At 41.0% G+C, this 116,265-nt stretch overlaps 4 protein-coding genes and 3 non-coding genes across 11 annotated transcripts; 5 read left to right on the top strand and 2 right to left on the bottom strand.

Moving 5' to 3' along the window:
- The first annotated feature begins 18,256 nt into the window (after positions 1-18,256).
- LOC149284875 (SRSF protein kinase 3-like) lies at positions 18,257-30,684 on the top strand. The gene is made up of 16 exons (XM_089496072.1): positions 18,257-18,272; positions 19,036-19,156; positions 22,750-22,886; positions 23,460-23,568; positions 23,980-24,067; positions 24,191-24,278; positions 24,394-24,500; positions 25,380-25,545; positions 26,368-26,399; positions 26,653-26,866; positions 27,098-27,376; positions 27,806-27,906; positions 28,250-28,357; positions 28,459-28,528; positions 29,722-29,814; positions 30,500-30,684. The coding sequence occupies exons 1-16, from the start codon at positions 18,257-18,259 to the stop codon at positions 30,682-30,684; spliced, it is 1,914 nt and encodes a 637-aa protein (XP_089352198.1).
- A 2,514-nt stretch (positions 30,685-33,198) lies between these two features.
- LOC149284876 (isocitrate dehydrogenase [NAD] subunit gamma, mitochondrial-like) lies at positions 33,199-39,974 on the bottom strand. Of its 2 annotated transcripts, none has more exons than XM_089496069.1 (12): positions 39,900-39,974; positions 38,405-38,446; positions 36,481-36,578; positions 36,275-36,390; positions 36,125-36,185; positions 35,742-35,874; positions 34,820-34,953; positions 34,635-34,737; positions 34,374-34,520; positions 33,864-33,958; positions 33,712-33,772; positions 33,199-33,300 (listed from the first exon to the last, which is right to left on the bottom strand). In XM_089496069.1, exons 1-12 carry the CDS (start codon positions 39,972-39,974, stop codon positions 33,199-33,201), a joined length of 1,167 nt encoding a protein of 388 aa, XP_089352195.1. The 2 variants fall into 2 exon arrangements, with proteins under 2 accessions (XP_089352195.1, XP_089352194.1); XM_089496068.1 differs by having other exon boundaries at positions 38,384-38,446.
- Positions 39,975-40,475: 501 nt separating this feature from the next.
- LOC149284877 (translocon-associated protein subunit delta-like) lies at positions 40,476-43,658 on the top strand. The gene is made up of 6 exons (XM_089496037.1): positions 40,476-40,521; positions 41,526-41,644; positions 42,193-42,267; positions 42,670-42,759; positions 42,845-42,910; positions 43,554-43,658. Exons 1-6 carry the CDS (start codon positions 40,476-40,478, stop codon positions 43,656-43,658), a joined length of 501 nt encoding a protein of 166 aa, XP_089352163.1.
- LOC149284878 (small nucleolar RNA SNORA42/SNORA80 family) lies at positions 41,794-41,930 on the top strand. Its single transcript, XR_016277812.1, has one exon. It is a non-coding gene; the product is annotated as a small nucleolar RNA SNORA42/SNORA80 family (small nucleolar RNA).
- On the top strand, positions 42,394-42,530 carry LOC149284879 (small nucleolar RNA SNORA42/SNORA80 family). The gene has a single exon (XR_016277814.1). It is a non-coding gene; the product is annotated as a small nucleolar RNA SNORA42/SNORA80 family (small nucleolar RNA).
- Positions 43,233-43,366, top strand: LOC149284880 (small nucleolar RNA SNORA42/SNORA80 family). Its single transcript, XR_016277813.1, has one exon. It is a non-coding gene; the product is annotated as a small nucleolar RNA SNORA42/SNORA80 family (small nucleolar RNA).
- Positions 43,659-56,963: 13,305 nt separating the features above from the next.
- Positions 56,964-95,821, bottom strand: LOC149284881 (PDZ domain-containing protein 4-like). Of its 4 annotated transcripts, XM_089496085.1 has the most exons (10): positions 95,762-95,821; positions 86,772-86,810; positions 62,463-62,722; positions 61,641-61,731; positions 61,157-61,255; positions 60,585-60,647; positions 59,788-59,889; positions 58,859-58,969; positions 57,794-58,568; positions 56,964-57,739 (listed from the first exon to the last, which is right to left on the bottom strand). In XM_089496085.1, exons 1-10 carry the CDS (start codon positions 95,819-95,821, stop codon positions 56,964-56,966), a joined length of 2,376 nt encoding a protein of 791 aa, XP_089352211.1. The 4 variants fall into 4 exon arrangements, with proteins under 4 accessions (XP_089352211.1, XP_089352213.1, XP_089352212.1 ...); XM_089496087.1 differs by lacking the exon at positions 86,772-86,810 and having other exon boundaries at positions 57,794-58,553; XM_089496086.1 differs by lacking the exon at positions 86,772-86,810.
- Between the last annotated feature and the right edge of the window lie 20,444 nt (positions 95,822-116,265).

Raw genomic sequence — 116,265 nt, forward strand, 5'->3', positions numbered from 1 at the left:
ATAACCCTAAAGACCCCATTAACCATAACTGCCCCTAAATTAACCATAGCTTTCCCTAAATAAACCTTAAAGACCACATCAACCATAACTGCCCCTAATTTAATCCTAAAGACCACATTGATCATAACTGCCCCTAAATTAACCCTAACAATCCCATCAACCATAACTGTCCTTAAATTAACCCTAAAGACTCCATCAATCATAACTGCCCTTAAATGAACCCTAAATATCCCATCAACCATAACTGCCCCTAAATTAACCCTATCCAACCCATAAACCTTAAATTAACCCTAAAGACCCCATTCACCTTAACTGCCCCTAAATTAACCCTGAAGACCCAATTTACCATAACTGCCCTTAAATGAACCCTTTATACCCCATCAACCATAACTGCCCTTAAATGAACCCTTAATACCCCATCAACCATAACTGCCCCTAAAATAACCATAAACACCCAATTAACCATAACTGCCCTTAAATTAACCCTAAACATCCCATTAACCATAACTGCCCCTGAATTAGCCCTAAACACCCAATTAACCATTACTGCCCCTGAATTAGCCCTAAACACCCACTTAACCATAACTGCCCCTGAATTAACCCTAAACACCCCATTAACCATAACTGCCCCTAAATTAACCCAAAACATCCCATTAACCATAACTGCCCCTAAATTAACCCTAAACATCACATTAACCATAATTGCCCCTAAAATAGCCCTAAAACCCCATTAACCATAACTGCCCCTTAATCAACCCTAAACATCCCATTAATCACAAAAGCCCCTAAATTAACCCTAAACATCCCATTAACCATAACTGCCCCTAAATTAGCCCTAAACGTCCCATCAACCATAACTGCCCCTGAATTAACCCTAAACATCCCATTAACCATAACTGCCCCTAAATTAACCCGAAAAACCCCATTTACCATAACTGCCCTTAAATTAACCCCAAAGACCCGATCAACCATAACTGCCCCTAAATTAACCCTAACAAACCTATAAACCACAACTGCCCTTAAATTAACCCTTAATACCCCATCAACCATAACTGCCCTTAAATTCACCCTAAACACCCCATCAACCCTAACTGCCCCTGAATTAGCCCTAAACACCCCATTAACCATAACTTCCCCTGAATTAGCCCTAAACACCCCATTAACCATAACTGCCCCTAAATTAACCCCAAACATCCCATTAACCATGACTGCCCCTAAATTAACCCTAAACATCCCATTAACCATTACTGCCCCTAAATTAGCCCTAAACATCCCATTAACCATAACTGCCCCTGAATTAACCCTAAACACCCCATTAACCATAACTGACACTAAATTAACTCTAAACATCCCATTAACCATAACTGCCCCTAAATTAGCCCTAAACACCCCATTAACCATAACGGCCCCTGAATTAACCCTAAACACCCCATTAACCATAACTGACACTAAATTAACTCTAAACATCCCATTAACCATAACTGTCCCTAAATTAGCCCTAAACACCCCATTAACCATAACGGCCCCTGAATTAACCCTAAACATCCTATTAACCATAACTGCCCCTGAATTATCCCTAAACATCCCATTAACCATAACTGCCCCTAAATTAACCCTAAACACCCCATCAACCATAACTGCCCCTAAATTAACCCTAACAAACCCATAAACCATAACTGCCCTTAAATTAACCCTAATGACCCCATTAACCATAACTGCCCTTAAATTAACCCTAATTACCTCATTAACCATAGCTGCGCCTAAATAAACCTTAAAGACCCCATCAACCATAACTGCACCTAAATTAACCCTAAAGACCCCATCAACCATAACTGCCCCTAAATTAACCCTAACAAACCCATAAACCATAACTGCCCTTAAATTAACCCTATTGACCCCAGTAACATAACTGCCCTTAAATTAACCCTAATTACCCCATTAACCATAACTGCCCCTAAATTAACCCTAAACACCCCATTAACCATAACTGCCCATAAATTAACCCTTAATACCCCATCAACCATAACTGCCCCTAAAATAACCCTAAAGTGGCAGTTTCTCCCAGAAGAAGTGGTAGAGTTAAATACAGTAAGAGAGGTTACAGAAGTTAAACGTGCATTGAATAGGCATATGGCTATCCCAAATCAAGCCAAGGTAAGAGTTAAATCTTTCCCAAAGGAAATTGGGCAAATGAAATAGGCCAAATGACTCCTATATAGTGCAAAATGCTTCGACTACACTAACACTAATGTTATGTATCCAGAGTACAATGTGTTCTTTATATGGAACTTTGTTACAAATACCTACAAGACTCACAAATTCCAACAACTTCACATTCTGAATCATAGAACAACAGCTCAAAGAGGTTTGAGTTATAATCCAGACACCCACCATATTGTTTTGTGTAAAAAAAATCACCAGGGAAATTGTGAATAGGTATTTCCTTGTCATTAATTGCTCTGTTCAGTGAAGGAGATAAAATCTTAATGGGAAACACTACCTATAAATATTTCTTTCCCATGGTGGCATGTGCCATACAAGAAATACTAAGAACAGTAAAGCAAATCATTGATATTTTCCTCCTGTAGTATGTATTCCTAATTGTTTCAATTAAATTTTTCTAGCACAGTTGACTTTTTTCCCATTAAGTAGAGTTTGATCCTGACATTTTTGTTTTTAAAAAATTGAGCCTGATTTGACTTTTCCAAGGTTTATTTTTTTGTATAGATTATTATTAGGCAGGGATTTGATAAAATATGCTTTAACAATCACTTGATGATGTCACAATTAAGAAAGTAAACAACTCAAGTTAACCACGCCCATTACAGGTTTAAAATAAACCTGTAGAAATGGGCGTGGTTAACTTGAGTTGTTTACTTTCTTAATTGTGACATCATCAAGTGATTGTTAGGTCATAGCAGTGTGGTCCTTACATAGAACCAGCCTTGACATTCTAACCTCAGTATTGTGTTATACTCGGAGCTGACAATGTCGTTTAGCGCGATGTTTGAACTCTTCATGGATTTGCTGTTCACTCCATTCACTTATGTGGTTGTGTTGCATGCTGTTCTTTTTATACTGGTATTAAAGGTTTGGGACTTTGGGTCGAGAACATCAAGATCCACTTCTAGTGCCCATGATCATTCAGAATATGGTGGAGGGCTACCACCTTACGATGTGTAAGTATCACTTTCATTTATTCTTCTAAATCGACTATTTATTATAAAGAGAATAACAGTACTTTGAAGAACATTACAACTTAGTAATGAGCAGCTTAAAATGTTATAATGAATGTGTTTAAATATATTAGTATTAATAAAGTGGGTGACTTATAATGGTTCACCTCATAGAGAAGAGGTGAACAGATATGTTAGAGAGTATCCTCCGTGTTCTTAAACGTATTTACTCCAACGTTTCAGCTGTCCTTTAGGAGGGGACATTAAGAGGCTGCTCTGCTTATTAGACTCGCCCCCAACGGCAGAATTTTAAATGATCCCGACATTAAAACTGCCTTTTTCTTTTTCAGAAACCGTCGGTGCGGGATATCAGGCTGTTTCCTCAATGAACTGTGTTCTCCTGATTCAGTTTATGTGAGGAATTTCCAGGAGAAGAAGGATGAGCTGGTAACCCGGCTGTACGAGCTGTTTAACCGGACCGTTTTTAGCAATAGGGTATGATTCTTTTTGAAAATGTTTGGTGTTATGCATGGCTGGTTATTTGGTTGCTGGTGACAGTTGGTTATTAGTGTGTGATCTGCAGGATATAAGTCTATTTACTGTCTATGATGTGTACAGAGAAACCTTTATGGATGGACATGTATACATAGGGCCCAGTGATCAATGTCTAATATGTCAAACACCGTCCGATGTCTTTAATCTAAAAACACTTGTTGAAAGCTGCATGAAGTTCTCCGGTTTAATAAAAAAACCCTTTTGAAATTTGGTTTCAGCTCCCTCCAACAATGAAAATAACATGGAATAATCGGTTGCGGAAAACTGGTGGCAGGTGTGAATATTGGGGGAATAAAGATATTCCGAGCCAGCGGAAAGCCATTATTGAGCTGTCTAGCAAAGTCTGTGATTCTGCAGGTATGTTGCTATTTCTGCCATGGAAACACAATCCAAACAGTAACAAAATGAATTATAATCAAAGTATTAGAGATATGTAACAATAGATAGAGATAATGATATTAAGATATATATATAGATATGAATATAGATAAATGTGTCTGTCCACAATATGAGATAGTTCTGGGGCTAGCCTGAAATACACAGAGTAATGATTACTGTTTGTGCTCAGGGGCATTTGAGATGTGGACCCTTGTGTGTTATGACCCCATCTCATTTGTTTCAGAAATAAGAAAATGCAAAGGATGTCATTGTGTTACCCCATATGTATGTACTTAGTGATCACACAACTCTTATTATCGTCCTCAGATCGTGTTTGTACCGTTCTTATTCATGAAATGTGCCATGCGGCTACATGGTTTTTCCATGGCATTGCTGACCATGGGAGTTTATGGGCAGCTTATGGAAGAATAGCCATGAATATTCACCGAGAAATGCCGCCGATCACTGTATGTCACTCATTTGAGATCCATTATAGGTACACATACGTGTGCAACCGCTGTGGGAACAGGTGAGTTATATTCGATCTTTTATTCTACTCAGAAAAATAATCAAGAAGCATTGAAAGCTGTTCTTAAATTGAAGCTTTGACATTTTTCCGGGAAATCTATGATATAGTGCAAAATATTCACCTTTAGTTTTGTTGATGAAATGAAACGTTTTAAAGTAGGAAATCATTTACGTACAATTGAAGAAAACGTTAGTAACGACCCATTTTATTGTAAAATATACCATATTTGCTTGATTATAAGACGACCCCCCAAAATCTGAATATTAACTCAGGAAAAAAAAGAAAAAGCCTGAATATAAGACGACCCTAAAGGAAAAAAGTTTTACCAGTAAATGTTAATTCATGTAAACTATTTTTTTAAATAAAAGCTATGATTGAGGAAAATATTTTTTTTGTTTTTATTTCCTTGTATTTTCCAACCTGTCCCCCAGTTACGCACATCTGCCCCCAGGCTTGCCACACCAATATGGCACTGTGGCCCATGATATGCCTTTTAACCCTCTATATGCCACTGTGCCCCATGGTATGCCTTTTGACCCCCTATGTGCCACTCTGCCTCCAGAAATGCCTTATACCCCTATATCCCATTCTGGCATTTAGGGGGTTAAAATGCATATTATGGGGCAGAGTGGCATATAGGGAGGTATAAGGCATTTCAGGAGGCAGAGTGCTCTATTAAATGCCCCCTTAACGCCACTCTGCCTCCAGAAATGCCCTATGCCCCCATTTAACACACACACGCACACACACACACTTACCGGTGGTTCCAATTTCCTGCTGTATTGCCGGGGCAGCGGGTTGACGTCTCCTTCCGCTGCAGCCGGAAGGAGGTGGAGTTGGCAGCGGGGGTTTGTCTGCGTCCGTCGCGCATACCTTCCCCGACTGTCAGAGATCAGAGGAACTCTGATCTCTGACAGTTGGGGAAGGTATGCTCGACGGACGCAGACAACCCCCGCTGCTAGCCACACCTCCTTCCAGCTGCAGCAGACGTTGTCTACGCGGATCGCGTAGATGTCAACCCGCTGCCCCGGCAATACAGCAGGAAGCATCGGTAAGTGTGTGTGGGGGGGTGTTAAATGGGGGGGGGACAGGAGGATCCAGGTCCCCTGCAGCGGTGCAGGGGATCTGGATCTTAGTCTCATAATCAGACCTCTATTTGAGGTCTGATTAGAAGACGACCCCAATTAGAAGATGAGGGGTATTTTTCAGAGCATTTGCTCTGAAAAAAACCTCGTCTTATAATCGAGCAAATACGGTATTTTAAAAAACCACACATCTTTTTGTGAGAAGGGAAGCCATTGCAGGGACGTTGCCCAGAATTATCTTGAGACGCACTAAAGTCGCTCTTCTATTTACTTAATAAATAACTTATTAACCTTATGTCTTTCTTTTCAGACTTGACCGTCATTCAAAGTCTCTAGACACAGTAAGATTCGTCTGTGGCTTGTGCAGGGGTGACTTCGTATTGGTGGAATCAACTTGAAAAGAACAAAGTCGCCAAGTTTGCCAACGAGAATTCTGGACGCGCGAGGAAGTAATGGTCGCAACCCGTCACACCGATGTAATGCGAGAACTTAGTGCCGATTCCTCAGCGCAAGCAGGAATTACTAACGTGATGTTAGGTCTCTCCAAATGTGACCTGGAGCGAATCTTTCACTGTGGATTAATAAATGTTAATGTTAAACGCTATTGTTTAGCTGTTGGTGTTTTGTTGAAATACTAAACATTATTTGTGTTGGAGGAACTTTTGGGCGCTCAGTCTTTATCTTCCTAATGAAACCTTCTGTATGACTTGATCATCATGCTGTTAACTATAGGGATTGGGGCTGATTAGAAATTGGCTTTTTTTATTTGCAAAAAAACAATTTTGCTATAATATCAGTCAATACATAAGGCTGGTGACTAAAATATTTAAAGGATGGTTTTTTTCACAAGATTTTTCTCCATAACTTTCATTATTGTCATAAATGTATGAAAGTCGTACACTGATACAGGTAATTTAGGATTCAAATCTGTATGTTACCCGAGTGATTTAGTAGGTTTTTTTAACCCCTTAAGGACAATGGGCAGTGCCTAAACCCATTGAAAAAAATGCATTTTGAGCCCGTACATGTGCGGGCTTTGTCATTAAGGGGTTAATATGACTTTCTGCTATAAAGCTATTTTTTACGTGTTATCCTCTCTGATATAAAAATAAAGAGTGTTTTGGGGTAATTAATCTCGGTAATATCCTTTATATTAAATATGACTGCACTGAAATATTGAAGTTTCTCTTTCCTCTTTTGTAGTTTCTTTGCAACACCACAAGCCCTCCGCAAGTCACCATCTGAAGCCAAGCACCAATCCCTCTGTTCATTTTAATTATGCATCCTATTACATACTGTAATAGTAATAATAGTAATAATAATAATACAGTATAAGGTTTGATAACAGTATAATAAAACATTTTAGGCCATTCTATCATTTTCCAGCTCGTGGATCTATACATTTTTGTGATATTTCGCACTTACACAGTTAGGACTGAACTCCCCAAATACTTTACCGAATATTGAAATATCTCAAACAAAACAAGTGTAAGAGTAAGCTTAGTTTCCTGCTACCATGTTCATGTTCATACAACCTAGCTAGGTATGTACATATGAATATCTAGTAGTATTATAGTTAAATATCATGATTTTCTTAATTTTTCCACCTAGAGGAACCAAGTTGTTGACTTGGCGTGGCGATGGGTAGAGCCAACGGGTAGCTCCCACACTTCTGTGGTACAACAACTCCTGTGAGTGCCCAACTCCTCTCCCTTTCACATGTTGAGTGAACATCCTGAGACTTGTAGTCCCACAACAACTAGAGAATGGCATGTTGGGAACACTCCTGCGACAGACCATAATGAGTTCTAAGACCATACTTCAGTACTGGATTTCTTCTCACATTATTAAACAAAAATCACAAGAAGTCTTCATGGCTACAACGGAAGTAAACTATTATATGTTCTTGACCTTTATTTGGTCTTCATTGGTTTTGAGGAATCATAGCTTTATTTTGTATTGATAATCTTTGGCAATGCATTGCTTTTCTTAATGCAGTTTTTACCTCTTGGTTCCGTAGACTATAAATAATAGGATTGAGAAGAGGGGTTACTACAGAGGGGAATATAGAGATCATCTTATTGATATGAACTGCATTTAGAGCAGAAGGTCTTACAAACATGAAGATGTTTGTACCATAGAATATTAGTACAACAGTTAAATGAGAGGTACATGTATAAAATGTTTTGTGCATACTTCTCAAGGACCGAAGCTTTAACACCGTGCTCAAAATATAAATATACGACACAATTATTAGCAGAAAACTTGCAAGTATGACAAAACATGAAGTTACAAAAAAAGTTGTCTCTACTATTTTTGTATTAGAGCATGCAAGTTTAACTACTGGTGCAAAGTCACAATAATAGTGATCAACTTCATTTGGCCCACAGAAAACCTGGTTGGAGAGTTGCACGCAAAGAAGGATCAATACAGATAAACCCAAGAACCAAGATCCAGCGGCTAACTCTAGACACAAGATCTGGTTCATTGTAATTGGGTAATGTAAGGGCATGCAGATGGCCAAGTAGCGGTCATAAGCCATTGCAACGAGAAGGAAATTCTCAGTAGCCCCTAATGCAAAATGAAAATAGTACTGAACCATGCACCCCGCAAAAGAGATCGTTTTTATATGAAAAATTAAAGACAATAACAATCTGGGAACAGTTGCAGTGGGATACCATAGCTCCAGGAAGGAAAATACGCCGATAAAAAAGTACATTGGTTTATGGAGATGTTTGTCCCTCCTTATGATCATAATGATGGCAAAATTGATCATAATGCTGAGTGTATAAATCATTGTTATAACAACGGACAAAACTATTTCCATGCTACGTGAAACTGGGAACCCCAAGAGTATAAATTCAGTGACAGTTGTTCTGTTGATTTTCATTGTGCTCTTAATGAAGAAATCTTTTTGAGTGCCAAATAAATGAAAGGAAAAAAAAAAGTTAATTCTTTATAGAAGCATTACGAACTAGCAGAATTGTAACATTTTCAAGTATAGCTACTAAGAATGAATTGTATTGTTTCTGGGTTATATCCTACTCATCTCTACCTCAGTTGTATAACTTTTTAATTAAATATCATGTTTCCCAGCCTCTAAATATGCTACACTCACACACATTATTAAATAACTTTGTATTCCCTCAATTTGTTGTGTTAGTTTGTAAGACCTCTAGCTGTAACTCATATAATCCATGTGTTGAATCACATAAATCATACGTGTGATTTAGAGGAACACGCTTTCAGCAATTAGCTATAAATGCTTCTTGTCTTGAACATCTACCGCGTGGTGGGGAACATTTCTACAACAATGGAGAAACGTTTGTATGGGGAATGGAGGACAGACTCCTTTGTCCAGAGAAGCAAGGTCCTAAGATGAGTGTGGAGTGCTCTCATCGTGATCTCTGTTGCTTTTACGGCCAGCTGATTAAACTGACCCATCATGGAAACAAACTATAGTGCCCAAACCAGGAACCTGACGAGCTGCAACAACGTGCCTCAAAAGCTCAATTTCTGAAGCTTCCACTATGGACACAATTCCAACAACTTCAAATCTTATTAAGGTCAGTAGTCAAATAGTATTCATGTTACTTTTCATTGCACTATTGCCGGTGAAAATTAATAGCCAGGACAGCACAAGCTGTAGTCTGTCTAATGATCTCCACATCCCCACTGGGTACAGCTGTATCATTCCATTGTAAGTGTTAATGCACTTTTGACAAATACTTAAGTATTCTTTGAGCCTTTGGGCTTGGTAAACCTAATACAAATCTGACACCTATGGTTGCAAAGCATATACCATAGACATGGCCTTGCAGATAAAAAAGTTACCAATGAGTGACTGGAGATGGTTGAGGGCGATCTTTTTATCACTTAATAGTCCTGTCTTCTAGCGGGCTAAGATGATCTATCTTAGCCAAAGGGAGGTAGATCACCATGTTTCTGGTATCTTGATGCACAGAAAAGACAAAGACCTTAATGTATCCTTCTGCTATGTCATGGGCTATATGCACTTTGAAGTCCTCTGCTATTGACAAAAAAAGTAGATGAAGGCAACCGTTGTGCCATCTGGATGAAAAAATAATAATTCAATAGGACTGGTAACAATGAAAGACTAACTCAATAGTAGTGTTCTACTAAATGGTCCCAATAATTTATAACAATAAATCAGGAATTAATAGGTGGTAAAGATTCAAGCAGAGATTTCACATATGATATACGCTAAATTTATATACATACCGCCAGCAAATTCCATATAGCTGTGAATATGTTCAAATCACACGCAATAACAAACTGGTACAAAACGAGAAGCGTGATATAAGATCACATCCATGTCACCTGTGACTCTGAGAATCTACCCTTTCCCCTTTTCCTATTGTAGCAAAAACCCTAAGACATATCTTAGTATCATGAGTATCAGTCAATCAATAGTATTACATAAGTGGATTGCAATAATTTAGTACTATCCCATGTAAACGGGATGTCCATTCAATGACATACGTGAAAAATGTATCTTAGTGAAATACAAGTCATTCCCTCAATTTAACATTTAGAAAAAAAAATTATTTGGTCTAATTTTCCTCTACTTATTTTTATGACTATATTTCAGCTTTAACTTATGTTACAAAAATGGCATATGTCATATTTGGATATGAAATTTAACACATTGACTTTGGATATGTTTTCCCACTATTGAGGAATATGATGGCCGTATGATAGCACTGTATGTGCACTTGAAGTACGTACCTTAACATCGTCTCTTTGAAACAGAAATGTCTTTCTCTCGGCCGCATATAAATGTTTTCTGTTTCATTTTAATTAATCATGCCATATTGCGTGCAAAAATTATAAACAATATAATTAAGTCCCTCTTTTATTATATCTCGAAGGAGCTGCAGCAGGGGAACCATTACAAAGGTACATAACAAGTGTATTCATTAAAAATGAATATTTTGTTCCCTATAAGTATCAAATATTTAAAACAAATATTTGATGATAAATTTGTATTTAAAGAATTTAACACTATCTTGTTGTGAGTGCTAAATGTTTGTAGAACTTTCATTACATCTAAGTATATTCTTTAGGATATATGAGGAGCATTGACGTAATTACCTTGGGTTAGTGGTATTTACCTTGGAGTTGCTTTACACCTGACCTTGGGCAAGAGTTTTACAAATAGTGTTGTAGATAAAGGGAAGCATCATCTAATTTACAATACTGTGTCTCTTTACTAAATCCTGTTCCATTGAGCAAAACTATACATGAGGCAAATGTTTGAACAATGAGGTGGTCGGCATCAGTGTCCTCAAAGAGGATGCTGAAGCACCTGCCTCCTACTTGGCTGCCCCCGTTGCCCAACTAAAAGGTTTGCTTCTGGTTGGCTAAGTCAACATAACAATGGCTCTGGCTGACTGGTTGTCTGTCTTTATTGGGTATTTCTGTCAATTTATGGTAGCTTATTTGGCACCCAATGAAGGAACTTGTTTCAATGTGTCTCATATTAAGGTAGTTGTCTTTAGAGTAGTTTACTTTTATGTTTCCTCCTCTGGTTTGATGTCCAGTTGTTGCCCTTACTTTATTTGACTCTGACTTTTAGTTCTCCTACACCTTTGGCTACTCTGTTAAGGTTTTTACCTTGACCTCACCACCTGTCAACAGGCAGCCTTTCTCCTCATTTCAGCCCTTGAACTTTCTCACATTTTATAAGCCACTGCCCACTAGATGATATAGTCCTTGGCGAGAACTCGATATCATGAGGTTGAACTGAATGTAAAAGCAGCTGTTGGAGGTGAAAAGCTACTTATGACTTCAGATGCTCCTACCCTAGAGTTCTTCTAGAGACTTTAATTACCGTGTCTCATAACTGGTCAGCTACTCCACCTACAGGCGACTTGAACAAAAGGACTTGCTCTAAGGGTTTCTATAGGAAACCTAACACAGAATTCAAGAATACATGAAATACTCACAAGGCTTTCTCAGACAGAAAACCAAATTAAGAATTATTTATTTTAAAATAGAAAATGGGCAAAGTTTGTTAATTTTAACAAGGCATATTTAAAGTAAGTAAAATACGATGTCATTATAAAATATGAATGAATTTTCATTTGGGCTTTTCATTTAAATTTTTTTCTGGGCTTTTTATTCCCGGGTGTTTTTTTCACTTGTATCTTTGTTTTTATAAATAAATAGGAAAAAAAACCTTTTTTCCCACTTACCTTTAGGTAGTCTTCTCTGGCTAATCCTTCCTTCTGTCAGTGGGACTTTTACTTCACTTTCTGCCCGCTTCTTCATCTCTTCTGCCATCTGTATACTGCGTGGTATACATTATGGCGACCATCTTTGCCAGTGATGAGGTCTCACCTCACAAGACATCGCCTCCATCTTGGTTGTGCATGTTGCTGAGATTACGGTGGCCATCTTGGAGGTCCGTTTGCGTTGGTTGATGCGCGACGTCATCTTGGTTGGGGCTTGTGTCTAAAAAATAAAATAAAAAATAATTAAAAATAATCTGGGTGAACCCCTGATTACAATTACTACTATTTTGTTCCTCTTTAGAATTTTCAAGCCTTCTGCTTTCACTGTATCAGGGTGAGCCCCTGAGCCACTATATTTCCGAACCCCGGCATAGCACGCTGCTACAGTGCTCCTTCTACAGGGTGAGCCCCTGTCATCGGTTCCTGACGGTGCTTCTAGGTGAGCCCTAGTTGCCTTCTATGGTTTTTTCTGCCTCTCCATTTCAGGGTGAGCCCCTGCATTCTCAAAAGTGTATGTTTTCTGTTTTTCCATAGTGTAACTGTCTATAAGCTACCAGGATGTCTCAGGAGAACTTGCCGTTCCAAGACGCCTTCATGTCCTGGCTGGAGGCAAAATTCTCCACTTCTGTGGAGTCTATCATTACAAAGGTTGCGGCCAGCATGTCTAACCCACGGTCTGACCAGCCCACGCCATCCCCTCATGACTCAGGGAAAGGCAAGACTACCTCCAAACGCCCCTGGGAGGGCAACAGTGTTTCAGCGGGTAAAGGCAAAGCGCCTGCTAAGAAACCTAGGTCAGTGAGCGTTCGACCCCTGACCGAATCGCCGGGTCAATCACTCAGCAGAGTGGATAGTAGTCACGAGGACCCCTTGGCCATCCTGGACGAATGGCGGTCCAACTCGTCTGATGAGTCTGTCACCTGGTTTCGCCAAGGGACTCTGCAACTCGCTTTGTCCGTCACTACAGGGTGGGTGAGCCCCACCACTCAGAGTTATGCCAGACGGCTGCTTCGGCCATTTCCCCTACTCCGAACTCGGCAGACCTACCAGTGCTTCAGGATCTACGTTGTTCGAACCCGCTAATATGCTGCACCCCAGGACAACAGAATGGATCCCTCTGGATCACATTGGGCGTTACCTCCACAAATGGTTGTGCAGCAAGTTACGGGCGTAATGCCCACTCCCTACGCTCCCAGACAAGGTGGCGGCTACACCAGAATTAGACCCTAAGCTTTGCTCTCGGTGAACAAAAGAGACCCCAGGAAGGGCCTGGAACACGGCCTCAAAGGAGCCCAAGACAAACTGTTTGACCTTGTGGGACCCGTGACACAAATCCTGTCGCTGGCGGACAGAGCCTTGCTCGACTGGGCCCTCTGCACGGTGTGTCTGCAGGGCAAAGCGAACGTGGCTATACCCACAGAATGACGGAAGGCAGCCCTCCTTCATATGGACCCGAGATTGGTGGAGCTGGATTCAACGGACCTGGCAGCAGCAGCCAAGGGTCTTTTTATTCGGGGACTCCTTTGTAGGGCTGCAACTAACGATTATTTTCATAATCGATTAGTTGGCCGATTATTTTTTCGATTAATCGGATAAAAAAAATGAATGTAAATTTTTCATTTATTTAAAATAATGTAATAAACAAATTATATTAAATACAAACAGCATAATCAAAAAACTTTGATAAAATGCATTTCTTGCCTTTATTTCGCAACCAGCCCCCCCCCAATTTATGCACGTTTGAGCCCAGGCTTGCCACGCTGCCTCCCAGACATGCCACTCCACGCTGCCTCCCACATATGCCACGCCACGCTGCCTCCCACATATACCACTCCACGCTGCCTCCCACATATACCACTCCACGCTGCCCCCCACATATGCCACTCCACTCTGCCTCCCACATATACCACTCCACTCTGCCTCCCACATATGCCACTCCACGCTGCCTCCCACATATGCCACTCCACTCTGCCTCCCACATATGCCACTCTGCCTCCCACATATGCCACTCTGCCTCCCACATATACCACTCCACGCTGCCTCCCACATATGCCACTCCATGCTGCCTCCCACATATGCCACTCCACGCTGCCTCTCACATATGCCACTCCACGCTGCCTCTCACATATGCCACTCCACGCTGCCTCCCACATATGCCACTCCACGCTGCCTCCCACATATGCCACTCTTCGCTGCCTCCCACATATGCCACTCTTCGCTGCCTCCCACATATGCCACTCCACGCTGCCTCCCACATATGCCACTCCACGCTGCCTCCCACATATGCCACTCCACGCTGCCTCCCACATATGCCACTCCACTCTGCCTCCCACATATGCCACTCTCCGTCCCACATATGCCACTCCACGCTGCCTCCCACATATGCCACTCTTCGCTGCCTCCCACATATGCCACTCCACGCTGCCTCCCACATATGCCACTCCACACTGCCTCCCACATATGCCACTGTGCCTGATACACCTTATACCCCGATACACCACTCCATCCTCCCCAGACATGCCACACTGCCTCCCAGACATGCCACTCCACTCTACCCCCAGATATGCCACTGTGGCCCCAGATCTGCCTTATACACCCTGATACACCACTCTGTCCTCCCCAGACATGCCACACTGCCCTCCCCACATATGCCTTATATACCCTATATGCCTTATACCCCCAGATATGTCACTCCGTCATCCTCAGATATGCCTTATACCCCCCAGATATCTCATAGTCCCCTCAGAGACACAGACCATACTTTTATAAATAAGTACTGGGTTAATCTTCACTGCCCCCAGGATTTAGATTCCCCTTAGTTTGCCCCCCTTTATCTCTAACTGCACCTTAAGTTAACTTTAATAAATTAATAAAATTAACCCTCAGTCCTCATCATTAAATTAACCCTAAACACCCCATTAACCATAACTGCACCTAAATTAACCCTAAAGACCCCATGAACCACAACAGCCCCTAAATTAACCCTAAACATACCATTAACCAAAACTGCCTCAAATTAACCCCAAACACCCCATTAACCACAGCTGCTCCTAAATTAACCCTAAACACACCATTAACCATAGCTGCCCCTACATTAACCCTAAACACCCTATTAACCATAGCTGCCCCTAAATTAACCCTAAACACCCTATTAACCATAACTGTCCCTAAATTAACCCTAAACACCCCATTAACCATAACTGCCCCTAAATGAACCCTAAACACCCCATTAACCATAACAGCCCCAAATTAACTCCCACCTCCCCTAACTTTCAGTAGCCCAAATATGAATTTTATACTTACAGTTAGATGAGTGTCACAGCCATGTGGTTCTGGCCTTCTGGGAGAAGGAAGGGGCGGGGCCAGTTGTCACAGTGATTACAGGGAGGGGCTGGTAAGTAGGAGCTGCTGCTGTGAGTCAGACTAAACGGATTATATAATGAGGGGTATTTTTCAGAGCGTTTGCTCTGAAAAAACCCTCATTTAATAATCGATAAAAATCGATTCAACTAATCGATAATGAAATTAGTTGGCAACGATTTTCATTATCGATTATTATCGATTTTATCGATTAGTTGTTGCAGCCCTACTCCTTTGTCAAGGAATTGAATCACCATGTGTCCCTTCTGACATCCTGGAATAAGGTGAAACTTTCCATCAGGAAGGTGTTTTCCACGTCGCCTCGTTTTTCCTCCAGGACTGAACGACCGCGGGGCAGGGTCTCCAGCCGCCCTTCCTTCTCAGGCCCCAGAGATTTTCCTCAGAGGTCCGCCCCAAGAGGGGCATTGCGTCAGAGATTGTTTTTCCCGAGAAGCGGAGCAAGAGGCAGAGGATCTTCCTTTCTCCCCAAAGGACGTTCCAGCGCAGGTAAGCATGCATTCTTCTTACCTTTGTTTTCCTGCGCAGGTGGCGGGAAGAATCTCCCTTTTTTGCCCACAACTGGGACAAGATGCCTGGATCCGTCAGACGGTAAAAGGTTTCCGTAGAGTTACAGAGAAAGAAGCCATTCAGGATATGCAAGTCAGTGGCGGATCAGAGACTGGTGGACGCGGAGCTTGTCTGAAGCTCTGCGAGAAAGGGTCCATTCAGTATGCAAAGGGTTCGCTAGGTTTCGTCAGTTCGATCTTTCTCGTCAAGAAACGGACCAGGGACTTCCGTGATCAACCTGAGGGCCCTAAACACTTTTGTTGTTTATCACATCCCCTTCCCACACTTGGGGACACTTGCCCACATTCAGAATGCTCACACCATAGGAGGCCCCTTCCCCTTTTCCTGTACCCACAGCAAGCTTCCAGACGTTCCCCTCGCACCCGCCCTGGGTCTTGTATGCAATTATATTTGTGATTTTATTGTGTTTGTATTTATTTGTTCTTTTACTTCTATGTTCATTCTCTTCAATTGTCACAGCTGGGGTCTGGGTCCCCTGGCCAGGGCGGTTTTTCAGGCAACTTGGATCATTTGCCCATAGCGGGCTTGGGGAGGCGTGTCCTGCGGGCGGCTTATGGCATCCGCAGGGCTGGGACTCTTGGTTATTTGGTGGTTATTGAACTGCCTGCTGGGCCTAGCGCTCAGCAGCTGGCAGGTTGTTTTTCCGGATGTGTCAATGGTTTCGCTGGCCTGGGAAATGGTTATTGTATGTTCAATAAAAGGTGTGGCCAAATGTGCTATCCCACATAATGGTGTCCTGTGTCTTTATTTTACATGAGGTTTTGGGGGTGTGTATTTGGTTCTTTTTTGTTTGCCCCTTGCTATGGGTTTAAGCAGTCATGGGACGCCATCCATAATGCAGTTCCTGAAAGACAATTGGTGAGGCTAGTTAGAAGAGAGGATTAAAGGACAGGAAAGGAAATATAGCTTAGGGTGCCATCTGCATATAAGTGGTACTGGACTTTAAAGATTCCAGTTGTCCGAGGGAAGAGGTGTAGTTGGAGAATAGTAGAGGCCCAAGTATAGTAGTGGTAGGGAAGAGGAATAAGCTCCAGTTAATGAGCCATGATGGAGCTGTGCAATGGATGCAATGGATGCCATGAGCATGGAGGGTTTGTAGGAGGAGGTGGTGGTCAACTGTGTTGAAGGCTACAGAGAGGTCCAAGAAAATAAGTAGTAAGAAGTGGCCTTTGGTTTTAGCTGCGAGGAGATCTTTATTAATTTTAGTGAGTGTGGTGTCGGTTGAATGCTGCTTGAAGAAAAATGATGATACACGGTATCAAAAGCAGCAGAAAGGTCTAGTAGGATTAGCATAGAGTAGTGGTCCTTGGATGGGACATGGGACATGAATACCAGGACAAGCTCCCATTCCTGGGAGTGCCCTGGTAAATTTGGGACAGTTGGAAGGGATGCAGCATAAGAAGGTAGTGTGTTACTGGAGATTTAGCCAGTGTGATATTAGAAATATGTAATGGCAGATCAGAACAATTCAGCCCAACTAATCTGCCTGTTTCTGTCCTGCTGTAATGACTCCAACTTAAATCAGTCCTTGGTCTTATTTTAGATTGAGGATATCCTTATACCATCTTGTGAGCTTCTACTGGGAGGCTGTTCGGTCTATCTACTACCATCTCAGTAAAGTAAAACCTCCTTATATTACATCTAAGCCCCTGACACTCTAGTTTTAGATTATGGCCTCTTGTTCTAACATTTCTCCTCTGAAATAAACTTCCCTCCTGTACTGTTTCTGTCACATCACCTCTCTGTCTCTCTTTTTCTTCTCGCCTCCAAGCCGGGCATATTGAGCTATCTTACACGTTCCTGATAATTTTATCCTGTAATGTTTCATGTTTTTCCTTTAGCAGTTAAAGAAATTCCTTAGTTTTAGGCTGACAGTGTCCCTGCAGCTGCATGTGACAGGGAGGAGGGCGGATTCCTCCCTCAGCTCACAGCTCTCTCCTCCCCACTGTCTGACGCTTTCTCCCTCTCTTTCTCCTCCTTTGCTGTGACATAAGCTCTCTCTCCTCCCAGGTCCGCTTGCAGCTGCCTGTCTGTTCCTCCTGCTCCCCATCCTGCCTCTCACCAGCAGCCCTCATATTTGCCTGATATCTCTGACATTGCTGTCTCTCTCTTGAAAGTGGTCGCTTTCTCGCTTCTGTGTCTGACCCTCATCTCCCTCCCCTCTTTTCTTTCTGCTGTCTCTTTTACACACACACATCCATACAATATTATCAGCTGTTTCTCCATCCTGCAGCTGTCTCCATCCTTCTCACTCCCTGACCGTCCTTACCACTGTCTTTTCTCCCACATGATGTCTCCTCTCCACCACACTATCTCTCCAACTCTGTCATGAGCTCCAAGAAAGGTGAGGATCCCCCAACTATAACCCCTCTGCCCCCCTGGCAGATAGTGGGGGGTAAGAAGTAGAATTGTGCATGGGATACAGAGCGCTTTCATTGTTACTAACTTATATTTAAGGAACAGTTTAGCCGTTCATCTAAAATTTTACTTAAGTTTCCCGTAAATTCCTTTTACTGCAACCCAATTTCACTCCAATTTTTTTATATTAAACATCTGATTTGTGGCAATATCCACCCAATTTGCTGAAAACCCCCAATTTCCCCCTGTACCCAAACGTACAAATGGGACATTGAATTATAGTAATATATGATATTGTGAATTGTACTTAATATATATGGCTGTTTTGTTTATAAAACCCCCATGATTGCTTTTTTTTATTGCTTGTTTATTTAGAATGTTTCATTTTATTTACTCGTTGTAACAAAATATCAAAACATATATTTCATTCATTTCTTTACAGTGGTTTCATTGAGTAGGTTTTAGAGTGACGTTGTTTTTGGAGAGCTGAAAAGTTTGACTTTATTTTAACCCTTTGAGTAGCGTGGACTGTGTTATAATCCCATCAGTGCTGATAGGGTAAATCGTGACCTACCATAGGAAAGCCAAGAACTGCAAAACAACCTAATAGTTGTAGAGTTTCTAAACTAGCGGCTGGAATGGAAAAAGCCACTGACCAAGCGCTGATGAAATCAACTTTTCTCTATAATGAACAAAGTATCGGATAATGTATCATTATAATATTTTTTTTACGTCTCTACTTTTTCTAGTCGCAGGTAACAGCCATGGCAAAAAAAGCAAGAAGAGGCAAAAAAGACAAAAGAAAGGTACCGAACGTGAACTGTCAGGGATTCCTGAACCTCGCAGCCCTAGTATAGACAGCCAGCCTGGGTAAGTACTTGAGTCTATTCAGTTCTTGCTCCTCTTATCTCATACTAGATAAAATAACTGCAAGCAGCATTGTGACCTCATCCAACATGAATCTGTGCGTCGAAGAGCGTGTTTATATGCAGCATGAATATGGCTGCCATTCGGTGGAATGTTCAAGTAAAATGTCCCATAGTATACTCGTTGATGCATGTTTGTGTACACATAACTATGGTTACATATATATGATATATATATATATATATATATATATATGCACATGTCCTAGGATGCAGTGTCTTGGTGATCCAGGGCCTTCTCCTAAGAGCGGCGAAGGATCCCAACCCCCAACAGGCCGGCAGCTGCTGGATATTTATAACCCTATTGCTGCTGCCAGTCTTTCTGTGAGCTTGTGAAATCATCCCAGACCCATTCAGAGACACAGAAGCTCAGTGTGTGCATGTGTATGTTATCGCAACACAAAGCTGTAGATTGTCCATGTTATAGCCTTTGTCTATTTAAAGAGCAATGTGTCTATAAAAAAGTCTGAATGCATGGAGACTGGCTCTGATGCTCCCCGTACATATAGAGTCCGTACTGTGGGAAGGCTGGATCTGATACTTGCTATACAGAGAGCAGCGTGGTTATACAGAGCCTTTGCTGCCCGAAAGTGGCCCTGAATCAGAAAGTATTAAGGGTACATAAAGCTGTGACCATAGCAGCCATGCTTTCCAGGACACATATATTTATCACATATTGATACCCAGCTCAGGTCAGGTGCTGCCCTGCAGGAACTGCTTCCTTTGCATGAGTTACCGTAATACATCTCCCATACTGCAGGGGGCAGCATTTTACTGTTTAGCCATATGTGAAATTTATATGCTATATTATATGCTCATTATTTACATATGGTTATATAGATATATCTACCCTGTCAGTGCAGGCAGGAGCAGGGACATAAGGCTTTTTCCTCCGAGTCCACTGGCAGCGAGCTGCCAGAGCGCTGGGGGACGTGACGTCATGAAATGAAACATCACTTCCCCCCAGCGCTCAGCCTCCGCCAATCACGCCGTCGCGGCACGTAGCGCTGCCCTAAAGACAGAGCGGCAGGAGGGGTAGCGCTCTAATGGGTGCACCCCCTCCTGCCAATCACCCTGCCGGTCTGCCCTGCAAAAAATACCGGCCATTGCATTGCCGATGGGGTATTTCTGTCTGTAAAGACAATTTGCGGGAGCATATTAAGTGTGTTGAACTTCAAAATGTGATATTTAGGAAAAGTCCCAGGTCCAAGGTGGAATTAGGAGTCACACGTGGCATGTAGTGGTTGGCAGCCTAACCATGAGGTGCCTCACCATGAGCTTTTAATTGATTTGTGATAAAAGAAGAGTTTTACTCCATTGTCTACTCTTTGTGGTCTGTGGGGTGGGATGGAGAGCTCCTCTATACATGTGCTAACTCATCTTGTCAACTTATCTTCATTGCTATTTCCTACTTTCCTTGTGTATATTAAATCTGATACATTATTATTATTATTATTATTATTACTATTATTATCTTTTATTTATATAGCGCCAACAATTTACCCATTGCGTAATACAATACATATATTCAAGGGGTCTGACAAGACGAGAATTGACAGACTAAGACAAGCCGATACATTAGGTGGAGAGAGCCCTGCTCGCAAGCTTACAATCTTAAGGGACATATATATATATATATATATATATATATATATGTATATATATATATATATATTCAGACCAGTAAGGCTATACAGAGTCCATACTAAGTCTGGTTCCATTGCCAAAAGTTTAGGAGAGACAGCCCCTCTTTGGGGTTATATGGAGTCTAAAGCTGGAGCGCGAGCTTAGACACTAGTTGAACGCGCAGGTATGGAGCCGACTTTATGCTTCTTTTTATTTAATTTATTGTCAGAGCATATATTTAATCTATGAGCATCCCAACTAGTGCGTTTCTCATTGGTTTTAATGGTTACTAATTAATTGATGGTTGATAGGAACCATACTGCTTAATTTCCCCCACCGACTAGATTGTAAGCTGGCAGAGCGGGGCTCTCTTCTGCAACAGTATGTTAAGTTGTAGTTGCACTCACTCTTCAGTATAACCAGAATACATAAATGAGAGGAAAGAGAGAAAAGTAAAAAAAACAAATGGAATAGTATTTTTGCATATAATAGATTAAAAATAAAGAAGATTGCACTCACATACAGGCGGGCATACTATGATTGCATGCTTATCGGCTTTCCTTCATGTTGACTGGGTCAGTTGTTGTCTCCGTTATTCTGCTTCTTCGTTCTGGGGAAAAAAGGTGCCAATACTGTCCAAAAAGTGCTGGTGCAATCCAAAAAGCTTCCAGTAAAGTGCCAGTGTTGTAGGATGGTTGATATGGTGCTCTGTATCAACCAGTTGTATCTCCAGATGAACGCCGAAGTCCATATATCGATAAAAACAAATTTTATTGCGGGACCCAGTCCCATTTAATAGGTCAAATTCATTATTATGGACGCATATATAAATAAATGAATATGCATCTAAAAAATAGATACTCGTGTACAAAAAATAAAATAAAGTGTCCAATATCTCCTCGTGTTTCGCCTAAAAAAAGCGATGCCTCCTCAGGAAATGTAATGTAACGTAACTGGAGATGGAGTATCGCGGTGTTAATATTTAGCAAGCCTTTGCTAAGGCTCTGGGAATATGGTGTCATATCCGTGTGAGATATAGTGACATGTTGGACCAGGCCTTCTCCAACAAGTCAGACCTGGGGTAAAATGGAGGAGGTGACATGGAGAGTGCTATATAACAGGTTATTGCTGGTTTTAATGTGTGCGTTTGGTGACCGTTAATAGGTAGTGGTTAGAGGCACCAGAACAGTTACATTTGAAAGAGAGGTTAGTCTGTCTCAGTTGTTTAGAGCGCTGTCAGCTTCGAGGGTTGCCCTTGGAGATATAAGCCAAGGGTTAGGGAATGGAGGCCCGGCTTTAGTATCCCTGTGGGACAATCTATACGACATATTCGAGGAGATCACACCCAGAAGAGTTACCTCCTGGAAGACAAATGAAGACATGAGCCTGGTCACAGTTGATGAGTTAGCGGCTATTTTGTGTTTCGTTGAGACGTAGGATATGGTGGTTGAGGAAGCTGATGCTAAACAAGTTTGGTTGCATAGCAGATGTCATAATGTAAAATTAGAGGGGCAGAGGCTCACGTACCTATATATGTATACCTCCCAAAATCTACCCCAGGATGGGGGGGAACTTGGTACGTAAAGTGTCACTCAAACTGGCAGCACTACTGTGTATGCGCACAATTCTGCACATGTGCAGTAATGCATATTCTGGTGGCCGAGACACCGGAGAATGAAATTGGGACCGAAAAGGAGTACAGAGGTAGAGCTCCGCGGGTAAGAGTGGCAAAATCAGGACTGTCCTGCACAAAGCAGGACAGTTGAGAGCCACATAGAAGGTAATTGGAACAGTCGTCCAGCAGAAGCGGTAGAGGCTATAGTGACATGATAGGGAAGATAAACATGCATGGTATACGCGTACAAACATTTCCCCTGCCAATGATTTAATTGTTAATGCTTTCTCCAGTAGCCTTCCAGATCCTGCCCTACAGGATGTGCCTTTGTCTCCAAGACCCCCACCAACACCTCCCACCCCAGTTCTGCCACCTCCAGGGCCCCTGGGCTCCGACAATGAGGAACAAGAGGATCCCACAGACTACTGCAAAGGTGAGAGGAAAAATATCTCAACGCTCTAATCTCGCTGAAACAAACATAACGGTATACGACACCCGCCTCGGAAAATCATTGCTTGGGTGTGAAAAACATTCTTATCTGGACATCATTTAATTAAAAAAAACCCTGAATGTAGCAAGTATAACCCGCGCTGCATAACTAATTATTTTTTATGAGTTTGTTTCCTTTCTTCTTGTTTGGACTTCCACAAATCTCGAAAGCAATCAGATACCAATAACAATGAGAACCAAACTAATGGGGAGGAATAAACATGCAGATTCTGCATATCCTGGAGATGGATGGAGATGTCCAATTCTAATATATTTAAAGACCGGCTATTTTTATTTGTAGGAACTATAAACTTAAATTTTGGCACTATTACTATTTGGTACTATTTTCTGTAAATTGCTCCAGTTCTATAATACACATTTTTTATACTAATGATGTTATTTTTTTTTTTTTTTTTGTGGAAAAGCCCGCGTTAAAATAATCGCTGAAATCATATCTCATCAAAATCACTTGATTTAACTCATTGTCATCTTATTTTCATTTTTTTTTTGCATTCAGGGGGCTATTACCCAGTAAAAATCGGAGACCTCTTCAATGGCAGATATCATGTTGTACGGAAGCTGGGATGGGGTCACTTCTCCACAGTCTGGCTATGCTGGGACCTCCAGTGAGTAATTTTTTTTTTTTACTATTTTAAAGGAATTTTCAATAAAATAGTATGTTTAATAAAGAGCATTAAACATGATTATCACGTTAAATAATTTAAAATTAGATTTATCACTGGTAATTAAATCTATCCCTTTCTGTTTTAGGACACAATGTTACATTAATCACAAATTATATGTCTGCCATAAACCTAATAGTTTTAACGCACCCTAGTTAAAAATATGTTGTTTAAACTTTTATTAAAAAAATAATAATTGTAAGAATAAATTAGTGTAGTTACATAACTCATCTTTGTCTCAGTTGTGTTTATTTTATTCCAGGATTGGTCTCACTAACATGCTTTATTTCACGTCTCGAGGCATTTTGGTGGCTTTATGATAATAATGTATTTTTTGCTCTTTTTTTTTTGCAGGAGGAAGCGTTTTGTAGCGCTGAAGGTTGTGAAAAGTGCGGTGCATTATACCGAGACGGCCATCGATGAGATTAAACTGCTCAAATGCGTAAGTCCCAGCAAGTCAGACGCCTGTTACGTCGCTGTAATACCAATCCACGGTTTATTACTGACTCATATACAGCTATGTCTTGATTAGTGACACTGTGTTGTTATATGTTCCTCTCTTCAGGTGAGGGACAGTGACCCAAATGACCCTAAACGGGAGATGATCGTACAGCTCATTGATGACTTTAAAATATCTGGTGTGAACGGTGTTCGTATCCTTTCAAAGACTGGAAAACTAAATATTAAGTGTGAGCGTGAGTGAGTGTGTTAGTGTGGTCCATGGGGTATGGGGGCTGGGATCTGTGTTTTATTCCTTAACTTTTCTAGATGTCTGTATGGTACTGGAAGTGCTGGGTCATCAGTTACTTAAGTGGATTATTAAATCCAACTATGAGGGTGTTCCTCTACCTTGTGTCAAGAGCATCTTGCGTCAGGTATGGCTTGTTTTACATGGGTGTGCATTCCCAATGAGGTACCTTGTATTATATGTTGATTATAATGCTACTTTATCAAATCATGTGTGTGATACACGCCGCTCTTTCACCAAACATAACATTGCACTAAACTTTTTCATAAGGCCTAGTTTTTACCTGGCATTGACATACATTGTTTTCCCTGGCATTGTACCTGGGAACTCTCAGGGTTTGCCCGAGTCTCAGAGTTTTTGACCCAATATCAGAGTCTCAGGGAGAAAGGTCATATCCTCGGGTGCTGGAGCTGACTCCTTCCAGTTCTGCTCTGCTGTGATCATATATTCAAATACATATTCAAATTCTAGCCAATAGCGAAAACAATAATGGTCAACCCAGTCTTGGGTATATGCAAAATGTATATTTCCTACTAATGCAGGCGAGTGGACTAGTTTAAATTTCCATTCCTGTAGGAGTCGAGTCTATTTGTCTTTGCATATACTTCTACAACCACTATAGATATATCTACGAGAGACGACTATATGAGGCTGCTTCATATAGCTTCCTTCACATATACAAGAATGACACCAGGTCTGGGGAAGAGTCAGCACTACATGAGCTTGTCAAAGACATACAACTGGGGTATATGGGTGTCTGCAAATGGGGACAAAAAGGGAAACTTGCTACCCCTCTAAAAGTTCCCTGACAGGGCCACCAAAGGTATGGCCCATTCCTTAGATAGGGCTAACATTTTGCCCTGTGCCCCCAGAAAAATACCAATTGAAGCCCATGTGTATGTGGGATGTCAACAGAGACTTTGCCCATTGCTGAGTGCCAGTCTGGGATGAAGTAACTTTATTCATTATTATTCACGAGTGAACTTCTTCTTACACCTGGTTGCAGGTGTTGCAGGGACTGGATTATCTGCACACCAAGTGTAAAATCATCCATACAGACATCAAGCCGGAGAACATCCTGATGTGTGTGGACGAGGGGTACATCCGACGCCTGGCTGCTGAGGCCACAGTCTGGCAGCAGTCTGGTGGTCCTCCCCCATCTGGGTCAGCAAGTGAGTATAATACTCCAGGGTTTTAACACCGGTTCCTTTCAGCTCTGTCTCCCAAACCCATGATCTGCTCCTCCGCTACTAAAACCAACGTTGGGGACTATTTATTAAAGGTCAGAACAAAAAGTTGGGCTAATCAAATTTTGTTTAAGACTAAAATAAATATTATCATGCGAGTAAGAATTCTTTATCTAGTGGGCAGAAAACGTTGGAGCGTTGTGTTGGCTATTGCATTAATAAACAAATGAGAGAATCCAAGGCTGGTACGGGATTAACAGGTAGGGAACCCACTCAAGAGAGGCATTTCCCAATAATACGTATTTACAAACTCCAATACTGTGCCAATACACCGTATATTAACTGTGTTGATGATTGCCTAGACATGTTGTGTTGTAGGACAAGTCCAGTTAAGCCCATTTATTACTAATGTTACTAGTCAGCGAAGGTTAGATGAGCCCAATCTAGCTAGGAATGAGTCTTTTTAGCTCCGCCATGTTTCACGTAGGGTACAATACTGGGGGAATTAATTTTTTTACAGTTGTGACATGCCCGTTCCTTTAAAAAGTAAAATGCTGCTGAAGTAAGCCCATGCAATGGTGGCAAAGCGACACATCCAGTTGTGTAATGGATATGTCTGACCTTTAATAAAACAACCCAGCTGTTTAATAACCACTGCTGCACTAATGCTAAATCGCCCTTGGGATTGTGTCCGTCTCAGCTGTATAAATGCATGAATTGTCACCTCTCGGCATGTGGGCTTCTTTCTGTCTCTAAACATTTGTTTATTCTCTTTCTTCTCCTGCCCTATCTCCTGGGTGTAATCAGTCAGCTCCGCTCCACCCTCACACTACAATCTGGTAAGTCATGTAGGCTCTCTCTGGACTGCTAACGTTTAAAAGCTTTATAAAAAGTATTTATTTAAAAGAAAACCCCTAATCTAGATCTAGGAGAGATGATTTACTTTGTTAAATATCTTGTTTTTTTATTTGTGGTTCTTGTCCGTTCTTGGAAAAGCTTAGTTTTATTTTTAGTGGCCATTGTCTTTTCTTTTAGTGTTGCTGTTCTATGTAGGGTATTTTCTGTAACTCTGTATTTTCCAATGGTGTGTAGAATGGAAAGGTCTCTAAGAACAAGAAGAAGAAGCTGAAACGCCAACAGAAACGGCAGCAGAAACTCTTGGAGGAGCGGATGAGGGACATTCACAGCATGGAGGATTTGGGAGGGGAGGACCAGAGTCCCAATAATCCTACGCTACAAAACTGCCATCTACGAAACCAGGATCTGGACTACCAGATGAACCATGATTCAACTGGGAAGATAGATGGTAAGTAACTTAGTTTATCCATATGTATCTATTGATTACATACAAGTGCAAAGTTATATATTTGTAATAGTTTGACTTTGTATTATTGCCCATTGACAATCTTAAAGAGGACATCTTAGTTGCATCTCATTCATTGATTAATCAAGTAATTAGGAAGGTTTTGATACATTTTTTATAAATCAGATATATCTAATACTGTAGGTGACATTTTGACTTTTCTCTTTACTTAAGGCTCTTCTCAGTTTGTGACTCAAGTAGTTCCTTCCACTACAGGCGACATGGAAGGTGCAGACTCATCTTTTGGAAGTGGCGGGACCACCTGCCTTGCCCAGAGCCCACAATCATCAGACATGTACGAGAGCTGCAATGGATATGGTGGTGGTCCTCGATGTGCCAGTCCTGACACTCATACCTCAGGCTTTTCCAGCTCTGCCTTTTCTGCAACCTCTGGCTCAGCCTTATCTGGATATTCCACAGGCCGAGAAAGAGGAGGGCTTCTTTCTCCAAACTGTAAGTTTCTGTGTCTGCACACATCTGTTGATATCTGTGTGTGTCCTCTGCATAAATAATGTCAAATAAACACTTAAACCAGTGGTGTCCAACCTGCGGCCCTCCAGCTGCTGCAGGACTACATCTTCCATACTCCTCAGCCAGCCCCTTATCTGAAAGAGCATTATGGGAGATGTAGACCTGCAGCAGATGGAGGGCCGCAGGTTGGACACCCCTGACTTAAACCTTTGATTTACATTATGTGTGAAAATATGTTAAGCATTTTGAATAGTATTCTCTCATCTATATTCCTGTTGAAAAAAATATCCTGTTAACTAATGAGACATTGTAGTTATCACCTCTGGATATATTGAAGCTACGTGGTTACCAGATCAATGTGTAATGGTTTCATTGCTAGATTGCTGGAAATACCTCTTCTCTTTTTTGCAGTGTCTTTTAAAGCTGCAGAATTCCTTATCAACCCCTTGGATCCCCAAAATGCAGACAAAATTGAAGTCAAGATTGCAGATTTGGGGAATGCCTGCTGGGTGGTGAGTATGAAGGGTGAATATAGAGCAAGATTAGATTTGCCCCTTATAATACTCTCCAACTGTTCTTGACCTCTCTTCTGGTCCTAAAACGATGGGGTCAGATTATTCATTAGGCCCACTAAGCACATGCCTAGGGGTCTCCAGGGTACGTGTTGTAGCCTACTGGGGAAAATGTCATTTCTGGCTCTAATTAAACAGGTCTAGTGCTGTAGATCTCTGAGCGTTCATCACAGTTATGAAGTTAAAATTGTAATTGCATTTTTGGTTATAGTTGGGTTGCTAGTCCACACCTATACCTGCTGCTCCAGGTGTTTGACCCCTCACCATCTGTCTCTCTTTCCAGCACAAACATTTCACTGAAGACATTCAGACTCGACAGTATCGGGCCTTGGAGGTTCTCATAGGAGCTGGTTATGGACCGCCTGCCGATATATGGAGCACTGCTTGTATGGTATGGCTTCTAAATTAAATGGAAATTGCCCAACAGTGCTCTTAAGAGTTTGTAAAATGGTTGATAGGACAATAATCTCACAAGTCTGTTTCTTTCTGCAGGCCTTCGAGCTGGCAACAGGAGATTATCTGTTTGAGCCTCACTCAGGGGAAGATTATACTCGTGATGAAGGTAGTACAAGAAGTTGGCTTGCAGTGAATATTGAACTTGAGTTAGGGGGCCTGATTCAGTGACCTGTCTAAACTTTAATTGAATTTAACAAATGTGAAAAAATGCATGGCTAGCGATTGACCTGCCTACACTCTGGTTAGCACTTATGTGAGGTCAACAAAAGGCTGCAATTAAAACCTAAGCAAGAGGGAGAAGAAGCAGGTCTAGAGATGGTTCAAGCAGTTTATGAGGAGCCCTCTGTAATACATAGTGAAATCTGTCACATCATCTGTCATTTTTAAGAATGCATTAGGCAGGGTCAACTTGACCAGCTTTGTGTGAGCCTACATGGGAACGCTTCAGGTTTGATCCAGAGTCTCTGGGTGATGTCCTACTTCCCTGGGTCTCAAGGTCAGTTTCTCCTTCCTCTAGGCAGGGGGGGTGGTGTTTGGCCATGCCCACTCCTGCCTACTCCCTGCCCACGTCCCACCCACCAAAGGCTGTCTGGGGACAGCCCTGCCTCCTCTATGTGCTGCTAGCTCCACCCCTTCACAGAGCCACTCCCCAGAAGGAAAAAAAGCTCTAGGTAGCCTACCCTGGAAGGTTCCCAGGAAATTAGCACATTAATTTTGCAATTTAAGACTCTACTAAAACCAAGTTATTTAATAGTAAGTATTAATAGTACTATTTCTCAGCACAATGAGCCACAATAGTCTGTTTATGAACCTTTTTTGTAATTGTACTACATTTATGTTCATCGAACATAAGTATTATTTGGCCCAAACTCTGCATTCAAAACTGGTAAAATGGCAACACTGCTATATAGGCACTGTAAATAATAATACATATTTTACTGGTACGTAAACATAAAGATGTCAAAGAGAGGCGCTAGAGGACAATTATCTTCTAGACTTCAAAAAGGCTTATTTACTGCAAAAAAGCAAGAAACATTTATGCTGCCATTAGGATTTTTTTGATCTGTACCATTTCCAGTATCACATCAAAGTGTGGCTTATATGCGCTCTTAACACCTCCATTTTCACTCATCTTCATGCAAAACTATTCATACATTAATATTTACTAAGAAATGGTAAGATGCAGACTATACATATAAAATGTATATATCAGGATGGGATTGCTTGTGAATGTATTATATGTGAGATGTGTATGTTTGGGGTACAGGGACTACATTGATGCCTGTCTTCTTTCCTTAGATCACATTGCACACATCATTGAGCTTCTGGGGGACATCCCTCCGCACTTTGCACTGTCAGGACGATACTCCAGAGAGTATTTCACAAGAAGAGGTGAGCGTGTGTAGATAACATGGTCGCATGTCCAAATCTCCTAACTGCTAAATGCAGCGTGGACTGTCATGCCGGGCATTCTTCTAGCTAGATCCGCAAACAGACTGAAGCTCTTGGTCTCAAATTACAGCTTGTGCACCTGTTTCATTCTGCCTAATTTATATGCAGTTTTCTCTGATAGATCAACCATAGCCCCCCCACCAAAGAAAGATTTAGTAATTTATTGCCCCTACACACAATTATTTTCAATCTATTCTGTGCTTGTCTCTTTGCCGGCGGTGTATTCTGATGTAGGCTTAAGGGAGTAGCCCAATTGGCCTACCCACTGTGCCACAGCTCTCAACGAGTCCCCTGATTGTGGTAGGTTGGGGTGAGACTTTGGTTGATGTTCTACACCATGCCTAGGGCAGCAATCTCCTAGGTACACTGTGACTGTGGACCCTTCATGGAATTTGAAATCTACTCAAACTAGGATCATATCCTGATTTGAAGTAAACACTACTGGGTTCTGGTGTTTGCTGGCTGAGACCATGTAAGATGTTTGTGGCTTCCCGTATACTCCACATTCTGTAATATTATTGATTCATCCACCAAAATAACTTGTAGTTCTAACTTTTCCATATCATTTAGTTTTGTTGTATGCTCTGGCGCGGGTGATAACCAAAAATGTATCTACTATTTTTAGGTGACCTCCGACACATACAGAACCTAAAGCACTGGGGACTCTTTGAAGTTTTGGTGGAGAAGTACGAATGGTCACTGGAAGAAGCAACCCAATTTTCGGACTTTTTAATGCCCATGTTGGAATTCCTTCCAGAAAAGAGGGCCACAGCCGCTCAGTGCCTCCAGCACCCTTGGCTAAACTCCTAATCTTTGCTGTGAATTTATATGTGGTCATTCTCTAAATGATGAGAAGGGACATCTTCTTGGATTGTGACTCCAAATGACCAAGAAAGGTCATACTAACATTCTGGATTGTTAAACTCTTGCAATAGTGAATCTGTCACCTTTTAAGCGATAAGGACTTTGTTTCGAGTGGTCTAAAGCGTGATGGCTACTATAAACGTGCTGATGTATGAAAGGGAGTTGTATTATTAAGTCTTCCACTTCTCAAACTGGAGCAAAAAACAGCCTTAGGTGTCTTAACCACTCAATTAAAAAAGGTACCCAGAGCAGATTTATTTATTGTTTTTTACCCCAGTTTTTAATGTTGCTAGACTACTATAAGGATAAAAAAATGTAGCTTTTTATATAAAGAGAGTATGCAAGCCAAAGAGACATGGGCTATAAACATGCACAAATAGAAAGTGGACGGAGGACGAAATGCTTTGCGCTTGACAGCATCGGGTGTATGAAAAGCAGTGTCTATTTCTGCCTTATGCCAGAGGTCAGTGGTTTGGCAACACAAGGTACAGTGAATCATCCTCGGCCGGAATGTGATTGCACATGAAGTAAAGTTATACTACAGGACTGAGCTATAGATACCTACAAGGGATCGGCAGATCCATAAGGGACACACATGTAGAGTTTCAATGGTTATTGGTTACGTTAAAGACTCACAGAAAGAAATATATTTGAAATGTTTAACTGGATGGAATGTTTCAGAACGCTGCTAATGTCGGAAGAGCTGCTGCATTGTATGAGCAGGTCCCCGAAAGCAACAACGGGTTCAGAGCAGTAGAGGGGAGGGGAAACGCTGTATATGTTGGAAAGGTACACCTAGAAATCAATACATATATTTACACTCAGAATTATGGAAAATGCACACTTTGCAGATGAACGGCATTTTGAAAAAGTACAATATTTTGTAAAGATTTTGGATTATCATAGCAGCTCAGAATGACTTTTTTCCTCCTTACACCCATATCTGTAATTACTGATTACAGCATGCCCCTGCAATCCCCTTTTGTGTATTCCCCCATAGGCATGCGCGCACGGTCAGCATATACCCATTCCATTCCCTCTGCCCCAAGTGTCCGATGAAGACTGATGCAGCTTCTATCGCATCCCAAACCAATCGACCTTTTGAATTTGTGATCTCATGTTCATATATACAGTCCATGTGTACCTTCCCACTGCATGTACGCTTAGATCATAGCCTGCCTGTCAAACCTTAACCGCCACTCATAACACTAATTCACACAACCATTAAACCCTCTCCTCCTCCAAATGTGGGGCAGTTCTGTTTACATACAGTTTCTGTACTTAGATGGTTATTTGGAAGAGAAGCAGCTTTCCCCTCCAGGGTGGTTGTATTGTGTTTGTGAGTCTGTGTGGCACAGGAATGTTTATAAAACCGAGATCTGGGTTTGAATTGTTTGGAATGTGTGTATATTGTGATTAAATTGATATTAACAGTTCACTTTTACCTTTACTTTTTGTGCTTTGTGTATGGGCGATCGAGGGGCTGTATTAATTTTTTCCTCTCGTGTTGAACCAGACCACAATATCACATCAGGCTCATTGAGCTTGCTCTTTAAGATATAGTGTTGTATCAACAATATTATATATATCACATTATATACTAAGACATTTAGAACCTGTGGAGTGACTCACTTTATTACATATTTTCCAAGAGATTATTACAGTTACACCAAATATAGCATGTGTTCAATGTTTTTAGTTACAGATCACTAGTACAAGAACATGGCTTTAAAAGACACGCTCTCCCAAACACAGGCTTACATTCACAAGAAGAGCTTTATATTCAAAAAAAGAATACATACATGCCAAGTGAAAAACAAAGGCCAAAATATATCCCAAAATAAATTACACATTGAGTCTCTGCTTTTAGAAGAATCTGCGCCCCTAACAATATGGTTTAAGTTACCTAAGCTGTTAAGTTAGTGGTGCTGGGTATCTGCGCGTGGCCGTCCATAACGCAATCTTCTCGTGCGTCTCCTTCCGGTTCGTTGTACATGTTATTGTCGTGTTAGCCTCGTCAGCAGACAGTAAGTGCTGGGTAGCCATGCATTTTGTTCCTAACAGAAACAACATGCAAGGACTTCAAAGTAAAATGTGATAATTGTTTTAATGGGGTTGGCTGTTCCTTTAAACACCCAACAAGCAAAATGATGCATACAAACCCCAGAACACAGTCATGGTTGTATCTGAAAAGATGTGTGGAGTGTGTAACCCTCAATCACTGCCAGGGGGCAGTATTTTACAAGTGGTTTATACCATGTGACTGGATGATGGGGTTTCTTGGGTACACAGCCGGGTAAGCAATAAGCTGTACATATAGTTTTCTATTTGAGAATATAACTGGCAGAAAGAAAGAAGGGAAGAAAGGGAAACAGTGTCAGTTTCTAAATTATCTATGCTTAAGCATGTCTGGTCAATCAACTTCCATCAGAACACCCGGCTGTGGTGATACCTCACCTTTCAGACTGTTACAGCCCGGCCATTTTTGATAATAATTTGCCTGCAGATGGACTGCACAACTTCAGAGGTGGAGCCCTGGCCGCCGATATCAGGCGTGTGCATCTGTGGAGGAAACACAAGATGATTTAAACCTGCCAGAGCAACCAATGGTATGGTCCAAACAGCAGAAACAGTTGTACAAGCGGTCACTTTTTAAACATAACCCCCCTACGCATCGGCTCGTGAACATAGCCATGGATTATCTTCTCGGTCTGAGATCTGGACCACCCAGTTATGGCCTAAAGACCTATGCTTTGAAGAATTCCTTGCGCTGTGTGATTCATCTTCCAAATTCAACACCTACATACGATCGTATTAAACGAACTGGAGTCGCTTGGAACGCGTGCATCAAATAGAATTCCTCGGTCAGTGATAATTCCCAAACGCTGGTCTCTTTGGACCACATCCAGCTGTCATCCCTGACTCATGTATCGGCCTGCACAGCCACTCATTAGATAAGGATGGTCATCTTACCCGGTGTTCATTCATACTGCCCAGAATAGCTTTACGAATGGAAGCCGCGTAGCTGTGCAACCTGCCAAAACAAACAAGTTAGTACATGAGGAGCACACTGACAGCAAAAAAGGCACTGCCAGACAGAGATGATATCTATCAAATGGTCGTACTTGAGATGGTCCAACATCATGCAGCTGGCCAGAAGCATTGCTGTCGGATTTGCAATATTTTTGTTGGCGATACTTTTTCCTGTGTTTCTGGTAGCCTGTCAAAGAAGAATGAGTATATTTTTTCTACATAAACTATAGAAAATGTATTTTAAATAATTCTCATTAACCAAACTTTACTACAAAGATTTTCATGTTTTTAATTAATATTAAACACCCCTCAGTTTATGTTGTGTCACCCAAAGAGGGTGGTTGATAAGGGGAGCAGCCTCCCAGTAGAAGTGGAAGTGGTCAACACATAGAGGGACATACATGGGATATGCATAAAGCTATACTGGATCCACGATGAGACCAAGGACTGATTAAAGGTTAGTCTTTACATCAGGTATGTGATCAATCTGGGTTGTTGCTCATGTGCCCTGTGCTGAGATAGATGAAGGGGCTTGTTTAGCTTCGAAAAAAAAAGTCTCAAATATCTTCTAAACACAATTATATAGGTGGAACATTTCTTACCGTTTCAAAGACAGCGTACACCTTTCCATAATTTGCTCCTGGAACAAGTCCAGGACCACCGACCAGGCCAGCGCAAACATTGTTTACAATGTTACCATAAAGGTTTGGCATCACCATGACATCAAATTGCTGCGGGCACGATACCAGCTGCAGTAAGAAGAAGCAAGGCATTGTCTTAAAGAACGTTTAACATGCGTGAAAATAATTTATTCCCCAAATCATCGTGGAGAGCTGTGGCCGAGTGATATTTTCGATACTAACCTGCATCGTAGTGTTGTCAACAATCATACTCTCGAAGCTAATATCAGGATAACCAGATGCCACTTCCTTACAGCACTGCAGAAACAGCCCATCGGCCAGCTTCCTATAAAAGACATTCAATAAATGATATGGAACCCATGCGCTTTATACCACAGCAACCCACCCGGCTACCCCCTACGGCATACATGATGTTGGCTTTGTGCACTGCTGTGATCTTCTTCCGCCCCTGCTCTCTGGCCAGTTTGAATGCGTAATCAGCAATGCGTAAAGAATTGACCCGAGTGATGATCTTCAGGCTTTCCACCACTCCGGACACGCTCTGCATGACAAGGAGAATAAAGTTGTTTTTTTTTTAAATCGCTTGTCCCTCAGCTAACAGGTGTTACTAGAAACGTTTGGCAAAACATGTGTCATGGGCAAAACATTCACAAAAATACAATGCAGAGCTCCTTGAAACGCCTGAGAAGGTATCAAATACTACCTAGGACCCTAGCTCTTCTGGGGCCCAATACAAAAGTCTATATTCGGCTAACATAACTCACAGTTTGGGTGAAAACCGGTAGACTGGGTACGAATAGGTAGAATCTGCCTGAGAAAAGGCGGCAGGCAGCTAAAGATAGAACTAAACAATAAAACAATAAAGACTTGTTGGTAAGACTCTTGGGTCCATCCACTTATGGAAGAGTGGTGGTTTCAACTTCCTCACTTCCCTGTGCATTATGATGGCTCAACCCCAGTGAGCTTCTGCTGCAGGATAACCTATTGTTAAATCTGTTCTCCAAAGTCCGCTCACCTACTGAATTATACCTTATACAGGGCCAGCTAAGTCCATCATGCTGGAGAAACTTATCAGTGTTGGTCCTTCATAGTAAATGGTGAAGTGAGCCACAGCTCTCCTGACAACTCTCAACTAATAAGCCCTTCCACTTTCTAGGCTTTTGTGTGTTCTCTTATGCGTGTTTCTAACCAATGCATTATGGGATTTGTCTTTAAAACTAAGAAGAAATTGGTGCTGAGCAGCCGTACTTTTCCATTACTTTAACTAGAAGTTAACTAAAACTTTAGTGTAAGAGGGGTACGGTCAGGACCAAATTCATTTGCCCATACCTCATGTTCCAGGCTGCTGTATTCCCCTTCTGTGTTTTCACGCACTATCAGGATGTCGATGTCCTTGTGGCGGGTCTGCACTCCGGGGAGACTCTGACAGTGGATGACGTTGGCATAAAGGTCAAGGCTTGTGCTGGAGATATAATAAATGCACGTAAAACACAAATTATATGTCTTCACAATTATATGTCTTCCATGTCTTCACTAGCACACACTTCCACCTGTTTAGTTAGAAGCACATGTAATGAGATTCCTTTTGATGAATCTGTAGAATGCATCATGACAAAATGTTTTGGGTTTCTTTAACCGTCGCTGAGCTAGTATTAGCTATCCTACATTAAGCGCCACCTTTTGCATTAGAACATAAAGAACCATCAACTCACCGGAGCAAATTATTTCGGGATCGGTGGGATGGAGGCATGTTGTGGTTTGTTTCGACGTTACCTGTAAAGCACAACAAAAACAGTTTGTGTAAGTCCACATTTCGGCTCATCATGGAGGCAGACGCAGTATTGGTTTGGAAAAATACAAACCTTTGAGTGCCACCCTGTTCCTCCTGATGGCAGTAATGGCATTCTGAATGTCATCCTCATTGGTAGAAGTAGAATTCACATTCACCACCTCAAAATCCACCGGTACGCAGGCATGCCTAACAGAAAGCGAAAACCCTTCAGAAATAAGAGAACCCACGGGCAACCTGACCTCTTGGGCAATGACAACAAAGGCAGTAACAGCATACCTAAAAACCTCTTTCACATGCAGCATAAGCTCAGGTCCGATTCCATCTCCTGGGATCATCGTAACAGTGTGTCGTCCTCCATACTTTGCTGGTGGCGGCTTTAACCAGACACAAGAGAAAGACGTTAACCCTCAGCCTTTAATGAATTTTAGTGCTAGAGATGTGATTTTTTGGTAATTAGAGGGTTAAAAAAATAGATCACAAATAAATCTCCATTGCAAAATTACACTCTAAGCTATGATGTTAGGCAACTACAATGAGAAGCGAGGGCAGCAGCCAGGGGTTGAGCTACCCCAATGCCTGATCGGGAATGAAAGCAGTCACATACATGCTCATGTTTAATGGGAAGTTATAATCAAAAAAAAGTATTACAATTTTACAGCTGCACAGCTTAGTATTCTTACTAAAAGTTGTTCAATGGTCTTAAAGGATCAAAATCCAGTTCAATAAACTTTAGAAATCTGGATCATCAATAGGACACCAGCTGTGAAGATTTGTTGTCCTGTGTATACCCATGCTTACAAATGTTAATTACACACAAAAAAACCCCAAAAGGTTAATTTACAATTTGTTTGAGAAACAACAGCTCATGTTAGATCTACTAAAAAAAATAAGATGGCAACTGCCTGCATCCTTATTTTGTAACTTGAGATGAATCGCAACTTTTGTATCAAGGTAAAGAGAGGCATTTTTTCCCACTTTTTTTGGAGTATAAATTCCCATTAATCACTGTAACGCAGAAATAATAAAAACACAAACCCACACGTAAATATATATACTTACTATAATATGCTGCTGTCAGAAACAGAAGAAAAAACAGTCAGTGGTGTATAACATCACAACATGCTCTGGCCAACATACTCCATTGGGTGCAGAGCTTCAGCAGGGTTCCTCCAGGTTCATGACCTGGTTCTTTTTAGGAATAGCTTTGCAAGAGTAAACACTGAAGGACACCACTACTGCACCCAACTCGGGCATGAACGGGGCACCAGTCAAATGCCCTACCAGCATACGGAAAATCAGGCCACCATTATGCTCAGCGACAGCCAGACTGGAGTGACCAGGGGAGGTCTTCTCCTAATCATGAGCCAGGCTGAAACCACAAGCTCTGTTTAAGTAGTTTGGTCCATTAAACTGTAAAATTTACTGGTTTGCCCCCATAAAAAATGGAAGTCAATATTTTTCAAAACCACAGCTGGTGTAACAGTATGTATAGAGCACAGTTATGGTACTAAAGGCTAAAAGTGGTACCATCGCCAAGCAAAGGAACCTTGTTGCTCCACCATGTACCAGTATTGCTTTTCATGTATTACCGTGTAATTTCAGTGCAAATAATAAAGTATAACCTGGTTTACATGCATGTGGTCTTTCAGATGAAGGGGCACTGATACTTTGTTTAATTCCGTGGAGTAGTGGGTCTTGTTAACATTTCTTTGATCGACCTGGGGCGTCCTACATTGTAAGGTTAATTAATCACTACTGCCTCTTAACTGATTTTTTTTTAATTATTCAATATACTTTTTGAAGGTATCGCAAATATGTCCCGTGTGTGACGTTTGGTGTTTGTTTTGAATATATTAAGTGGAGATTAATGTATGAATAACCTTCCCAAGCCGTCCATCTGTAATCTTAACAATGTATACAAAACAACACTGTATAGATCTTGTGGACATACAAAATACCTAGAGCTAGATTTTTTTCCCTCTTCTTCCCCCAAAATTTAATTCAGAAGTAGTAAAAAATATATTGACCTGGAACATGTCTTTTCACTTAATGTTACTGTTCTTTTAAAGAAACCTTCAAAACACCATTCTTAAGGGAAATAATATTTTTCAGAACGGACCCCAACGTTACATGTAAATAGAGCATTAAAACAAATTGAAATATAAGAAATGGAGCGTACAATTTTATCATCGATCCTTACCGAAGAGTAGTCCCTGTGTTGAGTCCACACGGAAGACAGAAACTGAAAATAAACACACCAGTTAATGTAATATGAAGTATATGGCATTCGGAAGAGTCATCGGGTAGAAGATACAGCAGGCTTCCACAAGTGACCCTTCAGTCGGTGGATAGAGTGAAGGAGTCTTTCAGAACCTTCAGTGTTGAAAAATTCTTATTCCCAAAATAATTTGAACATGGATTTTGGCACTGTGCATTCCAATATTACTATTAATACATAATTAATAGTACTATTTAAGAGAGAATGGGATTTTAATTCCCAACATATTTGTTGGGTGTACCACAAAAGCTTCTGGGGTCTATTGAATTATGGTCATGTCAAAGCAAGTTGTAAAGTAGAGTGGCAAAGAAAATGTAACGGAGCAAATTTCATAATCTCTAAGGCTATATCAACTGCTAGCTTGGCCACATTTCAAGCCGATTTGGTTAAGCGTGGAAAGCATAGCAACTCGGCAATTCAGAAGCACGGGAAGCGGGTCAATGGGGACTTGGCCTAATAACTCAACAGAGGGGCTTCAAACTTTCGTCCTGCTGCACTTGGCAGCGTCTTGGATTTTAGTTAACTGATAACTGGCTATCCATATGTGGATTGTAGAGAACCTCCCGGAGCGCTGCAGCTACCTCTTTACCTAGACTAACAACTCAAGCTTTAGTCAAAAGAAATGTTTACTGTCCCAGTAAAGAAGAATGGCTAGTACAGCATTGCAATGACCTGAGGTAGAAGCTGCAGCTGCACTCCTCCTCCGTGGTCCAATGATTCTTGCCACTGATTGGAGCTTGAAGCCGCCTACCAGTGGCAGGAAAGTGCTTCAATTGAAATCAACAAGAGCACTTGCGGTTTGAACAGACCCCTGTCCCCTCCGCAGCATTCATCAAATCAAGCCAACAAGAGGCAAGTACATTATATGCAGGGAAATGCGTTCGGCCATAAACTCATATCCTGCACGGAAAATAGGAGCGTGGGACGGGGTGAAAGCATATGGGGGGGGGGGTTCAGTAAAATACTCCCCATGCATTTGAAAGGTGGACAATATAGAACTTTAAAGGGACCTCTCTTCTTTAGTGTTTTAATTAATTAATACTCTGCAGCCTGAGACACTGGTTTGGGCGGGCAGCAGCAAAGAATACATCTAATATACATCTAGTGGGTGACAGTCTTATTTGGGGTAAAAAACTAAATGTTTAACGCTATAACAGGACTAGACTAAAATATTCAGCACTGATGTGGTTTTATAGGATACTCTAAAAGGGCGGACATAACTGGAGCTAAATATCTACATATCCCAGAATCCTCCTCTCCATTGACAACTAAGGTCAGGGAAAAAAACTGACAACTGCTTGCATTGGTCACATGTCTGCAGTCACTTAATTGGGGGTCTTCTAATTAATCAGGGAAAACATCTAATCAATTACGGGACACGGTATTAATAGGCACAGAATTCATTGGCGCGCCTTACCTGTTGAGGCTGTCTGATCCCAATCTGTAGAGGTGACAGCAGGCGGTAGGTACTTAACACTGTGCGGGCGGCCATGATTCAAGTTGTCAACTATGGGTTCTGCGCTTGCTCAAAACACTTCAATGTGACCGACCGCCGCGTCTTTTGCGCATGCGTAGAAAGCTAGCGCTTGCTCGCTACAACGCAGGCGCATGACGACGTTCCACGGCTAGTTCCTGCTAGCAAAGCATGTGAAGGGTGGAACGTTTTTCATCGCCATTTTGAGTACTGGCAAGGTGAGCGCAAAGTGTAGAAAAACACTCAACACAAAAAATTATTCTTCACGTGCTAATAACTTATTTATTTAATAATATAATTACCCAACAATAACACTGAAAAGTTACCCGTAATATGGCCAGTTAGCTGCAAATGTGCCCATACAAAACATGGCGTCAGTAATGAAACTCTGGTTTGACACGTCGCCCGTGATGCAATGCGCCATACGCTGAGCTGGCCCAGAGAGGCTCCGCCCGCATCCCATAGTCCTTTGCAGCGGCTCTATCGTGTCGTGTCCCACTTTGGACCATGGCACGGACAATGCGGGTGTTGGTGGCGGTGCTGCTTGCCCTGGTAGGGTGTATGGGTGAGTATAGGCGACCCCTTATGTAATTTGCATTAGTCACAGAAGAATCCCTGTATATTCAATTCGTTTATTATATCTCTATCTGTCACCGGGCGTGTGAACCATCTAGGGACTTATCTCAAAGTATTACTAGAGCGCTTTCCGGCAAAATGGTGTCTTTAGGAGTAAATTAATTACCATATAGAATATATGTGTGTGTGTATATGTATATATATATATATATATATATATATATATATATATATATATATATATATATTACAATAGAGCAGTGATCTGATAAGGGGCCTGTTCATTAAGCTGGCCACTGGAAGAGTTCTGCAGGCTGGCGTAGTTCTGTACCGTTTGGGGGAATGCACAGGGTTAACTTGGACATTTTCGTATTCCGCTAATTGTCAGTGCACCATGTTATGAACTCATTTAACGAATATCTCCCGTTTCTTTTTGTTAATGTGAATACGGGCGATGATGTTATATCATTCATAAGTTAGGGGTGGCCATGACAAAGCCTGATAAGCCCAATAGAATGCCCGTGGAGGAATATTAAATTATAGAATATTCTTGTTCCCGTATACATATGTAGCGAGCTTTTCGTTGTGTGCCGCGGAGGTCGAAGCATGGACATGGATTTATGGTGGGGTCTGTTTGGTGATCTCCTCGTAGTGTACACCATGCTAAAGAAAATTTGCTGCTCCGAACCATTGGCGGGTTATGTTAACTATAAGCCTGATCACTGAAGAGAGCTGTACAGGTTATCTTAATATTTAACTTTTAGTCCAGCTGCTTTGCAGACAGATCCAGCTTTAGTAAAGAATTCACAAACTGCCATCAGCCAGTACAAGTAGATTATAATTACCCCCTTATCTGTCAATTACACCAAAATTCTGGCCTTGTCATTGTAACTGTGTGTCGGTGTCCCTGAGAGTGAAGTGAAAGTATAGAAACGCCTTATAGTTTCCCCTTGCCATGTATACTTACCGTGGTTTTTGTCTATATTGTTTCAGCTGAGACCTGCACGGAGCCTGTGATTACTCCTTCTTACTACACTACCTCCGACGCGGTTATTTCCTCAGAAGTGGTTTTCATTGTGGAGATCTCTCTTACTTGTAGCAATGGGGCTCAGGTGAGTTATAAGTGATCCAGTTTCCACCCTTAAAGGGTTAAAATGCTGAAGAACACAGGTGGCTACCTATGGCCATCCCATGGTTATGGACTTCAGATCCTTGCTAGCCATGGCTGCAACACTGCCGTATAGCTTGCTTTGCAGTAGAAGCATGGACATGGATTTATGATGAGGTCTACCAAGTGACTTCTTCATAGTGTACCCCATGCTAAAGTGACCTGCTGCTCCGAACCATTGGCCGGTCTCTTTACCCATAGGCCTGATCACTGAAGTGAGCAGCACATTGTTTCCCCTCTGTAAAAACATCTACCAGTATAAAGCTCATTTTTATGAAGAGGGTTTCAATGAGAAACTATGCAGAGCTTTTGAGCCCTGCCTACTCTTTATTTTCTGGTACCTTGCCAGGGGCACAATGTGGCAATGCATTTCACCCATCACCCCTGACAGACGGGTTGTAAGGAGGCAGCCACCAGGTAGGCATCTTACGGTAAAAATAAAAAGCAACTACAGTTAAATGTTTAAATGTTTTTTTTCTTCTTCCTTTGCAGAATGTTGCACTTTATGCTGATGTGAATGGAAAACAATTCCCTGTAACCAGAGGTCAGGACATTGGACGGTACCAGGTAGGAAAAAGCCCTAGGTGCTCTTGACCACTTTTCTAGTTCCCTTTAGTTTTTAACATCTCAAAACTGAAAGACAGAATGTTTCTTATTTGCTAAACCTTTACATTCTGGCTCTGAAATGTTTGTGCATGGTAATGGATTTATGGTGGAGTCTGTACTGTGGCAACTCCATAGTGTATCCCATGCAATATTAAATAACTGCTCCGAACCATTGGCAGGTCCCTTTCACCATAGACCTGATCACTGAAGTGAGCAGCACATCGCCTTAGGATGCTACTACCGAGAGTATGCTTCTTTACCAGTTATGCGCCTTTATATGTTGAGATACCTCTCGTTGACTTTGGAAAGTCCTTTTAGGGCAGCTTTCCAGAGTAGTGATCATTGGGCAATGTTTCCTTTCAGGTATCTTGGAGTCTTGAACACAAAAATGCCCGTTCAGGAACCTACGAAGTGAAATTCTTTGATGAGGAATCCTACAGTCTGTTGCGAAAGGTCAGCAAATCAGAAAGTAATTAGTATTGTTTTCTCTCTGATTATTTTATGTCGGTAGTAACAATGACACATGTCTCATCCACAGGCACAGAGGAACAATGAAGATATTTCTGCCATCAAACCGCTCTTCACAGTAGATGTTGATCACAGGGTAAGCGTACCTTTTGAGTAGTGCTGCGTGGAGAGGGTAATTGGCTATGAGTTGTTTGGGACTAGTGATGTAAGTAAGGCACTGTTTAATAGTACTTTTTAACTTCCCAAAAATAATGTATAGACAAGTGAAAGATCGTTTACAGGAAATGTTCGCAAAATGATTAAAAAATGTTTCAGAACCTTAAAAACTAATGTATATATATATTTTTTTTTAATCCTAATCCACTTGGTGGAGGTAGAATGTCTCAAAGTTGTTTATAAAAGGTTGCTGTACTAGATAATGGGGGAATGTAATGTAGACAAAGTTCATAGTGGCCAAAGCATGGCATTGGATTTATGGTGGGGTCTCTTTGTGCCCCATCATAGTGTACTCCATGCTAAAGTGAGCTGCAGCTCCTAACCATTGACAGATCTCAGTCCCATAGGTCTGATCACTGATGAGGGCTGCACATTCTCTGTTCCTAGTACAGGGGTGTCCAACCTGCAGCCGTCCAGCTGCTGCAAGACTACATCTTGCAGCATCTTGTAGTCCTGCAGTAGCTGGAGGGCCGCAGGTTGGACACCCCTGTCCTAGTAGATGAGCGTAATGCGTGAAACAGGGTAATAGTGCCTAGGGTAATTTGATGCTTCTTGTTTTTTAGGGAGCATGGAATGGTCCTTGGGTATCCACAGAAGTCCTGGCTGGTCTTATAGGAATCTTGGTCTATTACACTGCATATACTGCAAAGAGTAACATCCAGGCGTGATCAAAGCTACACATGTCCAGGGAAGGGAATGTGTCTTGGTGTACAGAATTGTGTTTTTGTCAATACCCGCTAATAAAAATTTTTCTATACAATAGTTTTGTCCTATTTATGATGACTGCCTTCTAGCAAATGGTTTATATTTTCTTCCCTCATTGACATCCATAAAGAGATGCACAAAAAAGACTGATTTTAATAAGCCTTGTGCACAATATGCAACATGCCGCAATGTTTGCCCACAGAAAATGTTGTATATTAAAATGGCAGATACTTAATGCATAGCCTTGCATATGACCAGAAATATGTAGGCAATGTGCTGCACCCCAATCCCATAAACAAAACACCTTATGGGTCACCTCACTATTAATCCATTGACAGATCTGCACTCGTTTAAATTAGCATTGGATAAAATTTAAAAGGGACAGTACTCTCCAACCTTTGGCATATCAAAATTTATTAGAAACGTAGGTTAAGGGACACTTCAAATACAGTCTACTCATCACAGCATTGCTACATTATATTTAAAGGCTTTCTTTCAGTGGTATGGTGGCTGCCTAGCACAACTTAACTTTTTGCACCACCTATTTGAGATAAACACATCCCAAATCATGAAGCTGTGCTCTGTCATAATTTCATTGTTTGATACATTCAGAAACCAAAAACGGTTGTAATCTCCCAGATCGGTCTGGAATTCAATTATTTGAATTCTCCCCTGACTGCGTGAAGCTGAAATGTATTGCGAGAGTCTATCCATCTAGAGAAACATGACCAGTCTGTTCTATATTATTCTCAAAAGGTATCTAATGACCACAAAATAGCCAGATGTGGTGGGGTCAGGGTAGTCACTGATGTGTTGAAAATGAAGGGTCACAGTATGTAAAACCCTAGTGGAACTCCCTTGAACTCTTTAAAGCAAGGGTGTCCAACCTGTGGCCTTCCAGCTGCTGCAGGACTACCTCTCCCATAATGCTCTTTCAGCTAAGGACCTGGCAGAGGAGTATGGGAGATGTAGTCCTGCAGCAGCTGGTGGGCTGTAGGTTGGACACCCCTGTTGTATATGCTGTTGACCTTTTGCCCATTTTCAAACTTTTTCCAACATTTCAGCACCCCTCCCCACCATTGCTACGTTCCTTTTTTACAGATCTTTATAATCTTGCCATTTGTTTCCCTCTCGTTATAATGTATTGTTCCATTCTATTTTGCCATTTGGTACATTTCTCATGTTAGGTTCCTAATAACCTACGTCCTTTAATCCCTCTCCATAATCTCGTGCTATGTCCAGGGGTGACAGTACGGTACCTATTCCACCCTCCCAGCACTCTTCCCCCCCCCCCCCATTCCTGTATATCTGTAACATATTGGTTAGATACCCGTCATTATAACTTTGCCTACATCAGCATGTTGCCATGGTAACTTGCATGACTAATATTCACTATATATGATAATGTGAAATATGTATTGCCAACATTTTTCAGCGTTTAGAACCAACTAGCTTAATCCACCATTCCTTATGTAGAAAAATCTGATGCCTCTAGATTTTACCTACACGACTTTCGGTGGATGGAACGGAACAAAGAAAATTTTTCCGGCTGAACAGTGATGGATGAAGCGAAGGAAGAGAATCAATAGCCCCAGTTAGCTATTCTCTCAATGATCTGTAGGCATGTATGTAGAGCGCCTGTCAGTTAAAAAGACCAAGGCAACTCCGTCATATAATTATCAAAATATAGACATGTTGTCTATTGAGGAGCACTCCGTATCACTTCCATCAGCTTTTTGTTATCCCCTAGTATATGCGCTAGATGTGAAGCACTAAGTTACCTTTGAGTTAAAGGTCCTCTTCACCAATACTGCTGGATCCATGAATGTAGATTGGCTCCAAGGTTCATGTGGATGCTGAAAAGTTAGATTTGCTCAGGTTTTTCTCCTATGAGATAGACAATCAGATGCAAGCGTCTCCATATTTAAGAAACCGGCATATCCTAGTCTTTGCATCAATGTAGAGACTTGGATATGCTTCATAATTACCCTCAAAGATGGAGTCTGAGGCTCCTTATGGAAAAAGCGTGTCTATATGCATGTGTATGTCTGTATATTACAAGCAACCCAAATTCCGATGATGCTTTGGTATGAGCCAGAATAAAATGTCTTCTAAGATTCTGAAATAATAAATCAATAAAAGGAATATTCCATCATAATAAAAAAACCTGAATGTGATTACCGTTTCTGTGTGTGCCATTAACCCCTGAAATATTAATTGTATGCAAATTAAAAAAACAAAACCTCTAAGGTTAAGGCTCTTGTGGGAATAATTAGATAAACCTGCAATATAAGTATCTAATATACAGCTGGACAATGATATTGATCGTCAGATAAAAGTACTTATGTATACACTGCAGTTACACTTTTTATTGTGTTTTTAGTGCAATGTAATAAAGAGGAAACAATTGGCATCCGTACAAAATAAATGTGATCGGGAAGGGGAGTTTTTTTGTTGCTGACGGTCATCAGTAATAATTAAAACTATCATTTTTATTTATATAGGCAGCAATATAAATATACTATCGTAATCCATCAGCCGAGGCAATTAACTGGTGTGTAGGGGGAACGCGCATCCATCAGGAATAAATTAGCATATAGCAGGAAATCAATATTGATTGGGCTCTATATGGATCATTTGTTCAGTGTACTCAGCAAATACTTGATAGGGCATGATTGGATACACTTGCCAAGTCACCTGATTTACCGAGACGTCCAGAGTCTAATATTGGAACAGTTTATTATCTGTCATGTCATGCGCGTGGAATTTGTGTTCGTTGCAAGGTTGCACCCCGGGAGGTACGTGACGAGGGCGGACATCATCAGGCTGCAGCTGGGAGAACAGTAATCCCAACCACGATTCTAACGCCTCCGTCCACCAGGGAGACGATGTTCCTGTGTCTCTACGGAAGATCATGTCTGTGGGTAGCTGATAGATTACGGCTGCATTGTACGGTGGCCTCGTCTGCAATACCTTTACGCAGAGCCGGCCTTAAGTGTTCTGGCACCCTGTGCGGACTACTCCTCTGGCACCCCCCATCCCAAAAAAAGAAAGGAAAAAATCTCCCCCCTCTGCTCCTTCTCACTGTCTTTCCCCCTCTGCCCCATCTCACCATCTACCCCCCTGTCCCTACTCACTACCCCCTGCCCCTACTCACTACCCCCCTGGCCCTACTCACTATCTACCCCCTCTCCCTATCCTTACTTACCTTGTTGCCGGAGTCCTGCGGTGGGGGCGCGAGGCGTCCGTCTTCCCGCTCATGTCACGGAGTCATGGAGAGTGAGGGGCGCCGAGCGGTTGCTGAAAACTTCACAAGCGACCGCTCGGCGCCCCTGCCTGGGACTTAAACTAAAACACCGTTTTTTTTTTGTTTTAACTTTATTTAACATCCTCCATGTTACATAAAGTTAAAAAAAACTTTATTTAACATGGAGGATGTTAAATAAAGTTAAAAAAAAACAGACAAAAAACCCCCCAATGTTTTAATTCCCGGGCAGGCACCCCTGTTGCCATGGTGCCCTGTGCGGCTGCACAGGTCGCACACCCCTAAGGCCGGCCCTGCCTTTACGTACCTGTTGGTATAAGAGATTGCGATCTGCCCCTTCTATCGTTTGCCCACCTTTCCCAGTGCAGTTACTGCCTTTCCGTCTACCATAACCGCAAGCCCGGATTTAGGATTTCTTGCCACTTCCTAACCTGAGGGGTAACGTTCATGTGGCAAGAGGGGCAGATGCCACAGGCCCCGCAAAGCAGTGGTGTATTCTAGCCAGGGGCCAACTAGGCCTAGAGCCACAGATAACAGCGAGCCGATCGCTCTGTTGTCTACTGCTTAATGGGCTGGTTAAAAGGGAGATCATTGATTAACACTTTCAACACACTATAGAGGGCTATGCCGAGTCAGCACAGTCCTCCATGGTCTCCTTCAGCTCGGTACGGCAAGGAATGGCGGCAGTAAGAAGGGGGTGGCTGGTGGAGCTGCATAGGGTTAGGGCAATGCCAAAGGTAAATGAGACACTGCCACAAAGTGTGGGGCATTCTTGAACTGCAATGCTCCTTTCCATTTCCAAAGGTGTATATGATATCAGTGTTTGGCGGAACCTGTGATCTAGCCATGAGGCCTAGTTATGGATCTGCCTGTACTTTTTTTCCTGGATAATTCCCTTTGCCTGCTGGATCCGGGACAGGCTGGTCCAGTGGTCATGGGGGCTGCTCCAAAATTCTTAAAAAAGTGCCAGATTGGTCCAATTTTGGCAAGGGGGTGAGGACAGGGAGGATGCCAGCGAGGGCTAAAGAGAGTAAGGGATTAAGATCAGGGAGGGATGCATGCAAGGAGGGGAAAGAATGAGAGAGTATGTACAGAGTGTATGTATAAACATGTGTGTTAGCATAAGTTTGTGTGTGTGTTAGCATGTGTCTGTATGTGTATGTGCTCGTATGACTGTGTCAGTGTGTGTAAGCCTGAGCGCATATGTATAAGTGTGTGTGTTTTAGTATGAGAGGGTAGGTGTGTGGGTGTTAGGGTAGGTGTGTAATATACACAACATGACCACTGTCTTACATATTGAAAATAAAAAGGATTAGTATACAAAAATCCAATAGATTGTAAACTCACCAGAGCAGGGCACTGTTTTCCTTCGGTATCAGTATGTTTTAATGTGCATTAATATTATTAGCAATTTAAAATTGTCTTTGTTTAAAATGTTTACTGTTCCTTTTGTAACAACTTTACAGACTCTGCTGGCGCTATGTAAATATATATATATACTATATAATATATACGTAATGTAATATCCTACCAATTTTTATGCCATATAGATGGATTTGGTGCTGGGTGGGTTCCTACAGATGAATAATGAAAAGGTTAAAAGTGGAAGGTCCTTATATGGTAAATCTTAGGTAAATTTAACCATTTCATTGCTGTATTCATCTGTGGCTGTATTTATCATCGAAAAGGTCAGAAAAGGTGTATAGACAGTCCGACCTGCAATAAATTAACCGCTACTGAAGTACGCTACATCTTGTTTAATGGATAACGTGGATCATGGATCTTACTTTTTTTTACTCCTACAATATGTTCCTTAATTAAAGGTCTCATTAGTCTGATAAGAGCTTGTCTTCAGCCATACATGTGCATTTTATCATGATGCCGCAATGTCAGGCTACCCGTGTCCTTGTTTGAATGCAGTAGGATTCTTGCGGTTTCCTCTGTATAGCATTCTGCTTCTCCTTTTAAATTAATTTGTTCATTTTTGTTTTTTCTTCTTGAGCATACAAATGGCTAATATACAGCTGCCTGCAAACTGTTTTAAAAATGTATTTCTATCTGGTACGTGTCATAAACATTTTTGGTGGGCATTCCCCTTTAATCAATGTGTAATTTTTTTGCAGACAGGCCCGGACTGGCCACCTGGGAACTCTCCGGGTTTGGCCGAATCCTCCGGGTCGCGGGAGCGGGGTCTTGACACGCCCCCGCTCCCCGCCCATTTCCCATTTAAATGGGGGTGTTTCCCGGGCATGCCCCGGACATGAGCGAGAACACCCCCGACATCACAGGACCTCTGCTGACTGCGGCCCGGTTTTCAGGGTTTAATTACATATGTAGTTAATGTTATAGTCATTGATTTGCATATGATCCAACGTGCAGATCTATAGCCCTTTAATATTAGATCTATATCCTTAATGTCCTTCAGTACTGGGCCGGATTCATAATTTAGCAGGTAAGACCTGGAGCACCTCCTTTCTGCATACTTTCATAAAATGGCCAACTATCCCAAGTCCCAACCATCTCAAGAGCTGGTAAAAGTTTTAATCCCCCCCTTATTCCCCCACATGCACAATATGTACACACCTGGGAACTCAGCTTCCCCAGGTCATCGCCGGAAAACTCAGGGTCTGACATTCCCCACTTCATGCCAATTTGTCCCCCTAAACAGCAGCTTTTCCTGCGACATCAGCGGGGACTCCCACTGACATCAGCGAAAAAGCCTGTGATGTCAGCGGAACCGCCCACTAACTTTAGTGTGAGATCAGGATATAAAGTGATCACAATGAACAATATATACCTTGACAAACCCACACAAATCTGGCTCTGACGTAACATAATCTGTTTTTACAAAATGATGTTTTGGATGCATAGCAGGGCATTGACAGAAACAAGGTCAATACACCTGAAATGGAAGTTATTTCCATTCAGAATATATAAATCATCCTTTCAGCACGCACTCTTCTATTTACAAATATGTCCTTCAAGTATTCTGTCTTATGACATCATCTTCTAGGTTGAACAATCGGAGAGTATAAATCGAGAGGACAATATATAACAGGATCGGGCCTGGTCAAACACGACATATTGGGTAAAGGGCCACCGCGATTATACATTAAGCTTTCTTGCTGTTCATCAAGTCATTAAAGACAATGGTCTTTAACAGCAGGTTAATCTAGTAACTGTAGTAGTGGATTAAATGGGTTTCTCCGTTGTTGCTGGGGTTAAGTGGGTGACATGCAAATTGTCTCTGGTGCGGCTCATAATGGAATATGCGATTTAAATTCTGACTTCATCCTACTCTTCGCTGTCTTTTTGAAGTATGACACATTAAAAGCACTTCATTAGTGACACTTTACTTATCCGGGTCCTGTAGAGAGGGAGCATAAAACATGAAGTTATTGAATCAGCCTGAAGGGGGCAGCACATAAACTCAAAATCTTTATCTAAAGAATCACATTTTTGTGTCTTCATTGCCCGTACGTATTTTCCAGCTAGGCATGAGAAATTTAAATCATTTGTGTCTCTCTGAATGATCGATTTTCCAACAGTTGGATACGTTAAAAATGGCTTTTGGGAAGGAAACTTGTTTACAGGGTTAGTCATAGGTTAACTGATGCCTAAGCATGCGTGAAAATGAAAACCCAGTGTCAAAATACAATCTAAATAATATTATAACTAGAATCCATTAGAATTTATAGTACATACTCTGCGTTTCCCTGTTCTTCTAGGAAGGGAATGCGGAATTTGAGGATTTTGGCCCAGTACGCCTTATCGTCTTTTGTGTACGTTACTTGAAAATATATCTATAGCCATTTTAGTGCTTAAAATAGAAAACATTTAGGTCCTTCACTCTTTCTGTGCTCTCTTTCTGGGATTTCTATGGAGTCCATTTGTATAATGGGTTTGGGGCTGCTGTATTACTGGCTCACTTGACTTCTCTTGTTGACTGGGCAAAGAGCTGCCAGCCATCCTCTACAGGGTGACTTGTGACTTCTTGTCGGAAATAACACACTAACCTTATTATATAGTACACGGGAGAAAATGTCTCTCTTAAACATTGGTTCCCTATGCCTGGACCTATATGTCATGAGACGTTGCTGCCAGTAGTGATGGAACAAGTTGCAAGGGTATGTATTTTGGGTCACTTGGTTGAATGAACCACTGCTAGAGGTGGTCTGCAAGCCTTTGCATGATGCAAGTCAGGCCAGAACAAGATACATGCACAAGCTGACCCAGAAACAAGATGGCATTTGTCACAAGGGTCCATACACAGTCTCACAAGGGCCAAAAAACTGAACAAGAAGATGGGTTTGACCCAGCTTGGCTCTGCCCCATACTTCCCATGTTATAACAGGCCAGAGCCAAGCTGGCTCTCCCACTTTTAGTTACTACCGGCACAGGTTAGGAAAATATGTTGCTAAAACAAAGTTCTGGACAAGCCTATCTATAGATTTGTTTTATAAATGGTTTATTTAGGTTATAATGTATACATTAGTGATGAACCATATTAATAAAGCCTACTTATAGAGCCAAGTAATATATGAAGTACCCCATTATCTTCCCAAGAGCAATATGGCAGACCTCCAGCATCTACAGGACATCAGTGACTTCAAATACAACTCGTTGCTTAATACAATAAGTGCCGGACAATAGCCAACATCAATGAGTGACAGACCAGATTGGGAAGGCCTCCTACCATTAATGCTGTAAATTTTACGATTTTGAGATAAAAATAGTATTTCATTCATAGCATATTCAGCATTGTGCTAGTTAAAAATGATAATGCTGAAAGAAGACACCATGTCATGTTCTAACAATACATCTAACCCCTAGTCTAGACTCTATAACAGCAGGGCCGGTGAAAAGTCTTGAATAAAAACACAACGGAGAAGGAATTGTGGTTTATGTTACAGAATGTGCCGTCTGAAGCATCCAGTGTCTATATATAAAATGTAATCTACCACTTTACTCACTGGGAATCTAATGAGCGCTGCACTCAGGGAAACTTTGCCGGCGTGACACAAATTAATAAGACTTGAAGGATGACAAAATGACATTTTAATGGAAAAGTACAGACATCTCTGAGAAACATTGTACTTTGGGCTCTGACTTCACTGATGCTGAACAATGATTTCCAGAGCGCTATGATGGTCGTTGATGTATGTTCTTCAATCCTCTGAGGACAAGAAAATCAACAAGCGTTCAGAAATATAACCAACTTGGTGGCGAGAATGTCTGGCTAAATGAAATGTGTAAAGCTCACATGGAAGAAAAGTGATCGTATTTAAGTGGCATCGGATGAATATTTACGATTGTTGCAATGACATTTGTCTGTCGTGAAACATATTTCATCAAGAAGGATCTTTTTTTTTTCTGTTATCATTTATGTGACAGATGGGATATTTGCCATTGGCTCCAGAAATACCAAAAGGGGTATATGCATAGAACAATCTTGTCCAAAGTGGCTAAAGAGTGATTCGGCCACAATAACAACCAATGCAAAGTATATTTAGGCCTAGGCTGACTACGTCCCGGCTTAGGGCAGCAGTCCTCTTGCTGGAAAACAGGTGGGGATCTATTGGGCAATCAGGGCCACGGGTCTGCCACAGCTGAATGGGCTGGTTACCAGGGATATCTCCCCAACTAGTCCATTTCGGTTTGGTGCAGCCTCCACACCCTTTATTGAAAGTACTTTGCTGCTTTCAGTCATGGAGCACCTGGATATGACGTCATGTCCCAATGCTACACAAAGAGGACGTTGGCCACGGAGGGGGTGGCTGGTGGTTCTGCCCTGGGTCAGGCCTAGAGGAGCCCACAAGGGTAAATGCACCAGCACCACTTCATACAAAGATCAAGACACAATCATGGAGGCCACCAACAAAGTTAGTTATATAGAAGACTAAAGCTTTGTTCTATTATCTCATTACCAAAAAATGTATTTCCTGGACATTCCAAACCAATCGATCAGTGTTGCAGAATGACTACAGAGTGGAAAATTATCCTTTGAAATGTTCTTTAAATGCTCACGAATAATGGATTTGACTGGAAGAACGGTGACCTCCATTGAAATAGTCCAGGATTATTATTTTTTCTTAGTGGGTCCAAAAAAGTCTATATTTACATAGTTCTATGGTTTGAATAAGATATGGTGAGTCTGGGGAGTTCAATCTTTTGATGATAAAATACTATCTGGCTGCCATCTTGGTTAACAGGAGAAAGGGAAGTAGGAGTCTCTAGGTTACGTATTTGTTGAACAGATGTCTAAAAATATGGAACATAGGGATTTGCTCTCATATAAATTAATTTAAACTTTACACTGTGGAATAACGCTGTGTAGTGCACCAGGATATGGGATGTTATAGTTAAGCGGAGTTATTGGAAGCAATCTGTTATCAAGCAAGACCTGGATTAGTGTTAATAATAAAGTTGATTAAATCCTTGAATATTCCAAGTTTAATCTCACCAGTAAGAGAACAATCGCTGTTTTTTTTTCTCATGGTGCTATTATCAGCCCCTATCAACTGGTGCGGGGGACTTTAAGCAAACCAAAGCTCGTTTTCTATTTTACATATAATGAATAAATTATGGAAATGTTAATCTTTGTTTCTTAATCTTCAAAAGGGGCTGTCTCGTGTTAAATGATGTAAGGTTAGAGGTGCTGATCCATTAACTCATCTCTGCTATTCCGTGTACTGGCTTCATCGCTTTAGATGTGTTTGCTAATGTCACTTAATACTTAGTTCTAGCATTCGGTTTCACGTTAATGAAATATAGATTAAAAGAGGTCGGACTCGAGTGATGTGCGGTCTGTGAATTTACACACAAAATTGTGGTATTGATGCACTGTCCATTTTTATGTTTGCGTTAAATATAAGACCATTTGAAACCTCGGGGGACATGGAGAACCACATTTTTACGGAAAAAGGGAGCTGGATTCCTGGAATAGATTTGGGTAAGCATAATAAAATATGACAAGTGGTTTTTAAAGGCCTTTTTAGGTTACGTCATCAGCTTTGGTCTCCTTTGGTGGTATAGAGGGTTGTCTTCATGTTTCATAGCGATGGTGATACTTTGTTCAGGCGGTAAGCACTTGTGTAGAACATCTCTTCATTATGGATCAACGTAACTTCAGACCAAGGACTGAAAGTCTTTACAACAGGAAAAATGGGCAGACTAGATAACCCCGTACCATGTACTGTGCAGAGGGGCAAGCATTATAATGATTCAGGAAATGACCGAAACATCTACAGTTTAAGGTGGGCATTCTGGAACCGTAACTGTTGGGCGCAGTCATGAGACACTATGATGTAGTCACTTGATGTAGAAAGGTTAAAACTATGCAACTGAAGACAAAAACATTATGACAGACCTGTAAGACCTTAATATATACAGGGTGTATTACATAAAAAAATAACCCAGCTCCAACTTCTATCAGAAATGTAACAGTTTATTAATATTCTTGACCCAGTATCAGAGAAAAGATGAGACACAGTAACAATGGGAATTGAAAGAAAACCAAACATACAACCCACAAGTCAAAATCAACCACAGCTCTTTCAATCACCCATTACTTAATCAGCATAACAGATACGCAAGGAATGCAACAGCGAGATGCAGGGACGAAGCCCAAGCCACGTATGACAGCGCTGGTCTTTGTTGCAGAAGCGGCTTTTGGTGCCACTTGTTTGCTGGTTCCCCTGTTTCGATTGGCAGCTGGATTTGTAAAACTGTACATTAGACTGACATTGACAAGCAAGGCTGTACCTTCCACGAGGCACGAGGGACAGCTGCCCCTGGTGCCGCAAGCTAAGAGGCACACTTGAGCTGCCCAATGCCTATGCCCTTGCACCCCATTCTACTGCGGATGTAATATTACTGTGAGGCAGGACCTGTGCCCTGCCCCGGGTACCGAGAGCCTTAGTTATGGCTCCTTTGACCAGTAGGAATGGGACTTATTTATCTAGTAAAGACTTGTCATAGGGCCAAAAGATAGCATTGTAGCTGATCCTGGGAAAGCTAACCTTTTGCACTCCAAAAGAGCTGAGGGTGAGGAGAGTTTCAACTTTATGACAACTGGGCTGAGAAACGTCCACCAGTAGTGGCGATGCCTTCAAAATACCAAAGCAGCCAAGATGTGAAGAAAAGACCAAGCTCACTCTTGATAACACTGTCCATAAAACAATGCAAGATAGGAAACTTGTTTCCTAATTCTGATCATGTTCTGACATTTTGATAAAGTCCTTCTCAGGACAAAGTGAGTTAGGCAGCTAAATATTAGGCAGTGCTTCAACGCCCCTTCATAGCAACATTCCCATAGTTCTTGGTACATCATTTAAGGAATAATGTATGAGTGTAGCGTTTTGTCAATGCTGCTGGTCATGTATGCCATGATAATTAATTACTAGGCCCCATTGTGTACGAGTTTAGGAGAGAGTCCTAACGCTGGCATGGTCGGTGACTGGTTAGTGTGTGCTTCTTTTTAGTCACTCTTTTTTCATTAGCACTTGTGCTATTTTATACATAATTTATGTCTTACTTTTGTTTTAAATAGGTTTGTCCAATTTATTTTTCTTGATACATTTTTAGAATGTATGGTAGGAAATTGGCATCGTACAGCTTCTATCTCTCCAGGCCTGTTTTTTGACCTCCTGAATAAAATCTGCTGGTTTACCTATTTCTGGCTGGAAAAAATATTATACTCAACAATCCATATGTGCATGAGCAGTGAAAGTTCCCTTGAACTACGGTAGTAATTAACCATACATTTGGTTTGGTCAGGATTTTTAACAAAAAAGTCTATTTTCATTTAATGGGTTTGTGATGTTTTTTTTTGTTTGTTTCTTTGTCTAGATGCTCTATGTAGCAAGGTTCTTTTTAATCGATATATCTCTGAGGTTTCTCATCCAGAAATAAACAAATCCCTTGAGCTTTGCTGTCCTATCTAGAACTATTGACCTAGAACATAGAAGCCGAAAGCAGTGACATTCAGGGGGGGGGGGGATGTTGTAGATATCTGTGCTATTCTTGACCTTCCATCCAACATCCACAACCCTTTACCAAACGTGTCCCTTTCATCTGTCTTCACACATTCCAAGACAAACAAAATAGTGCTAACATAACAATAAATAGGATCAAACAGAGATCACAATCACATTAGAAACAACAGACAGGTTGATTTTCTAAGACATGATCCTGCGCACAACATCTTTCTGTGCAGTACTATGCAGGAGGTGAAAGGCAAGTCTTCATATTCTAGATGCAGAACCACTGTCTCCATTGTGCTACTGTCCTTCTTCAGAAAAACATTCCAGACTGGTAAAACCTGTCGGCTGTGTGCTCTTAAACCACCGCGTGGCACTGTTTAGTTTTCAGATTTTATTAATTGTATCGCTCCAGTTCTTACGAGCCTCATCAAAAGTATAGTTATAGAAAGTTGCTTCACCATTACAGACAATTTGAGTGGCGTTCATGTTGAGTTCTTTCACTTCTTTTAACACCCAAGAACCCTTAAGCCACTAGAAAGGTTCTATCTAAACATTGGGTGAAAAGATGATGCCCGTGTCCCATCAATCAAGGCGACATCCAAAATGGTGTTGTGTTGAGAATCCAACAATGTCCTGTAGAGAGTCTCATGGTGGGGCGTATGCTTGGTAATTGATTCGCTTACCAAACAAAACAGTGAATTGATTCCTTTTACAAAGTACAATTAATGGCTAGTTTTGAGAGATCACCCTGTGTTCTAATACCCACTCCTCTAAAAGAGCAAGAAAGAGAGGAACATGAGATAAAACTTATATCTAAGGAGGATAAAGGGCAGAAGTGTGAATACTAAATGCAAAATCAAAAGAAACCCATTAGAAAGGGAAAACAGAGATATATCAAGAAAACAAAAATGAAACTTGCGCAGTTACATGAGGATAAGGCAGTGATTGTTAGTAAGACAGATAATTAGCAGTGAAGAGTTTGATTTGGCAAAGACAATAAGAGTTGAACTCATTGGCCCTCAGACTGTGGTTACTGACAGCAAGGGATTATAAACCCGCTTGCCATCAGCTGACCGTGTGCCATGAGCGAGCATCTCTTGGATAGTGATCCAGTTATCTAAGATCTTTTTGTTGCGCTTTTTCATGGTCTTGCGATGGCTGAGGGCAATGATGCTCATCTCCCCCTTTCCCTCGACACCCTGCTGTTGCTGTTGTTGCTCCCGCAGGCAGTCCAACCTGCTCTGCATCATGAATTCTCTTCTCTTTCTCTGCTCTCGAGCCCGCATTAGATGCCTTTTCCTATCTTCTTTGCTCCAGTAACGGCCCATTTTCATCTCGCTCACAGCATCGTCATCGGTGGTCATCCCACTGCGTTCCTCTTTGATCTTCATGGCCCTGGCTTTCAGCAGACGATCTCTCACTGGACGCTTGGCCACATAACGCGTACCATCACTTCTTATTTTTACCTTCCACTCCATCCGTGGCTCTGCTTGGGTGTGGCTACTTTGTGAAACCCCCATTCCCTTCCCACAAGTGGTATCAACATCCAACTCATCCAAGCTCCGTGGCTGTGCTAACTGTAAGCAGCTCCTGTAACGTTCACCTCCTTGGGAGCGCTGGCGTCTGCTGAGATAAGGGCTACTCTCACGGTTGCCCCGATCCAGCTCATTCCCTGGCTTGGCTCCTCTTCTCAACCTATCCTCTGTTGTGTGTCGTCCATCTCTACATAGAGAGCGGAATTTGGATTGTGTGGACTCGGGGCTACCAGGATACGGTGGCACGTTTTTCATATGTCCTCTGTTCATATTAGCATTAGAACAGTGGCCCTCAGCTGCATGACAGAATGCACCAGAAACATCATTAATTCGCCTCAGTGGACTGTCCAGGGGCATTGGAGGCTCCATCATAAGAGGGGTGCTTCTGCAGCTCTCACCTGTATTATATGCACTAGTACTGTCCTTGTCTGATCTTTCTGGCAACTCAGTAATATCTGGAAGCTTGGTGGAAGCTTCATTATTGGCAGTGCCTCCACCTGCAAATTCATAAAGACTGTCCTCCTCCTCCAGCAGCCAGGCCTTCATGCAGCGTTCCCGGAGTTGCTGCATCTTTTGTGCCCTTAGAACATTGCGAAATTTAAACTCCAAGTGCCGTAGCTCCTCTTCCAGCACTGCCATTTCTCTGAGAACATTTTCATTGCGGTTCACATCCAGTCCACCCTGACGAGTTGAGTAAAGGAAAGCAGGTCCATTGCCATTCTCAAGATGGCAGGTGATTTCCAAAAGTTCCCGGTACCTTTCATACTCTTCATCTGTAAGTCCTGCACCTGGAGGAAGAACCTCATTATATGGGGAAGAACCATCCGCTGCCAAGAGGGAGTCAAGACTGTGGTGAAATTCACGACATTGCAATGAGTCCCCACGTAGGAACCGTAGGCGACGCTGACTGCCTGGGGTATTTGCACTGCTTGTCTGGTCATCCCCTAGGAGGTCATGCTCAGAACTTTCATCATTGCGTGTACTCTCATCTGTCCGTCCTACACCACTGTCCAGTTCCTGACTCCGGCTCAGGCCTGCAGGGTGAGGGAATGGGCGTGGAGATTTCGGACTTGCCTCTGTTTCCTCATTCTCAGCCTAGGAAAAAAGAAGATAATATCAGATAACAAAATATTAATATTGAATAGGTATTTTTCCATTTAAAACTTTTTTTTTAGGGATATTAAACAAATAGTTGTAAACTACGGTTGTGCTAGTGCTATTATGGCTGAAACAAATATAACATGACATTTAATTGATGATTATCTAAATCAAGAAATAGATGTTTTGATAGGTGAGCTGCTCACTAGAGTTTAAAAGGGCGGCTACAAGTCAGTTAGGGTTGAGTAAGGTTGGTATAGGGTTCGATTATAAAGTACTACCTGCTGCTTAGTTGGAGAGTTGAGTCTCTGCGCTTGAAGTTCCTCTTCGTTTTCTGAAACCAAGTCATCCAGGAAGTCCTCTCTGTCGCTGTCTTTCCATCTCTGGCCCATCTAGAAGATATTGGGGGACATTCTGTTACTGTTTGTTCCTGTCTGCTATTCATCTCTACACATGCACAACACCTGCATGTGTTACTAATACCATGGAGCTCTCTCTCCTGCAATTATATCATGTTATACCCCAGTATTCACAGACATGCTACAGAGAAGCTTCTTAGGAGTGCAATGAAGACAGATCTGTGCTCCAGAACTGGTCATTAAACCCAAAGATCCATCATGCATGTTTATTTGTTCTTTCATATGGAGCTTCATATATTCATACTTACTTACTTACTTAAATCACCAGAGGCTGACCCAGACTAACGAGAACATGGTTATTATTTACCATTAGGGCATGACCAGTAGGGTTGATAGGGTCAAGAAGAACCTTCTTCTTACTAAGTATCTTAACAACACCTAAGTAAAATTAATGAGGTCCCTGTTATATAACAAAAGCCCGACCATTGCGCCGGTTTAGTAAAAATCCCCTGGACTGGTGTCCGCACATGTGTCTCGCATAAGAAAGAATAACCATCAAGAGGTGAGTTCACATTCCCCCGCAATCAATTATGTTCTATGATTTGTTATGTAGATATTTTCACTGGGTAAAAAGTATAGCTGAGTTTACGCAGTCACATTCCTGTACCCTCTGCCTGGGTGGGTGGTAGAGGTTATAATTGAGAATAGTGCCATAGACCATAAGAGGGCCACTCTAAGGGCCATAAAAACTGGTTGCACAGGTAGCCATGGAAAGTAGAATTTATTTTGCTTTCTGCATACCCTTATCTGGGAAGGGCTGCCAAGGAGGCTGATGCCTATGGCCCTCTTACCTCTGTCTCTGGACGGGCTACCAACAAAGAGATGTTTGTACTCTCTTCCTGTGTCAGAATGGCCACAGCTTCCTCCTTGTTTTGAACATCAATACCATTAATCTGTAAAATAGATCAAGAACACACAATAGATCAACATTTGTGTTGTACACCACCTAGCCCTTTTATCTTTCCCATGCTACCCTTTTTCATCCTCCACTATCATTCCTCTTTTCCTTATGTTTTACTGTGTCCAAGATAGTTGCAAGGAGACGCGATGTGGCCCAAAACCACAAGGATGCACATTCTCTGCACTCCCGTTTTTACCAACACAGAAGAAACCATAATACATACTTTGAACCTAAAACCAGTGATTATAAAGGTAAAGAGATGTATGACTCCATAGACTTCACTCTTCTGGTCCCCTTGCAGCTTTTTTTCATTAGTGATAAGTATAAGATTTCAGTACTATGACAAATGATTGGCACGAACTATCCCCCCTTTTGTAAAAGCCAGGGTAGGCATGGGCAATATATTTTCATCAATGGGAGTAGGGAAAAGCAGTGTCATATTCTCAAATATGTTCGTTTATGCCCCTTTAATGCTTATGTCACTTATTTCCTGTCACTTGCAGGGTTCTGAGAATGATAAAAAACATAATAATGATGAGTTGTCTCTTGTGTAGTATTACAAAGCCATTTAGGTTTCTTGTTCCAGTATTGACTTCAGGGTCTATAAATCATTTCAATCTCTGACCCAAGGTGACACTGATACAGGGTGTCAGTTTAGTTACCATGCATTGTTTATTTTCTCATTACCTGTAGGATTCGGTCTCCTTCCCTTATCCGCCCATCTCTCGCTGCAATGCTGTTGGGATTGACCTGTCAAAATGTCAAAAAAAGCACATGAAGTTACTACACACAATGTAATATTTAATGTCTTTCTATCTTCTTTCACTAAGCTAGGTGTTTGTTAAATATTTCAATACCAGTGTGACGACTTTCATGCAATTGACCAAAATGAACTATGCTTTATAAAGTGCTATTTTAGTCCTTAGTCCTAAATTCACGTAGCTTGGTCATAATACATAGTAAAATAATGGAGTTCGATGATTCCATTAAAATAATAAAATAATAGAATAATAGACCTAAGGCACCAAGAGAGCTGGGGCCGGACTTGTGGATGGGATGCATATCAGGCTTGTTTGGGTTTATAAATTCATTATACATTAGGTGGGTCAAACAAAGAACCTTGCAACAGAACCTTATCTTGGTTGTGTTTTCATAAAGCATAGTTAATGTGGTGAGAGACAATTTTCCCTCTGCAAATCAAAGTTTAGTTAACAGACACTATAATTTCTAACTTATAAATAATATTTGAAGCTCCGTACCTCTCCCACATATATCCCCAAGTCTTCTTCATCATCAGTTCGATAGCATACAGTCAACCCGAGCTTATCCAGATGATTGGACTTGCACAACTCCACTTCCTATAAAATAAAATCGTGAAGGCAACGAGATGTGGAAGAATTCAGGGGTAATCAAGAAATCATACGGTACAGAGAATAAAAGATGGGTGGAAGAAAAATGTGGAAGAAGTATCCACAAAGAACAGTGAAAGTTGCAATAAGATAATTACATGGAGTGATGATTGTGTAAATACAGAAATTCAGGACAGGCAACAAGGCAACAAGGACTACAGCAATGCCACGGTAGGCGAAAGGGTCTGGATGTAAGTCCAGCCGTGTAAGGGGGAAGAATACCAATGGACAAACACCATATTTAAAATGTATACAGAGCTACATTCAATAGGGACAGAGATGTAGTCAGCTTGTGCCATCAATGAGATAAGTAGATGGGCAGGAAAGGACTCACCTCATATTCCAGTTCATCCGTTCTTTCTCCCTCAGGTTGCACCCCATCCATATATTCAGAGTGCTCATAAAACTCATTCCCAATGGGGGGGCTAAGAGAAGAATAAGAGTATACCCAACGTTTCATTCTCAAACATCTAATACACCATTCCTCATAATCCTCACCTCACACAGGTATGTTCATTGACATGGGCAAAACAGTGTGACAATTTACTTACTGTTGTATAACCCTTTTTTTGTCAATATACGGTATTATACCCAAATGTAGTAGGACATTAATCTTTCTATTGTACTATATCTGTTTTTCTTCTTTTCACTTTATGTACTGCTGTTCTCCCCCACCCCAACAACTATACATAGGAAATATATTTCACCGCTACAAGGTTTCTAGTGATGATATGTTTTATTCTGTTCTGTATCTGGTGTGTATATTTGTTTCACTCTAAATCTTAAAACATTTTAATAAAAGTTATATTTTAGAGGCACCAACAATTCCAGCTTTCAGGAAACCTATTACAAAAATGTGCTTAACTATAAAATCCATAATAATCACCAACGGCAGGTATGCATAAAATAACCATCAATTAAAGACTTCACGGGAGAGATTTCTAACAAGTCATATTTTTTCAGTAAAAGACATTTTGGGGTTATAATAAAAAGTAATTTTGGTGTTAAGTTTGAAAAGAGGTCTGATCACAATGGCAACTAATGGAATCTTCAGATCAGAAGAGACATTCCATTAGTTGTTATGGTGACCAGACCACTTTCATACTATCAAACAGAATCCCATTTCATACATAACCCCCATTGCGTCGATACTCACAGCTCTGAAAGTACGTATGGTTCCAAAACTACCATAGCTGGACTCGGGGGACGAGGCTTGCCCCTTGTCATGATGTGTTCAAAGGTGATGTCCGTTTGTGTTCCACTGTCTACAAAGTGCAGGTCATGGGAGGAGGTGGCCAACGTTCCCTTCATGCGAGGGCTCCGTCTGAGCACCTGGATCAGCAAAGGATCCTTAGTGGTGCGTAAGGTTTCCAATGTCTGCTCCTGAGAGAGTCGAGAAAGGTCCTTCCCATTCACCTGCAGAAGAGCAGAAAATAATTGGTTTTGACCAATAATTGTGTACTATGTGATCCAGGAAAGTGCAGGGTTATCCTTTAGTCAACTTTAACAATGTGAGATTTTTGCTGAATTCTTAGAAGTGAATCTAAATCCCGTTTAGAAAACACATCATTAACATAATAAATAAACCCAATCTCAATCATATATGACTATTTCTACTTCCATGGCACAGCTTCTAGCTTCAAGTTGAGCTTCTGCCACTACATTTTCCATTTTGGCATTTAAAATCCTAAAATATATATCACAGTTAAATACATTTTGAGTTTAATGAATACTTCTAGGTTATTAGGTAATTAGCAGGTCAAAAAGTTGACTCATGGGTTGTCCATTGTCTACTAGTAGAGAAGAGGAAGGTTAGCTCATAAATATTGTGTATATTTTGCCCGGTCTACATAACCCTTTGTTTTTCATAAACCATTTTCTTTTGTGGCATGGTACAAAATGCCTCTGCAGAACTTAGATATATATAATTTAGATATATATATAATATCTATCATTTACCAACGAGCTCTAATAAAAATTGCAATTTGGCAGGGGATGAGGAAGCATCAAAGGTCAACATTTTGAGAAATGAGTAATTACATTGTCATTGTAAGCTGATCGGGCGAGGAAATGTAGCACAGTGGAGTTAGAACTTCGAGTTATAGAGGGTATTCAATGCTGAAATGACTCCAAAATGCCACCTCTGTGTTAACAATGAATACATATATATGAAGTCAAAGAGTATATCCCGTGTCACCTACACAAATGTAGTTTTTTTTTCTAGAAAATGCAGCCATTTTTTGTGTAAATTTAAAAAAATTTCCAGTTTATTCCACTTCCAGCACTTTACAGAATGATAATCCTTAGCAGATCTGTTATCTCCTATGAAGGTTTACCCACCTAAGAATATTCTGTTTTCCCGGGCTTGGGAACCATTTACCTGGTAGCGTGGACCACCCTCCCTGCCCTTATGTTTGTATTCTAGCTTGGGGTTTGTTACAGTCTGTGGGGCGGCAGCTCGCCAGGTATCCAGGGGGTTAACGTGGTGGTACGAGAATTGTTGGTAACAACTGGTGAGAGGTTCTTGGCTGTCAGTGCTGGGAATCTCAGGTCAGGGTGGGACATCCGGGTATTCTTTAAGTGGTATTTGGCTTTGGTACCTAGATTACTTGGCAAGCTTTGTGTGTTTATTGTATATAGTTACATGTTTGTGTTTCAAGTCATTGTCCTTGTTAACGCACCTATGTTTATTGTTCCAGGTTTTGGCGTGACAATGACTCTAATAAATAAAATTGGCTGTGGCCTTTTCTTGTTCATATTTAACTGTGTGTGGGGTTATTATTGGGGTAAATGGGGGGACAAGCCTAGCCCGGAAATCGAGGCTACAACAGTCATTATGTTTTTGATGGAACATTTGGTTCTAAAAGTGTTAAATTCAACACAGTAGGGGTAAAACCCTGTTTAATGCTATTGGGAATCTTGACATGCCCATAAATTCGTTTTCTAACCGATAAGTCCAATAATCAAAGTCCATTTACAATAAAATGACCTTCTGTGAAGCTGATAATTAAAATGTGTTGTGCAGACAGCCATGAGTGGGCATGGAGTTGAATTTGCTTAATATTCTCATTAAAAGCTGATAAAACCTGATACACGCAATTTCTCAGAATTCTCCATTATCTTTGCCTAGATGGAATTTCTGTCTCTGATTATGATACATAACACTTGTCAATTATTACCATTTTCCCTAAAATATATATAATTATAAATTTGATTAATTGTAATTTTTTATTATTATTTATTAATATCCATGTTAGACTGTTGCAAAACGGTATATTCTTAGAGCCAAAATATACATACAAATACATATTTTGGGATTCTGCTGAAATAACATATGTCAGTGGTGTTAAAAGGGAGATCACAATCCCCCAAAATAACCTATTAACACTATGGAGGACTTTGCCGCGTCCGTACAGTCTCCATAGTTCTTTTACGCCTGGCGTTGCGCATCCTTAAAAGGACTAGCGCCGTGTTATGATGTCATTTAAGGGCAGTAAGGGCAGCAGCACGGAGGGGATGGCTGACGGCTCTGTTCTAGTGTAGGCATATAAATATTGGGCATTCCGTCACATGGCCATATACTTCTTATCTTACGAAAATGTACCCAACGTACCCAAATTTTGGTGAGTTGTATCTGATGATAACATGACTGTATTGCTTACCATGTATTTGCATCAGTGGTACCACAACACAAAATGGGTATCTGCATCCATGTTAGGTGTGTGCTTACCTTTTTGTGTTACTTGTGTATGTTTTAAGGTCCTATATGGTGTGAGTGGTGGTAGCGCAGACTTCTAGGTCAACACCTCTGAAACCGGACAGACCGAGTGTCTGAGAGGTGTCTTAAAGTGATTTAGTACCACTGATTGAGCTTCATGGTAAACAATACAGCCATGGTTGTATTAGATAGGACTTGCCAAAACTGGGGTACTTTGGTGTAGTGGCGGGCTAAGCAATATATGGCTATATGGTATGACGGAATCCCCAATACTGGTGGAAGGTGTTTTTAAATAGCAGTGCATCTGCTGATTCCTTGTTTGTTGTTATTCCCTATTATCAGTGATTTTTGTTATTTAAAAAAAAAAAACAGTAATACACATTTTTTTTTCTTATTTTTAAGGGATCGGTAAGGGATTACTTTTTTCTTTTCCGGCACTTTACCGGCAGCTGCTACTCTCCTCCTGGGTATAGGAAGCCATAACTTTCAATAATTTACGGCAATATAGTTAGAAGCTATTCAAGTGGCTTTTTAGCGCGGCGAGAGAGATAAAGAGATCTAAATTTGTAAAGAAAATGACATTCTACAGGATTTTATTAAATCTGACATCTGTATTGATTGAAAAAAACAAGTACCTTTTCATTATGTGTCTCTTCTGCTCAGAAGATAATACTTACCAGCTGTCATCCATCTCTGTGTCCTTACTCAGCTTGTATCTTTTTGAGGGGCATTCACTAATCGCCATATTTAGCAGAAATGTGGGCATAACTTACATTAGGAACGTATTGCATAGAAAATTCACTAAGTTCCATTTTTAACCCATTCGTTTGGTATTTTTTTGGTTGGTTCTCACGAAATCGGTGGAGATATCCAAAGTACCACTCTTAGACAGAATAAAAGCAGACTTTCAACTCTTCGAGTTTTCACAAATTAGTAACTCAACCGTCACCCAAGAAAGCGATCAGAGGCTAGTTCTTTGTGGTTAGGGAATATTGAGTAATGCAGAACTAGAGAAAACTAAGAATGAAGCCTTTCAATGTGTTCTTTCTCAAAACCATTACCTAGTTAAAGCAGACATTCGGCAGCTCTAGGCAAGTCATCCAGGAAAGATACAGCTTTGTGATGTTTTGGTAAATGTTTGTAGCTTATAGTTTAGGTATAACCTTTTTGTACTCCAAATTATTACTAAGGTTTGTGTGCTCCTACATATTATGTACCCAGGGCTGGTATGCAGGGCCGGCGCCACCTATTAGGCAAATTACTTGGAGGGGGTGACGGCAGCCACGAACCGCCGGCCGCGGTCATTCATTAGAAGCGTGGTCACTTGATGGGAGGTAGGTAGCCGCGCAGGCAGTGCAGGCTGCAGCCATGAGCGGCCATTCAGTAAGAGCGCCCGTGGTCACTATGGGGAGGAGCGGGGTATAAGTGGGTGTGGAAACAGGGGAGGGGCTTGTGGGGGTGGAGCCAGGGGGTGGCAAAATTATGTTTTGCCTAGGGTGGCAAAAATCCTTGCGCCAGCCCTGCTGGTATGTTACCCCCAGGCTAACATGGCATATGTCTCTTGGCCATCCAAATCTGGACCATCGACTTAGGCTTAACCAGCACTGCATTAACATCCATGCCATGGAGTCTAACCAGTCCAAGCAAAGTGGTGAAGTCATAGCTACTGCTAGGGCTGTTACCAAAATGTCCCACACAAAACCCATCACTGCCTATCCATGAGCCTAACAGAACAGAACAACCCCTTATACTTGTTCTAAGTGATCTAATAATAGTCAGAATAGGGTACTGAAGGTAAATCTAAGACCATGGTTAAATATACTAACGTAACAATTCCCCGGCGGGGGGGGGGGGGGCGCTGACGATTATTCTGGTTATGTAGAAGACCATGGACAAATTCAGATCTTTATTTAAAAATCAAAATCTGTATTTATTAGTATTTAATGTGTCCTTATTTCGTATTCCTCTACGTATGGATAACATTACGTGGGAGGGTGGGCATCTCTGTAAGCTATTGCCCCGAGCCTTGTCCTTTGCACTCACAGGTGCGCATGCATTACTCTCCATTCCAACTTTTCTATAGGCAGCCATTATTACCGTACGCCTCTATTTTCCAGTTGAAATTGCCGTTATGTATGGTGTTCCCCATCTTACACACCGTGCAGCTTTCTGCCATTAGCCCGTGACTCTATTAGAGGGAGATCAATGCTATTCTTGCTTACTGTGCTTTATTGATACACAGCAGCGGTTGCCATGGAAACTGGTCCTTCGAAAGGAACGGTACACAGTTGGGAGGCATCAGAGACTATATATTTATTTATTTTTTTGGTGGGGGGATGGGGCAGTAGAGATGCGGGACGGGTTGTGTAGCGAGCGTCGGAGTGATGGGGGCCATTCTGGTTTTGTAATTATAAGAAGAAAGCATGTAACTGTGACAGCTTCGGGACATGGTGAAGGGAAACCCTGACGGGGAGAGTTAATGAGTGCACGGGAGACAGAGGCAGAAAGACAAACAGAGTCAAAATAAAAAGATGAAGAGAGAAGGACACTGGACAGAGAGAGAGAAAAACAGCATGTTGCAGGAATGAATTATTTATAAAGTGCCAGCATATTCAGAAGCGTTGTACAATACAACATAGTGGAAGTGCACAGATAAGCTGGGGATATAAAACTGTATGCAAAGGAGATCATTTAGTCCTGTGTAATCTAACTTGAACACGTTTATCACCTGCCTTTTTATTGAGAATCTGTAGATCCCAACATATAAACCAAAATATATATATAAAAAAAAATAATAAATAATAATAAAATCTCTAAATTATAAAGCCACACACAGTCCTGATCATCCCCCTAGGAGCAACCCTTCAAAGATTGTCCAGGAAATGGATCAGTAAAAGGTGGCAACCCTACTCTGAGCCCTGTTTTGGTTATATTTTAGAATGTTTAGCTTCTGCATGGATCAAACGATTCATCAAATGACTTAAAAAGGACTGAGTAAAAAGCGTAATGGCGTGGAACAACAAAATCAATGCATGGGCAGAAAGCATTATACACCCCACATAAAAAGAAAGGGTCAGAAGCCATAATTGATACATGAAAACGTATAATGTGAAGTAATGTACTCTAAAAAAAGAAAAAACATAAATACCCAAATACTTGGCTTGTTCAAATCCTGAACACATGAGTCTCTAACTGGACACTGGAATCAGCCCACATCGTTTAAATCACACGATTTGGTAAATTTCATAGAATTGTTCACCAGCCGAGGAGGTAGGATGATAATGAACCTTAAAATGTATGAATGCTTATTATAGATAAAACATACTGCAAACGCAATAAAATCAACACAAAGTAAAATCACTGCACTTTAAACTAACTAGGCCTAGTGCCTTGACATTGCCCGAGGAACTGGAATGCATAGGACTCTACTCTTAATGTTTATTATACATTATGGAGAGCCCATCTTGGTGAAGTGTTGATCCTTCTTACTGCATAGTGAAATCTTTGAGTATAGATCAAATATTAAGGGGGTATAGGTCAACATATCAATGAATATAACTATATATATATATAATTTAACTGTAGAAACAGGGCTGGACTGCTGATGATAAGGTGGCACTGGCTCTTTAAGGCCAGTGGCCGCCTCATAATGTAAGTGTGGCCATGTATATCCAGCAAGCTGCAGCACCCTATCTGACAAGCGTGTGGCGCTGTTGGCCAGCAGTCCACCAGGCATTTGCCCAGTGTGCCAGTCCGGGCATTATTCAACTCATCAGTAAACTCCCAAATTTTTTTAATTATCCTCTAATTCTATTATGATTCCTGAAGAGTCAAATTTTACCGTGCATTTCCCAAGAATAGAGACATTCACAGCAAAAAAATAAATATGTAAATGATAAAATCTTTAAGAGGATCCAAAATTACATTATAAGGTTGCAGTATTTTATCCAAATGCAGCTTTTGAAGCCATAGCAGCAGATAAAATCAAACATGAAAAACAGTCCCTCAATTCAATCCTCTAATCTAGTACGATTTTTTTACTTGAAATGGAAGCACGTCGGAAATGTGGCGCAGCAGCCGACAGGGTGAATAAGTCAGTTTGGTAGGCGGATTTGGGCTCATTAGTTTTTGCAAGAAATTGAAATGCTTCATTGAAACAGAGCCTGTGGGATATGCTGAAGGAGAAAAGGGACATTAGGATGTATCGCTATTATAGAAATGTATATCTTCGCTTTCAGTATTTTATACCCAAGCAGAAATGCATTTAATGGGGAACTTATGCCATTTATTTTAAATATTACTTGTATAACATTAATCATTATTTTTTAAAACCAATTTGTTTAACGTTTTAAAAGGATTAAAATTTTCGCATATTATAATATATTCAGATGGATGTAGATTTGTAATGTGTATGTGATTTAGCTTAGTCCAGTCTAATAGACAAACACACCGACTCCTTACTGCCCGCGGTAAACAACCAAATGACTCAGTCTTAATCACCCAACCTGACACTCTGACTAATGAAAGTATGTCGAGCAAAGGACTTTCTTACATAAACAGGACTTCATTAGCATTACCATGAAGATTCAGTTCAGTGTAGTGCTTGAACAGGGATAGTCACCCCCCAAAAAAAAACAAAAAACCAAAACAAAACATATATATATATATATATATATATATATATATACGGTATATATATCTATATATATATATATATATCCATATATTATATACCAATGGCAGCATCTAGGTTTTTAGATAACAGACTTTTATTGAAAAGTAATAAAGTAAAACAGGTACATCAATAAGAAATAGTAATCAGTGATCAGAGTCATAGGTCCAAAGCTATTCGAAGGCAAGCAGAAACATCAGAAAAAGGGCCAGGACATAATAAATATGGGGTGGAAGGGTAAGTGTACAATTGTGTAGAACCTGTAACATCCATAGGCATATAAAGAAAAGCAGAATGTTTCTGATTCCCAGTTGGGCTCTATGGAGTGCCCAAAGGATCTTGAGTGCCAGGTTCAACTGAATTCAATTCAGACTTCATTGAAAATTGACACAAGCTGCCTTAGAACAAGAAACAAGGTTTGGTCAAAGATATCTAAAACCCATGATGTAAATTGTGCTTGGTATGACTAGGTAACCTTTGTTTGGGGACAGCTCTATGATTGACTCGTATCTTAGAATTCCATGTTTGTCTTGATTGTTCCTCAATGTTACAGGGCTAAGGGTTAGTCTCTGGTGGTAACACTAGTGCCCAGGCCTGACTACTTTACAGTTATTTTGGATCTTTGTCTCACCAAAAACTGCCATGGTGGAACTGGATCTTCTAAAAAAAGTCCCAGTTGTCTATCGAGTGGGAGTTAGGTAACTTTTATGAGAACTCCCCTCAATACATGATTCCAGTGGCCCTAACCCTTGCGGGGAAGGGCCAAAAACATATTGCCCTCCTGCAGGCCTTCTGGCCAGGAAGGAAAGAAAAGTACCGCATATCCCTTTGTGCCCTCAGAAGAAAAGAAGAAGGGGACCTGGCGATCACCGTGGCCTTTTGGCGCTTTAGTCATAGTGGAGCCACAGAACCTTAGGTCTTCAATAAAAAAAAATAACCAACATGACATTGTATCCACTGGTCCTATTCAAGGCTAATACTAAAATACACCTTTGATTCAAAACCACCCTGAAGACATCAAAGAAAAAGAGAAAAACAAAAGCAGTGATTTTTCTTAATGATGTTAGGTATTGATTAAAGCTTAATTAAGTGTTAAGTGGCTAGTTTACCTAAGACAAAGAATAGAAAAATTGACACTGAAATGTTCCACACGTTCTTCACCACAATGAAGTAATCAACACATTTTCTTGTGTCGGTAGAAGAGGGGCAACAAGAAGCCCTAGATTTCCTTGTAAGGAGTCTATTGCTCTAGAAAATAACTAATAACTCTGATGTCAATACTGACCTTCCTGCAAAAATAAATTAATATTACTCATTTATTGGTGGTGAATCGATGTTTGACCTGGTGTTATCATTACTGACTTTAGAATTATACATTTTATTGGAAATGTTATTGAATTTAAATATAATTTGCATATATTTAGCATATTCCTTCAACAGGATTCCTTTTTTCTAGTAGACTAATTTTGCCTGAAACGTGACAATGCTCTATTGCTATTTTTTGTAGTCTATATGTTTCCAAATTGACAGTATCCTTACAGTATGGCGGCCGTGCCAACAGAATATGGTAATTTCTCTCTTTTAAACATATAACATATATTATTTGTTCTAAAAATCACTCTGATAAGTTTTATGGTAAGTTGGCATTTAAACTTGACTATACATTATGAAGGACCAGCTCTGGTGAGTTTCTCCTTTAAGAAGAATTTGGTTGACTTGACTTTGAATAATGCATAGTTACATCAGTGGGGTTTCTTGAAAATCATATCACAAATTGACCTATGCATTATGGAGATCCAACCCAACTTACAAGGGGTTTCCTAACTTTCGCAAGTCACTGTGGCGTTGGTGAGCCACAGGTGGGTACGATAGCATTCCTTTAGTGATGGAGATGCCTTGGGGAGTGGAGGAGGGGTTTCAAAATCCTTTACAAACATTGGGCAACACTGAATATTTGTGCTTTTAGGAAAATAACAGCATAATAATTTCTTATCTATCATCAAATTCTATGCCTCTATGTTTGGCAGATGGGCGAGGGGCAAAGATGAGAATCAGATAAGTATATCCAACCCCTTTAGTCCCTTCCAGTGCCAATGGAGTAGGTAGTATTATGCTTAAGATTTTGGTACCTTGGTGGCCATGTTTATCAACACGAAAGCCCAGCAATGATGGCAAATACTGATTTTGCATCTAATGTTTTTCTTTTCCTAACAGTCAATGAAGTTGTAAATGTGCACTCCAATATTATTTTAATGGTTGAATCTCTTTAAGGTACTTATTTTTGAAGAATGATCCAATCTTGCGTGGCCTGCCTCCTCCTCAACATGATAATAAAGCAAACATAGTTACCAAGTGTATTTAATTTCAAGACCGCGTGAGCTCCATTCTGAACTCAGCAGAGGAATCGTATGCAAATCCCTTCTGCGAAAGGAGAAGATTGCAATCAACGGAAATCGGAGAATGCAGATAGCTTCCCCCCTTGGCTCCCGCATCTCCTAAATCACACAGAGCACAACCTTGTCTATACACTACGATAAATCTGCCAGCATCTTCCTGACACGGGTTACTATGGAACCATCACTCCAACATACTAATCTAGCCGAGGGATCTCTGCCTGTCAACAATCAATTGTTCTTTTCAATGCCAACCTTTAGTATAGGCCTCCCATCTATTGTGAAACTAGAACATCATCTTCCTAATTACCAACATAATGGAGAAGGCATCCTTCCACCAATAAATAGATACTATATAAGCCATCTAAGTAAAGAAGCCACTGAAAGCATCCTCCCTTCCTTGCACAATAACCAGACACCAGGGGTGAAACATTATGCTTGTAATGAAAAAGATACCGAACAAATAGAATGCCTAGTAACCGAGGCAGAAAGGTGACCGCCTCGAGACATCGTGCCTGACCCATCTGATAACATACAAAAGTTCCATGGAAAAAATATTTTTCTCCTTGAGCATTAAAACCAGTGCTGTATACTGTAATGTAGATTAGCATTGACAAAACCCCGATCTTATCTCCCATTTTTTCAATAACCTTCCTTTTGGGTGACTTTCCCTCCTCAATCGCCACACTGAGCTGATGCGTTATGGCAATGCTAATGAAGTCCATCCCTCCACAGACTTTCATTAGTCAGAGTGTCAGACTGGGTGATTAACAATGGGCTGTTTTAATTCAAATATGGAGTGGATGCTCAAAACTGTTGAATGAAGACTTGAACCCCTTGCCGCATAAAACTGTTTATGAAAGAAATATGAATTTCTGGAAATGGGTCCAGAGGGTGGAATTCTTAAATTCCTGGGATAGACCTAAAACCACCAGATGTAGAAGAGTATTGTAGGAGAGTATTGTAGAATGGTGAAGGTATATGATTCCTAAATATTACATGGGGCAATTGTTGCCTTTTTATAGGTATCAAGAAGCCACCAGGAGAACAGATAATGATATCAGTTCCACCAATAAGTATCTGGATATAGAGACACCTTCTACCAAATACCAAACCTTATAGATTGCTTTCTCCATTCCCTTCTACCAGTCTTATACCTACAGAGTCTTCTCTCCACCATTATGAACTCAATAGAGCTACTGAGTTAATCTCCAAACTAGCTGGGGCATAGAAGCCACCCCTTCCTAATTAATTCCGGTAAAAAGAGAATTATCTGTCCTAAGGCATGTATAAAAGAAGCATTAAAACTAAGGAAGCAGGGAGCTAAGGGACGGGCTATACGTTGAAGAACAAAAGGACGAATCTTAGGAAAGCATTGGTATAATTTATAAGCCTCTGTGTGAAATGAAGGTCAGCATTTCTAGGGACTCGCTGTAGCCCAAATCTTGAAGTCCATTAACGCATACGAAAAACGACAATCCCTTTGACGAAAACTTTGATTGTTTCCATAATTCCACTAAGATCCCCGGAGAGACAGATGAAGAAAAGGCTCAACAAACTCTGTCCATGGTGCTGAAGTGTGACTCAATCCAGCTAAATGGTCCACAAACCCGTGCATGCTCATTAAAGGTGTTATTTCTGCCAAGGACTCGTGGGTCCCTACATCAAGAGAAATTTTCAAACCCACCGAGATATTTTTAGCTTCTCTGTAATTATATCAAGTGCGACTTTTTTTTTTCTCATATTCCTACATAAAAAAAAAAATTCTGCCATTTATTTTCCGGCATCGGCCTGGCATTCTAAACTAGATGTCCGAATGTCTCCTCATTTGACATGCGCGGGGGGGGGGGATCCCGCAGTTCATTAAAATCCATTTCCTTTTGTGTTTGTACAGACCCTATGTTTCCCTTTCTTCGTTCTTTCTTTTTGTTCCGACAAATACAAAAAAAAAAAAAAAAAAGATCTTGTAGAGTTTCCATTATCTCTGTGTGCCCAAGGCAACAAAATTAGATTATAAATGCTTCATTATGCTAAATAAACTTCCATTTAGAAGGCAGCGACCATAGTGATAAACAAAACCAAGCAGAAATTCTTTTTCTTAAGCAAATGATGATCTCGTTCCCACTGACGGATTTGCTTCGTTAAGGTAAATGAAGGTGTTTAATTATGTTTCCGCACACAGGTGGCGATCGATAACTCCGCCGATATAATTCGTGACCTGTAGCAAGTCATTTCAGCTCAGGATCCAGAATTAGACTCTAACCCTTGTGTAGGGAAATGCTTTACAGCTTAATATAAGCGGGGTAAAACCCAATGGGACTATTCTTCAAATCGATGATAATATTACGCCGGGGATAGTATAATGTTATGCTGGTTTACCCTATGGGAACCATTCATCAAGCACTTACTTACCATATCCATTCTCTAAGTGAGTGTTTAGTGTAAGGAACGCTCATTTTTATGCTCAGTGATGAGTTCACGTTAGATCAGATGTGTGGATTTAGAAGACGCCAAACGTTCTGCATTCATTTCTGGTTGACCTCTTACAAAAAACATAGAGTTCCATTATACAACATGATGGCGCCTATGAACATGATATAAGAACGTAAACGAAGGTAATTCTGTAACAATATGCATGTAGCTGTCAATGATACGCCTCTTCTATACGCAGTCAAACATTTAGATATATATGCTGATACATGCTAACTGGGTGTCCTCGAGGGACAAGGTTGGAGACTGGAACTGTAGAAAATAGACCTAATGTTCAAAAGTTTGGGGTCAATTATCTGGTTTTATGGAAACAATTTCTGGCCGTAACAAAATTTGCAAAAGGGTTTTCTAATGATCCATTAGTCTTTTTAATTTAAACTTGGATTGGCGAACACAACGTGCCATTGGAACACAGGAGTGATGGGAGTGATAAAGGGCCATTGGAACACAGGACTGATGGGAGTGATAAAGGGCCATTGGAACACAGGACTGATGGGAGTGATAGAGGGCCATTGGAACACAGGAGTGATGGGAGTGATAAAGAGCCTCTGTACGCCTATGAAGATATTCCATTGACAATCAGCCTTTTTCAGCTACAATAATCATTTACATTATTAACACCGTCTGTGCTGGATTTCTGATTCATTTCATGTTACTTGATGGACAAGACGTGCTTTCCGTTCAAAAACAAGGACATGTCTAAGTGACCCCAAACTTTTGAACAGTAGTTGAGGGCAACAAACAAAAAGGTTATAAAATCTCATCTTCTCATCCAGAAGACAAAATTAGCATTAACCAAGTCCTGTATTGCTGCCAACTGCCCTGATTTCATTGGAACAGTCTGCAGGTGTCCCAAACGTCTGAATGTCTGACCCTCTTTATACTGCGCATGCACAATGATTGGTTTGATGTGAAATTAACATTGTGCACGTGCACTCTGAGCGTACCATAACCTTTCGTATCTCTGCCATGGAGGCAAGTTTGATTTCACAGCTCCATTCACCAAAACAGTAATGAGCAGAGTCTTGGCAGCTATGTCCATGCTACACAAAAGGAGATTCAAAGATAAGGTTTCAAGAAGAGCCTCCGATGTTGCAGCTAAGAGTTACCGAGCCCTAAGCACTGGTCGAGCTCAATTATAATTTTACAATCCATGACTTCTTTATTCTAAATATATATTCACATTGGGTATAAGTGGAACATGAGTGACAGGATGATGCGAGACTGAAGAACGCTCTATGGAAGATGATGTCATAGTCAAATCTATAGATAAGTCATTGTCACAAAAGGTTATCACTTCAACCTGGAGGACTTGGAGACTACCTCAATCATCTGTCCTTTACGCTCTATCCTGTCTCTCTCTGCGCCATCATTTCAAGAGGAAGAACCTACAGCACTCAAGTTCCATCATTCTGTTGCTCTCATATGTCAACTATTGGTGCTATATGTATTCATATGCTTTATTTACTAAATTAATCTATTTAAGAAGTCTTAGAAGCTGTGGTTTCGACTGATCCTTGGTCACGGAGCAAGATCTTTAAGCAAAATAAATGTCTAACAATACATGTTAAAATATTATAAATATTTATAAAAATATATTATAACATATTATTTATACTCTCTGTTATTTTGCCACATCTCCTCTTTATTTGAAATATTTCTGAAATGGTTAAAAAAGTTTTTTTCTGATGAATTCCCCAATGCGTTTCCCGTTCTGATACCCCTATACATGTAACAGCATCCCCCGGGAAATGCGCACGGATAGTAATGAGCAGCAATGTGTACGTGATAGACGCACATTACTACTGACGAGTTTGCAAACAAACTGCTCCTTAGACATTTGCCTCAATATTCTCCCTCTCGTGGATACGTACCCGCTCCAGCTGCATGCATGTAATCCATTTAGGACACTTTAGGAAATGAAGATAATCTATAATGAGATTTAATGGCTTGGTTTGAATGTTTGCTTTCTGTTATAATAAAGAGCTTTCCCTCCCCCACACTCTGTCCTCTGCACTCAGATCTGCATCGATGTGCACGGTACAAAAAAAAGCGTTTAATACGGGGTGATAATCCCCTGTATTTTCATAAATCTTAAAGTGACAGGACCACACCGAAGAAATCATTTATTGCGCAAGGTGGCTAAATTCCATAAACGTTCTTTTATTATTTAGTGAATATTTTCTTTCATTTTTACCATCAAAGGAAGCAGGATTAAATATCATCGGGAGTTGTTTCTTTTATGTTCCACAAGATAATTTAAGGGGAAGTAACCAAAGTTTAATTATTTACATATAACATTGGGCTGCAGATAAGAACCTTTCAGTGCATCTAATCTGTCCATTTTTCCTGCTGTAAAAAATAAGACTTTAATCAGTCCTTGGTCTCGTCATATGTCTTTCCAATGCATGGATAAATCTATTACCGTATTAGCCTCTGCTACTTCTGCTGGGAGGTTGTTCCACTTATCTACTGCCCTCTCAGTAAACTAAACTAGTCTCCAACAGCATTTTTTAAGACCAATAAAAAATCTAAATATCCTAATTTACATATAGGTAAAGGTGATAAATACTTAGGAACCTAGGCCAGAATAATTTAGCATGTTCCACAAATAAATCTTAAAAGATCTGCCTTTTAAATTATTTCCTCCCCCTTAACCAGACAAAAACAACACAGAAAGGCTTAAGGAACATTCTCAGTTGATATGGCAACAACCTATCAGTGCTTGTTTTTGTGATGCAAATGTTTACGTAAATGAAAAAAATATTTCGGGGAAAAGTCTGTGTATTCAACAACAGGAATGATGTCTCTAATGCTGTATTTAGTTTAAAAAAACCCGAGACCCTCGTGCTTCACAGGGGAAAAGAACCCTTTACATTCATCAGAGTAGATGGAACAGCACCTTTAATAAAGAATTATAATAGCAGCCAATGCATTTAAATATCAGGAGCAGAACAGTAATCATACGCACGCTGAAAGAGTTAATTTTAGAGTAATTTGTGTTTGTATTTAGCTTTCTGTTCTGCGCAGGTTAACCTGTCTTTTGTCTGAGGGTGATGCCTTTGAAGTGCACCGCCGCTGGATTGTCCGGAGGTAGTAGATCCCCTGCAGTGCCTATGGGATTAGCAGGCACCTTGCAGATATTTCTTCAAACTACCTTGAAAGACACAAAGCCGCGTTTCACTATTCCCCAAGATCAGCCTGCGTCCTGCAGTGATATTTATCATATCCTAGCATTACAAAGAGCCCTTAGCAATGTCACAGCGTTCTGCGGCTTCAGAACTTAATGGCCTGGGAGGCCATTGGTAGACCTGAAAAAGAGAATTTAGGTGTTCAGGATAGAACGGTGATTTCGGAAAAAAGGACCATACTCTGGAAATGTGTTCATTAAGTGTTTGTTTTGTATCAACATTTTATGTCTGATCTCAATTTACATCATGGCAGATTTGCACTTACATCAGATTGCCTTCTCATTATAAGTCAAGCAGGAAGAAATGCTGAAATGTAAATAAAAAGAAAGCCATGCATTTTCAAAATACTTTTATAAAATATATAGTGTTAGGGTGTTAGAGTGATATATTAGGGTGTTTAGACTGATCCATCAGTTCTGCTCATGAGTAATAGTAATATATTTCGGAAAAACGTGCGCCACATATTCATTACCGTGATTCACTAAGTAGTTTTCATTTTTGCTGGGATTTAATTGTGTTTATGTTCTATAATGTTCTCTAGCTGTTAGTTATTTAAAATTTAGTGTTTGCTTCACACGGTTGCTAAATAGAATTTATATTGTGCTTAAAACCCATTTTGCATGGAATTCCACTTCACTAACTTGAAATAAAGCGCTGGGTGTCAACCACCTTTAAAACATTTGAACTGTCCTGGTAGCCATTGTTATCGATGAACAATTGAGGTGGGTAATCTGCTTGGTTGGCTCATTAAGCCATATGGCAGCTGAAGCGGAGTTGCCCACAACATTATGAAGAGTCCTTGTCTATATGGACAGTTCCGGGGACCAAGGTCACTTAGATCAACGCTTACTTTCTAGAAAGTTGACTGGCTATGATTGGAATACATTTTGCCCCCTGGAACCAGACTGGTCAGGACATAAAGAGTCCCAACTGGTGCATTTGCTACCAGTATGTTATGGTTGTATGTCCCTGCTCGATTAAATATATATTTAAATAATAACCAGTCAACGTCATTAGGGCCGGTATTAGAACCATTTGGTTAACACATTAGAAAGTCACTCTATAGAATCTTCACAATTGGCTATTAATGGGTTAGTATTTCAAGAGTCTCAGGTCCAGCTTGTTAAGAAAGTTTTCAGGTATGTCGATAAGTGTGTTCAATTCTCATGAAGTTCTTCAGACTCAAGAACCGTTTCTGAGAAGTTGCCCAGGGCCTAATATTCAACAGGGGTCTACATCAGCAGGTCTTCACCTCATTATAGTGAAGGGAAGGGAGGACTGAGCTAATAGATATGAATAATATCCATTGAAGGGATGAATAAATGGTGTTTTGTTAGGGAGAGAGGGTACAGAAATGCTGAGGGGGGACTAGGGAGGTGAGGCATTTCGGGGAACAATTGAAGGTTTGCCTATAGCCCCAGTAACTTTAAAGATGGGCCTGCAGATAATTAGTCTGGTCACCCAACATGGCAGGCACTTTGATGATCTAGTCTTACAATTAAAAGGATTGTGTTGTACATAGTAAAGTGGATTAATAATGAAAACTACAGGATCGACTCATCGTATGTCCTATGTGTGCGTCTTCTTTATTAAGAACTACAGATAGAACTAATTTTCTGTCTGCGCTTCATCAGAGGCTCACAAACAGGTAGGAGACCCGCAATGTAACAATCCTAAGGTTTGTGGTGGTTTACAAATAGTCAGATAAAATGTAAATGTTCTTCTCCAAGCAACATTAAAAAAAACCAATTTAATGAAAATAATATTCAAAAATGTAATTTACTGCCTCTACAAAATAAAATTGTGAAATCATATTGGAACAAAATAATTACAAACTACAATAATACCAGCAAAACCTGAAGGTCCAACAGGTCATCGCTTGGCTTTGTTGTCTGAACAAAGGCATTGAGCAATTTAAGCAAACAATAACGGAAGACACCACTGTCCTCTCCCCACCTCTATCTCCTACCATTCTTTTTTCCTTCATCCCAGACATGTTTCCTCTTGTATTCAGTTTATTAGTACAGCGCTGGCAGGTAGGATATGTTCCCTGAGAGAGGACCGTCATGCCCCAAAGCTTGTTTATTCAAGCGATCCATGCAATTTGTGCTGTGCATCAGAGATCAGACAAATAAACTGAACACTATAGAAAGAAAAAACAAATTTACTGCTATCTATTGTACTCGGAACCTTCTTTCTTCCCAGGAGTCAAACCCAACAGGCACCTAAATTTAATCCAGAGCACAGTGACTTTTTTGGATTTTTTTTAATTCCATTCTTTTTTATATTTTCTAATTTTTATGTATGCATTGTATTGGTCAAGAGATCTCCCAAATCTTCATATTGCTGGCTATAGAACTAAGATGAATGAATGGTGTAAATAACCAGGACATATTCAATATTTTTATAATGTACCAAGCTCATAATTTGGTTTCATTAATAGTGAGGTTGGTAGGAGTAAAATTTGAAGAACGGCAATGCCTTTCCATGAGTCTGACCCCACAGTACACATTGCATTGGTTTAGTCACACACAGTGTGTATGAATATCAGGCAAATGTACATGAATGTCCTTATATATCAAATGCATAGGTAACGATTGATATAGGGCACAGTTAATGGGTGAAATGTTGGAAGGGGAAGAGCTTCCGAGGTTAAAACTGAACAGGGGAAGGTTGGTCATTAAGCTGAAAAATAATGATATGAAGGGATGGAGAGAGAAATTTCTACCCTTAAAGTAAAAACAGTATATGGGGTGAAAGCATCTTGTAAGCACACTAGCTGGAGGGTCCAGCTGTCACCACCAAGAAAGTGTTTCAGTAAATCTGCCTTCAGGGAGAAATTTTTTTTTGCTCTCCAGACTCTCCAAGGAAAATCTTCCCTTTTTTATATTATCTGCATGACCAACAATAAGATGAAAACCACCACTTCTATGGCTTTCAGAAAGATCTATTCTTTGTGGATATAAAGCAACTAAATGATAGCAGATTATGGAACCTACATGCTGTTGGGTAGGTTTATTGGATGGAATGAGACCTAACTCTACAATGTATGGGTTTTCATGCATTTTGTGATATTGGCTAAAGAAAAAACTACGATATCTGGATATACATTGGAAGCTGTATTTGACCACACCATGTAGAATTCATTCCTGTCCAGGCTTCCAAGACTCCTATGGGAGATATTGGCTGTTTGGAACACACATGTATGGTCTTCATACTTACACTGAACTTGTAACTGGTTAAGTACTCACAGTAACAGAATTAATAAAGATCTGTCTCCTTTTCATAAAATTATTGACTGATCCCACATCCCTTGGATATCCAGTATAATATGTTTGTGTTTCTTTTATTTGTTTTATATTTCAAAATTGTTCTTCATTTAAAAAAAATTCCAACTTCCTATTCTGTGATAAAACAGGACACCTGTAGGGGTAATTCCTACATTGCCCATTCACACTAATTCTACTCTGCCCAGGCATGCCACGTTCTGGTCTCATTCGAATGCTCTGACAGCTTCTTGCACGTTTCTCCAGATTCCTGGAAGGACTGATCTCCCCAGGGATTCCTCGAGTCACGCAATCTTTCCTGGGTTCTCGGATACTTTTTCTTTCTTGTTAACTGTTAATGCTAAAAATGCCATAGCAGGTATACTGAGATGATTGTGTTAATCTCCAGAAATACTCACTAAAGCATAATATATAAGAATTTCCAGAACAATGAGAGTAAACTCTCCAGCTTTAATGTACTAAACTGAGAAAAAAAACATTTTTTTTTAATGTCTTCTGTTCTTGTAGATATTGCATTCAATATCCTGTTCTGATCAAGATGAATGTCTGTGTTTGGAAAAGGTTTACTTTATATACAAGAAAAGTTAATCACGTTCTTCAAGTCATACGTCAGGGATATTAATGTAGTATTCATAAGGAAAAACTACCCTACCTAATGGGCAATGAGGGCATATTCCCAATGGATGTAAGACAATGGCAAACAGTCGCTTTTGTACCAAGGTGTACATTTTTAAATATGAGTGTGGGCTAGACAGCTCTATTCAAGGCTTATCATTGTCTTAAAATTGCCCTTGAAATGCATTGGGGTCCATAGTATTTCTTCTGCATAAAAGGAATTGTGCATGTTAATGGCTCGTACGTCTTATGAAATTACACAACTACCCATTTGTACTTGGAATATTTCCCAGACATAGCTTTAGAATGCATCTTACAGATGGAAAAGGGAACTGTTCGTGGGTCTCATGATATTACCTAAATAAGTTAATAAGGCTAGAGATTGGAATCAATGGGCAAAGCCACCTTAAAACATCTAAAGATGCTTTCATCTTCTTGCCTATGTAAGAGGAGTATAAAAAAAACTACTATCTCAACCCATGACATAATAAGAGGGACACATTCATTGTGCAGGGTAGCAATGATGTCAGTTCAGTCCTGCAATATGTCTTCCACATCCATCATTGGTTAAAGGGGAAGTGCAGTCAACCTGAAGCCATTGTGACTTTATGTGATGCGTATTCATCGACGAGACTAATATCCAGTAAAACCAGCATAGTTTCACATACACGGCGCTATCGTAGCGAAAAGTCAAACCTTAATGTGTATTTCCATTAAAATATCTATCCTTTTGGTTTCTACTAGGTATAAAAATATAATATTATACACGTCTTCTTTACTACCTGCCTTGGGAAGAGTGACATACAAGCATAAACAAGTATTTAAAGATCATGGACACAATGCAACATTGGCCCTAGCTTATAGCTTATACACGTAATCTTTATGGTGTCATTTTTAGATTTAATTAACTTATAACCTTGTTACACCTGAAAACCAGCTTTTGGTCTAAAGCGAGCATTCCTACACCAAAACTTTTAACAAAATACTCTTTGGGGTCAATGGGTGTCCTACACAATCGCTTGATTATAATGAATTTTTTTTGTGTTCTCATGGTGGACTGCTCATCTCAGGAGGACCGCTGCCCCCGCTCACCACCTTATCATCTCCTTCGCAAGCATAATCTTTCTGACTCTTGTTCTCTGTCCTGCTCGTTCTCTTCACCAAGTAACAGTGACTAATGAGACTGATATCCTTGGCTCGGCAGCTGTCACCGCGGCCAATCACTAAGCTAGAAATGCATCACGTGATTACTAAGGTTAGATGTTAAGTCTGCTCCCGTGGATCTCAGGATGCCTGCTTATGAAATACACTAGATCAAAGCATACCGAAACCCAAAGCTCAGCAAAAAACCCCCCCGCAAAATAGAAAAAGGTTCAAACGATAGATCATTGATCGTTTAATCTTACTTTGTGTCTCAAGCACAAAATTGGTTATATGCAATAACAAGGCAGAAGAAAGCTGAATGACGCAGGCATACCTGTGATGGTACTACGTATTCATGGAATAGTCTAATATTACAGCCTCCTTTAAAGTGGAATTGTCACATGGACATTTACATTGACCACTAGAGCATAAAACCTGTCTACATTACCATTTATTTACAATCGTTTAGCAGTTTAATGTATTTTTATGACACGCTGACGCAGTTGGTCGTTTCATTGCCTGTCTGTTGTGTTTAGAATGTAATGAGGGTTAAAGTGGACCTGTCAGTATGTTCAACGCTATACACATACATTGTGCTAGTGCAGCTGCTAGCAAATGTATCTATATAACAAAGTGATTGTGGATTGCGAAGATGCTCCCACGATTGTATTTTTACCTCTATGCTCTCATATTATTATTTCTATATGTAAAAAAAAGACACATTCCTCATCTCAATACCTGGGTACTCTTAGCGTTTGACCCAGAGTCTCTGGGTGAAGCCTCTCTTACTCAGGGGTCTCCAAGTTAGTCTCTTTTTTTTACAGGCAGGGGAGTGGCATGTAGCTCCACCCACACCCCACCCATGTTCCCTACCACTAAATGCTTTCTGGGACTAGCCCCACCCCACACTCGACTAGCCCTGCCTCCATATCAAGTCACGCCCACTAGTAGAGGGAGAGGTCCAGGTAGCCTACTTTGAGAAGTTCCAAAATGTGCTCACCTCATACAACACAGTATCATGGAAGATGTCTGATCCGGGTGATGTATATTGAGTCTCAGTATATGAAAGTCGCGCATGATCTCACTGATGTCTTGGTCTGCCAGAACATGTGAGTAATTTCCTCTGCTTTGCTTTATACTAGGCTAGTCCTCAAAAGATAAAGCAGATTGCTTATCCTTCATTAAGGCCCATATATATAGGGAAAGTAAAACATTGCCTTGTGTATCGTTTGTACACATGTGGGTGGATTTTTTTGAAATTTTATCAGATAATAGAAACACTTCGATACTGAAAGCCAGAAGCTAGGCTTAATAATTCATAACAGATATCCTTATCAGTGAGACTCTCTGAGACATGGCTTCTTGGCTGACAGGAGATCCTTGGCAGTCGTCACTTGCAGCAGTCTTTTACAGAAGCTCATAAAAAGCCTCAATATAAAGCACAGTCGGTAGCATTTTCTTCCCAGGTCTCCTGTACGCATTTATAGTTCAGGCTCCAAAGGGTGAAAGAGGGACATATTTGTTTTAACTGGGTGGGTGGCGATGTGGCTAGGAGAGGGGCTTTACTAACACTTTTTATGGGACTTTGTGACCCACTGACTTATGTAATAATCACTATAATTTGTTGTAACCTGGTTTGACCCGGAGTCTCCAGGTAGAGCTCTGCTTCTCTGGATATCAGGGTAATTTTCTTCTTTTTTTTTTTTTCTTGCCCAAGCCCATTCCTGCCACAACCCATCCCATTCCCTGCTCACCTAAGACTCCCTGCTGCAAGCCCCGCTTGAGGCAGGATAACCCCACCCCATGGCTGGTTAGCCCCATCCCACAGCATGTTGGCCACTCCCCCAGAATAGGGACAGCACCTGGTAGTTCTGGTAGAAGTTCTATTAATCCCCAGCTAGGTTAATAGGTCAATATTGTACAGCAATATTATGTATTTTTTACACAAACAGGGCAATCATCAGAGCAGCAAATGCACCTTTAGAGTATAGAAAACCAGTTTACTCTTCTGTAATCATGGGGCATATTTATGCTGAAAGACACTGCAGTTTTTTGTGGCAGAGAAGAGGTTAATAAAAAATTGTATGCAATATGCAGCCGTCAGCATAAATTATGACATCAACGCAGCCCATCGCTAGCACTCACATAATGTATTGGTTGTCACTGCTGGGAGAAACACAGTCGTTCTAAGCTGCAACCCGCTCCTTGTGTCAGTGCATTTTGTTAAAAGGAAATTGCCTGGGTTTGCTATGGCTTACAGCCTCTGGTTTTCTGCCACGAGGTGCTTGCTATTTCTGGGAAAATGAGTTAGAAAACATAAAGGCAGATATTAGCCCGCAAAGGGCGGCCGGCGTGCTGTACTTTTTCCAATTTATAATGCGGAGTTCAGAGCTTTGTGCCAATGCAGAGGTGGTGGTGCGGTGGGGGGGGGGGAGAACGCTGGAGGATGGTGAAGATCTGCCTGCCTGTAACAGAATAATGGTAGCAGCAGTATAAAGAAGAGTGGGGGAGAGGCAGGGGTCTGTGACAAAGAGATTTTAGTGCTAATGAAGAGACTAAGGCTGTAAAACAACAGCAGTGTATATCTTGGGACTTCAAATCAGCATTTCATTAACCATCGGCCCTTGTGTATCACCATAGCTGTATTAACCCAACACATTGAAGCAGATTAACCTGAGCACAGGCTTAATCAATCACAGGGACCAGTGGAATCTTGTTGAAAGTGTCCATGAGTGTGTTAAAACATAGGTTTCTTTGCTTGGTTTTAGGCGAATATACATTTCGTCACAGTTCTGCATAGCTTCACTCATTGGCATCTCAACAGACCACCAAGCATGGTCACTCTATCCTACCCTTTGGAATTTTGCCCAGTGAGGCTACTCACTTTGGTATTGACTTTGTTACCTGATGATACTTCATGCATCACAAACCTGTTTGTTCTCCATCACATTCCTGGGGACTTCCTAGGGTAGACTACATGGAGCTCTTCTGGGAAAGGGGCTTTGGAAAGGTGCAGGGCAAGCTGTTCAGGAAGGCAAGTCTAACCCTGACAGCCTTTAATGAGAGGGAACTTGGCAGGGTATCAGGGCTTCACCAGGACCCATGGAGTGTTCCCAGCTATGCCGATAAAGGCTGTACTGGTCTTGGCAAAAGAGCATGCATTGTACACTATATGAACCAATGCAGTACATACAGGACAGTTAAACACTACGGCAATACATTATCTCAGTTTTTCTAATTGATTTACTAAAAGATGCAAATTTGTTAAAAGATGCAAACATTTAAGAATACTTAAGTATCTTAACAATCAAATGTATGATGTAATTGATTCCAGTTGTAAAGATGTGTTTATATGATAAATTATGAATATAAACTCAGGTCTATAGCGCATTAGGTTATTATTTTTCATTCATGAGCTTTTTAAAATGTGTGAACCTTTAACACAATATGCCTGCCAACATTACAAGGACCATGTGTTTAGAGAGTACTTTTACTGGATTGAGCCCAGTGGAGTACTAAGGCACTCAGCTAGGTCATGTAACTCAGGTTACATGACCCCACAGTATTAGGGTGGCAGCTTGTGTGGAGAGTCTGCATTGAAGACAGGGCTCTGAGTGAGCTTAGAATGAGTGTGTGTTAGTATATTGTGTTAGCATGTGTGTGTAAGCACATGGTGTTAGCATGTGTGAGTGCATGTTACTGTATGGTATTAGAATATACGTGTTAGTGTTTGGTGTTAGCATGGATGTGTGTGTCACCACATTGTTTTAGTGTGTGTGTTAGCATATGACATTTGTGTGAGTGAGCGTATGGTATTAGATTGTCAGTCTAGGGTTAGTGGTGCCAGTGAGAGGAGGGTAGGAGAAAGTGTGTCTATGTACAAGTAGGCATATGGTATTAGAGTAAGTTTGTGTGTCAGGATATGTGTGTTTTAGTGACAGGGGGTGAAGAAATACTAACCCTAGGCTTACCAATGAATATACTGCGCATTGGATCTAAATGGCTCTAGGAACATGTTCTTGCACATGTGGGAAATAAGTACTTGATTATATGTTAGAGTAATTAAATGCAAAATATTGGTTTGGCAAGAAAATAAGCCAGAGATATTACCTTACACATAGCTGGTAATTAATGATTAAATCAGTCATTAGCAGCAAAAACATTAATGTCATCTGCTCCAACAAGCCTTGGAGACTTACTTGGGGTCCCTTCCATCAAGGGAGAATTGAAAAGCCCCATTGTTTATTTGCGTTTTCTGGTGTATGGTTGACTTTTTTTGAAAATAGCATTTTTCTAATGCATTTTTCATGGTTTTATATGAAAAGATACACCCTCACAATTTTTTATCCCCTTTTTAAAATACTCATGATGCCAGGTTCTCATTTCCTGCGCCGCTAAATGTAAGAATCCTGCGTGTGTATTTTGGCACCTGCAGCATCACTATACAACGCTTGTAATGACTTTATAATGGCTGTGTTATGGGCCATGGGAAATTATGACTTCTCCAAGGTTGTTGTAATTAAGTAGGAAAGATCCACAGCTTTTTTGTTGTTGCTACAGATTCTGCATTCTGTCTTTTTACCATTTTCCCCCAGTAATGGATATATGCGTAGCTCTCATTATTATGTTCATTCTTACACTTTCAGAACCACAATGCAACAAATAATGTTTTTCTATAAGTGGGGATTACAGCAATGGTAAATGACACTACAAAAAACACTTATACTTTGTATTCATATTGATACATTATCGGCCCCTTATGGCCCTTCATGGACCGACAATAGTTACCAGTAATTCTCCTTGGTTTGTTTTTTTGCAGCATAGCTTAGGGGACCTAGAGCAACTGCCTCTTTTGCCCAACCACTCTAAATATTTCTTGTCAATATTGGTTTGACTTTTCTCCTCTAAATTGTATTCTATTCCTTCCATTGCTCCTTGAGGTCATTCCTGCTATCGTCTTTCTCATTGTCCTTCTCTGTCCTTTTCGTCTGTCCTTCTCTCTCTCAAATATCTCCATCCATCCTTTCCCTTCTTTTCTTGCATGTTCTTCATTACTCTGCTTTGTCATACACAAACTTTTCTATTCTGATCTCTCCTCTCTTTGTCCTTCTGATGTTCTCTGTGTACCTTGTATTCTCCTCCCGCCATTTTGTCTATCCAACAGCAAATTATCTCCAACTTATTGTCCTTGACATGATATGGACATCTCCTCCAGACACTCCATGCCCTCCTTGTTACTACATTTCAATACAATTCTCAGTGTCCTATCTCTTTTCTTATCTCCTTCCCAAACTGCTCATTACTCATCATTCCATCCCTCTTCGCTGTCTAAGTCTACAACCCTTCCTTTTATGTTATACTTTTTTCTGCCCCGTCTGCATGTCTCCTTTACTTAAAGCTTTTATTTTTAGAACGGAAACTGAATATTATTGATCAACACAACCTAGCAAGTTTATGATATAGATTATATAGCTCTCTTATGAGAAGAGACATCATCTTGTGATCAAGTGTGTGACCACAGAGCCAATGCAGTCATAAACCATATAAGATATCCAAATAAGCAGAAATATCTGTAAGACACACTCTCCTTGGCTGAGGTATTTAGGATTCACCCTGATATATTAATATGCACAAGTCCATACAAACTGGGGTATAATGTCGTAATAGCACACAAGCTAACAACTATGAATGCCCCTCCAAAGCTCAGGGGGAATCTGGTTACTGTATGCAGGTCCATTGATCTCAAAACAAAAAGAGTATTTGAACCTCCAACCCCATTGAATAGCACCAAGAAAACAAGGCCAACCCCATTTTCTATGGGAACCCAACTATAGAGTCCATGGGTCGATTGCCAAAAGTGGCATTGCTGTCTACATCTGAGATCTCATGACATCGTAAATGAGACACATATTTTAAATGCTTCTCGATAGATATCCTAACACATCCCTACCCTGTCTTCTTCTGGAAGAGTATTGCATTTATTCACCATCATTTCCATAATACATTACCTTTGCTAATAGGGTATACGCTAATGATAAATTCACCCCATGACAATTGATCCTGTACATGGACTGTTGGAAGAGATAAACACTCTTTGCTCCTTCTAAGGTCATTGGATGTTGGAGACATAAATGTTCTTCTGCAGGTGGTCCTCAGTATTCTAAAGGCAGAAACAGACATGTATTTCTAGAATAAGTAGGCCTATTTACCCTGATTGATGTTATATACAGCTTGTCACACACCTTGATAGATAGCCAGTGTCTTTCGTACTCCTTTTATACTCCTTAAGCCCTGGAAGGATTATGCTAACAAATTAGATCTTTTCTCTGAATTAATTTTTTTCCCCATGAACAGTATTGGGCTTCATTAGAGGAACTGTCACTCAAACACAGATACTATGTGGATAGAGTAATGATGCAATGCAAATTAACATATTGATATTTTGTTATTAAATAGGATTTTTTAATGTTATTGCATGTGGTTTTTTTTTTGGTAATTGTACATTGTTTGGGGGCCCGTTTTAATGTGACATATCTCAAACTGCAAGATTTGTTTGTCTTGATTGTGTAGCTGTCTCTCGCACTCTTTCCCTGTCACTCACTAACAGAGATTCGCACTCGCATCTTCTGACAGTCAGTTACATTTAATGGTTTTATCAGCAGTTAACCCTGGCTGTCAAAACAACCTTTTTCCAGTGGTTATGGGACATTTTGCCTGAGCTCTTTACGATATCAGCACTGACTCAAGATCACGTGGTGTGATACGATAAAATTACCAAAGGCCGGGTGAGCTCGAGCTTTAACAAAAGGGCTTCTTTGATCTTATCCTATTAATTAAAGATCAGAACCAATGTTTTATATTTAAAATGCAACGGCTCCATGCCCCCCGGCTGGGCATTTGATGAATTAACATCTTCAGAGTTTCACACACTGAGATTGAGATGCTGGTATGGTTAAAGATTTACAGTACGTTGCTTATAGCCAATACCGTCTATTTAATTGCATTTCGGCACCGTGGACAGCTCCCATGGTGCAAGTAGGAAATAGCGTTATGTAGCGGGCTCCAGCTGCTCAGTAATACAGATCACTGTCTTAAAATTCTTACCAAAAGGACAACCTGATTTCAAAAGGAATTCAACCTACGATTATAGAAAATAAATTATTTATTTTACAAGATTTATGTAAACCTGCGCTATAAAAAAGAGTTATATAAAATGTTCTGCGATATAACAGCCAGGCATCAGTTAACCCGTTTAAATGACTTATTTCATTAGGTAATTAAATATTAACCAACTTAAAATGTAAATTAAATAAATTAGGGCCTGTACAAAGGATCAAGTGCTGGTAATTTTTACCTATTTCCTACTAAATCATTTCAGGTTTATCTTAGTCCCTCTCAGAAAGACCACGTGGGGTGCACATACCACACGTTGAGAAGCCGAGTGAGCAGGTCTGGACTCAATGGTGTATTTTGTTACACCTAGGGGGCATTCTGAGATTGGTGGAAGGATGCCAATGGTGCCACCCATGATGAAGAAGTGATCTGTGCTTCATGGTACAGGGCACCTGCTCTCTTACACTTCTACACATTGAAGATAGTTGGGATATGATGTCATAGGGCTATCCAGAGTGTGGCTAGGCGCAAATAACCCCAACTGCACCACTGGACCACCAAGAAAGAGCCCACAATATCCGATAGCTGCAGGTTGGGTCCTTCAATTGGTAAGTGGCAGCTAAGCATTCTCCCTATAAACATCCCTGTTTGGACCAGATTCTGAAGAACAATAGCTGACAACGGTTTGGCGTGGATTTTTGGCCATACCCGCTTCTGGTGCCTGGCCTCCCAGGTAAAGAAGCCTTGTTATTTTGTAGATGTACTCCTCACTCTTCAATGGGTAATTCTGCCTCAGATATATATTATGATATCTTTTTATGTGGTATTGGCAGAAATGACTCCTTTCAGTTGCCATTACGCTAATAAAACATATGAAAATTGAGATAAGTGGGGATATGCCTGTTGAGGAGCTATTCGTCACACTTCACACGTACATCCCTGTTTCTATAGCAGCAACTTTGCAAGGGAAGCTCGACAATACAGGGAATTAAACACATAAAGGCGGCAAGTTACTCCATAGGAGAGGAACACATAAAGGCTTAAACACTGTGTGGTGTTTTGGTGACTCACAAAGAAAATAGGGGACGAGTAAGTGGAAGATTGAAAACAATGCGTATTTTACCGATTACCGTATTTTACTGAAAAGCGACATAACATAACGGAACAACATTTTTTTACAATAGGTAATTGGCAGAGATCTCAGAATGTTTCCATGGCAACTGCACATCGTATATCAAATGTAGGTCTAATATGGCGTTTCTTCAGTGCAGCCAACAGCCTGGACCTGAAGAGGCATCAAATATGATGGGAGTGTAGGTGTGACGGAGAACCTATGTACAGGCGAGGGGGGTGTATTTGAAATTGTACATGTATCTGCAAAAAACGCATGAGAACCACTGCCCTGGCCACTATGTTTCCAGCTATCAGCTTTTTGAACAGACTCTAGCAGGGATGGGCTAATCACAGTAGATTAAGGTAGTCATGGGTGGCTTCATATATTTTATGGCTGGCATATTGGGAGCTAGAGCTACGTATACCTTCTGCTCATGCTTATATAGTTAATTCACAATCATTTCGCCACAGTAGATGGCCAGGGGCCCTAGGCAGTAGCCTAGGTTGCCTTGTGGATAATCTACCTATACAGTCACTGAACTTTTTCTGTGTCGTTTTACGCTCCTATGGATGCCTTTCTTTAGGGTTGTTAATTTTTTTAATCTGGCCTGTCACGGAGCTGGCTAGTCCGACCGACTACCTCCGCTGTCTTGTGCTCCCTTAGCCTGGGACAACACACTTTCCCCGGTTCCCCAGTCACTAGCCGAAACTCAGTGTAGGGTAAAACCAAACGAAAACTGATTTATTTTAGACACACAGAGCTGGATATATCCAGCAAAACACACATTAACATAAAACAAGATATTGGGACACAAACCTCCCCCTTAATCTGCCTCTCAGAGACAACAGGGGCAGTAACGGGATTAACAATACAATAGGGGGGAGACTGATTTATACAACATTAAACATCAAAGAATGGTGGTCACTCCCTGGTGGCAGATCCTGGCTGTCTGCCGGAGATAATCCCCTCAGCCAGTGATGAGATGATACTGCTGGGGGTAGCCACAGAAGTCTCTACAAACCCAGGGCCCATAGTCAATAGGGAGGAGGCTGGCAGTCAGGCTTCTCCAGTGGCCCCAGTGATGGAGGCTTTCGTCACATGGCCCAAATACACAATGTAGCACCAAAGCCCACATAGTGATGTTACTCTGCACTGCATGTCCACAATTGCCTGGATATGATGTCATGATAGACAGTGGCCATGTAGGTAAGTGGTAGGGGGCAGCTACAGCGCCTAGGGCAGCACCCAGTCAAGACACGTCTCTGTTAATGCCCCTTACAACCTTGATCCCCATGCATCGCAGACTATGCAGGTACTATGTTATGCCCTGGTTTTCTCCTTTTCTATCTATGTCTTAGAAGTTAAGAGTAGGCACTGGAAGCCACCACCTATGCAGTAAGGTCTATAATCTAGACTTGCAGTACTAGAAACATGTCATTTACATACCCTCTTAAGATATTGCTACTTATTTGTTAACCAAGGATGTGCACTATATATATATATAGTCTTCCACTGATAAAAGTCAATCTATTTTAAAGCATAAAAGGTGTGAATGAATTAACAAAAGAGGGTAACAATCCTGCTGAAGTTGATTTCCCTGTCACACTTCACAATCTCTCCTAGAATCTTCCTCAGCAATCCCCATTCTCTCTCATCTCACCACAAGTTCCCTTGATGTAGTTTTTTATTCCGGTCACACAATCTGCTCCAGTACTCATTATTATGGGTTGTTGCCAGTAGAATCTCAGAGAAGCTTTAAGGTGGTTTTATCTCTATAATAAAAACCCTTCTTATTCCTTCCACAAGAAAACCTTCTGAGAAAGATCAAAAGGAGAGAGCCTGAATGGGAAGGAGATAGTAGGAAAATGGCAACGAGCCAGAAGGTATGAGAGTTAAAGAATGGAGTAAAAATTTGAGGAGGAGGGAAAGAGATACAGAAAGAAAGGATTAAAGGGAGAATATGAGCTAAAATATATGAAGTGAGTAAGAGAAAAAGTGTGGAGTGAGAGGAGAGTATAGGGAAATACCAGGAGAAGGGAGAATGGAATATAAAAGGAGAGAGAAATGGAACAAGTAATGGAAGAAAGCACGTGTAATATAAATTCGGAGAGTGTGCAGGTCGATTAAGAGAAAGGGAAGGAAGGGCAGAAGGGGAAAAGGTGTAAAGGAGAGTGAGTAGGGTAGAAATGAAAGAGGGTGTGATAGAAGGTAGGAGAAAAGGTAAATGTGAATAAGGGATGTAGAAGAAGAAAATGAAGAATGAGAAAAAGTAGCAAAGCATGTATACATTTAGGGAATAGAGAGAGAGAATGAGACACAAGGCACGAGGAACAGAAAATGTGTAGGCAAGGGAGAAAGTAAAGAGAGCAATGATGGAGAGGATCTAGGATCTACAGTGTGTGAATAGGAGAGAAGAGATGAGGAAAATGCTTGAGGGAGAGATGGAGAAAACAGGAGATTGAGTAAAAGAGAGAAATGTGTGTGAAGCAGAATAGGAGTGAGAGAGAGTGAAAAAGGAGGTGTGTGTGATGTGGAGAGAGTTTCAGGAGGAAAAACAGAGAAAGTGTAAAAGGCAGAGTGAATAAGAGAGAAAGAGAGGAGAAGAGCATGATGAAAGGAAGTGGAAAGGGAGGAGGGGAAGCAGGAGAGAACAGAGAGCAGGATGGAGAGAGTCTGAGGTACGACCAGGAGAGAAGGAGAAAATAAGTGTCCATGGAAGCGAGTGGTAAGGAAAGAAACAAAGGGAAAGGGTGAAACATGACGGTAAAGATAACAGAGTGTAGCAAAAAATAAAACAAAGATAAAGTAAAACAGAAACAGTAAAAAACGAAAAAAGATCAAGTGGAAACAGAAATCCACATATATCAGATGAAGAGAAAAAAAGAAAAACACACACACACACATATATATATATATATATATATATTGCTTCTGTCTATAGCAGGTAGAGGGACGTAAGGGATAACAGATTAAAGATATAGTGTGGACTAAAAGATCTGGCAGCTGGGAATAAAGATCACAAAGAAGGGAAAGGTCAGAAAACCATAACATGATCCGAGGACTAGAAACCAAATGAATAGGCTGAGCCCGATACCCCCATCTTATTCACCTACGCCATTTAAAACAAATATTCTCTACCAAGCTCATGTCCGCACTCAAGAGGGTCCAGCCACATGGCCAGGGATTCCACCCACCATCCTGCAGGTCCTTCAGAAGCCCAGGCATTAGACGACTCTCCAACATGGAAAGGGTTAAACCCGGGTCTAGTAATTGAGCTGTTGCATTGCTGAGGGCCAGAGAAACGCAGGAGGCTTTTTGATGTATGATGTGGTATAAATAACGGGAATTCTGCTCCCAGGTGATAGAAAAGACATCGTTCTTCTATCTATAAAGGGCGTAAGTACCTACCCTAAGGTATACATTATATATATATATATATATATATATATATATATATACTTTCCACCAGCTTCCACATAACAACATATGTCTTCCATTTTATAAAACATGTTAAGAAACATTGAAACACATGTAGGCATATACATGTATTCCTATCGTTCAACAGAAAAACGCACATTAAGCTAAACAATAAGAGGTTAAGGAAATAGTCTCGAGCCACCCACTAAATTCATTAACTGAGGTTTTAACCCTCTTGCATTTGGATGTCATTAATATCGGCACATGCTTACACATACACATTTACACGCTAAATGTAGGTTCATAAATACACAAATATAGGAAACATGGGCTTTAAAGATGTTGCAAAAGGGAGCTAAGAAATGTTTCTTTATTAACTTGAGGAAACTGTTTCTTTTAGACTGGAATCGATATATTTTTTTAATACCCAGGAAATTGGAAGTGGTATATCAGTATGACACCGTTACTAGACATGTTAAGCACAAATCTACGTGATGCTCTTATGGGGTAGTTTCATTATTAAGCGTTCCACAAGCTTGTGCGTACGACACAATATTGTGATTTATATGTGATCAAGAACCCACAAAGAGTGTATATGTCACAGCTGGGCTATATGTGTGTTAGTACATGAGACAGCACGTGTACAGGTGTGTGCAGTAACGCGTGGGCGTGAGAGACACATGTAAGGCTCGCAACGTGAAAGTAATCACGCTGAAAATTAGTGTAAATGTGAAAGCACAAATAAAAGTGGCTCCCGTCAGTATGTGTGTGCAGAGAGTGAAAGAGTGAGCACGTGTGCATGAGTGAATGTGTGTGTTAAATGTGGTATGATAGTATGTGTTTAGCACTGGTGTTTTACACCCATGATTACATCAGAATATGGTAAATAGAAATTCTTATTTATGTGACTGCAGAGAGGTAATTGGCATGTGTTTGTTTTAGATTGTGAGTGTTTGTGTCTGAGTGTGGCGAAGCGTGCTAAGCAGGGCTAAAGACTGAGTTTAGGGGCGGATAGGTAAATGATGTTATCACGATCTAGCTTTGAATCATACATCCATCTTGTAACCTCTCTGATGACCATATCACAAGCCCCGTTTCTGTCGCACAATGCCTGCTCGCACTGCTTAATCCTATTACCGGTCCATTATTTTGCATCTCCCTGGTATAATCCAATATAGCCACTATTTGCCTCCCAATTCCGTCATCCTCTCCTCTTCCCTTACATGCTTGACCACCCTGCGTTCCTTTCTCTCCATCCCGTTGACACCCACCGGTGACCTCCCCGTATGCCCCAGTCCTTACCTGCAGCATCACTTTGTAATGCTCCTCTGGTTTCCGAACCACACACATGTTACATCCCATGTTAGCTCAGAGTGGGTGCAGGTCGGTGAGGGAGAGGGGGCTGATCACCCCCAATCTTGCCTGGTTTCGAGTCAAGGATGGGTGTCCAATGCCTCTTCTCTGGTCCGAAGGTAATAACTGCCAAGGACTGGACCCAGATCACTGGTAGATAAACCTTCTTCTATTATCCATTCAATGGGGACAGGTAATCCAGAAGGGGTAGAGAACGAAAGAAAGGGGGGAGGCTTGGCATGATGAGGAAGAAACAAGCAGCAGACCCCCACATCTTGCAAAACTGGGGTGCCACTTCTCCTCCTCTCCCCCCTATTAAAAAGGCTTTCCTCCAGGGCTGCCTTCCAAAACTACCCAAAGAAATGGGGCATAGGCAGACGTAAAGGTTTATATAAGATAATGGATTCTTTGGCAGCTTCTTAAAACATGAAGCTGCTGACCCTCAGAAAAGGTAAGATAAGAGGGGTCTTCATGCTCCCCTTAAGCGCCGAAGGCACCTGTGCTAAATCAGTCTGCTGCAGAACTCGCACACATGCTTTCTTCTATGGCTGTATCTGAGCTCCAGCATTGCTAGGAAGGAGGGAGGGAGGGAGAGATGCAAGGGTGGTTTGGAGGGGGGGGGAGAGATAGAAGGAGGGAGGGAGAGCAGGAAAGGTAGCTAATAAATATGGATGGTCTTTGGTGTAACACTCAGAGCCAATCTGTTAGACAGCTACGAAAACTGCTCGGAGAATTTCATCAGGAGCTCGGAGCAGTGGCCATGCAAGACATAATGGGAGGGTTACGGCGAGAGAGCAGCATTGACTGCAGGGTATAGGAATGCAGCGAGAGAGAGCACTGGTTCCACAATGGAGGTGTATGGAGAGATCAGAAACCAGACATTTATTCCCATTACCTCCTAGGCGGCATAGATTTCCTTTTGCATTGTGCAAGGAGCATGATTTTTTTTTTTTTTTAAAAGATAGGAACATAAAAATATGACATCAAACAGACTCCAATGAAATGGCCAAGGTCCCTAACACCCAGGAGCTTACAATCTCGCGGTACAGCTTGGTTTCCCAGGAACCGCCATGTTTCTGCAGGGCTATACGTCAAAATTGATTGTACACACGTCTTTTAGAGCTTTTTTTTCCCTCTTTGATACAGCAAGGATTATGTATAAGGTGCGATCTTGGTGAAAAGTGCTAAAAGTAAATCAATCAGTGTCGCAACCGAAGGAACGTTACTGAGTGCTGCACCATAATTTGCGTTTTATTCATGTGCCTTACTATAATACATTGTACTTCCAGGCGGTAGTGAATACGTTCATTTCATTCACTGGCCAAAGTGTGTGTGGGGTCCTGCTGCAGGCCACTACACCTATTAAAAAAGCCATAAATATTCCCTACAGTCCCCTATATTGTGAATAACGAGTACCGGTTCTGTAGGTCCTCGTGGAACGGTAATACGACAATGATTTCAATAAATTTGTGGTTAATTATCTAATCTGCAGGTCGTGCAAAATAAAAGTTTCATCTTTTTTTAATGGTAAAGAGAATCCTCCATGAGTAAGGATTTAGCCAGTAATTGTATTCAGTAGGGCTGTCTACACCAAGGCCAGTTAATGCCAATGGTCCAGAACTCTCTTGCATTATTTAGCAATGCTCTGCAGGATGCTCCAAGTTAAGTGATGTCCTGCGGGTCCCCTTCTGGGGCTTGTACGAGATGTCTGTATTTGCCCGTCATGGGGGTTGTGCTGCGTTGTTAAGTTAATGTACTATGCATAGATCTTTATTTACTCTACTGATCCAATGAGGTCTCCGACAACCATAAGAGTCTTTCCAATGGTCGCCAGATAAAAGAAGCCAATTCTCCATGGTCTCCCTGCCCATTCTTTCCTGCACGGGTTCCAAGCATGGATTAAACTATAGTTTGGCAACCGACACTTAACCAGTATTTCCCAAATAACCCATTAAAGGACATTTGAGAGACTTGGCCTACGCAACAGAGAAAAGCGCAAGTTACTGCATTGCTAACCAAGGTGGTGCCCAGCCACATTGGCACTGAATGGGTTAACTCTCCTGCCATGCAACATGTTTGTTGGGGCTCAAATCCAGCCTTGGCAGTGAAAAGGTTAATTAAATAAAGACTTCATCAATACTTAACATACAATCATTGGTGGTGGTCTCTAACCTAGAAACATAGTATTTAGCGTATTTAATGGCAGGAAAGAACCTTGTGGTCTTTCTTATTTTATAGCAAGACAGGAGGTTTCATATTTGCATTTTCTGTCTTAAATAAAATTGATGATTAAAATCCTCACTCACAGCTGATTATGTGCCTCTGGGGCAACCTTTTATCTCTTGGGGGGGGGGGATTAAGTGGCCTTCCGTGGCCTCGCTTATAGCTCTTCCTTATGCCTCACATTCTCAGTCTACAAACCCCTTTCCCAGATACCTAATGCTGTCCGTCGGATCTGCTCAGTATTACTCTATGTTGCTCCCGACACGCACTCTCGTTCTCCTGCAGGGTTATGTATCTTTAACATTCAGGCTGCAGGCGTCAGAAAGCTTGGGAAAAACTCCAGGCATCTGTATTGCCAATGGCATAATCAATAACTTGAAGGCAGCGAGTGCATGAGACGTGAGGGGCGATCCGATTAATGAGTTAGATTCAATAAACCCAGAGCCTTAGTCCAAGCACTTGGCTCCAGAGGACTTAACCAGGATTTGCGGGCTTTAAACCAAAACCCTTCTTGTAGTCAGCTCAGTGTTTCTAGAACAACTAGAAAAGACATTTACTGGTGTACTTCTGATGTATAATGTACACACATATCCATCCATACATACTTATCCCATAGTGGTGCTGCTCCATCTCTTCTGCTGTACACTTTTGTAACTAATTGCAGCCTTCAAATCATCAGTATTAGTACCGTGGAATGACCCAAAATGTCATGTGACGCAAAGGCAGGCACTGGTAGGTTGTTGCCATAGGAAATGAAAAAAAACAAAACAACATGACTGGTCCTTAATGCTTATTTACTTTTACACTAGCCAATTGGCTTCCACCAAAGATGAGGTAGTAATTTCATAAGGTAATTTCAATATGGCTGCCTACAGTAAAGTGAATTTGTTATACTTTTTCATATACGCATGAGTATATAAGCATTAATTGCAATGAGAAACAGACAAGATCTGATGAACCTAGGGGGTCTCCCCCTGGGCTTGTCCACAATTCTTCAAATTGGGCCGGTCTGACTTAGACCAGCCCACTCGTGGAGGCAGAAGCATAAGGATGTCAGGTGGACGGTGGAAAGTGAGAGAGAGTGATGTGTGATAGGAGCAAGGTGTGTTATGTATGATGAGGTGTGATTGATAAGTGTCATGTAGTGAATTGTCATGTGTGTGGTAAGTGTGATGGGAGTGAGTTGTGAGAACTCCCATCACACCTCCCACACACATTACAATGGTGAGAGGGAGTGAGGTGTTATGTATGATAAATGTCATGAGAATGATGACTAGTAGGTGTGACGGAGTGAGGTGGTATGTTTGATAGATGTGATGAGAGTGATATGTTTTAGGTATGAAGTGGTGAGTTCTGGTGTGTGTGTGATGGAAGGGAGGTGTTGTGTGTGATGAGAGTGATATGTGATAGGTATTAGGGACGTATGTGTGATAGGTGTGAGTGGTTGATGTGTGATGGGAGTGAGGTGTGATGGTAGAATGAGGATGATTTGGCGTCTTTTATGGAAAGAATGTGTGTTTTAGTGGTTATATTAGTTACCTGAGGTGGGAGGGGCTAAAGGTCCATTCGACTTTACCTACCTCTTGGGCCACAAGGTGCCCGCCCTCACCTGGAAATAGAGTATCGTGACAGGTCATTTTTAATATAAACTGTTTTAGTACAAGATTCTAAATTAAAAAGTTCCACTTATATTAACCCAGCCACACAAAGGCAGCCATAAAGGGTGTGTTTAAAAAAAAAGATACCAGGTTCTCACTATCTGGAATTGTCACTTGACATCGCTCTGGTGGGGCTGTATGGGACACTAGGCCTTTCCTTAATAAACTTTGCTGTGTACAATGCATGACCCTGCTGTAAATGACTATTGCTCGATGAAGCTCTCTTAGGAATCTTGGGTCAATATGAAAGTCAACTGGGTTCAAGCACAGAAAGGAGAAAGCCTAAAACCATTTGCCTCCATCTGCCTCAAACAAGTGCGGTTTTCCGAAAACCATGGCTTCAGAGAGCCTGACCCCGAAATCCAGTCCATTCATTCCGAGACCCTGAGAGGTCACACATATGACAACCGTAGCCTCCGTACAGGTGACTGATGGAGAACAGATCTGTGCGCCTTGATGACGTCAACGACTTATTACCCCAGCACAAACAAAGCAATTAGCTTTTTATTACAAGGCTCATTATGCCGGCAGCACATCCCACTTGTAACTCAGCAAAAATGCAACGACGGGCATGGGGAAGAAAGGAAGAATTGTATGCAATTTTTTTTGTGTATTTTTATATAATTATTTACCATCAAATTAATCTATATATGTCTAGTACATACGTGTATAGCTTAGCATGGTCATGAGCAGTCTTGATGATCCAAAACCTATCTTACATGGAGGCTTTCATTAGATTAGATTTAATGTGTTTTTATTTAAATAAACACACGGTTAATTAGTAGATCTACACACAAACTTAGTTGAGACGCACAGTCAGAATCACACATTTTATTTTAGCTCATTTTAAGCGTAAAATCTCATTAGCATTGTCTGTGCCTTTGGTTGGCTCGCTCTTATTAACTGTTAAATATTCTCCGCAGAGGAGCACTTGGGATCTTACGGTCCGGAGAGGAACGTCTCCATGTCCAACATGAGACCATAGCTTGGTCGGAGACTAATTCCTCTATTCCCTTTCTCTGTTTTCGAGGCCACGGAACCGGTCTCAGTCACGTTCGATAAATCAGAGTCACATCCACTGAATCCAAACCTGTTGTGACGCACACAGACAGTATCATAAAAAATATAATTTTATATAAATAGACAATAATTATTGTTAAAAATACAGATTGTGTATAGGAAAGAGGTGATCACATTGTGCTAAATTTTTGGTACTGTTATATGCAATAGAACAATACAATAGACTATAAAGATATATATATATATTTATATATATTACAGTTAAAAAGTTTCCATTCAAATAACAGGAAATGAGGAATGAGATTTTTTAATGGAATCTCTTCATCACTCCCATCACTGCTTTATCACTCCCATCACTCCTTTATCACTCCCATCACCCCTGTGTTCCAATGGCATGTTGTGTTTGCTGATCCAAGTTTAAGTTTAAAAGGCTAATTGATCGTTAGAAAACCTTTTTGCAATTATATTAGCAGAGCTAGAAAAACAACTAAGTGACCCCAAAATTATTAACATTATTTATGTGATAAAACTCCCAAATAGTGGCTCAAAGGTCAAGGTTTTTGTCTTTCCATGCAATAATATATTTTCCCTATTAAATCCTGTGCGTTCCTAAAACCCAGGACAAACTTGAAAACAAGAGAAATCTTAATATAATTTATATAAAGTAAAATACTTTATATATAAACACATATTATAAAGTATTTTTCATTATATCTGCTGAGTAGGATGGAGCCAGGAGTTACTTGCCCTGATGAGGCAATCAGACAGTATCTGTAGGCTCTGATGACATCACGGCTCACCTTCTGCCCCCTTAATCCACTTTATCTGCTAAATGACACCGCGCAGGATTATCAGGACACGAAAACAAGGGTTTAGGACTCTTTGAATATTGATGCGATGGGGCCCGTGTGTTGTCGATGGGGCCGGTGTATTGCAGTATTTTCTTTTTGGATTACAAAGTTGCCTAATAGAGCAGGAGATGTCCCAAAAGGCAAAAAAAACAAACAATTTCGATGCAAATACATTCATGGAGGCTCACAACTTGGGAGGCAAAACTTCCGCTTGGTTGAGTTGCTGTTGTTCATCCTGATTTTAAGAACTTGAGGAACCCGCTTACTACGTCATTTGTGACCATCGGGGTAACGGGTTTATACGGTGCTGTGCCCCAGAGACGGTTCTCGCTGGTCCAGTGATTGGGGCTTCTAAATTGCCGAGGCATTTGCCCTGCCAACTGCCTCATGCTAAAAGTTCAAATCATTTCTGACCCCTGATATAGAGTAACGTATAGTTAAGAAGCCATATCTGTAACCCCGTGGCTCGTAAGGGGCTTCGGAGATATTTTTTATTTCAGGGATCGAGTATGGGTGAAGATTTCACATCTAACGCAAATGGACATGGTTTGAATTCAGGGGGGTCACAAAATATGGCAAAGGATTCGGTAAGTTAACCAATAAGATGCCATATTTAAGCCATTACCGGTATCCCTGCCAGGGACCTCCATTAATAACCCTCCACCCCGTAGAATGCCTAAAGAAATAATATATATGAATATGAATTCTGCTCGTATTTAGACAAATATGTGCAGGATATTTCCTCCCTGTTACTGGATTACTGTAGATCGTAGCTCTTTCTGAATTAAGGTTCATCATTGGATAGCGAGCTGAGGCTTTCCATAGCAACTTCCATGCCACGTCACTATGCCTGGATACACGGGAGGGGAGAGGTAGCCGCACACGCATGCACCTGTCATCAAACTTCCCCAGAATACTGATTGGCGACAATATGCCTCGGGCAGTCACTGCTCAAACAAACAGGGCTTATAGATTGTGTTAGATTTTGTGAACAAGCTTGTAAGTCTATCAAGGCTGAGTGTTGTGTTGCAAGATGACAATAACTCTCATTCTATCCGTAAGGGGATGGCTGGGGATAATCAGGATTGTAGTTCTGCTGAGTGCCTTTGTTCTAAACCGACGCGTATAGATCCCAGCCTGCAGTGACAGATCCAGAGGCTGACCTTGGGAGGGAGACTTACACTAACACACTCCCAGACACTCAAACATACACACACACACCAAAACATAGACACACACTAACACACTCCCAGACACTCAAACACACAGACCAAACATACACACACACTAACACACTCCCAGACACTCAAACACACACGCCAAAACATACACACACTAACACACTCCCAGACACTCAAACATACACACACACACACCAAACCATACACACACACTCCCAGACACTCAAACATACACACACACACCAAAACATACACACACACTAACACACTCCCAGACACTCAAACATACACACACACACCAAAACATAGACACACACTAACACACTCCCAGACACTCAAACACACAGACCAAACATACACACACACTAACACACTCCCAGACACTCAAACACACACGCCAAAACATACACACACTAACACACTCCCAGACACTCAAACATACACACACACACACCAAACCATACACACACACTCCCAGACACTCAAACATACACACACACACCAAAACATACACACACACTAACACACTCCCAGACACTCAAACATACACACACACACCAAAACATACACAAACACTAACACACTCCCAGACACTCAAACATACACACACACACACACACCAAAACATACACACACACTAACACACTCCCAGATACTCAAACACACACACCAAACTATACACACACACACCCAGACACCAAAACATACACTCTCCCAGACACTCAAACATACACACACACACCAAAACACACACACACACTAACACCCCCCCAGACACTCAAACATACACACACACACACCAAAACATACACACACACCCAGACACTAAAACACACACCCAGACACTAAAACACACTCACAGACACTAAAACATACACACACACCCAGACACTAAAACATACACACACACCCAGACACTAAAACACAAACCAAAACATACACACACACACACACACTAAAACACACTCACAGACACTAAAACACACTCACAGACACTAAAACATACACACACACTCACAGACACTAAAACATACACACACACACAGGCACTAAAACATACACACACCCAGACACTAAACACACACCCAGACACTAAAACATACAAGACTCTAAAACATACACACACACAGACAGTAAAACATACACACACCCAGCCACTACGACACACACCCAGACACTAAAACATACACACAATAAAACATACACACACATACTAAAACACACACATACAGACACTACAACACACATCCAGACACTAAAACATACACCCAGACACTAAAAACATACACACACCCAGCCAATAAAACACACACCCAGACACTAAAACATACACAGACACACAGGCACAAAAACATACACACACATTAAAACATACACACACACCCAGACACTAAAACACACACCCAGACACTAAAACACATGACTGCTTAAACCAAGACCACAGGGCCTAATATGGCACAAAACAACCCCCATCCCACCCAAAAATTACACAACACAACAATTGTGGGTAAGGGCGTTGCCACAGCTTTATTAACGTCATGAACCAGCACATCATAACCATACATAAACATAACCATCCTGCCAGCTGTCGTGTTACCGACAGGCAGATAACCCAACACTTTACCAAGAGCTCTCGTTCTGGGTACCGTCAGCCTCCACAGAACTCGTCTCCCCAAGCCTTCTCCATCCACTGGATATTCCACATAAAAGGTGCTGGCCGAGACTTCCCGCTGTGACTAAAAGAGAATAAAAGAAACCAACACCGGCACAGGAAAAAATACAGAACACATAGATAGAAGGGGAGGGCGGGAGGGAAGCTCGTACAGAGTGTCAGGAATGACTGAAACCCTGCTCCGGTAAGCCCACCCTTATACACCAAAGAACATTATAGCAACAATGTTGCTACCCACACCTGTGACCGGACCATGAACTACTGACCCCGGTCAAAGGGCCAGCAGTCATGTTCCCCCTTCCTAACCGTCCAGGGGGGCCCCTCTCACAGACACTAAAACACACACACACAGACACTGTGTTTTTTTGCTTGTAATTACTGGATCCATTCTGTGATCCTTCTATGTGTTATTTTACAGAATATGATGGCGCTATATAAAACAATAACAATTTTTTTTATTATTATATAGAAGACTTAAGAAACCATTATCAGTTACTTCTTAACCCCAACACAGAGATCTATTCCTCCCATCGCCGATGCGCAAACAGCCGCTGTCGATTTGTCACGTAGCGGAATGTAATGACACGCGTCAGAGGTGTCTTAAAACAAACAAAACATTTAATAAGGGCAATAAAAAAATGCTAAAGATGCAGAAATAGCACAAATGATACATCCCGTGGCCACCGTCAAGATCCTGTCCTATGTAAACTTTAGAAAAGTAGTTTTATCAACCAGTCATAGGTCCAGACTCAGGGACTTCATTCCCTACCTATACGTCTAGGTTTACGCTATAAAATGCCACTTTGGCAATTTTTAATGATGGGTTCACTTTAACGCTTCGAGTGCCACAGCGTGTAGAGGCTAAGTCTCTTTTTTTTTGTTTCATTGAAAAGTCATACAGTGTACAATTATGCAGAATTTCAAGTGGTTCATATTCCAAGATATTATTAACATATGGCATTTTGATTTAAAACATAAATATTAAAATTGTATTTTTTATATTAAATGTGTGCATATTTATGGCCTGAAACACTGTTTACTCCCTAAAATAATGTTACCTAATTAAAAAAAAATACTGTTCTTATATGTACAGAATAAAGTTGACCTTTCAATGAATATGAAACCATACACATATATTATTGTCTGGTGTAATAAAATATGGATTTTCCGGCCAGGATAGGGCTTATAAGAAAATATTATTACAGTCATAATAAAACGTATTATTCACCCAAAATTCGCCATACTATTCTTCATCCAATATTTTATAGACTATAAGTCTTTTTTTGCTATATTTCACTCAATTTGTGCGTCTCATAAATTCATTAATCCACCAGAGGCACACTTTGATATTAAAAGGGTAAAAGACCAAAAAACAAGTCTTTGAATGGCTTGCAATCCCAGGAAGGAGTTAAAGCAGCCTCTGCTTCCAGTTACTTTTGCGGTGATAATTCAATTGTGAGTTATACGAGGCAATGCGAGTAGGCGATTTACCTGCAGTATTCCAGGCAAACCCCTTTCCACTTTTCAATCAATCGATATCTAATCAAAGCCACGTTCTCGGCCTCGATTTATAGCGCCTCCCTCCCCTCTGTCCCCCTGGAGGCTACTCTACAGAGAATAAATGGGCAGTGGAGGCGTGGAACGAGAGCTAAGACACCGCCGGTTTGACAGAGTCCGTCTGCACCGATTCTTTTCACATACTTTGGGCATCAGGCACATTAATGGAATGGAAAAAAATCTACAAATTACACCTATGTTAAAGCAGGCATCAATATCGAATAAGCAACCTGTTGGTCCAATATTCCGTGGATACTTTGTTTCCTATTGTTTAGGTGTGTCAGTATCTCCCCAAACCCCCAGGCATGGTGACCTTCTTTGTCTCCTATATGGAGGAGAAAAAATTTCCTCTTTGGGTCTATGTGTTCCTCCAGTGGCTGAAAGCCCAGGTTACTACATATGGATTCCAACTTTAATTGGACAAGAGGTCCAAAGGCCGCTAACAATTCAAGGTCAGGAGTATGCAGGTAAAGGTCAAGGACACAACCCAATAGTCCAGACCTTCTTTGTGACCGTTCACCCCTGTGGTCACAAGATCTAATCCTGAGACACCGATTTCCAGACGGGGGGGGGGAGTGTTTTTAGTTGGCTTGTCTATGGCTTGTTCTTCTCTCGTGATGAGTCAGGCTCGAGCCCATCTCTACGTCACTAAATCAGTGCCCGGGGGGCTATAAACCAGAATAACTTTTATAATTAACAGACAAAAAAGAAATATCGTGAATTGCTGTTCTAGGTGTCATCGTGATCATCTCTGAATGACGTTTAACTCTCCCGTCTACGTACATCGCCTTCTAAATCCCCACACTCCCCTAGTGCCCATTTAACAACTTTAAGCAGGAGATTGCTTGCTGATGTGAATAAATGATTCGCTGGATGAGTAAGAGACAGTGAAGTGGCCCCAGCTGCCATCCAACGCATTAACTCACGCTGGAGACAGGGGGTGGCTGATGGTTTTATTGCATCCTCCTTCCATATGACATTACCCTTGATTTAATGGGTCTGAGTGCAGAGATTTATGGGTGCTTCTCAGAGAGAGCCACGGAGGTGCAACCACTTCTAGTAATTTACATGGGACTGGTGTGGAGTAAACAGGGGTTTATTTCTTCGTGGAGAGCAGAAGTGTATTCATCATCGAAAGGGGATTTTAGCAAATGCCTTCTTCTTGAAAGATTCTGGATTAGGTTGTACTAATACACACATTGTGTGCTATACTGCCGGCTGCGGAAAATAGCATTTGGCTAGCAGAGTAATTGGAATCAGGCCAGGAACACCAGCCATGTATGATTAGGATTGCCAGATCGGCCATTTAAAAGAGCTTGTGTGTATTCTACCTACAGCCGACACGCAGAACTCAACTACAATCCAACCCTGCATTCTACCAGTTGATACATTCGTTTTACCGGCTTAGTGAATAACCTCTGCTTGTCCAGTTGCTTCAAGTCAGTCGCTGACCAGTCCAGTCTGGGGGTGATCTCGGGGACAGCTCTACACTTTTTGATTCAGTTTTTGAATTGTATTTATTTCTGGATTGCAGTTATTTATTTCTGGATTGCCCACTTTTAAAGGTGCTGTTCCTATTAGAATTATTGCGTTTTCTAGTATGAGAAGCAAATAAACCTTAGCAAATCTGTCATTTCGTTCTTTCGACGGAGATCATAACTGCATACAAACAACACAGAAATGAAGCCGCTTTTTCAGTTGCTTTGGTAACAACGTATTAGTGCCTGCTTGTGTGTCACGGGGCAAGCGTGACCCGCAGAACACGTTTTATTTGATTATAGAATTATCTCTGGTAAGAATTTGGCCGTTCAGCAGAGCAAGGGATGATATTTCGAATGCAGTGTCAAGGTAAACTTGATACGTTTCTGGAAAAAATATCTGGACATCCGGGATCTACTTATTTACTTTATTTAAATATGTGTTTAATAGGGACACTTGGGAGGTATGGGCACTACCTACCCAGTTCTGTCCACATGGACGCTTCATAGCATTGGGAGCCATGCCACTGTGACCCAGGTCTGCCCCTCTAATATCCCACTTAGAAGGGGACGAAGGGGTCTGAGATAGCTTATCTGGGATGATCCTTGATATTACAGTTTGCAGTTATGATTAATAAGATATCAGGGCCACCATCAGATGTTTTGGGGACCCTTACAAAAAAAATTGCCTGCCCCCCCTCCCCAGATGACTCCCCCTCCCCAGATGAACCCCCTGTTCCACACCACCAGGATTTTCTCTTCTACACACCCTTTTTGGTGGCAAAGATGGCGCAGACAAGCTGTTTGGGTGCAATGATGGCCCACACAAGCTGTTTGGGGGCACTGACAACCTATTTGTGTGCAAAGATGGCCCAAACAATCTGATGAGGTGCAAAGATGGCGGAAACCATCTTTTTGAGCCACAGACAAGCCATTTGGACACAAAGATAGTATAGACAAGCCATCAAGGTGCAAAGATGGTGCAGACAAGCTTTTTGAGGGACAGACAAGCCACTTGGGCGCAAAGATGGTGCAGACAAACTGGTTGGAGACAAGACATCATTGACGCATCACTGGAGGATTGGGTCACTAAAGAACATACTATTGAGAGGATAAGATTATATATATATATATAAACATATTTACCTTGTCTTGAAAGGTACCTGTTATTATACTTATATTAGGATAAAACAACCAAGAGGACACCATGTTTTTTCCTCTTCAAATACTGTCCTGTCGCTTGAAAAATCCAATATTTGTAATACCTACAAACATTCAGTAAATAAACCCTTTCGGAAGAGGAGTACACGGCTCATATTTCCAGCCAACAGTGATTATGTTAGAGGATTACTCAGTCCAAACACTTCTTTCTTCTGCTGCACATACAAAGGAACAGCATGACACCCTTTGTATTGAAACGCTTAGTGCGAGTTATTAATAGGCTGAGGAGGTTATTTAAAGATCAATGCTTCAGCTTACAAAGCCAGGCTGGAAATATGTTTTATTGTCTCATTCTGTGGACTATAAATGATTGGGTGTATGTGTGAATATATGTGTATATATGTGTATATGTGTATATATGTGTATATATATATATATATATATATATATATATATATATATATATATATATATATATATTGTTCACATGCTCCCAAACCTTGGTCAATGTGATGGAACAAGATACTTCATATACCTGAGGATTAGGATCTTAGGTGCATTTGAATCTAAATACTGCCCTTTCCCAGCATCTCAAAGATCACCTTAACCCCACCATATCTTTATAGGATTGATGTGAGCCTAAAGTTTGTAGGGAAAAGGGGATGTGGGTGAAAGTCAATTATTATTACTATATAATGTTTTATTTTTGTTCTTATTGGAAAATTCTAGGTGCTATACATACATAATTTTTTTTACTTGTAATTCCATGTATGGCCACATGGAGCATTTAGTAAATTGGAAGAACCCAAATCTATAAGCCAAGAACTTAACATAGTAGCTAAGTCATAAACTACTATAAGATAGAATAAAAGGCAGGGATTTGGTTCCCAAAGTGGGACTGTCTCTCCTAAATAGAGACATTTGGGAGTTATGCCATATTTATCTGATATCTCTGGGCTTTATAAATGTGTTTTTCCAAGCGATATGGTTGTGTCAAGTAGCCCTGTGACTTTGTTACACGGTGAAGGACTGGGCAGGGAGGCAATTGCTTCTGAGGTTTCTTGTGTTTTGAAGTCTAGGGCCTCTAGAATAATGAAGACTTCCAGGCAACATTTCCAATTAAATCAGATCCTTTCTGTGTTCCTTCTTTGCATTCGTTGGACGAACGGAGCTAAATTCTCGGCGAGCTGCGATAAAAGATACTAATGGGTTTTGCTCTTTTTCCAACGACCTCTACATGACCTCACAACGTAGCACATCCATGCCGCTATTGTAACCTTTAGGGGGCAAACTTTCCTATACATTGCTACGGAGAAATGATTGCTTGGTGGCATCAGTCTTCAGAAAAAAATATTTTCTTATTTCCCCAAAATGATCCATGGCCGAGTGCATGTTTATGAAATCCGAGCGTTTGCGTGACAGCTGGTAGAACCGGTTTTAACATCTTTTGTATACCAACTCTTTCACTGCAACACATGGGGTGTAAAATGTAGATTTTGCCCTTGGCACAAATAAATAAGTAATGCCCATTGTGTGTGCCATAAATTCTGCATGTTTCCCTAAAAAAAAGTTTGGTTGCAATAAAAATGAAAATACAAATCACTATTAAGACAAAAATTAACCTTTACCGCTTATTTTATTTATAGAATTTTAAAACCTTGTATTTTTTCCCCCCAGATAGATTATTGTATCGTATTTCTGCATTAAGCGTGACCTTCAAAACCATAACCTTACCTTTAAACATTATATCGTATAGTAAAGGTTCTTGGGTGGAATGAGATCTAATCGGTCTAGTTTTATAAGAAAAAAATGTCTTTTATGTCCGAGATCACTAAATAACAGCTACCTACATAACATTAAAGCTCCAACGATATTAAGGATTTAAAGGAATATCATCATGTGTTTTATTGTAATAAAAAACCCTTTTACATTTCATTTCAAATGATAAAGTACTAGAATAATTTGCCTTGGTCTGCCGTTTCTGTTTCTGCTGTTTTATAGAATGGCTCGAGTGTGTTTAATGTTCTAACTGCCGGCAAATTAAATTCCATACCCTTCCTATCTCTTGCTCATCCAATGATTTAGAGAAGAAAATAACGCCTCTTACTAAGCAACTGTAGGATGGCCAAGTCGAGGGCTATAAATTCACATCCTTATCAATAGACGGTAGAATGCGGAATATTCTCGAGTGCAGGCTCTAAAAAGAGACAAAATGCAGGACTTTATTCTAGATGAATCCCTAGTACCTCTATAAATTTGTCAGCAGAACAAGAATCACCAGGTCCGCCTAGTTTGTCCATTTTTTAACCTTTTTTGTCCTTGTCTTATGTCTATTATGGCCCGATAGCCTATTCCATTCCTGCTTAAATTCCCTCTCTGTATTAATCTGTACCACTTCTGCTAGGAGGCTGCTTCCCTTATCCACCACCCTTTCTGTGAAGAAGCAAGGCGAGTCTTTCATTTCTACAAGGTTGCGGCTGCCATTAATAAAAAGAGATTCACATCTTTATAGTAAAAGGAAAATGCCTGCCTATTCCAAAATGACATCTCCAGAATGGCTAAGGTTGAGGAATGCTGCTGGTGGTTAAGATACCGGGGCATCCAGAGGGGGTAGGGGGCAAGAGAGGGGCACTTTCCCCCCCACCTCCTGGAAATTCAAAGAGTCCCACTGGAGCAGCAGCAGGGGAGGGAGAAACAGTAGGCCGTTTTGAGTAGGTTAACTAGACATTAAAACACCTAGTAGTCAGGGGAGTGCAGTAAAAAGCTTTTATTTAGTGCATTACACCCCCTGCTGTCAGAGTGGTTTGGTCTGCTCTTTTGCTCTTCCTCTAGCTCCTCCCCTTTACTCTGCACAGGTAGAGACACAGTTTGCGTGCAGCAGACACATGGTAGTTTATTTCACACATTGATTGCAGCCAGGATTAGTTAATAGTCCAGCTGCTGAGACTACATTTCCCATGACTCTTGCTACACTAACGTTTGTTGACTGCGTCTACAATAATATTCAACCAGCTATATTGCTAACTAAATTTCATGCTTGCACCCTTTGCCACTTGTGCCGCGTAAGCGTTCTTAAGTCTCGGCTCCAAGAACGGTGGGCCCCATAGCAGCCTCACCCCTTCTACCACGGAAGCTGCGCCCTTCCCAGAAAACCTCTCGCCGGATAATTTTAGTGCCATCTCTGCATTGGCTTTGGTGTGGGAATACAATGTGTAGGTTATGACTAGGAACTTACTGAATGGGATTTAACCATTTAAAGTGTTTTGGGTGTGAAATAGACTGTCCATATATCGACATATACAGTGTACTGACGTATAATAATTATATATTAAGTATCAAATAATACAAAAGTATATGCAGTCATTACCTAAGGGTAAACAAAAGAGTATCTGAAGAAGGGCAGCGTTTGCGGGTCATGAAGAACGGTGGGCAGATCCACCTGGTGTAGGACCCATCATTTTTTGTTTAGTTCTCCCTGTGGATTCTATATACAGAACTACAAATGATGGACATGTTATTTTCCAGTGCATTTTGACCAAGCTGCCTCAAGGCTGGTGAAACATGGATTGTAAAAGAATGTCGTTTAATGTTCCATGGACCCTTCCGCCTGCCAACTACCTAGTGCCAAAAAAAAGCTTCAGTCCGTATGTGCAGATTAAAATACCAGCCATCTTCCTTTGCATAAAATGTAAATACACTAAAATGTCAGTATTTTAACCATTTTTTTTACCGTGTGCACAGATCACATAGATTTATTTTCCGCACAAGGTCTCACGCACGTCTCCTCGGGCATGTGATCTCAATTTGACCGCAGGCAGATTATTCATAGATCTGCAGTCCACCTAATTGTTATTGGAAAGTCATTTGTGTTTGCTGGTGCACATCCTGACCCCACACAAATCCAGTTATTGGCAATCCCCGCATGGTCTTGGTTTGCGGACCATTGATACTTGTCTCATAATAAATGCCTAAAGGGTTAAATGGATTTGGCGTATTTCACATGCAGATAATCTCCAGGGTTAGTTTACATTAGTTACATCGATTAAGGCAACCATGATTATGAAAATTACATTCTGCAGTGCTGTGCAGCTGTCGATTTTTAACCCCTTAAGGACAATGGGCAGGCCCTAAACCCATTGAAAACAATGCATTTTGAGCCCATACATGTACGGGCTTTGTCATGAAGGAGTTAATGTAAGGTGTACTTGCAGTTACCCAAGTGGCACATAAAGTGTATTGCAACAAGATCAGGCATTATTTACGCACAGACTGGATTCTTTCTGGGTTCCTTGTTTGCAGTACCTTTTGGTACCTGTGTATTGGACTGTTTCCAGAATAGTTGTTAGTCTTAGGTATGATGACGGAAGTATGCAAGCGAGGGGAACAAAATTTCTAACCAAATTTATTTGCACATATCAGCACGTAAAATAAGCACAGTAAAATAGAATACTTTGACAAGTTAGAGCCGATGTTATAATGATAGGGTTGGTTGCTGTCAAAGGACAGGAGTCACATTGAATCTTTGCAGTTAGGTGAACAAAGGGTTAGTAAGAATTTTCGGAAACATTTCAGTGCAGGAGAGAAATATGGATATTGTATGTTCTGTCTCATTTACAAGCATGTCGTATCAGACTCGCTTGTTGACAGCTTTAGAGTGAAGATAGGGATGGCTGGAAAAAAAGGTATTAAATTAGACAATTTCTAATGAGGCTGGATTGGTTTGATGAGGTTCTGTCTTCTACATGCGAGTTACGCAGTCAATTCTTCAATACCCGCTGTGGCCATCTACTGGCCAGTCTGTAACATTACACCGATACGAGATTTGTTTTTAAAATCCCAGTTAAACAAAGTAACCCCAAGAAAGATACCCCACCCAAGCCCCCACTCTAAAGAAAATGCTGTAGAAAAAAAGTATTGGGTAAACTAGACATAGGCTGGTTTTGGAAAAAGAATACGTTGAGAATAATGGGCAGACTAGATGGGCCAAATGGTTCTTATCTGCCATCAAATTTTGTGTTTCTGTGTTAAAAATGGATATGGATGAATGCGTGCAGACGGTTTTCTTATTTGAGTTAGTGCACATGCATAATAATAAGCGCGCATGTTCTTTCTGCCTGGAGATGGCGCTGGTTACCAGGGTCACAGTTCTGGTGTCCATATTGTTTTGCATTCATCGGCTGGTGCATTGATGCGCCATTGGCTGACTTACCTTCATGTAGGATTATCTTAGTCTTCACAGCTTGGCGGAGTTCATGTTTCGAACAAGGAAAAGGTACATCTCACAGGTCATGGGCCTCTCCTTGACATTTTTTTGTTATAATATGGCTAGATGTGTATTGACTGTAAGTTTCCTTAGTTTAGATTATCACTATCATCAAATCAGAGCATTATTTGTGATAAACTATTAAAGAGTTATTTAAAAACAATCAGTTTCTCAGGTATTACCAGATGATTCTCATATGGGATAGCCAAAGAGCAAGCAACAGGTAGCTACTTATGGCCCCTGCTCCATATAGGAGTCTTGCATGGGTGGAGCCAGTTCAGAGGAGGTAGAGCTAGCAGTGACAAGGGGTGTGGTTAGCCAGAAATGGGCGGGTCATGTTTGGGAATTGGAACCGGACTGGGATATAATTCCCATGCACATCAAAGTTGAGGAGCTGTGCTCTTGCCATCGTGTACTGGGAGCCTTGTTCACTAATCAGTCACTTGCTGTCAAGTATCTCAATCATTTCTCGAACTTAAGGCTGGAGGAGACTTCCCACACTCAGCTGTCTGGGTATTTGGATAATCATTGGATGGACCCAATGATTACTTTCAGCTGGCCCTAAGTGAACTTTAGTAAATACTTGAAGTACTTCTTAATTTGTTTGACAAAGAAAACAATACACGGTGAAAAAATTTTTTCAACTCAAGCTATTTACTTAAAATACTTAATGTTCACATGTACGATGGTTAAGGCAGGCACAACTAAATGTATTCATACCTCCCCATATGTTCCCTCAACCAGAGCTCAGTTCCTGGGTCTTGGCTTTCTGCTGTTGGGAATCTGCATAATCTATACCCTCTCCTGCCTCATCTAACAAACCCTGCTGCCTGCCCTGACCACGACGCCCAACTCAACGCAACTCTCTATTCCTCCAGTGCGTCTCACAGTCTGCATGCACACTTTGTCACGCACTCTCATTCACACTTGAGATGACTCAACATTAACACTCACTCCACCTGCTCCCATAACACCACAGTACACAGGCTGTGTTTATCATGATATATTTTGTATTTTTCTTTAACAATACCAAGCTATAGACAGGGACTTACAGAGGCCTATACACTACTGGCAGATACAAACTTCAGAAACACTATTTACATTCAAAAGTTTCATGGCGCACCATCCAGATGCTCTTTGAGTTCCCTTAAACCCTTTGCTATCAGAGGACCCTGCATCCCTAACCCCTGGCAGCAAAAAATGAACCTCTTCATGGATGGGGGCATATACACCCATCTCTACACTTGCATACATCTGCTTGGTGTTGAACGTTGGCAGGTTAACAAGCCTCAGCTCCATGTGGCCACAATATGACCCAAGACAGGCCAGCGTGCCCGAGCACTCTTAGGATCTTGCCTTGGGTCTATGAATTTTAAGTCTCACGGTGGTGAATGGGCACGTTCTCAGGGTCACATTTTACTTAAACCTCCTTGTAGGTGCGTTACGTTCCAAGTATATTACAGTTAAAACCCTGCTTGACCAAAGGTGACCAAAATAATTGCGTCTAAGCCTTGACATGGTATGTGACTACTTTAAGTATTCATGATGTGCTGATATAGGTTAACATACTGTATGAGTCCACTTAAGTTAAGAAAAAATCTGATGTGTTCTATACCATGCTAGAACTCTTAATACGGTATGCTGATCAGTTTAATACATTTCGTATATGATGTATAGACTATAGACGTATAGTCTATTTAACCTGACGTGCTAAAGAATTCAACAAGGCGGATTCATCAAATACCAAGGTCTTTTTAGACATTAATGAATCAACTACTCAGAAACAAAAAAAGGGGAGAAAAGAACAAAATATGATTTCACCTGTTATATCAGCAGTAGCACCGATAACAGATAAGAGATAATAATGTATCCTATGCGATATGTTGTAATAATGCGATTGCATAATGGATCTGCAAATGAGTATTAATCTTAAACTTCTCATTAGCGATCCTCATTTCCCCCCTGCAGTCTATAGTACTCAAGGGGTTAACAAAAAGTTGCCTATGGTTATGTTGTTTATTTCCCTGGCATGGGGTATAACCTATTAATAAATTCTTAAATAGTATGCCTATTTTGCAATCTCTTTGCAACATTTCCAAAGAGTTTCACCTTTCTTGTAAGTTTTAACCCCTTAATGACAAAGCCGGTACATGTACAGGCTCAAAATGCATTGTTTTCAATGGGTTTAGGGAGCGCCCATTGTCCTTAAGGGGTTAATGGTGTTTTGTGAAGAAAAAAGAATTCTCCTGATTCTTCCTCCTACTATCTCTGTGGTGTATTGTGCACGTTACGGTTCTGATGCGTTCTGAGAAGGACGTATTAACCTCTTCGCAGGTTGCAGGTCGTTGATGTCCTTCAACTGCACAACCTTGTCTTAGAAGAACCTGGG

This window comes from Sceloporus occidentalis, unplaced genomic scaffold (assembly GCF_023333645.1).
Source record: "Sceloporus occidentalis isolate IW3139 unplaced genomic scaffold, rSceOcc1.0.p SCAF_87, whole genome shotgun sequence".
Classification (NCBI taxonomy): domain Eukaryota; kingdom Metazoa; phylum Chordata; class Lepidosauria; order Squamata; family Phrynosomatidae; genus Sceloporus; species Sceloporus occidentalis.

Coding starts and splice junctions, on each gene's coding strand:
- LOC149284876 (XM_089496068.1), bottom strand. CDS start 39,974: ATGGCCGCCCGCACAGTGTTAAGTACCTACCGCCTGCTGTCACCTCTA. Junction 34,954..35,741: donor ACAGCAGCCTGGAACATGAG/GTATGGGCAAAT, acceptor CTTGTCATGCAG/AGCGTGTCCGGAGTGGTGGA. Junction 33,301..33,711: donor GCAGTATGAATGAACACCGG/GTAAGATGACCA, acceptor TTTCCTCCACAG/ATGCACACGCCTGATATCGG.
- LOC149284877 (XM_089496037.1), top strand. CDS start 40,476: ATGCGGGTGTTGGTGGCGGTGCTGCTTGCCCTGGTAGGGTGTATGG. Junction 40,522..41,525: donor TGCCCTGGTAGGGTGTATGG/GTGAGTATAGGC, acceptor ATATTGTTTCAG/CTGAGACCTGCACGGAGCCT. Junction 41,645..42,192: donor CTTGTAGCAATGGGGCTCAG/GTGAGTTATAAG, acceptor CTTCCTTTGCAG/AATGTTGCACTTTATGCTGA.
- LOC149284875 (XM_089496072.1), top strand. Junction 22,887..23,459: donor TCCCACAGACTACTGCAAAG/GTGAGAGGAAAA, acceptor TTTTGCATTCAG/GGGGCTATTACCCAGTAAAA. Junction 27,377..27,805: donor AGGGCTTCTTTCTCCAAACT/GTAAGTTTCTGT, acceptor TCTTTTTTGCAG/TGTCTTTTAAAGCTGCAGAA.
- LOC149284881 (XM_089496084.1), bottom strand. CDS start 95,821: ATGGGATGTAACATGTGTGTGGTTCGGAAACCAGAGGAGCATTACAAA. Junction 62,723..95,761: donor ATTACAAAGTGATGCTGCAG/GTAAGGACTGGG, acceptor GCTCTTCTGCAG/GTGAATGGGAAGGACCTTTC. Junction 58,575..58,858: donor ACTCTCCAACTAAGCAGCAG/GTAGTACTTTAT, acceptor CTTTTTTCCTAG/GCTGAGAATGAGGAAACAGA.